General features: G+C 40.9%; 4 protein-coding genes across 6 annotated transcripts; 2 read left to right on the forward strand and 2 right to left on the reverse strand.

Moving 5' to 3' along the window:
- Nucleotides 1–20,369: 20,369 nt before the first annotated feature.
- prop1 (PROP paired-like homeobox 1) lies at nt 20,370–23,220 on the forward strand. Of its 2 annotated transcripts, none has more exons than XM_034122610.1 (3): nt 20,370–20,500; nt 21,725–21,954; nt 22,679–23,220. In XM_034122610.1, the coding sequence occupies exons 1-3, from the start codon at nt 20,428–20,430 to the stop codon at nt 23,048–23,050; spliced, it is 675 nt and encodes a 224-aa protein (XP_033978501.1). In that variant the 5' UTR covers nt 20,370–20,427; the 3' UTR covers nt 23,051–23,220. The 2 variants fall into 2 exon arrangements, with proteins under 2 accessions (XP_033978501.1, XP_033978502.1); XM_034122611.1 differs by having other exon boundaries at nt 20,453–20,500; nt 21,720–21,954.
- Nucleotides 23,221–24,691: 1,471 nt separating this feature from the next.
- On the reverse strand, nt 24,692–28,976 carry mcfd2 (multiple coagulation factor deficiency 2, ER cargo receptor complex subunit). Of its 2 annotated transcripts, none has more exons than XM_034122613.1 (4): nt 28,889–28,976; nt 26,836–27,003; nt 26,526–26,685; nt 24,692–25,689 (listed from the first exon to the last, which is right to left on the reverse strand). In XM_034122613.1, the coding sequence occupies exons 2-4, from the start codon at nt 27,000–27,002 to the stop codon at nt 25,558–25,560; spliced, it is 459 nt and encodes a 152-aa protein (XP_033978504.1). In that variant the 5' UTR covers nt 27,003; nt 28,889–28,976; the 3' UTR covers nt 24,692–25,557. The 2 variants fall into 2 exon arrangements, with proteins under 2 accessions (XP_033978504.1, XP_033978503.1); XM_034122612.1 differs by having other exon boundaries at nt 26,836–27,006.
- A 1,901-nt stretch (nt 28,977–30,877) lies between these two features.
- On the forward strand, nt 30,878–107,910 carry ttc7a (tetratricopeptide repeat domain 7A). The gene is made up of 20 exons (XM_034122642.1): nt 30,878–31,058; nt 39,366–39,529; nt 40,391–40,559; nt 44,218–44,348; nt 45,521–45,645; nt 47,464–47,542; nt 48,101–48,270; nt 50,310–50,373; nt 50,646–50,783; nt 53,086–53,169; nt 54,182–54,286; nt 57,505–57,622; nt 58,858–58,915; nt 59,655–59,727; nt 59,830–59,990; nt 68,177–68,293; nt 76,817–76,929; nt 77,279–77,413; nt 88,636–88,838; nt 106,671–107,910. Exons 1-20 carry the CDS (start codon nt 30,929–30,931, stop codon nt 106,887–106,889), a joined length of 2,556 nt encoding a protein of 851 aa, XP_033978533.1. The 5' UTR covers nt 30,878–30,928; the 3' UTR covers nt 106,890–107,910.
- A 6,838-nt stretch (nt 107,911–114,748) lies between these two features.
- On the reverse strand, nt 114,749–121,588 carry stpg4 (sperm-tail PG-rich repeat containing 4). The gene is made up of 7 exons (XM_034122626.1): nt 121,505–121,588; nt 121,277–121,333; nt 119,384–119,638; nt 118,247–118,311; nt 117,955–118,000; nt 115,399–115,503; nt 114,749–114,900 (listed from the first exon to the last, which is right to left on the reverse strand). The coding sequence occupies exons 1-7, from the start codon at nt 121,586–121,588 to the stop codon at nt 114,793–114,795; spliced, it is 720 nt and encodes a 239-aa protein (XP_033978517.1). The 3' UTR covers nt 114,749–114,792.
- Nucleotides 121,589–121,896: the final 308 nt, after the last annotated feature.

Below are 121,896 nucleotides of genomic sequence, written 5' to 3' on the forward strand. Positions count from 1 at the left end.
ACTTTCCTGTACTTAGTTCCGGCACTAAGAGCCCTGGCGCTTTTAACCCCAGGGTACTTAGTACAGATCGCGTTCACACCGGAGTACTTTTCCCTGAGGGAAGATTACAAGTACAGTAGGTGGCGGTAAGCACCTTAAAGTTGTTTGCAACCCGCTACAAAACAAGAGAAGAAGAAAAACTGATACAGGATCTGTTTAATCGCCATGTCGGTTTTCTTTATTGCACTCTCAAGACATAACATTAAATAGAAATATTTTAAATGTAACTAAAGTGTCAGTTGTACATGTCAGTAAACATTGTCAATATAAAATAAAGTGTCAGTTGTACTATATAATAACAGTAATAACAATATAAAATAAACTCCCAGCTGTAGGGAGTCTCAGCAGCAAACCCACCTTTATTATATATCTTCCTGAGACCCACTGCATCCGTCTGCCATAAACACTATGCAAACATACATGTTAGTTTTGGCCCATAGTGGACTCCATGTTGTGTTGTGTGAAATGGGGGGGAATTAAAAGTTTAGGTCAAATAATATTTAAAATGATATAAATTATCATATTTGTGTATGTGCCGCTGCCATTCCCCCACAAGGTTGCAACATTGATGATAAATAAATGACAAATAAAGCTTTGCCAGTTTATAACCGATGAAACATGATGGTATCAGAATAATCACTTACATGTGATGTATAGGATGCTACACAGGTCACAAAAGATAAAGTGTCAGGAGAAATAAGCTTAATCGCCATGTCGGTTTTCTTTATTGCACTCTCAAGACATAACATTAAATAGAACAATTTGAAATGTAAATAAAGTGTCAGTTGTACATGTCAGTAAACATTATATATAAAATAAAGTCATAACAGTAATAACAATATAAAATAAACTGTCCCAGGTGTAGGGATATTCTCAGCAGCATGCACACCTTAGTGCAACGTTGTGTGTCGTGTGTCAGTATTTACAAAAACTATACCAAATAAACTGTTATTAAATGCAGTTTGTCGCTCATCCTGCCGCTGCGCCGACGCTTCCTCATGGCGCAGCGCCCACACTTCATCCTGGTGCTGCTGGCGCTCCATCTGCTGCTTGAACACTTCTGCCTGGCGCTCCATCGAGGTGAGCATCTTGTCCTCCGTTTCCTGGGCCTTGGTGAACAGCACCATCTGATCTCCACGCAGCGACTCATTCACCACAGCACGCCGGTCCTCCAACGCCTGGGCGGTGTCAAAGAAATTCGCATCCCGTGTCCGCTTTCCTAAGAGGGGAAAATAAGCAATATACAATATACAAGTTTAGTCGCCATGTAGTTTTACAACATACTAGGAATGTGTTTTTTGTATTTTCACAAATAGAATTAAGGTTTCACAAATCTGAAACTGTGTTATAAAGAATGTTTAGACCCTCTGGGATAATCCAGTCCAAATAAATCGGCTATGCAGCGATTTAAGAGGTTCAAACACGGAGGATTGTTCCTTTTTGAAGAGTGCTTCATGTATGCTTGAACTTTGTTTAATGTTGTTGAGGCAAGTTAAACATAAAATATGATGAATATTATGAAATAAACATGATTGTGAACATCAGTTCGATGCGTAACGTTCTTTCAAGACAAAGTTACAGTGTGTGTGTACTGTGTGCTCGGGGCCGGTGTTAGCCTATTATGGCTAGCATGGCTAGCTTGATCTACTGAGCAAATAAAAGTACATCTGAGACCATTATTGTGCAGATTAAAACCCCAGTGCATGTAATTGATTTTACCTTCGTCGTGGTCGTCCTCGTTGGCCACTGAATCCGCCGTTTGTAGTCCTGCCCGAGTTTCTTTATTTTTAGCCGGTGTGCCGTGGGGCTGTGCACATTCCCAGGTCGAGTGAAAGCTACTGAACTGGCTTCAGTGCATTCCCTGGGTCGCGTCCTCTGCGTAGATCTCCAGAAGCGCCGACACCTCCTCATCATTTCTTGATGCTTGCCATAACTGCTTTCAAAAACAAACACAAACGCACGGAGCGTTGTGTTTTTGTAGCGAGGAAAAACAATGGCGGCTCTACACAACATTTTCAGAGTTGTACGGGCGTGGTTTGCAATTCGCCCAGCCAATCAGCACTGGGGCACTTTTGGAGAACTTTTCACCCACAGAAAAGTACGCTCTCTGAGTTGGCTCTAAAAATGGGGGTAAAAGTACCCGAGATTAAGTACGATTTTTGGTGTGAACGCGACTCACGGAACTAAAACGCGAAAAGTACGGTGAAAGTACTCCGGTGTGAACGCGGCTATTACGTCTCCTTGCAGTATCAATAGTCATTCGGCTGACTTTTATATTTGATCCAATTGGTAGATAGGTCATATTTACACCATAACGGTGCACAGCTGATAGAAAAGGACTTGTAGTTTTTATAAAAGAATTAAAGAATGTAAATACTGAGTTGAGAGAATAGTCAGGGGTTTTGGGTGATGGGAGACACATCTATGGAATCAGATATTAATGTGTAGAACAACAATATGTGAAATAATATAGCAATATCCTGTACAATTATGTGAAAACATGAATAAAACTACACATCTTCAGATGTTATACATACATAAGCAGTGGCGGCGCCAGGGTATGGCTAGGGTAGGCTACAGCCATACCAAGAAATGGCTTAGCCCCACCTTAGCCCCACCATGAAAAATTATGTTAAAGTAAGCAAATTAAATTAAATAAGCAAAATGCTAAATGTTGAGAACACGGCTTGCGAAAATATACGGGTTGTGTCCACAACACACAAACTGATCCTGCTGTAACAACAAGTGCACGTTGCTGATGCAATATGGTTGAGACCATTCAGGCTTATGCTAGAAGAGGGGTGCAAGGAATAGTCTAAGTAGTGGGGGAGTTTTATACACTAAAGGTGTGGAAATTCTCTGGCGTTATAATATCAGCGCGGCCGCGGTCAGGTCAAAATGCCTCCGAATGCAATTTGAATAGACCTACAGCCAATCAGAGCAACGAAACGTTGGGTCTGCGTCATGCATTACTGATTGAGATCAATCGGAACCGCCATTCAGTATCCCCATTGGATCTTCAACGTGGACTATCATACGTCACGTTCACAGTGATCCCTTTTTATTTACTACAAGACAAATGTGCCGTTTTATTTCATACAATTCCATTTTGATTGAGACAGGGAAATAATCTAAACCTCACGCGTGGCGTTTCATTGTCAAGGGGGCGATATAGCATGTATGTAATTACATTGTAAATACTGACTTGAGCCCCACCACTGTATGGGTTAGCCCTACCATAGATTACCCAACAAAAATACTTATACTGTACATAAGTGTCCTACACTAATAATACAAAGTTATTATGGCATTGTATGCTGTGTGTTATTTGTAACATCTTCATAAAGTATAATTTATTGTGTTAACACTGTAACTTGACAGTTGTTTAACCTGCACCGCCTATTGGTTAAAGCACGTTATTTAATTTTTTTATTGAATATGTTATATTTGATGAAAACATTTAAATATTAAGAGTAGCCTACATACAAAATAGGGGGAAAGTAGAAGGTCAATGATAGAAATATAGAATAGAAAATATCAAGAAGATACTGTAGTGATCTCTACAATAAAACAGCTAGTGGAGGACGTCCAAAGATATTAATAGGAGGATGTGCAAAACAGAAAAACTAATAAGGCTTTAAACATTAAAGAATACTTTAAGTTAAGGTCTTCTTTTGAATAAGAAAAAAACGTTGGGGGTATTTACAGATAAATATTAAGCCTGACAAAGTACTTAATGTCTAATATATTGCATAGTTTATCTTGGCACTTGACAATCACCTTCCCTGAATTTGACTCAGGTGTAACTAAAGTCTGATTTAAGGGTTGTTTATATTTCACATCATTAATCAGAATCTGCAAAGTAACTAAAAATAAATGTAGTGGAGTAAAAATAGCAGGTTAAAGGTGGGGTAGGTAAGTTTGAGAAACCGGCTCGAGATCGCTAGAATTTGAAAATACACAACCGGAGAAAATCTGCCACTTCCTTACAGAGCCCCTCCTCCAACACACACGAACGCGCACATTTTGTCAAAGCACTTAAGATATTCATTGCTATCGGGATGTTAAGAGCATTCCATGGAATATAACAAAAAGTGTATCTCGAGCCGGTTTCTCAAACTTACCTACCCCACCTTTAACCTCTGAATTTTAGTGGAGTAGAATTACAAAGTAACAATAAATTGCATGTTGTACATGCTGCTGTAACAAAAACATTTCCCAACTTGGGATCAATAAAGTATATCTTATCTTATCTTATCTTATCTTAAGATGATCGATGGCTACTGCCATATTTGCAAATTTTGACAAGTGCATGTTTCAAGGCTTATCAATTATCAACAGGAGGGGTCACAGACATAAGACCAGCTGTTAAATAAAGCTCTTCTGACCTTAGCTGTCATGTGGGTATATATTAATGCTGCCCATTATGGACACAAGCAATTTTCACCCATTTATTAATTATATGTTTTCAATTTGAGTGTTTCCTATCCCCTAAACCTCCAGGGGTGTACACAGTTTAATACTGGCAACTTCTAATTATGGGAAATACGAAAACGTCTTTTAAAACTACAATTCCCAGTAGAGACGTGCCATAGAACATGTTGCGAAACACAATTAGCCAGCATATGTAGTTCTCGGGGGTGGAGCTGGACCCGTTCGAATCTAGTTTTGGATAGTCTGCCGTGGTTTCATTCCATTTCAAAGAGCTGTTTGACACTCGGCGTATTTGGCGCACTGCCACTCCAACATCCAATTACAGAGCTTGAGGACTAATCACGGGGTTTGTCAAGCAAAGCGGATGTTGTAGTCCCAAACGATAGCTGAGGATTATGGGTAGTGTAGTGTCTTCGGCCATCCTAAACTCCCAAAAATCTATTTGTTTCTCCGAATCGAAGGTTAAAAACACAAAAGCATTGTACACAATTTAAACCAATCAATTTTGTGTAATTAACAAGGATAAACTGATGTTTTTTAGTGGATGAGTAATGCAGATATCACTGTAAAATCATTTGACAGTGAGGGGAATACGGTTTTATTCTGAAAACTTTGAGACCGGAAATACTGTTTTCACCCCGTGAGGGTTGACGCTAACTTTACATGGGGGGAAAGACATACACGTTCTCCTGGCGAGACCTCAAATAATCTTCGTAATATCTATCAAACTATAGATCCTACACATCCACTGGACGTGTATTCTAAAAGTACAATATACACTTCTCGCTAGAAATCTAATCAAAAAGCATTTTAATGGACAAACTATTCTACAATTTAGGATTTTCCAGAGAGTGTTATTTGTGAATATAGGCTACGACCCTCCGGAGCGTTTGCAATTGCCGCAAATTGTTGTTTCTACACGACCACTAGAAGTGCTAAACTTTAAAACGTGACTATAGGTCGTAATAAGCTGCTGAACAATCGACCTATTTGGTCGTATGAGTTGGAGGACTTGTTGCAAGTGGGTGTGAACTTTAGGGTATATAGTCCACCTGTTGGGTGCTGGGCTAGTGTGATGGACAAAGAGGGTGATTTGGTTCCTACCTTTTGTAGACTGTATGGTCTTCCTGTGATTGTTTGTCTATTTTTGTTATTACATTTGGTGGAACAATATCTTCAGTACAGACTGCTCATTGAGAACAAGTCACAAATGAAGAACCAAACTTAGCCTCTCTGCGACTTAATTCAATGGTAGTTTTGTCGCTACAACCAGAATAGCAAATAACAAATGTCTATTTTTATTAGCCCTAATGCGATAATTGAAACAGCTTCATTGACTGCTATTTAGTTGATAATCCAGCAAAGGAAGCCTTCTGATTCATCAACACGGCTGGACTGTAAACTTCAAACTGTGGTGTAGAAGTTCCTCCCTACAAGTAACAACTGTTATATAATACATAGTCATTTGTTCTATTTTATTTATCAAAATATTGATTAGTGTAGCGTGCAATATTATTTTCATGTCAGTTTACAATAAATATAGACATGTATTTCCACTCACAAGTTAATTGCAGGCTCGGAGACATGAGCTGGTCTGGGAGCAGAACCAGTTGACATTGGCTCGGCAGAACGGCAGTGGATCTTCTGTGGCAGCCGTGACAGAGCTGGAACGTGATGCAGCCGCGTACTGTGGATTTTGGGGGTAACACTCTGCATAAATAGCATTCACTTAGGCTAGACAGAGCCGGTCATGTGTTGGTGAAAAGCATCCATTAACCAAATTAGCTTTAAATTAGGATATGGTTTCCCCATTTAGAACTCATTAAAGCTACATTTCCAGTCATAATTACCTCTTGGACGATAATGTGAGCTATATTTACAGGTCAAGTAACATTCATTTGTTACAAATGCTTCAACATTAGCTTTGTTTTGAGCTTGGTGCTTAACTTAACATGCTATTCCTGTTATTGTTTCCACTGTTTGTTGGTGTAAGGAGTTATGAATGATTATGTGGTGGCTTATGTTTGTCTTTGCTTTCGCTGATCTTATTGTGGAGTTTCTTTTCTTGCCCTTTGTAATTGCTGTCTGTTGTTCAACTCTTTGTTTCTGCTTTTCCTCTGTTGCAACTTCTACTCTTGATTTTTTTTATTTTGTTGGGACTGGAAGTATTATCTGCGTAGCTGAAGAATAAAACATATGTATTGGACTGTCTGTTTCCTGTTTAGTGGGGTCCAGAAGTCAAACACAGATTCATCTTTTACACAATTAACACTTGCCAGACTCCCCGCAGATTAATATTTGCCAGAGCATATGAGGAGTTTCATGAATTGGGCTGAGATAAAAGGCATCCTTCTCACCCTACAGCGCTGTGTGTTTCTCTCTGTCCTCTCACAGCTGGGCCAGCAGACTGCTGGATGGATGAGGGGGGAGTTGAGGGTGAGGCGGGGGGAGTTGGGTTACATTCCTTCCATCAGGGCTGTGTGTCTGCCAACCAGGTCACTCCCAGTTCAGTGTTTGTGTGTGTGTGTGTGTGTGTGCGTGCGTGCGTGCGTGAGTGCGTTCGTGCGTGCGTGCGTGTTTGATGCTTGAAACTGAGAACCCATTGTAATATGACTTGCATGTTATTTTCTTACAACTACATGGTAGCAGAGGTTAGGTTGTATGTTGTGTGTAAGTGTACACTATCAGGTTGTATAGGCATGTGTGTACTAAGGTAGTGATGAGTCAATCGATAAACAGATTAATGTAAACATGTAATTAATATGGTGTCTATTGCTGCTCTGCCAAATGGCAACACTATTAACCAGCTTTCTCTTTAATAATCAGGAGGGATAATCCACTGTTTTAATAGAGTTTGAACAGCAGACTACGAAAACATGTATTGGGCTTATAACATCAGTAAACATTTTTCTAAAGAGGTTGTGGTCTCTGTTCTAGTTTGAAATATTCTTCGATACAACATTATGTTTTTTTTTTTTTTAAATCTAGTCCCATTTAGAGTAAAATAGGCCATAAAGAAGGGTACGCTTTGGGGTGTGGCTACCGGATGATTGACAGGTCGCTGCCACAGTGTTGTCCAGCCAAAATAGCATGGCTTCAAAACCATAGTCCACAAACCAATTGGTCAATTCTAGGGGTGTAACGGTTCGCAGAATTCACGGTTCGGTACGTACCTTGGTTTGGGGGTCACGGTTCGGTACGGGTTCGGTACAACAAGAAAAAGCAAAAAAAAGTCCCAAATGCATAATTCCAGGTTTGTTGTTATTTATTTTTGAACAGTAGTGCAAGTTTCAGTATAAAAATAAGGAACTCTAACATTTTGAATAATTAACTGTATTACACAGTTAAAAACAAACCACAAACAGTACCACACACACTCACAGATGGCCATATTATCTATAATGGCTGATGTCAAACAAAAAGGTTTCATCAAGCTGTAAAACTAAAAAGAATGTCTTGAAAATATTACAAAATAAATAATAAGAAAGTGTTGCCGTTGAAATATATATGCCAATAGCTTCCGTTATTTATTTTGGTCTCTCGGCTTTCATGTCTATTGGCTTCTTAAAAACAGCGGGGATAAGCTGTTGAACTGCTATTGTCTTTTGCCGGGCTCCGGTGATTGGCAAACCAGAGATTGGCAAATCTGGCTGATGCCTTCTGATATGATTTAGCGTGTTTGGCGTGTGTTACCATTAGCATACCGCACCGCTGTCGAACAACGCCAACACACTGTCCTCGTCCGATCCACCACTCGCACTCCATCGTTATTGTAGTCCACAGGGAACCCGAAATGTTCCCACACAGCTGATTTAAAAGAAGCAGGTGGGTCTTCTAGCTCCAGTGTCTTATCTGAAATCGCCATACTAACTTTTCTTCTTGTATTTTGTTCGTTTTGTTGTGTTTTCTTCTTGTTCTTCATTTGTTGTTTAAGGGCGGCAGGCAAACAGCTTTTAGGCGCCGTGACGGTTTGGGACGAATATGTTTAGTGGTAATGTATGAGGGGCCGTACAGGCCGTAATTCATACTGGTCCTCTCACGCACATATATTCTCCTTTTACATACATATATTTTCACTCTTACACACATATATTCTCCTTTTACATATATAGGTTCACTCTTACACACGTACATTCTCCTTTTACATACATACATTTTCACTCTCACGCACATATATTCTCCTTTTACATACATACATTTTCACTCTTACACACGTATATTCTCCTTTTACGTACATATATTTTCACTCTTACACACATACATTCTCCTTTTACATACATACATTTTCACTCTCACACACGTATATATTTACACTCACACATTCATACATTCTGCTCTCATATTATCATATTTCAATGCACACATTCATACATTGTCACTCACACATTTATAAATGTTTCACTCACACATTTTTACATTTTGCTCTCATATTCATATATTTTAATACTCATATTTATACATTTTGCTCTCATGCACATTCATTCAATGTTTACATTTAATATTGTAAATAATATATGCATGTATGAAGACAATATATGTATGCAAGAGAAGAATGTATGTATGTATGAAGACAATATATGTATGCAAGAGAAGAATACATGTATGTGTGAGAGAAAGTATAGTGGAAACGGAAGGAGTATGGTTGAAACGGAAGGCAGGTCATTATCGCGCTGTGATTGGCTCAGAAGGTCGAGCAGGGCGGGCTCATGTTCTGAACTTCTGATTCAAATCAACATGATGGAGGGAGATGAATCCGTATATCTACGGACCATTTGTTTTTCTTTATTAAACAAGTAAACGGAAGAGTGTCTGCGAGGCGTTTTTGCTTTTAGTTTTTTACATTACTAAATGGTCTAATGGTCATTGTAGCGAGGGGGGAGGGGGCCGCGAAACTCGCGGAAGTGATTTCAAAACAAAAGCACTCGTTTGCTTGGAACGTTGATAATATTATAAACAAGGGGAAACAAGGTGAATTTAGCGATCACAACGAAAACGGCCAAGACACACATTGAGCCCAGAACATTAATGTTATTAAGGGCTGTAAATATAATAAGCCTATGTCTAAAATGGACAACATTGTTAGGAGATTTAAACTATACAGCGATTCTGCACTGCGGTCACTCAGCCGTCTCTCCACTTTGTTTTTTCAAATCAGCTGCTCTTCATTTTTTTTTTACAAATATTTTTTACCACAAGTTCTTAATAAAACTGACACTGTTGGACTCGGTATTAGTTTGCCTGCTACTAACAATACATTGAAGTACTTTTACTGTGTATTTTTTGAGATTTTTTGTTGTCATTAGTTCTTCGTGAGATTGATCCTGTTGGACTCAGTACTAGTGAAACCCCCACAAGTACTATGAAGTACTTTTACTGTGTAGTTACTTTATAAACTCTGAATCTTGTGGTGCTTGAAGAAATACAGACTGGTTAAGCCGGCCAGGTTATATATATGCCCTTTTTTGCAATATTTATTAAAATGTCACTAGTTATGTAAACAAACCACTATCTGAGGATAATACAAGCAACCATAAAACGCCCTTTATCTCGAGAGCCATTGAAGCCCATGAAGAATTTATCCTTCCACAAATCTTTTCATCTGCTGTATTAATAAAGTTGCCACGTGTTTTCAAATTCAAGTTAAGGCACTATCTGTGCAGAACATGAACCTTTTAACTGCCAGACCAAGAAAAAAGCTATGGAACAATTATTTGTTTGCATTTCTTTATCAAATGGGCCACAACTAACCACAAATAAATTTCTTTTTTTTTGACTGACCACACAGTTTTGTTTTTTTGAGCCTCTACCAACTGGTCGAGCTGGCCTTCTATGGTAAAAGTGCATTTTCAACAATCATCATACAGTACAGTATTTGTATGCATCAAACTCAAATAAAACACAAACTGAAATAAAAAAAGTATTTTATGGAAAATTAGCAATATATAGATATATTCATAAAAGATAATAAATTATAATTGTAAAAAAAGGAAAAAAGTAATGTTAAGTGTTTTTCATAATAAAAAAAGACTTGCTCATCTTACTGTATATGCTGAATTGGCCTATCAAGAAACCACTGGCCTAACAGCAAATGTCTATATCCTGTGTTGGCCTAACTTGCTCATCTGTGTGCAACTTCGGGCTGAATGCCATGCATGAAAGGTGCTATATAAATTATTATCACTCTTTCACTCTGAGACTCATAAGGCAGTACTAGATGTAGTAATATTACCACGAATCTAGCCATTTATTTACCATATTTTATTGAAAAACATCTCTGAAACTCTGAAAAAGTCATATTGCTAGTTTACCATAAAAGGCCAATTCGACCGGTTGGTTGAGCATATTTTCAAAAAAATAATTACACCCTTGTTAAAACTTTTTTTGTGCATCAAGTTATCTGATTATGTTCACTCAGTACTCTGAAACTAAAATATGTCAAAAATGACATGGTTACCTTACAAAAGTTGACCAAAAAGAGTGATTTCGTCAGCAGTGATTTTTAGCATGCCAACTTTCTCAGTTGAAGCTAGCTGAAGGGCATTCTATTCGAACCACAGTGACATCTAGAGGTTGTTTTGTGCATAACATGTCAACCAAATGGTAGAGCTGGCTGAATCAGATGGAGTAACACTTTTTTATTTATTTTTCAACAAGATATCAAGACACAAAATGTGAGAAATCATTTCAAAAGTAAACTTTTTTTTCCTTTTGTATTTAAATTTGAAATGTTTGCACCAAACATTATTAATTTATACATTTTTATCAATTGTTTAATAGAACCGCCAGAGATTTTTTATACCTAAAACCGCCACCCGCTATTAGAATGCATTGATTTTCAAGGTAAAATGTTCTTTTATTGAACAGTGAGTTTTGATCGCACAGGATGAAACGTATACCAATATAATCTGTGGACTCTCAGGGCTCGACATTATAAATGGCCCGCTGGCCCGGAAGCATTATTTAGACACCGCGGCCAGCATAACGTACTTTCAACTCGCCCCACAGCTGTTTGCTGCGGAGCGCAGCGCGAGCAGTCTCCCGTGAGCGGGAGCGCACTCCTTCAATACAGACTGTCTCTATCTCTCTCTCTCTCTCTATCTATAACTATCTATCAATATATCTATCCATCTATCTCTCTCTCTCTCAATCTATCTCTCAATCTATAAGGAACAGCAGTAGAGAAAAGGCGTTGCTATAGCAACACGTCATGTTTATATGAAAAGGGGTCGGGTCAATATGACCCGCTGGGCGGAAATAGATAAACGGCAATTTTTTGGGCGATTTCTTCAATCTGACTTCATATTGACAATTTTTAACAACATAGGGTGCTACATAACACACTTTCAGGAAAAGTCACGGACTGGAAGACTTTAATATTTTATTGAAAAAAAGTTACACACAATAACAAACAGCTCTGGGTCAAATTGACCCGATTGGCGGTTCTAGTGTTAAAATTATGAATCCATTTATTTTATTGTATTTCCTTGAGGCTGGGGAAGATATCCAGCATGTAGTTCAACATGCAAATGTTCTAATCAGGGTTCATACACTTTTTCCCCAATGCTTCTCCATGACTTCTCCATGACCTATACCTATTTTCCATGACCAAAAACATTACTCTGTCTCAGCGGTACCACTGAAAATGGTTTATTTTAACATGGAACAGGAAAATAGGGTCTGAAACATGTTGTGCCTATCTAAAAAAATCCAATAATAGGCTTACTAGCTTCTACAGGCTAAAGCAACTAAAATCTCTCACCAGCAAAATACCTCGACAGTTAAATGCCATTTTACGTTTCATTACTATACGATACAGTATTTATTATCATTATAGTATTACTATTTCGGCGATTAGCTAAAATATAAATTATATTTGATGCAATTTTAGTCACATTTCCATGACTTTTCCAAAACTTTGGGAAAAATATTGTTTTCCATAACTTTTCCAGGGCCTGGAATTAGCATTTTGAATTTCCATGACTTTTCCAGGTTTGTAATGACCGTAAGAACCCTGTCTAATACAAGTAAGTATAAGTATAATGGAAAAGTAAATAAAATACGTTTCATAGGAGGATGTGGAATTATTTTCTCTCACCGTACACAATCAAACAATCTATAATTTAGCTCTGGAACTTCACTCACAAAAAAACATTTAGTTGAATTGGACACATTTTTCGAAGCTCTATTGACTGACATGCAATGACTGGGACTGGTGGAAGAATCTGCGAGGAATTAACTAGGAGCAGAGAAATAATCATATTTTAAAAGACAGCAGCTTCATAAGAGGCCAACAAGAGTGACAAGGTGTGTCAGTGTGCTGAAGGATAGACCAGCTATCCAGCCAGTCTCTAAAGACTTTCCAAGGTGTAAAATGCTGCTGCTGCTGGAGTACTAGTGCTGATATCATGTCTACCATCCTCTTAAAATACTCTGTCCAACAATATAAGTTCATGAAGAAAGGTGTTTTAACGCTTATTCAAAAATAGTAGAGAAACATGCATTCTTGTACTCAGGAGGGGACATTGACAGAGGATTACTCAAAAAGTACACAGTAAAAGTACTTCATAGTATTTGTGGGAGTAGTTTCACTAGTACTGAATCCAACAGGATCAATCTCACGAAGAACTAATGGCAAAAAAATCATTTTTTCCCTCATCAAACTTAGCAGAAGTGGCTTGATTTTGTTCTCAGGAGGGGACTTTGACAGAGGATTTCAACAACAACACTACTGAGTCCAGCAGTATCAATATCATTAAGAACTAATGGTAAAATTGTCTTTTTATCACTCATCAAAGATAGCAAAAAAACATGCAGTGTACTCAGGAGGGGACTTTGACAGAGGATTACTAAAAAAGTACAGTCAAAGTAATTCATTTTATTGTTGGTAGCAGTCAAAATAATACCGAGTCCAACAGTGTCAGTTTTATGAAGAACTTTCGGTAAAAAATATTTGTAAAAAAAAATTGAAGAGCCGCTGATTTGAAAAAACAAAGTGGAGAGACGGCTGAGTGATCCCAGTGCAGAATCGCTGTAGGCTATAGTTTAAATCTCCTAACAATGTTGTCCATTTTAGACATAGACTTATTATATTTACAGCCCTTAATAACATTCATTTTCTGGGCTCAATGTGTGCCTTGGCCGTTTTCGTTGTGATCGCTAAATTCACCTTGTTTCCCCTTGTTTATAATATTATCAACGTTCCAAGCAAACAGTGCTTTTGTTTTGAAATCACTTCCGCGAGTTTCGCGCCCCCCCCCCCCCCCCCCCCCCCCCCCCCCCTCGCTACAATGACCATTCCGGCCCGTCCACACAGCAGCGTTAAAAAAATCTTGGAGGTGGGCGTATCTGAAGCTTGGGGATTTTTTGCGAGCAAGGCACCAACAACCAATCACATGAATCTCCCGCCCGCGACATACGAAGCAAAAAAGCCCGAAGTAAACTGGATATAAACTCCCCAAACAGGCGAAAACCTACCACTGTCTCTGACACCTCCCTCCATGCCTGGCTCCTCCGGTTTATATCCCGGTAGGTAAATAGGGACTGGTCATAAAGCACCGGGTGATTCCCTACCGCTAATTTCTCCTCCATTTTTTGGAATATGAGGAAATGACCTGCGGTATGTCTCTCCCAGCATACACGCGGTTTGATTGGCTAGCGCTTGAACTGTCAGATATGCATACACGGGATTTGATTGGCTGACGCTTCCACCTCAGCTTCAAAAGTTGAACATTGCTCAACTTTGAATCCTGAAAATCCTGAAAATCTCCGCTCTGCTGCCCACAATGCAGTTTGGCGAAAAGTGAGGCAAAGTGACGTCACCCCATTCAAAGTGAATGGGCAGAAGCGTTCCAAGATTTTTTAACGCTGCTGTGTGGACGGGCCGTTAGACCATTTAGTAAGGTAAAAAACAAAAAGCAAAAACGCCTCGCAGACACTCTTCCGTTTACTTGTTTAATAAAGAAAAACAAATGGTCCGTAGATATACGGATTCATCTCCCTCCATCATGTTGATTTGAATCAGAGGTTCTGAACATGAGCCCGCCCGACTCGACCTTCGGAGCCAATCACAGCGCGATAATGACCTGCCTTCCGTTTCAACCATACTCCTTCCGTTTCCACTATACTTTCTCTCACACATACATGTATTCTTCTCTTGCATACATATATTGTCTTCATACATACATACATTCTTCTCTGGCATACAAATATTGTCTTCATACATGCATATATTATTTATAATATTAAATGTAAACATTGAATGAATGTGCATGAGAGCAAAATGTATAAATATGAGCATTAAAATATATGAATATGAGAGCAAAATGTATAAATATGAGCATTAAAATATATGAATATGAGAACAAAATGTAAAAATGTGTGAGTGAAAAACGTATAAATGTGTGAGTGACAATGTATGAATGTGTGCATTGAAATATGATAATATGAGAGCAGAATGTATGAATGTGTGAGTGTAAATATATACGTGTGTGAGAGTGAACATATATATGTAAAAGGAGAATATATGTGTGTAAGAGTGAAAATATATGTATGTAAAAGGAGAATGTACGTGTGTAAGAGTGAAAATGTATGTATGCAAAAGGAGAATATATGTGTGTAAGAGTGAAAATATATGTATGTAAAAGGAGAATGTATGTGCGTGAGAGGACCAGTATGAATTACGGCCTGTACGGCCCCTCATAGTAATGCATTAAACATGTACGATTATTTAAATGTATTGATTCAGCATCCCACTTTTGTTTAGCTGGGTATTTAAGCTTACACAATGTCACTGAAATGTGACTGAACAACAATCATTAAAGGACATTTAATGTTTACATTTTTTCAGATTATCCTTTAATTTTGCTCTTCAACGTCACACAGATGTCGAAAAAAGCCATGGATGTGTTGTTTTAAGGCTCTGAGTAAGTCGTCTTTGTTGCATCCATGTTTGTTTCACATTACTACTTAAAGCTAACGATCACACCAAAGTTGGAACCATCACAAGAGCATGTGAGAGCACCATGCGATCTGTCTTTACTCAAGTCCGATTCCATCTGTAAATGCTCTTTTATTCCTGCTCCGCTTTAACATACTTCTTAACCCAATGATTCCCGCCAATTAAGAGGTTGTCCTGCTTCCTATATTTTGAGGGACTGCACGACCATAGCAGGAAGCCAGTACCCTGTAATAACAGCAATTTAATAAAGTTTGGCATTCATGAGTACTACGTTGGACTTCTCTCATACATTGGTCTCTGTATGTGTTTATGTAAGACAGAAAGTAAAACTGGGATGGAGAAAGAAAAAAACGTTTTTCCATCCAAAGTTGTGTATATCCAATATTTTTCACCTTTCACTGACTCGTGTGCAGATTGAATTACAATGTCCAAGAATATATCAATACACAGCTCAATGACAGTGCAGTTGCACGTACCGGATGCTGCATTGATCAAAGCTGTGACCCCCAAGGATCTCTGTAATGACTCGGTTTCACTGTCACTGATGAAGCCAAGATAAATTGCTGTGTATTTATTCTACTTTCCAACGAAAAGAAATCAGATCCACCCCCTGGAGCAATGCTTTAGCTTCCCTCCAGACTTCTCTGCATCTGTCCTGTTCACCACTTACACACCGTGGACACACAGATGATAGATGTTTGTAGAAGATTTCCAGATCCTCTGGCCCTCGCCGCAGACTAATAACAGAAAGATGGAAAGATAAACTTACGGGAACAGAAAAGGGCAGAAGTTTATTCTTTGTGCGCTGTTGGTTTTTGCTGCATTACTTTATGGGTCAGCTGGAATGGCTCAGTGGGAACATTGATATGAGATAGTAGTTTGTTGTCCCTTTACTCGTATATCATAATCTATTTGGCAGTCCTATACATTTTGAGTACCCCAACGTTTTATGTTAGAAAGGTATAGTAGGGGTTCCCTGCAACTAGAAGCTGCTGGATGCTAACTTGCATATTTTGGGGGCAATTTGCACAATTAGCATAAATTGTGTTAATTAGCATTAGCCCACCAGGAGTACAAATATGGCAACTTTCCTGTTAAAACTGCCATTTCGGATGCTTAAAATGTCAGAAATGTATTCAGCATCCTCAATAACCAACAAAATCACTCCAGAATTGACCAAAACAGCCACGCCATTCTTTAACCATTGTCTGCTATAATGCTAATCAATGCTAATTATGCTAATTGTGCAAATTGCCCATCATATGCAAGTTAGCATCCGGCAGTTGCATGTGCAAGGGACCCATACTATACATTTTCAACCATAAAACTTTGGGGTACTCAACCTTTCCGGGTTTCAGTGCTGACAAGTAGACTATCATGTATTACGCTCAAACAAAAGTTGTATTTGCAGTGAGAAAAATATGAATTTGTCTCTGAACAGTGCACTTCTGCCTAATTGAAAGAAACAAATCATTCAAGGAAAAGTTCATTGCAATATTTTGATGCTTTTAAATGTCTTGTTCAGCGTCCCACAAACCAATTGGTGGTGTCATGGTGACTTTGTCAACCTGCATTTTTTTTTGGCCAATTGGAGGCGGTAGAAACAATCTGACTGCCATAATTGTTAAGATGATGAATTAGACAGTTGCTTATTTTCACATTCAGCAGATTCAGAATATCTCAGGATTTTTAAGTTATGTTTCCAGACACCTGGTGGAAATCTAATTCTCACTCTTTTCTTGACTCTTTTTTGGTCTCCACCAGCTCCTGAAGGAACATATCTGTAGCTTTAGCTGCTAAACGTGCTGCATGTTCTACAGCTAGCTGATACCCCTTACCCCTAGATTCCACCGGGTCCGTCTGCGTCGCGTTACGGCCGCGCTACGGCCGCGCTACAGCTGCTCCGCGGCGTTCGCAGAGATCGCGGCCACTCTAGTCAAAACAAAGTGTTTTGCTCGCAACAAATATAAAAATGTAATTCAAAAAGTGTTCCATGGAGTTTTCTGATGGAGTTAACTATTGTTTGTTGTCCACGACTGACGTTAAATATACTGGACTTCTTTTTTTAGGAATAATAGGACTGCACATAGTCCCTTGATCATCCATAGCAGTGGTCTGTTCTCCTGAGCAGCGGTCTGTTAGTGAGAATTAACCTTCAAAATGTCCAAATTCAGAATTGAGTATTCATGTTAAAACATGCTAAAACAATAAATTGTCGATAAATTGTTATACCGGTTATAGGCAGTTTTAAAGCAACAGGTCACTACCAGGTCACAAAGGACAGATGCTGTGAAAAAGAATTGATCTTGAAAGCAAAGAAATCTTTTCACTGCAGTGCAGGAAGGACTGCTGTATTGCTTTACTATAAAGAGTTGCTTTATGGCATTAAACAGAAGGAAATTCAGACACCAATCCAAGTTTTACTTTTTTGTACCTTCAACCAAATTCCTGTAGACCCACATCTGGGTTGAAGAAGAGGACATGGTAACATCCTCTTTGAGACAGGAAGTATAGGGTTTCAGCGAAATATGGTCGTGATTTTGAGAAATAAGAATTCAATACATACAGTTCAGTCTTTGAAGAAATGCTAAAATCTCCCAGTGTGGTGAGATCACTTCTAAACCAACCAACCTCTCCCAAACCTTCAAACTAGATAAAACATTTTAAGATATGTAAATAATGCTTTATATATATGATATTAAAAGAGACTGAAGTGGAAGTAAGGACAGCAAACAGACTGCCTGGGGGGAGGGTGGTGTTGTGGGTGAGTTGTTGTCAGAGACAGGAAACATGTGAGCTGAAGATCCGTAGAGGACTTGGCGGCATGGATACACACACACACACACACACACACACACACACACACACACACACACACACACACACACACACACACACACACACACACACACACACACACACACACACACACACACACACACACACACACACACACACACACACACACACACACACACACACACACTTCCAGGACACACAGGACTTGGCCCTCGCAGGCGACGTGTCACGAGGAATCAAATTAGATGTTGCTGCGCAGAGCGGCCAGAACAAGGCCAGGGATTTTCTCAGGGAATCAAAAATAAAGTTGAATTAATCTCAAGGATAATTTGTCAATTCAACCAGAGAGTTAACATGTAAAGAAGCCCATGTGGCTAATTAAGCGGGTCATTCATTCGCCGCATTTTGTCTATTACACTTTCCTGGCAAGGGATCCTCGGCCTAGGGAGGGGGGGGTCAATCTACTGTATCAGTGTGACACATCTCCAGTCTGCGTTTGAACTTGTGATTTACTGGTTTTTAGTAATCTCATGTATCGCACAGGCTCAAATGGTTTATGATTTGAACAACGACACACAAATTATATCAAATTAGAAATGTGATCTCGACAATAGCTTCCATGCTAAATGTGCCCATACTTGAAGAGTTCTTAAGTACATATTACCGCCACTATACATTAAAGCAAACAACATTGTTAAACAAATATAGACCGTGATGAATTACTGTCTTGTTTGAGCCCTGATAAAAATCCAGCTGCTGCTCTCCAGCTATGTGTGCCCTCTCCTGTCATGACTCAGTGCTGAGTGGGACATTAGAGGGTCTCTTCCTAGTACCCGGCTCAGTGTTAGAGGGACGTGCATTCTACATTGGCTCTGGACTGAGTTTAGCCTCATGGGAACTGCTGATATCAGCCGGAGTCCCAAGAGGTGGCAGGGGAGTTCAGCTGAGTTAATCCAGCGGACAGGGTGCCCTGTCAGTCAAGGCGCGGGGCAGCAAACGCGGGGACTGACCTGAGAGGGGTTGTGTTTGAGGAAGGCTGGGGAGTGTACTCAGCTGGGTGGTCCTCCCCCACCCCCCACACCCCCCTTCCCGTTTAAAAAAATATATATAGGCAAATGAGGATTCTGACTTTAGCCTGTGCCAGGTTTGGTCATTTAGCCTGACGTGAGAGAGCCACCTGGTGGTCACATGGGCAGTTGCATGCCGAGACAATCCATAAAGTGAACAGAAATGTAACATTAATAGCAGAAACAAATATGGAAAAGACATTAAATTTTTTCATCCATTATTGTTTTAATTGTTTTAATGAATTAGATTTGGTTTATTTATTTTTGTTTTCAGCAAATACAACCTAAACACACAAATAACCAATATACTGTAAAGTAAACAATAAAAAGTATACTTTCAAAGCAGTGTCAACCAAAGCAGTGAAAGTGAAAAGGAGATGGCTTAAGACGTATCTTATCACGCATACCCTTTTCACATTATTTGTACAATTCCAAATAATTGTGTACACTGGAAATGAAAGAAATAAACAAAATACAATTTTATTTTATTTCATTCAAAATAACAAAATGATTTACTCGCAAAAAGTTGCACAAAAAAAAGAACTAAAACAAGCTGTGATGATCTTATTTTTAAATATTGTTTTGAATCTATTAAGTCTCTTACAAATTGGTACACAAATCAACCTCTTTGTTCAACATTTTTGGTTTCCATTTCTTCTATTTATTTGTGTAAACATGCAAAAGCCTCCTTATTCATACTGAATCACTCACATTTTAAACAACTCCTGTCTTAAGTCTGAAAACATCTATTATTGTGCAGTTTTTATACATCCAACATATCTCTACCATTGATATGGTGATTTAACTTTTCTAAATTTAGAAAATATAATGCTTTACCTTCAACCAGGCATTGTGCATATTACTTTTAATATATATTATATTTCAAAGTGAATATCTACCCTCAAATAACCATAAAACGGCAGCTAGTGATCATGTTCAAATCTTCCATTGTATATGTATAATGGTTATTTCAAATACCCTGATATCTGAAACATTTATATAAAGTAAATGCAGTAAGTCCCACCAACCAGCCCACTGTGGTTTGGTAAAGGTACAGGACAGGTAAAGGTGAAGCGGGAGGGTTGGACATGTGAGTGTGTGGTCAGTGTGTGTGCAGATGTTCCTGCAGTGATGGCTCAGCAGGTGAAGGTAGCAGCAGCCGCAGAGCTCTACTCTGACATGGAGACTGTCAGCTCCACTGCAGGTGAGTCAAAAACTGTTTGATTTGTATTATCAGTCCATCATGTCATCCACCAATGATAGAATATCCTGTACAAAACAGCAAAACAGAGAGACCTGGAAACAATCTATCTTACTTGCCATTTTTTCAAAAACAGCAAAGGTACAGTGTAGATAAAAGTTAAAGTAAAAAAGAGTAGACTTACATAATAAAGAGGCGAGCACACGTTAATAAAAACAAATCTAATATGTACCCATCCATGGTAAATCGTACGAAGCAGCATTTTATAATAGTAATTTCACATGTAAAAGTATTGAAGGAAATACATTGTCTCCCACAGTTCAAGTTTTTTAAGAGGACTTTAAATGTCATTAACATCAAAATTATTGTATTCATTGCTATGACATTGACTACCATCAAAACGTATATCAGAAATGTATTCTCTGAGGATAAACTTCATGAGATAACAATCGAGAAAACAACAGTGTGAGCATAAATCCCTTGAGATATCCTCCTGTTTTCCCCAAATTAAACAAATGGAAAAAATGAACAGTGCAATATCTAGTGTTATATTACACAACAATGACACAACAAATAACCAGAAACAACCACGAAATAAGGAAAATTGTTACATTTAACAATGTCCATCTTTACTTTGACTACCAGCGCAAAACATTGTCTCATAGCTGCTTTAAAATTAAAATGTTGCCATAAAAAACTGTACTGTACCTTAAATTGTATTAGTTACCAATTGTAATGAGCACATGTACTTTAATAACAGTATCAACATATGGGTGAAGTGTTGTTCTATTTAACCCAATCTAACAGTTTGAGTAAGTAACCAGGTTTGGTCAAATAAGATACTTGAAATCGTTGTGGGAAAAATAAATCTATAGAAATTTGGTAAAGTCCCGAATTAGCTTGTTCTGTCTCCTCCCTCAGCGCCATGCTGTGAACAGACGAGGTCCGCTCAGTGCACCAATCTGTCCGATTAGTCACTTTGTGGTAATAATCTTCAGTCAAATCCCCCAGTTTCTGGTATCCTTTTCTCACGAGCTTCCCTTTGGCAGCTAAAGCTCCGTGGCTCTCAGGTTGCCTGGTGGCAGTGGGAACCATAAAGTCAGTGTAATCCCTCTTTTTTCAGACAGTCATTGGTGAAATGGGCCCTTACAAGTTCAGGCCACAGGAAACAGGAGCTGGAGAATTGTCTCCCGAAAAGTTAAAGTATTTTCTTCCTCCTGAGAACAGATATAGGAGAGTCGCTGAGGAAGGGCTCTTTGTGCGAGACCTCCATGGGGGTCGGCTTGGGCAGGCGGAGCCGGGCCTACCCCTCCCCGGCCCGGAGACGGCACCGCACCACCTTCAGTCACAAGCAGCTGGAACATCTGGAGGTGGCCTTTGGACAAAACCAGTATCCTGACATCTACTACAGAGAGGAGCTGGCTCGTGTTACCAAGCTCAACGAGGCTCGCATCCAGGTGGGACCGGCTGATAGGGAGAGGCTGGGGACGGGTGCAACACTTTTTGCGTTTCTCTCAATTATTTTGAGACTATAGAGTGGTGCAGTAAACCCTAATGTCCTAAAACCCGGAAATTAGTTAGCATTCACCACTTCCAGTTCCCTTCTCAAAGTTTTTGAACGTGTTATTGGTAAGAGGCCTAAATGAGTGGTTAACACAAGTTTAAGAGATTTCCCCCTTTTGTTCTACGACATAAAATACGTCAGTCGATGCACCACTCGGGAATGTCTGTTAACAAGTGACTAAATAAACCAGACGTCATCAAGCTAAACATTAGCCACCTTTAGCTTAGCAGTGGTAACGTGAAGTCATGTGACTGTGATTAAATGTGCTTAAAGCCAAATCTTTATTTTATTTTTGTATTTCGTTTCATGCAACATTTTTACAATACATCTTTTAGGTATTGGTCACATTTAAATATGTATTTTAAATGTATGAAGGATTTTGGTTATCAGAGAAAAAAGCTAAGCAGACGTACAGTAAGCCACGCCGAGCTGCTTTAAGAAATTACATTTTAATATGAACTTGCTTTACTCTGTGTTTTTACTGGCTTTAATGTACTGGTGAGTTTGCTTTGGAGAGGACACATCTGTGGAACTATTGGTGGTCTAGTAAACATTTGAATGACAATGTTTCTGTCTTTGTCTTTAACCTGTCCTGGTCTCTGTCTCTGTCTCAGCAGGTTTGGTTTCAGAACAGAAGAGCCAAGCAGAGGAAGCAGGAGCGAGCCTCCCACAAGGTTCTCCCTGTGGGTATGATGTCAGGCCACAGGGCGCTGCTGGGGGGGATGCACGTCCAGCCCCCCACCATGGCCCGGCAGTACTACACCCAGTCCCTGGCTCACATCCCCCGCCTCCCCCCTATGCTGCCCTCCGGGGCGTACCCCTGCCACCCGGGCCAAGTGAGCCAATGCCCCTGCCCCATTGTCCCATCACAGCCAGCCCCCCCGCGGCAGCATGAGGACTGGTACAGCCCGCTGAGGGGCAACCTCCCATCTCCCATGTTCACCCTGGCCTCCATGCAGCCTCTGGACCCCGCCTCACACTGGAGCTGAGAAGTAACAGACCTATAAAGCCAAATATTACATTAAAATAACTTTTAGACAATTCAGTGATCATCATAATTTAACGGGAAACTCATTTCATTTTCACATCATATCAAAAGTCTGAAGTTTCAAATAGCCTTAAATGTGTAGAATAGTATCAACATCTGAACCTGAAGTGGTAAAATGCTAACTCATTTCTGGCTTTGGGACTCATTCCTGCACCATTCTATTTCTTTCACAATATTTTTAGCCATTTGTATGTTCATCCTTACCGTGTTTTAAGTCATGTATAGCACATAATGTGAAACTTGATTTTTTAAAAACCCTTTTTAGTCAATCTGACAATAAAGATAATTTTTCTCGAGTGCCTTTTAAACGTGATTTCATGAATGCAACATGGTAGGAATCCCTTTACCATAATCTAATTAAAAAAAACACATGTCAAATTCTTTAGACGATACTTTTTAATATCTCACATTTCAAATACAACACTTTTTTTTTTTAATATATATTGATTGATGAATAAATCCGGGATGACAACAATATAGAATTCATTTATCCATCAAAAAAAGATGGATTCAATAAAGATCGACACACACACAGACCTGACATGTTTGATCTGTTTCTGTTTTAAAGGCAGCTAATGATTTTTACTGGAAATCTGTCCGATCTCTAAACAGCTGCATCAACCAGTGTGCTTTGAGTGGAGCTTATCCAGTGATAAAGGAGCAGCAGTATGGCGCTGCTGCTTTACATTCACTCTGTGAGACTTATGTCAAGTATCAGCTGGCTACAGTGAAGAGGATTGTGATTGGCTCATATATTTATTATGCTATTATACAGAAGTTATAAGAGGCAAGTGAAAGAAAAAAAAGAGTGATCCATTTATGTACTGATTGTTGCTCTATGATTTGATTACTTAAACACAGATGAAACATACAGTTTGGCCGGGATAATATTTCTAAAATCCTTCATTGTACTACACAGTTGGAAAAAAAAGTTTTGCCAGCTGATTGTTTGTGCGTGTTTGTCATTGTAATACTTATTTTGGACACAAAGGGGCACCAAAACTCCATGTTTTAAAAGAGAAAAAAAATATTCCACTTGATTCTAGAGAAAAACCAAAAACTTAGCACAAAAACCTTTTTCCATCCGCTTTCACACATTTTTTAAAGTAACTCAAATTATCCTTGCCAGAGTTTTTTTTTCACCTTGCCAAGCCTTTTCCCCCAAACTGTTTCATAGAAGGAGAGGAAAATAAACGTATGCAATATAATTTGTATAATTTTATCCAGGCAAAAACCTTTTCTTGGCTCCTTCATTTGCCTCTCAGGGCTTCCGTAATTGTCATGGAGCTATAGCCATAGAAAATAATCTATATTTGGTGCCCAGCGAGCAACCGCAGAAATAAACTAACCTCATCAGTTTTGACACACACACACACACACACACACACACACACACACACACACACACACACACACACACACACACACACACACACACCACACACACACACACACACACACACACACACACACACACACACACACACACACACACACACACACACACACACACACACACACACACACACACACACACACACACACACACACACACACACACACACACACACACACACACACACACACACACACACACACACACACACACACACACACACACACTTTCAAGCGTCTCATCCTCATCACAAACGGCACATGTGATTCACAGAAGGAATCTTTGGTCCACCATGGTGAGCGTCACACAGCGAGGGTGTGTGTTTGCTCGTGTTATAAGTGTGTTGTACCCCTCAAAGAAGGACACACACACTATAGAGGTCCTGTATATGTAAGAGGGCCAATTCACCCAAAATTACAACATAAATTCTCTCGTTTCCCTTTAGTAGCAATGCAAGAAGTTTTGGCCGTCATTTGCCACTGTGTTATTGATAGTTGTACTAGTACTAAATGAAAGTATTGGGCTTTAATTGTATCAGACTTTTACAAGCAGTAGTCTCTAGAAAAAAAAATAGCAATCTATTTTTATAATCAAATTATAGTTATGTCATTTTTCAACCCATAAATGATGATCTGTGGTTAGAAACCCATCAGGGGTTAATAGAAAACGGTGTTTGTTAGTGATATTGGTTGAACTGACTCTTTAAAAAAAAAGGCATGATTTCAAGGAATCTACAAAGAAATGTCCCTGCACGTGTTCACCAGTCAGACTCGCATCACGCCATTTTGTTTTCCGCTTCTTTTTTGTTACTTAATAAATTAAATTAAACGCTTAACCAAATTAACTGAGACCATCTTGGTCAGTTGAAAAAAACATGTCCATATTTCCCAAACTCCAGGCTAACTGACTTATTACTCTGACTGATGGCCTGTGAGAGAGAAAGCAGAGGTTAAACGTTGGTGGCAGCTCCTCAGCTCTCTCCCCTCTCTGCAGATTTCTTGCCGTTGTTGTTGTTGTTGTTGTTTTTGTTGACATGAAGAATTTCAGATACCTCACTCCAGTGATTTGGCAAACTCTGCATAATCTATATACCCGTCATTGTTTTTGTCGTCGTCCTTAAGAACATCATCGATAAGGACGATGAGGTCCTCCTCTTTCATTGGCTGGCTGTGCTCCCCTCTCTCCTGAGAAAGATATAAGAAGATAAAATGTGAAAAGGTTTATCACTGTATATGTGTAGCAACCACTCATTATTTACGAGATAGATTTGGTTATTTATATCCGCATGGAAAGTTATCTGGGTTTCTGTTTAGTATTGCTTTTCTTTTGCAAGTTTTCTGAAATCTGAAAGTGAGTTGAATGATATCTAAGAAGATCAGAAAAAGTTGCAGCCATCATTGTAGTTGACATTTTTCTAATATTGTAAACTTTCATAAAACATTTAAATTCTTAAAAGCAAATTAATTCCAGCTGCTATACCATCCGTGGTTGTTAAAGCAGAGGAAACAAGGTCACAGTTTACTTGATGGGAGTGGCATTTCTTTAAATAGATTACAATGAGGGAACCATTTAAATGTGTTTTGCGGTTTGGAAAAGCTTTTCATTAATGATAGAGTGTTTACTCTTACTAAAGTATATGATATATAAACGTATAAACACACATGTACTCCTCAGTCCATCCTCTAGGCAAGACACTACAGGGGAAAACCTTGCCTTCTTTTAGACAAGTGTAAAGGAAACCTCAAAAATAGATATTTTAATGTTGAATCTGTACATTTGTAGTAAGCAATAGATGGTACCTCCTTTGACTAATGAAATGTAACTTTTCAGAAAACATTTAATTAAAAAAAGATTGTCTTAATGTTAGTGATCAAGTAGGGAATAAATACATGTTAACACTTTCATGCCCATATACTACATTAGTTAAACACTTATCCACCTGAAGCATGTCCCCTTAACATAAGAGGCATTTCCACCACATCCAAAATAATTTTAAAAAACATTTCATACGTATACCCACCTCTCTGTGCACATGTGAGATGGCTGTGGCCAGCTCCAGCCCGTCCAGCAGGTTGTTGCCGTCGTAATCGTGCATCTTGAAGTAGTGCAGCTGAAGCTCCTGTGGCGTCATGTCCGTCTCCGGTTTGTCTATCACTCCCTCTAAATGCTCCATGATGTGGCTGGGAGACAAGAAGAGGACAGTCAAATCAACACAGATTACATAGACAGTGGACAGTGGAGCCCAACGTGTCCAAAGTCCTCCATTCCGAGCAAACAAGTCCTGCATGGAGCTATCAGAGAACATGTTGGAATGTGGACACAACACTCACTCTTTGTCCTGGACCATGTTTCTGTCCAGGTGACCGTGAGAGGTCACGTGCGCGGCACTCTCCACCACCTGCTGCTGATGCTGCTGCTCCACCTCCGAGTGGACACACAGTAGATAGGAGGACAGGAGGAGCAGCAGACCCCCCCACCGAGAACTACACCGCCTCATTCTGCTGGGCACAGAGACAAAGACAGCAAGTTAAGACTTAAGACTACTGTGTTGTATAAATCGATGGTCCATAGTACATTATACACTCACTGGCCACTTTATTAGGTACACCTGTTCAACTGCTCGTTAATGCAAATATCTAATCAGCCAATCACATGGCAGCAACTCAATGCATTTAGACATGTAGACATGGTCAAGACAACCTGCTGCAGTTCAAATAGAGCATCAGAATGGGGAAGAAAGGTGATTTAAGTGACTTTGAACGTGGCATGGTTGTTGGTGCCAGACGGGCTGGTGTGAGTATTTCACAAACTGCTGATCTACTGGGATTTTAACACACAACCATCTCTAGGGTTTACAGAGAATGGTATGAAAAAGAGAAAATATCCAGAGAGCAGCAGATCTCTGGGTGAAAAAAGGGCTTGTTGATGCCAGAGGTGAGAGGAGAATGGCCCGACTGGTTCTAGAAGATAGAAAGGCAACAGTCACTCAAATAACCACTAGTTACAACCAAGGTCTTCAGAAGCTCTGAACACACAACACGTGGAACCTTGAAGCAGATGAGCTACAGCAGCAGAAGACCACACCGGGTGCCACTCCCGTCAGCTCTGAACAGGAAACTGAGGCTACAATTTGCACGGGCTCACCATACTGGGCAATAGAAGATAGGAAAAATGTTGCCTGGTCTGAATGGCGACATCCGGACCGCAGGGTCTGGGCAGGGCTGCACGATTAATTGAAAAATATATTCAATGACAATGGTGGGATTTTGGGAGGTTCATATACTGTACCACAAGGTTACATAAAAGTTAACTGGAATATTTACATTTTTGGTATCATATTTGTCATTATCATTGAAAAATATGTTAAATGATTATGGTGGGATTTTTTTTGTTCGGATCTCTATGAAACAAATACGTTTTTCTTACAACTTGTAAGTCAAAATATCTCTGCAGCTCCATATTAATTAATTCAATTATTTTTTTCAAACATTTAGCCTTTATCAAATGTTGTCGCTTCTTGCGATTTTAGTATTGCACTTGACGTATTGCGATTTCGATCAAATGTAGATTAATTGTGCAACCCTAGTTTATGTTCCCTAAATGTTCACATTTGTTTCTACCTTTACACAGTCTGCTTCCTTCACACCTTATTTCCCAATTAATTCATATCTCTTTTATATGACAATCAGTATCTGGTTTACAGGTTTTCCCGTTCCAGGAATTTACTGGTCTATTGATGTGTACATAATAGCATAGAAGACAAATATAATATCATGTAAATATGAATAAAATACAAATTAGTTAAATATAACTATGTAACGTTGTATAAGAAAATTATAATGAAAATATTTAAAAAAAAGGAGCAAGCAGTTTGCGCATGAATATGCAAAATTGTCCCAGGATTGTGCAAAGATCCACAGCATTAAGTATACAAAATAATGTGCAACGCACACATTTAATTCTTAACTATAATTTAAGAGAGCCTTCTTAAATTGATAATTGCGCCACAGTCCCAACAGAGGAGACAATATTTAGTAAAGTCGTGATTGTAAATCAAAATTGTGCAATTATGGAAGCATTCAGCCATATGTTGTTAGGAGGCAGAGACAATAACCTTTTAAAACAATGGGATAAATATCGATATTTAATTGCTGTGAAATATAACATGGAGGTTCATACTGTATGTAGCACGAGGTTATATAACAACCGCTATCTTAGTAAAAGTTAATAGAAATATTAACGTTAGCAGAAAGGATGGCTGTAATAACATTTGTTAGCATGAAGCTTCGTTCCACTGCGTTGAAATATCATTATCTGTTAAATGCACAAACCATACAATACGTACAGTGATGTAATTACTTAAAGGGTCATTTTAATACTTACACTGTAATGATTTGTATCTCCACTTGACTCGGTAGACAGTTATGTTGTTTTAGTTGTTGCCTCGCAAAAATGATCTGTAAGAGCCTTTTCGGACTGAGTGGCTTGCCGTAGCTGCTCTTGGACACGACAGCTCATCGTGATTGGTTAAATTAGTCAAAGAGTATACATCTGGAGCAAGAAGACTCCCCATACTGCTAACCTCGCTAGACGCAACAGGAATACTACATTGCTATTTCAAGCTTCCTACGATTAAATTATTGTATTATATTTATTTTTAATTGATTTTATCATACCATGTAATTGTTCTGAGATCAAGTTTAAGGTTGTAGCAAGACAATAATACAGCCATAACACCTATAAATACCTTCAAGTTGGATTACAATAGCTTCCTTCGTGTTTTACATGTTGGCAGTACACCGGGTGAAGTCTCTTGAGTAAATTATTTATCGCTGACACGAACTAACCTTTTTATAATTTCCAAAAATATTGCCATTTTCGAGTTGTAATTTGTTAGAACTGTACAAATGTTATTTTACAGGGGACAATGTATTTTACGATATGGTGTACTATCTTGACATCGGCGATTACTCTTTTATTACGTCAGCAGGCGGAGTGAAGCAGCCGCTCAGCTGTCATCTGTACACCACACACGGGAGCATGCTGTGTGGTGGAGTTTACTGAGAAGAGAAGAAGAAGCGTCAATTAGGCAAACAAATGTCAAGTTTCCAGAGAGAAAATGACGCTGCTAAATCTCTGTTCAGGAGACTTGAGGTTTTTCTAAATGTCAAAGAGTAGCTGATCAGTTACACCCCTCAGTAGCCTAGTCAATCACCCCTGTTTACCCTTGTATTTACACCCTGTGCTGTGGATGATAGGATACATGGTAATTGTTGTTCCACTGCTGGTGAAGTCATGTGCATTTTTCCTTTTATGTTTCCCTCAATCGTTTGCAGTTTTCCTCCATTAACATCCCTGGTTAGTGATATAGTTCTCTCTGTATGTTTTGTAACCTACATAATTAAGTCAGTGCATTTGCATGTTACTGTGCAATAGCTGACAGATGTATTATTTTGTAACTGAGCCAGGAGGTTAGCCAGCCCCAGCCTGCTAATGCTGCTGAACCCAGATCAGGGTGCAAGCCAAGCAATTACAAATGGATTTTGAGTCCAACAAAATCATTTATGAAATGAACACTGTTAACATTTAAATACATTTAAAAAAACAGCGCCTTATATGCATGCATCCTGTCTGTTTTGGTTTCTGTGGAACAGCTTTCTTTGCATTACTGCATCGTAAGCCCTACCTGATCCAGTTAAAGTGTTAACAGAGAGGATTAAGGACAGGTCCCTCTGAGGGAGGACACCATTCCTTTTATTTTCAACCACTACAGATAATGACCTCTCAAAATAAGGGCTGCAATAACAATTATTTTTAATTATTAACTAATCTCCAGATTGTGTCCTCGATTAATCGATTGATCTCTATAAAATATCATATAATAGTGAAACAAAGTAAATGCAAGTTCTTACACGTGCAAGGTGATGTCATCACATGTCTTGTTTTTCTGTACAAAACACTAATATGTTTACTTTAGTATGATATAATAACAGGCAAGCAGTTCCTTCCTTTTTTTAAGTCTGGATACAGGATGTTATGCCATGTTATGCATGGAAAATTACCTATTATCCTTTTATTAAAGCTATAATGGCTGTTTTTTTCTCTCATTTGGATCAACAACATAATAGTCGATTAATCGTTGCAGCTCGTATAGTGCCACTCTGATTTTAAGAAACGGACAGGAGTCACTAGTCGAAATGAACTTAAACCCTCATTATGTGTACAAATAAACAAAATGTCAGCAGCCTATTTACTTTTGTGCTTTTTTTCTGTTATAATGAACTTTTGATAGTAACGTAACTCCCCCCCCCCCCCCCCCCCCCCCACAACCGCACTCAAAGAGTACACGTTTATTTATCCTGGCAGTCTGCAGTCACTCCCATCGTGTCCGGGGACTACAGTCACCACCGGGACAGAGCGGCGATGGCATCCCGGGTCTCCTTCACCCAGGTCCGGATGGAAGTGGAGGTGGAGCGCTATCGGGCCGAGTGTCAGTGGGACAAGATCCCGACGATGGTCGAGCAGATGAAGGCTGCGCGGTTCCATGAGGACGGTGAGTGGGTCTGCGACACCCGGAGGGTTTAAAGTGTCGCTTCCCGGCTGTTTTAATAACTCACTGATCTGCACACTGCAAACAAATTGACTATCAAAAAATATATATATTTTTTTTAACCGGTTATATGGTGTCTCCAAAATAAGTGCCCAAAGTTGCCTGTTTTTAGACAAGTTTCAGGAAGTTGTTTCCAGAGTGACTGTCTCTTAGTTGTATGCAACACTTTGATAAAGATTTTTAAAATGAGTTGATTTACTGTGCCTCAACCTGCAGATTTGTCCAATTGAAAATCATTGTTTTTTTTAAGTAAAGTATGATTTAAAATTCAGTCATAATCTTGAGATCTTGAGTGTTTGTCCAGGATGTGTATGTTTTGCAGTGCCTGGGTTGCACTGTACACAAGTTGGACTTTGGACTTTCAACAAGGCAGAGGGCAGTGTTGGGAGAACTACTGAGATCCTTCACTAAAAGAAAAAACTACCATATTCTAAAAATACTCCATTACAAAGTGCTGCCATCAAATTGTTACTTAGGCAGTATATTATCAGCAAAATGTCTTAAAAAGTAAAGTAACTCATTATATAAAAGGCTCTTTTAAAAGTGTTACTTTATTCTGTTTCATCACTAATGAATGAATGTATTTTTTATAAAGTTATAGTTAATTTAATGTTGTAGTTCCTCAATATAAAGCCACTTGTATTTACTTTGAATACTTCTGAAGAGGTATAGTGCGTACAAGTGTATCATGTGTTTTGTACAGTACAGTCACCTTTGTGATGAATACATGTAGTGGTGTAAAAAGTACAATATTTCTCATTGAAATGTAGTAAATAACAAGTATAAAGTGCCACATAATGGAATATTCTACCTATACAGTAGGCTACTTCTGTCAAATCAATCTATTCAACATAAATAACCATTCCGCAACTGATAGTTGGAGGTTGTGGCTCAGTGGTTAGTGCGCTGATCTTCAGATCACGGGGGCACTGGTTCGAATCCCACTGCAGTCAACATTCCGCTGTGTCCTTGGACAAGACACTTCACCCCAAATTGTTCCTGTGGGGATTGCCCACAGTATTGAATGTATGTAAGTCGCTTTGGATAAAAGTGTCTAACAAGTGACATGTAATGTAATGTAATGTAATAGTTGGTTACTGGAGCTAAAGTTCACTTTGAACATTTGATTCAACAAAAGTAATAACAAGTTGCTGACATCTGTCCTACTTTGTGATTCCAGGGGTCAGACAGGAGTTGTTGAGAATAAAACGTCTCTACCTGGAAGTTTACAGTACACACAATCATAGAGAGTGTGCATGATAGAAGGTATTGCATGACCCTCAGCATTGTAAACCCCCCCTTACACAGGATAGACCTAGTACTAATGGCTGTATCCTGTACAAGATTTTCCACTATTCACTATCTTTACCCTTGAAATGATTCCACACTGTACATGTGCTCAAATAAATGCAAACACACTTATCATTGTGTGCCTCATAAAGCATTACTTTGCTAAGTCGCTAATGCACCTGCCTCCACCTTTCGTCTCAGCAGAGTAAATATGGGTTCAGGCAACTTGATGACAAGTCTGCTGGTATTGTGCCCACAGCAGTTTTTCCCTGCCTGCACATGCACTGAAGTGTTAAAATCAACGTGGTATTACTGTGTAAGTGCATGGTTCACATTTGCTGATCTGACAATGAGTGTGCATGGAAGTCATGGTGCATCCGGAGGGGTAGTTCTATTTCGTCCCTACTGACCACCAGAGGCGGTGCTTTAGCACTGGATATGTCCATCGCACGCATGCGCAGCTTGAGTACCAATAACAACAAAGTCACCTGTGACCCACGTGACACCGGCTATATCTGCCGGTGTCGTCAGAGGATCTGTTCCTTTCATCTTCATAGGCCTGTGCCCACTCCCAGCAGGCCCAGGGGCCCCTCTAGCAGCCGCAATCAGCCACCAGCTTACAGTGGTGGTCTGCGGAGGTCCCAGCGGCCCACTCAACTGCCTCCCGGTGGCTTTCGTGCCCCCGGTCGCCGGCCTTCTAGGCAGCCTCGTGCCTCAGAGCCTTACCGGCGCCCCCCGAAGTCTCGGGGCCGGTCGTCGGCTGCTTTTCCCAGCAGCAGCTCAGTTACTGGGCTGCCTGTACTTCCGACCCTTGGGTGGTTCCACCTTAACCCAGGGGTACGAACTGCAGTTCCGGCCCCTAGCCTTCCGCCGGGTCAAAATGACAGTTGTCAGCGATCCGGCGAAGGCCTTAGCTCTAGCCCAAGAGTTGTCTGTCCTCTTGGCCAAGGGCGCAATCGAGCCAGTAGACCCTCTGCTCAGCCCGGGGGGGGTTCTACTCGGCGTACTTTCTCGTGAGCAAGAAAGTCTGCGGATTTCGTCTGATCTTGGACCTCAGAGGAATCAACAGATTCCTGAAGGTGCTGCCATTCCATATGCTGACCACATGCACATGCACAGGGGGAGTGCACAGGGGGGAGTGGTTCCCAACCGTGGACTTGAGGGATGCCTACTTCCACGTGCCGGTTGCATCTCACCCAGGGTCGGTGTCATGGGGGGTCATTCGCGGGCCATGCCCCCCCAAATGAGTCACTGTGCCCCCCCCCAACGCAGGGCGGGCAAGCCTTGCCACTTGCCGTTTTTTGTTTTTTTAATCATATAAGTGAAAACGTTTCCACTAAAAGTTTTTTGTGTGAAATAAATCAGAAATAAAGAATGCAAATATAAAACACAGCCTGAGGTGTGCTCACTGCTGCTCTCTGATTGGTGTGTTGCTTGACCAATGACCCCCGACCTTTGTTTTGTTATCATTATGTGGCTGTGTGTTTAGATGAAAGCCCAGTGGCGATCTGTTCATCTGTTATACTGATTATACAGTAAAGCCAGCGAAAATAATATGATATACAGTACAAGTACTTCTGGGTCTCTGTGTTTCATTCAAGCTCGGCTCTGGGTGTGTGTAGCAGGAGCGCATTTTGTGTGAGTGCGCGAGTGGTAACGTGGAATGTTGTTGTTAGCATCTGGTTAGCTAGCTATGCTAACGGCTATAAAGAGCTGTTTCTACACCAAGGTGGAGGAGAGTCCTCTCCTGTCAGACTGAGAGGATCTTATAACGTCAGCTCAGTGAGGTAAAGGACTCTCTCAGTGTTTAGATAGTTAACTTTAGTGTAATCTCAGTGGGTCTCAAACAGTTTGGTCACCATTTATGTAAACAAGTAATTGCGAGGAACACGGACACCTTTATATGATCATTATAGTTATTAAAAAATAAGAGAATAAATGAAAAACATGTATGAAATACTATAGGACAGTAACACAAGAATACAATTTAAAAGGGGAGTGATTAGTAAAATATCCATAAAGAAAAAGTAAATCTGTTTACAGTTCTGTTTCATATGGGTGTTGAGAGATGTAGGCTATCCATAGATCTCTTAATTTTTGCTTTCAAAGTGCACCAGATTGATGCATTTAACTTCAATATTTAAAAAAAAATCTTCCCGGGGAAGCATGCCCCCAGACCCTCCTAGAGGAGGTTAGGTCCACCCCCCACCTAAAACATGTTCACATGGATAGGATACTAAATACATTTGCACACTTGTTATATGGTGGCCTACTGTATGTCCATATGTTTCTGTTTTGGTGGCCGTGCCACAACCGTGCATGTATGCACAAGTCATAGGTGCGCTATAAAATAGCACTACACCCCTGCAATGTGTGGGAAAGACAATAGACTTTACAGCATGTTTTTTTAAATTGAAGTTGCGTTGGTGTTTGTGTGTTGGTTGTTGACGCCCATTCGATTTGTTCTAGAGCCGACCCTGATCTCACCACCGGAAGTTCTTGAGGTTTGCCTTTCAGGGCCGACACTATCAGTTCCGGGTGCTACCCTTTGGTCTCTCCCTCTCTCCAAGGGTGTTCGCCAGGGTCGTGACGGCAGCTCTCGCACCCCTGCAGGCGCAAGGCGTGAAGGTCCTGCCGTATTTAGATGATTGTATAATCGTCTAAAGGGCAACACCTGAGAGTCCCACCTCAGGCATGTATCGCTCACGGAGAGTGCATGCAACTCCCCAACTCGCTTCCCTGAGGTTATGGCAAGCAGAAATGCTGCCTTCGTGGACAGCCACTTAAGCCCCACCTGGGCCAGGGGCTCGAAGGGAGGAGATGATTGGGCATCCAGCAGCAGGGGCAGGTCCCGAGCCGGAGCCCTCGGGGTGCTAGGGGGACGCTGCCGTAAAGACCCTCTCAGGTAGAAGGACACCGACCTGTGGCACCCCACCGTGGCGCCGTCGACCCGAACATGTCGGGCAGAAATAGCAGCCACCTAAACTCTCAAAGTGGAGTGAGAACGTCCACTATCTAGAAGGGACTGCAGTCAACAGTGGGCATGTTGTCCGAAGGAACAAGCACATGCTTGCCCCCCAGTTGGGGTAAAAAGTGCGTGAGTGCAAGCTGCACAGCCCGAAGCTCTAGCACGTTGACATGGCGTGCACCCTCCTGGGCAGACCACTGACCCTGAACAGTCCTGCCCTGCCACACTGCACCCCACACTGAGAGACATGCATCTGCAGTGACAGTCTCCCGGTGGGATGGGATGGCGCTCCTGGGCACGCCCATCAAAAGATAGGCCCTGTCCCTCCAGCGGGACAGAGAGTGGAGGCACCGCTGAGACACCCTGACTCTTCTGTGCCTGTGCCACTTGGCGTCCAAGTGAAGGCTGTTCAGCCACATTTGCATGGGGCGCAGCGACAGCCAGTAGCGTGGCGTGGGGAAAAATGTAGGGGAAGCCCATTTTTTTGGGTTGGGGGGGGGGCGTGGTCAATAACGTAACCAGATGAGTGATTACAGCGCCCGGTATCATTTTACACACATTTGTATCACACAGATGCAGGACTTGCACACGCCTGTTATCTAACCGACAGGTCCGCACGCACTCTCCAGCCGAAACTCTCTCGTCTTATTAATTTAAGCATTTTCTTATTAATTTATGCAGACACACCCCCCCCCCCCAAATGCAATACCAGCCGCTCAATGCGCAGTGCAGATTCGGTAATGAATAAAAAAGAAGGATTCATTCACAAAGTAAATCAGGAGACCTTTAAAGTTTTACGTTCACATCAAAGTATCAGTAGGCGTGTATCAAACACATGAATTCAAAAACAATTATGTACAGAAACATTTGCATGCGATAGTCCACCTTCTCTTCCCTTCCCTTTCTAACACACGGCAAGTGCAGCAACAGTCCTCGTCTCTGTAATTAGCTCAGTCCGTAGTCCAAAAGTAACTAAAAAATATAAACAATCTCATCTATTCAGGTGATCAGGCCCTATATGGAATAAATAATGCTTCATTTGCTTGATAATTTCAAACGGCGGTGATGACAGTTACAGTAGGCTCTGAAGGGAAGCCAGAGGCGGCTGGCTTCCCTTGGCATGGCCCTGACCAATCACAGGTTGGCAGGGGCATCACGTCCTCATCTGATTGGTCAATCCCTCAATTTTTTTTCACCAAGGGAAGCCCGATTCAGCTGGCCTCCTCTCGCAACAGTGAATGCAATCTACTGTTTCACCATAACATCTAGAGGGGCGCTGTTTGTTTCACTCTTTGTAAAATACTCAATGAGAGTGGGGGAGAGACGGGCCGGCAGCAACACACAGCAAAGGAGAATTATCGAAAACAAAACAAAGTGTTTTTATTTATTTATTTAAATTATAACTACAATCCGAAAAAACAGGGGAAGCCTGGCTTCCCTTGGCCTCCGGGAGAAAACGCCACTGGCGACAGCAGGCCTAAGGGCAAACTGAAGGGCAACCATGGCAACCATGCATGCTCATGAAGTCTTCTTCGCTGCTTTTGGTGTATTTTGTGGCGGAAGTACAGCGCCACTTACAGGCCCGGCATATGTACTACAGCGTCTCCAGCGGGTCGAGCGGTCTCATGGGGACGGACACGTTTCTGGTGCCGATTGCGTGTGGACGGAAGCCTTTTTTTATATCGAATTCGGTTCGTTTTCGTTACCTTCTCCGTGTGGCTAGGGTCTTAGACTAAGTTAACTATCTAAACACTCAGAGAGTCCTTAACCTCACCAGAGGCCTGTACTACGGAGCTGGATTTTCGCTTAGCCGGCTAACTTCAGGGAAATCTCGGGCTTTCCGGTCCAACGACGCTGGTTTTCTTTTTAGCAGGCTAGATTTCCATGGTAACTTATGCTGAGCGGCAAACCTGCTCCGGAGCAGGTTAGGTGGCAGGCTAAGAGATCAACTCAGTGAAAGTACCGCCTGCTGACCAATCAGAGCTCCGTGTGCGGAGTTTAAAGCTATCAATTCATATTACAGGATAGAGGAAATACAGAAAAACTGCCGTTGCAGGAAAGACGGCCGGCCAAAATCAACTGACTGTGTGAACGTGAAAATTAATAGAATATCCCCTCCCATCTTCAGAGCAATCTGACTATTATAATATTAGCGTTAAGAAAGCTTACTTAAATATCTGCCACGACATAAGTAACCGGATCAGAGTAACATTAAGTACAGTCCGCGGCACTGTGAGTGCAGACGTCGATGTGTGTCGATATGTCCCATTATCATTCATATCATAATGTATCATATATTTCCTTATTTGAGTCAGCTTCTTGAGCCGTATCTGGCCGTGCAACACTCACAGTGTCACATACTGTATGCAGAAGTATTATTTTAAGCAACACATTAAGTTGATGAAACACTCGAGTCAAATTCTCCTAATTAAAGTCAGATCCACTCGTGTCTTGGACGGGGCAGTGATTTCATAAACCTGTTAATGTACGCATTCAAACACTTTTTCTTTTACCAGCTGTATTCACCTTGCAGGTGCAGCTATGTGGCTTTTATCCTGGATAAAGTGTTTAAGTCATGGATGTTTAAAGTTTAACTTCTTCATATTTGACTAATATTAAAGTTCACTTTTCATTCAGGAAGTATGACGCTGCGCTGTCAGTACGCTTGTCCGTGTTTGAGATTGGTCGAATGCTCCAAATACCACCCCTTTCATGTGAACGCGCACCTAACTAGATAGGACACGGCTGGCTTGAGCGATCCACTTGATAACCAGCGTCGTAGTACAGTTTAGCCAGAGCGCGTATGTTTTGGATTGGGCCAACCGGCTAACTCAAACATATCCAGGTTAGGTTGAACCAGCTTCGTAGTACAGGCCTCTGAGCTGTAGTTATCCCGAGCTTGAATGACACACAAAGACCAATCAAGGGCTTTGATTTATGATCTGTATGACAGTGGTCATGTCGGCAGGCCACATCATATAGACAGCCAGTCACCCTGTGTGAGGCAGACCCACATTTGTGCAGCGTTGCATTCACAATACATTACAAAAAATCTAAAAATCCTCAGGCCAGCAGGCCACTTAACAGGCCAGGCCATCGGGAAACCCCCCGGTCCTCCCGATGGCCTGTCCAGAAAAAACCAAAGTGGGTCGCGAAATATACTTGGGCGGCCGTTAATATACCTGGGCGACCCGCCCAAGTAAAGTCTATGTGTGGGAAACCCTGAGCTAACTGTGTCTGTCTGCTACACCCTTAACCAATCACAAAATGATTAATGGAAACAGACTCAAAGATAAAAGAATGATTTATGTTTCTAAGTTCAATAATATTCTCGTGTTGAAACAGTGATGTAACCTCATCATAACCTCATGGTTACTTATTGCAACACTGACTCCTTCCAAACTTTTGGCTTGTGTGAAATCATGAATAGCTCTTGCTACAGTTAAGGGCTGAGACACATCCTGCTGTTTATCCCTCACCTCGCTTCACTGATAGCTTTAGCCTTGGCTGTGCTGATAAACCGAACTGGCAAATATGTCAAGTATATCAGGACATAAACACTGTGCACAGCGTTGGCGACAGAACACACACACACAGAATGAAAAAGGTAAACAGGAAGGCTTCAATCGAGTGTGTGTAAACGAAACCTGAGGTTTACTGGACTTTGGAGGCCCAGTCACAACAAAACAAAGTTCGTTTACTTTACGAGTAAAGTTTAACATCTCAGTGTAGGTGGACGTTAAGTACTTATCCTCATATCATATGATAACAACGTTAGGAAAGTAAGAGGGAAATGGAAACTCTAGCTTCTAAATAGACTTCAGACAGGTTTGAGCTCCTCTCCCTGGTGGGAATTGCTGTTTTTAATGCACTGAATTTTTTTCTTTTGCTACAGAAACACATGACCTGTGGCCGTGAGCTCACCCTACTCAAACAAACCTTTAGAGGTTTTTTTAATCTTTGACTTTGACCTTTTCTATCCCTCAAACTAGATGACTATGGGTTGCTGCTGATGGCCGAGGCGCTGCTGGAGGAGAGCCTGCAGGAAAACATGGACCTATTACGGAGCTCCACACCTTTGATCGACAAGACCCAGCCCAGACTGTGCCGGGCCAAAGGCCACCTCAACTCTGTCCTCAGCCGAGGCCATCTCACAGTCAGTGAAATCTGGGTTCCTTCTGATCATCCTAGTTGTAGATTCCTTTCTGCCTTTTCAAAGCTTTATTTGGAAGCCCATCGCAAACATCTTTTAAGTATGTCTAAAAGTATTGCAAAAATATTAATTACTCAAAAAAATTGACTCACTATCACAAAAATTGACTAAATATCTCAATATAATGATTCAGTTTCTGAAAATATGATCAAACGTTTGCAGAAAAATGACTAACGGCCCGTCCACACAGCGGCGTGCGTTGAAGCTTCAACGCTTCTGCCCATTCACTTTGAATGGGGTGACGTCACGTTTCGCCGAACTGCATTGTGCGAGCGAAGCATAGCTTCAAAAGCGTTGAGCAATGTTCAACTTTTGAAGCTTCGACGGAAGCGTCAGCCAATCGAATCATATGCCAGTACAAGCTCTAGCCAATCAAACCGCGTGCTTGTGTGTCCGGGGCGGGAGATTCATGTGATTGGTTGTTGGTCGAGTTTCAGCCCCCCCCGCCGGCAAGCTTCATCGCACGCTGCTGTGTGGACGGGCCGTAAGACTGAAAATAAGATAGCAAAATAATGATTTAACATCTCAAAAATAGTAGTATAATCATGTATCTCAAAATAATTAATAACTTATCTGAAATGATGACATAATGTATATAACAAAGTTATTATTTTTTGAGGAACTAAATTATAATAAAACTAATGTTTTACTGGCACAAATAGGCTTCCAAAGCTTCAAGTCTTTTTTTCTTTATAGAATCCAAAAAACCACACAAAACACAAGCTTTTTTTAACAAATGTCTTCCTTTGTGTCAATCAGCAAACCTCTTGTCATACAGTATATATATTTCATCTTGTCCTCCAGCCCAGGTACTTGAACGAGGCTCTGCTGATGATGGCCAAAGTGCACTTTGTGCAGGGTCGCTACCGGGACGCCCAGGGAATGTGTGCCAGGGTGGGACTGGACGAGCTAACGCGGGATGAGCAGCCGACCTACCATCTCCGCCTGCTGGCCGAGGCTTTTGTCATGAAAGGTACCTGAAACTAGGGGTGCATACCGGTTCCCGGTATTACCGAAATACCGGTTACTGGTGGCTACGGTATACCGTACATTTTTTATAAAAGTGAGGCATAATATCCTTAAACTTGTGCCCAAACCGTCGGAATTACGATGTCAATTTCGCAGTGAAACTCCGCAACCAAGTCACTTTTGAAAATCTAAAGTGTGGCTGCATATGACTGCCAGTCTGAATGGTGGGGTCTGTAACCACTGCCAGTCTGAATGGTGGGGTCTGTAACCACTGCAAGAAGTTTATTTCTGGGAAAGGTGGCAACACATCCAATCTCCAACCAATGCTGTCTCGTATGGCAACCAAGTACCTTTGTGTTCAGGGAAGCAGCGTGCCAAGCGAGAGAGTGTTCAGTTTAGCAGGTGATACCCTACGCTGTGAAAGGGCCCGTTTGGATCCAGAGAGAGCAGATATGCTCATCTTCTTGAAGATGAATGCACAAAACTGAACTGTGATGGGATTTGTTTTCTTTCATCAGGCAAATGTTGATTTCAAGGATGCTATTTGTTTTATGTGCAATGCCGAGATCTCATGATCCTTTATGTGTTCTCTGGTCAGTGGAATCTCAGGTTGAATATTGATTATCCTGGTGCTATTTTATTTTTCCATTGACAAGATGTACTATTCCCGCCTGATGGTTGTTATAAATGATATTGCAGAATCAGTTTTCTTCATAGATAACGTGTTTTTCATTGTTTGTTCAGTACTAAAAGGTCCAAGTCCCACAATTGAATTTAATATTCATTTGATATGTTAACTATATAATAAAGCGCTTCATGGGAGTAATTGCGGGATGATAAAATGTTTCCCTTATGCAACATGAAAGTATCACGATATGTATCGGTTGAGTATCGGTATCGTTCAGTGGTATCGGTATCGGTATCGGTATCGTAAAAAAGTCAACGATATGCATCCATACCTGAAACCGCTGGCAAATCATAGGGACATTTCAAACACTTTTTCCATCATTACAATTGCAAATAACTGCTGAAATTGGCACATGGCCACATGTCTTGACGATTTTGTCAAGACTGAAAAGCCCCCTACATACATTTCCTTGATGATCCCATTCCTAATCACAGCCCTAACATCACAATGACCTTGTATGGGGTTTGGAAGTGAAGTGGAAGGGAGAGTCGGGGGCTGAAGAAATCCAATCTGTGGAAATGAATGTAACACGGCTGGAAAACATCAGCTTGATTTGACAGATAGTTATATGTCAGTAACCCCTGCAAACAGCTTGTGGAGGACACTGATGAGGTGAAAGGAGAAATGGGAAAAGATTGTACACAAAGATGACCTTTGTGTTTCCTCTCGAGTTGCCTTTCCTGATGCCACTTCATGTACAATAACACCTCAGTTATAACATCTATAATGGGATGGACTCAGAGTAAAGTCACAGGGAACAGATTAAGTGTGATTTCTATACAGATGCTGTTTTAAAAATCAGATGATTGTGAGTCATATGTCGAGGAAGCATTTACTATTACTCACAGTCACTCACTTACTTAAGCTGTCGTAGTAGTTTCATTGTAACACATTCTTCTCTGGGTCACTCCACTCCAGTTAGATACAATCTTAAGTATGTTGTCTATTTTGACACATTGAATAGCAGCATTGTCAAAGGTCATCGGTCACATCCACACAACATTACATAGCGTGTTGTCCCTGAGCTCTGGATAATCTTGTTACGCTCATAATCATCATGTCATTACACTCCCTGTTTCCTATAATGGGACATGACCTCATGCTCTTGAAACAGGAGAATTTCATTACATTAACTGTTAGATTTTCATTTCCTTTTGATTGTTTTGAAACCCACTGCATGATATTTCAGCGGATCGTGTTCATGTTACTAGAGAAAACAGATCGGATCCGTTGGGGATTGCATAGCTTCTTCCCATGTTCTTTTGTGTACATATTAATGTGGGAATGAAGTCCGAAGTGAATATTTGGATGATGATGTCTTGTCTGTCGGCAGCTGCCTGCTTATTTGATTAGGCCTGGCGTCTGGCCTGAGGCTGCTGTCCGTCACAGGCATCGGTCTAGCAAAGTTCCTGCTCGCTCTGTTTATTTGTACCAATAAGTCCACTAACGGACATCAGACCGGCATCTGGAACAGGAGCACCAGGCTCACATCTTCCACTGTATTGGTGCATCAGCACTGCATCTATCTGTAAACACAATATGCAAATAAAATAGGGAAAAAACATTAAAGAAATTAAGATTGAAGTTCGGTTTGGATGAAAACATCTATTAGGATTTGGATCTCAGAATGATTCTAAATGAAACTTGTGTAAAAAAAGATTGTTATTGAATATTTCGGGTTTCTAATCATCTTTACCTTTCTAAAGAAGTTGAATAATGTGTACGAGTGAGTAACAATGCACATCCTGGCTGCCAACAGTGTGAGAAGTATGTATATAATAATATAGAACAATATTATTTTATCATGTGAACTGCACCCGTCTTGTCTATAAGAAGCCCGTAAACAAAGTTGAGGATTAAGTGTTTAATAGTGAATGCACAACGATAAATATCATCAACTGATTTTTCAAAACAAGTTAAAAAAAAGTCACAGCTCAAATGCAAAAAACAAACTCCCTCCTTTTTTCTTGCAGCAACAAAGAAATTACATTTGACCATTTATCTTCTGTGCTGTATGATACATAAGAAAATATGTATATTTTCTCAACATTTATCGAGTTTGAAACAAAAGTATGTTCAGTACTTTTTGTCAATTTCTAATTTTAAATCATGTCATCTTTTAAAAAAATGTTAAAGGTGGGGTAGGTAATTCACTTCAGAAACACTTTGTGTTATATTCCATGGAATGCTCTTAACATCCCGATAGCAATGAATACATTAAATGCTTTGACAATAAATACATACAAAAATGTCATCTGTGGAAGCCGTAGTACTGTAAAAAGCACGACCAATCATCTGAGCCGGCCCGGCTAAAATAACTGGATGGCCTACCTGCCTGTCAGCCTTCCATCTGTGCACAAACTTATCTCGTGCCCTCATTGGTCATGTGCGGGTTCGTGTGTGTTGGAGGAGGGGCTCTGTAAGGAAGTCTGAAGGAAGGGGCAGATTTTCTCCGGTTGTGTACTTTCAAATTCTAGTGCACTCGAGCTGGTTTCTCCATTCTTGAAATGTGTCCGTATTTTCTAATTCATCTGTAATACATGCTTTAAAGAATTTTGAAAAATGTGTTCTATCTTACCAAATATTGATAATTATAATCAGGTTTACCCTTGAGTACAATTGATCAATGATGTGTAATATTTATCTGGAGATGTACATTTTTATTTTCAAAATCTGACAGTCGTTCCTATTATTAAATTGGATATTTTCAGAAAAGGCACCTGATTAATCCTTTTACTTTTAATCACACAAGACACACATTTAAATGTCCTACTAATTATGAACTGACAATTGTAGTTTTTGTGGGATAAAGTATATTGTACACATGATTGACTGTATCTTGTGTGTTCACTGCAGTATAACCCGCTAACGTAGCCAGCACGATAAGTAAACCCTTCTTTTGAAGCAGTTTGTTGTTGAATGGTAAGTGCAGGTCTGATGGTGTGATGTCCCGTTGTGTCTCCTTGTCTCTCAGGTCTGTCTCTGGACCATCAGACGGTCTCCGCAGTGTCTCGTGTCCGCCTGTCAGAGAGGGAGGAGGAGAGTCTGTGCTGTTACCTGAGGGCGTGTGACGCTGCTCTGTCTTACCTGCAGGAGCTCGATAAGGTGGATCTTTAGACGTGTGCAGTGTGCTTTCATGTGTGTGTTGGGTTACGCAGTCCCTTTATGGAGAAGTATCAGGGGAAAGCTTAAGGCGGAAGATCTGTTTTTATTTAGCATTTAGATAATAAAATGAAAATGTTAAGAATGGAGTCAGACTTCAAGTTTTGTACATACCAAAAAACTTTTTAGAGGGAGAAAAAAAAAAGTTGTACATTGAGGATAACGACAAAATGGTAAAAATAATGTTGAGATGTTAAAAAATCCAGTCGAAATATCAAGAATTTAAAATTCAAATGTTATTCTTTAAATGCAAAATCAAAAATAAATCTTCATCCTCTGATTTTCTTCTCTTATAGTAGCTAAATACTTAACCATTTAAGCAGTGCTTGTACTTGGTATTAAAGGTCCCATGTCATGGCCATTTCTACTGATCATAACTCCATTGTTGAGGTATACTAAAATAGATTTATATTGTGCAATGTTCCAAAATCACATTGGTTTCTCATACAGCATCTCTGTATAGTATGTGTATTCACTCTCTGTCCTACACGGCTTGTTGGAGCTCCTGCCCCCCCCCCCTCTCTGTGAGCCCAGTGGCCGTCTGTGAGACAGCGAGACACAGCGAAACCCAGCCCGAAACCAGCCCGAGCACACATACACACCCGCAGCCTGGCTGGGAGTTTGTGTGTGTGCTCATACACCGACTCACAGCCTCGCCGCGTCCCGCCGTCTCAGGGAGGAGAAATCGGCGGAGCTGCAGCTGAGAAAAGATTGAGTGTGTGTGTGTGTGAGGAAGTCCGCGGATTGGTCCATTTGGACCAATCCACGGACTTAACGTAACGGCTCCGCGGACGTAACGTAACGGCTCCACGGATTGGTCCATTTGGGTATGGGCACATCACTGTACCCAGGAAGAAAACAATGGAAAAAGAGAAATCCCCAACGAGGCGTTCTGGGGCAGCATAGACAGGTCTTTTCTGTGTTAGAGTTTTACTCGCTACAGGGTGTACTTTGAGGGTTTGTGACTCTGCAGACCGTTTACATGCAGAAAAACCTTCATAACGCACAAGGGGACGGGTAATAACCAGAAAAGCATGACATGGGACCGTTAAAATTTTTTTGGACTTACATAATATATATATGGTGAAATAATGAAATGTTTATGATATTTTCAGACAATATCAACGCCCCACAGTAAGACAGCCAAATCCAGTACGCTCCCTCAACCTGTGGAAATGGACCTGGGCTACTTCCTGCAGGCGTCCTTACAGAGCGCGTACCTCTGTCTGCTGCAGAGGGGGTGAGTCTAACAACACTACGCCAACATTTCATGATTCCATGTTAGAAGAATACAAATTACATGCAGTCTAAGATATGAATTGTTCTTTCATTTAAAAGAAGGCAGCCCCAAAAACTGAAGTCTTCAGCCTGGATTTAAAAGCTGTGAGAGTTGCAGCGGACCTGAAGTTTTCCAGATAAATGGAGCATAAGAACTAACTCTGCTTCTCCATGTTTAGTTTTGACTCTGGGGACAGAAGGCAGACCTGTCCCAAAGATACACATATTTATTTTAAACTATATTGGTCTTTATCATTCTAGATTGTTTTGGTAAAAGTTGCCAAGTATTGGAAATGTCAGCCTTAGAGATGTCTGCCTTCTCTCCAGTATAATGGACCTACATTTTTCCTATAGATTATATTGTATTTTTCTATTTTTCTTCAACCTCACCCTCCAACAAGTGAGACGGAGCCTCGGCTTCCTGTTCCGGGGTGATGTGGGCTAGAAAATAGTTCCTACTTGAAACTGCTAACAACAATGTCTGTGGATTCATTTGACTTGTCAGGTCAGGATTTCTTGAAAGATACATTTATTTTGAGTTTTTTAAAATATTTTCTAACGGCTTATGTCTTTGCCACTTTAAGCACCAGAAGACCACGGCCATGTCGTTTTATGACATTCAAAAGAAGGCAGATAACTCTAAAAGTACTTTTCAGCCATGAGATGCAATACCTATGAGGCTCACTAAATCATCAGGTGAAAAGTTTATAAAATATAACTGCTTCTTAAGTCTGGGTAACATTACAAAAAAAGCCAAGAACATGTACTGTATCTGTTCAAAGATTTTGGTTGTATAGTTTGTAGTGAGCCTTATATAACAACCAACTGGAAGTCCTAACTTATGTGTTTACTCATTACATGACTAGTCATACACAATGATTGATGACTTGAGTCCTTTACTTCAGGATTGATTGTAACGGAGGGAACCGTGGGCTTTTTTGTCTGTTGTAGAAACTGAGGCGGAGAAGAAATAAAGGAAAACCTTTTAATAAGTGTACCACTTGACCACTTGACCACAGTGAAGCAGAGATGCATTTTAATTTGTGACCAGCAGGTGTCAGTGTGCTCTTGGACTCAGAAAACAAATGCACCATGTGTTGGATATTCTGTTTTTAGTGTATTAGATACACCTTGCTCAAAATAATAGGAGCTCATCCGATCATGGAGGTTATAATGTTCTGTTTTTGATAAAACGGACAGAGAGAGGTGTTAAAATAGAAATATTTATACGGTGGATAAAATACTGAAAAACCTTTAATAGACACTTGCATCTGAGTGTATTACTACAATCATAGAAATCCCAATACAAAACAATTGTATTGGCATGACTGTTCGACTTACATTATTACTGAAAAGTTTTCCACAAGAAAAGTACATCTAGAAAACGTATATATTTATAAACTTCTTTCTACTGTTTTTTATGGCAAGCTGTGACGCTCAATATGTTAAGCAAAATGCTGTTAGAATATAAGCTTCTTATTATTTATTATAGTATGATATTAATAGTTTTGCCTCTAGCCATAATATGACACATCCTGTTGCAGCTTCTTCTGCGTTTTTTCCACAAACTATATATATGCCACCTTCTTAAACTGATAAACGCCCTCTTTGTGTGTGTGTGGTGTGTGTGTGTGTGTGTGTGTGTGTGTGTGTGTGTGTGTGTGTGTGGGTGTGTGTGTGTGTGTGTGTGTGTGTGTGTGTGTGTGTGTGTGTGTGTGTGTGTGTGTGTGTGTGTGTGTGTGTGTGTGTGTGTGTGTGTGTGTGTTTTTGTGTATGTTAGTCATCTCGCACAGGGTGCTCACCAACTGCGTAGGGTGCTCAGGGTGGTGGAGTCACGAGGGTCTCAGAGCTTCAGGAAGGTGAGTAGTGATACACACACACACACACACACACACACACACACACACACACACACACACACACACACACACACACACACACACACACGATGGTGATGTTTGTATTCCTTTAAAGCAGGCCTCTGCTTTACTTGCTTAATTTAAAAATACATTTAGCTCTTTTTGCATATAATTCTTATTTACTCTACTTAAAGCAAACAATGACCACTCAGAGAAACTTATTCATGCAAAATAACAGTGATTATAATTCCATATACAAAAGATTAAATTGTATAGCAACTATAGTAATTGTAGTAAAATGTATTATTGCCTTTACCTTATAATGTGTTATGATCATTGTTATAAAGCATTCTGTATATTGAGTGCTTAAAACTGTATTTATACAGTGCTGTGTGCTGATTATAAGTCAGTTTATAATCCATTAGACATTAGCAACATAGAAAGTATTAATATCTTATATGATGAAAAAGAATAATACTGCTACTACGTGATACATCATTGCATCATTCTCTCATCTGTCTGCTCATCATCTCCTTAATACATTGTTGTTTCCGTTAGTCTGCAGCGAGGAAGCTAGCAGAGGTGCTGCTGAGCTTTGTGAGTGAGGACAGCTACTGGCCCCCGCTGGGCCCCCCGCCCTCAGCCTGGCTCCACAGAGAGGGGGCCGCCGCCTCCAAAGACGCCGTCTACCCCACTGTTAAACCACCGCAGCGCTACAGCACCGACAGGTCTGTTTGGATTATTTCTAATGCCAATACCTTTTGTTGTGTTTCATGCTACTTGTCTTAATTATTCCTCTTAATTCTCTTATTATTGTGATCCTACCATCAGTGTACTAAATTATTTTGTCGAAATTGCACTTTCAGCAAGTGTTGTATCAGTTTTGTGCAAGATCCTATCCTCCAACTGTGGGGCTCGTCAGTTGGCGCCAACTCCCTTTATTCAAGTGTGTTTTGTTCTAAAGACTATGAGTCCTCATCAGGGACAGGGAGGGGACAGACTCCCCCCAGAGAGCTCAGAGGGTACCTGTTTACACTGGGTCAGTCAAGGTGAGGAACACCTCTCCTCCTCTCATCAGTGGGATGTATTACTGTACTCATATAAAGAAGCAGAAAATAAATACTAGGCATTTAATGCTTGTGAAAATATAAATATGCATATGACATAAAATAAATACTTATATTGTTTTGTTTTTTTTAAAAGGCAAGTACTACAATGAAAATGAAAAAAATGCACCTATGGTTTTCTTCAATAAGCCGTTTAGCCCAGTGTTCAGGTGAACTGGGAAAATGATCTTTAAATCATCAGCCATCATTTGGCCAAGTTACTCAGGACAATAGTCCCTGTGTTGCACACATGTTGAAACTAGAAAAACATTATATGACATATAACCAACATGACATGGAAAACACAACATACAGTAACAACATTAACATGACATGACGAGAGAGTATGACATGACATAACAGTGGAACATAGCATGATATGACATAACAAGATACAATAATTACATAACAAGAAAATATGCCATGACTTAAGAACACAATATAAAATAACATAGAATATAACAGCAAAGCATGACATGACTTAATTCAGTCAATATAAATCAATCAACTTCATTTTTTAGCATCTTTCATACAGTGTTATGTGGTTCAATATGCCTCATAGAAAAAGTTAACAAGAAAATGGTGGGAACAAATAATTAATAAAATACAAATAAAATTGGATAAAATGATACAAATTAATACAAAATAAAACATGATATAATTTAACAACTTTAGATACAATAAAATAAGTAAATAAAATAACGTTAAAAATAATCAGATGGCAAGTAATATTAAATAAATTGACATTGCATAACATGACATAACATAAAAGCATGAGAGAAACATAGAAAAAAACATTAGAACATAACATATGACATAAAGGGACTGTGTACTAAAGTATACTGTAACATAACATGACATATATTGACATATGGATGGATGGCATATGCATGGCACAGTACTGACAGGATCCTGCAGCAGCACTCTGAACTGTATCTCAGCGTCATGTTGGCTCCCTGCAGCCCCCTCTTTGCAGGGATCCTGCGCTCACTGCGAGCCGTACTTAGTCACCACCACATGACTAATCCTGCCCACACTATCATAAGTGAAGATCTAAATCCATGTCTGAGATTAGAAGGAGAGGGGGAACAGGAGACTTCACCCTGAGGAATGGCTGCACTCCAGTATTGTTCATGGCTGTTGTCATCAGCTGCCTCTTTTGCAAAGGCCAGGACGGTGTCTGGTAAATGTGTCCTTTAATAAGACACGGGGCCCACCAACGAGGGAGGAGACGCAGAGAAAGTGATGAATGAGAGGGATGGGAGAGAAGAGATGGAAGAAATACATTAGCCTGTGTGTGTGTGTGTGTGTGTGTGTGTGTGTGTGTGTGTGTGTGTGTGTGTGTTGTGTGTGTGTTGTGTGTGTGTGTGTGTGTGTGTGTGTGTGTGTGTGTGTGTGTGTGTGTGTGTGTGTGTGTGTGTGTGTGTGTGTGTGTGTGTGTGTGTGTGTGTGTGTGTGACATCTGAGATAGTGCTGTGTAGCGATACACCCAGGGTGGTCCGTGTTGGGTTACAGCACCACAAGTGAGACAGAAACTGGACACTCCCAGCAATCTGACCATCTACCTTTGGAAAGGCCATGTGTGTGTGTGTGTGTGTGTGTGTGTGTGTGTTTGTGATGTTTAGACTTCCTGTTTATTTCTTATTTCCTGTGTCCTGCAGTTGCTTCTGTCCTCAGGACGTGGTGGAGGAGGCTGTGTTGTTGCTGCTCATCACTGAGTCCATGGTGAGACACACACGCACACACACACGCACGCACACACACACACACGCACGCACGCACACACACACACACACACACACACACACACACACACACACACACACACTACCTCATTCTTCGCCTTTTTGCTTTCAAAACATAATATGTAGACACTTTAAAGGGGACCTTTCTCCTGAGGTCATCCATATCACCGCCTTTCCCATCCTGATTTGTCTTCCTCCTCCTCTTCCTTCTTCCTTCCCCCTTTTCCTTGCTCTCCCTCTCTGTCCGTCCAGGCCAGCGGAGACGCGGTGATCAGTCGTCTTCCAGACCAAGCCGAAGCCCGTCAGAGCAGCCTGCAGGATGCCACCTCCGTCTATGACCTGCTCACCCTCGGCATGGCCAGGAGGGGGCAGTATGGCATGCTGTCTGAGGTGTGGTGACACACATACACACACGAGCTTAGTGAGACACACACTCCATGCTGGAGGTCTGAGGGGAGGAAAGCGTGAGAGATGAGATGTGTTAGTGAGAGCTTTGCCTTTGCTGAACTTTATAATGAATGTCCTTATCACTTTGAGCAAGAGGATTATGTGTATTTTCCTCTTCTTCCTGCATTTTCTTTCTCATTATCTCACACTTAATTCCTCCATTTTTCTTTTTTTACAAACTCTGTTACCCCCCCTAATGTGACCTCTATGTAGAAAGTTTGGGAGGCGTAGGTTGGAGAAGTCGTCTAAAATTAGGTTTGTCCACCTGTCTCACTGATTCATAGAGAGCATCAGTCATGGTATAAGGAGGACCACACACACACTCACACACACTGAGGTAGTTCCACTTAGACCAGTGGATCAGCTTGCTGATATATGAGGCCAGTATGGGCCATTTATTAAGAAGTAGGTGTCAGCCAGTCAGTGCCATCCATCTCTGATGTGATGAAGAAGATTCACATTGATTGATTACAGACTTTCTGAAACAATAATCAATCCACAAGGGGTCTGAGGCTAGTTCTGGTTCCAATATCACTTTTCATTTCGAGGATACACAGGTATGTATTAGTATTACAATTAGCTAGGGTTTTGCTGTTGCATACATTTTACATCATTATATAATACAACAAAATTGCTTTTGTATGGTAACAATTAAAAGATGACATATCTGACAAATGTAAGAAGTATCTAAATCCTATGATTAAGTAAAAGCAGTAACACCAGAGTGTAAACATATTCCAATTTCGAGTAAAAGTCCTCCATTCAAAATGTGATCAATAAAAGTAAATTATATTAGTTCTTTCATGTATAATCATATAAGTTAAATGATTGGATTAATATTACGGATGGATTAATGCTTGTCAGGTAGAGACAGTTTCAGTGGTGTCAGTCCGCCGCTCTAACGGTATGGTTTATTGGATGGATAAGCATGATATTTGCTAAGGATATTCCATGTCCGGTGAATAATGAGTTTGGTGATCCTTTGACTTTCAATCTGGCTCTGCCTTGAAGTTGGAATTTTGTTTTCGGGTTAACTTTCTTGTCAATTATTGGATGGATTGCTATGAAATTAGGTACACACGTTCATGTTTCCAACAAAGACACTCATAACCCATTGGCTATCAGATGTTGACAACACTCTTGGGGCAAGGAGCTGTAATTGGGGATTCTGGTGTAGCTAGCTGATATCCAGGCCAAGACTTCCTCTTCCATGTACTGGTTACTGTTAACAGTCCAATTAGCAACTTGGGACACGAGAATTGTTTTGGTTTGTGTTACAAGTAGCCAGTTTACAAGCTAGTTTTTAGCTATTTTGTTGTTTGACGATAGCTGATAGGTTCCACTTCCATCCAAAAATCTTCTCCCCTTGAGATTAGCTAAATTGTTACAACTCTGAGATCCTGTTAATGTTCATCAGACACTCCCATCAGCTCTCACTGTCTGTTTGGTGCCAATTAGCAAATGTTAGCGTGCTAACATACTTGACTAAGATGACATTGAATAAATAAACATTACACCTGCTAAACATCAGTGTGATAAGCTAACCGCAGTGTTTTGTGTCCTGCATCACCATTTGTCTAAACCCTAGTTACAACTCTGCATATTAACCCCGTAACCAGGGGTTCAATTGGGATTTGTTACGAGGGGCGCCTGATTTAGCAGGGTTAACAAGGGTTAGCATGACGTATGCAGTGACAGTTGCATTCATTTTAGCAGACTTAACTTAATTCCTCAATGCTCATGTTTGTTTATTCATTGTATCATATAACAAATACCCAAAGCGATACAATGTTGAGCTAATGTGTACATGTTAAATGGTCCGCAGCCTTTCTACTAAGTGCACATTATTTATTTAAAATATTAGGCAGACCTTTGGCGTGGTTTAGCTCATTTGTGCTAAAGTTTCACCACGCCATCCACTGCTCGTCCACACACACATCAATCACATCATTATGTACTGAAGCAGCGCTGAGTGGGTGGTGAGTGGTGACTGACAGTCATGTCAAGCTAGACAAATGTAGAAGAAGAGTGCCCATTCAGTTTAGTGACTTTGTAAATGAGCGGAAATTAGTTAATAAATGTAATGATCCTAACCCTGGCTTTCCAACAGTATAAGCACTTATTTTTTAATGCATTTCATTTTTTTTTTGTCTCAGACTGGGTTAAGCTGAACATGACTGCACCCACGTATCTGTATGAATTATATTACTTTGACATATTTGCGCGTCTGCCTTTTTCCTCGTAGTGTCTGGAGCGAGCCATGAAGTTTTCGTTCAACGAGTTCCACCTCTGGCACCAGCTGGGCCTGTCACTCATGGCAGCCAGGAAGGTGAGCTCATGTCTCCTTATATACCAGCAACAGCCCCTTACACACACGACGACACACCCTAAATGTGACATACATCCCCTGCCATACCTCTGAGCTGTACACTGCACCTCACACTCATGTCCAGGCATGGTGCAACAAATGGTTTTTCGCAGATAAGCGTGCAGTCTGCTCGGAGAAAAAGATGGGTTGAGTTTTATTTGATTCATATATTGGCAAGTAAATTATAGCAAAAAATACGCAATAACTCTTAACCATGTAGCACAGAATGCATGGGCCTTGATAGCAATTCCTTTCTGATTAAGCCAAAAACTACTTGAAATGTTTGGGAAATACTATTGAATCATATTGCTGCCAAATGAAGTTGTAATCTAAAAAAAAGCCTCTTGTATGGGAGTCCTCAAAAGGAATATCTTACCTACCCCCGCCCCCCTTCTGCCTCAGTGTGTGCGCGCCCATGTGTGTGACAGAAAAATTGATCTGCCTTGCAGTATAAAGTGACACTGCAGATCAATGGAGAGCTCTGGAAATAGGCTGCTCCCTAGAAGGAGAAGGGGCTGCCTCAGTGTCGTCAGATCCGCTTCTATTTAGGGCCAGCCGGGCTTGTGTCTGTGTGCATGTGTGTGTGCATGTGCACGTGCACGTGGTCCATTAATGATTGACCTACATATATTAAGTGACTGTGTGTCTAAATGGGTCTATTAGGGCTGTGTAAGGACAGTTGAAATGTGTTTGATACACTCACTTAAAAGAGATCCATGTCATATGTGGCTGCATGATAACTGGCGTCTGTGTGCACATTAATCACAATTTGTCAGTGACGTGTGTGTGTGTGTGTGTGTGTGTGTGTGTGTGTGTGTGTGTGTGTGTGTGTGTGTGTGTGTGTGTGTGTGTGTGTGTGTGTGTGTGTGTGTGTGTGTGTGTGTGTGTGTGTGTGTGTGTGTGTGTGTGTGTGTGTGTGTGTGTGTGTGTGTGTGTGTGTGTGTGTGTGTGTGTGTGTGTGTGTTCCTTCCAGGGGGTCGGTGCTGTGTCTGTATTTAAAGAGTGTGCCAGGATGAGACCAGAGGACCCCTCGTTGCCGCTATTGGCTGCTAAAGTCTGCATTGGTCAACTGCAATGGGTGAATACTCACAAAACATTCATTACACTTTAATGTACATGCACTCAAAATACATTTACATGCAGTTTGGTCTGTGAGCCTAACCCTAACCCTGGTGCTGCAACAATCAGTCAACTAAGCGATTAACTACTTCGATAATCGATTGACCCTTAAAGTAATTTTTCATCCAAATACGTAAGAAAATGCTTTTTTCGGCCTCTGAAATATGGCAATGTCCTGCTTGAGTACACTGATTATTTTTGGGTTTAGGCATGCAAAACAAAATGTTTCAACTTATCACCTTGGAACTTAAAGGTAGGGTAGGTAATTTTGGAGAAACCAGCTCGAGATCGCTAGAATTTGATAATACACAGCCGGAAAAAATCTGCCACTTCCTTACAGAGCCCCTCCTCCAACACACACGAACGTGCACATGACCAATGAGGGCACGAGATAAGTTTGTGCACAGATGGAAGGCTGACAGGCAGGTAGGCCATCCAGTTATTTTAGCCGGGCCGTAGTAAAAAAGTGTATCTCGAGCCGGTTTCTCAAACTTACCTACCCCACCTTTAAGACATTTAATAGACAAAACGATTATTCCATTGTGAAAATTATCTTTAGTTGCAGACCTAACCAGACAACACAAAGTAGCCATGTCTTTGGTATACCCTGCTTTATAGCCTATTTTATTCTAAATGGGACATCATCCTGAACATCATGCTCTATTGAAGATTGACACTAGCAATTGAGACCATTAACTCATCAAGAAAATATTTACTGACTTGTCAAAAGGCAAGATAATATATTATTTAAAGATTCAAATTTCACAGGATTACAGGATCAATCTTTATCAGGAATTTATGAGATATCAACAACAAGCAGTTGAGATCGAACAATCAGTTTTGTAATTTATAATTCATCTTCATTTAGTTACACCTGCCTACCTTCGCTATAGCGTCAACCATGAGAAGATCAACTAAAAGGAGAGGTCATAGAATCCTACACTACATGAGCAGCATGTTTCCAGCATCCTTACTGTAAAAGATTGCTGAGGTGTGTCTTTCAAATCCAATTCAAACGAACAAAGGAAGATATGCATTTCAAATGCAGTTTGAATGGTTCAAATCTGTTCAGCCAGTGTAGAGATATCAACATCTAAAGAACAAGAACACACTCTGCTTGCACATTTGGGCGTGTAGGTTTAAAGGACTCAGTAGGCTCTAAGCTGTAGGTGGGTGATTCTAACCTTTGTCACATCGCAGAGAACATAAAAAACCTTTGAAATCCCTCTGTAATGTAATATGTGATAAAAACAAGAGGATATTGAGCTGGGGAACATAGGACTCTGGGAGCATATACAACAGCAGCTTTATTAAAATGTAGTGTGTGCATAGAGAGCCATTACACAGCAGCGCTGGGTAATGTTTTGGGATTGACACAGGGGTCACTCTGCATCACTGTGAAGCCCGGCCAGCTTGGATAGTCCTGCTGTTCATGATCTGGGCAGGAGGGAGGGAGGGAGAAAGTTGCATCAACAGAGGTATTTAGTATGGGGGGGGAGTGTCAGGGTGAGTGGGACAGAGAGAGAGAAAGGGGTCAGAGATTAGAAAAGAGGAGCTAACAGGGGCGAACTGAGAGAGCACATCTGTCAGTGGCTGGAGATCATGGCAGGCCGGACACACTAAGGAGCTTACAGCCGTAATCACAATGGGACACTGTGGCCATAGTGCAGTGAGGCATTACATAAATGGACCACCATTATCCACCATCAGCTCCACTGGACATTCTGGACTATTATCTAGCCAGCAGTTTTGTCCCCACTACAGACCCTAACAATCTAGCCTAACCTCGTAACATCAGTACAAACTGCACCACTGGAAGCAAAGCAGATTTTTTTAATATGAATTCCTGAAAAGCAGTACTGCAGATGCAAGGTTTTCACCCCCAACTATTCAAAGGAGAGAAACATAATCCTCCTAAGATGTGCATGGATGGGCTGTGTGTTTAAATACTATTGTGTGCAGGATTTGAACTCGCAAGGGCTGGATTCAGAGAAAGACACATAGAGATAGAGGAGGGAGGAAGAAGAGGAGGAGGAGGAGGAGGAGGAGGAGGAGGAGGAGGAGGGGCGGCAGGAGGGGGGAGGGTGTCAGAGCAGTTGGCTTGCTGTTCTGCTGGCGTGCCGTCAAAGGCATTACCCCCCCCCCCCTACGCCCACCTACCCACCTGCCCGCCACCAGCCGTACCGCACAGCGTGACACAATTTCTCCTCAGCTCACCTCTTTTCCACAAACTATATATATGCCACCTTCTTAAACTGATAAACGCCCTCTGTGTGTGTGTGTGTGTGTGTGTGTGTGTGTGTGTGTGTGTGTGTGTGTGTGTGTGTGTGTGTGTGTGTGTGTGTGTGTGTGTGTGTGTGTGTTGTGTGTGTGTGTGTGTGTGTGTGTGTGTGTGTGTGTGTGTGTGTGTGTGTGTGTGTGTGTGTGTGTGTGTGTGTGTGTGTGTGTGTGTGTGTGTGTGTGTGTGTGTGTGTGTGTGTGTGTGTGTGTCCTTCAGCAAACTCTGCATTGTCCTTGAATCTGTTTAGAGTGTAAACTCATGCAACTCAACTAAACTCATGCAAGAGTTTTAATAACACCAATGTTATTTTCATAATTATTATCATACTCCATCTAAAAAAAGGTGTGAACAAACCTTGGGACACTGAAACAGAAAGTCACTTCTGTGTGTCCAAAACAGTAAAATCAAGAAACACAAACCTGATCAAATAATTGTAGTAGATCCAATGACATTCAACCAAGTTATTTGGCCCTTTTACTCAAATCGATATCCACATTTTAAAATGTCAAGCATAATGGCATTTCCTACAGTTCTTCAACCACTTATTGTGTATGGATACTACGTATTTCTTATATACAAATACCTAACCCTAACAAAAAACAACAATCACTACTGTAAAATTAAAACTCAACATTTAAAAAAAAAAAAAAACTGAACCTAAACTAAACCTAGAAAACACCCTTTGAAAACTAACAAAACAAAAATAAATTCAATTCTATATCTAAAATGAATGGATGTTGTAAGTAATGTTAACAGTACAATACCTCAAATGATCCTCCAAGATGTAATTGTTCCGTATTAAAGGTTATTTGTTCATAGGAAGTATAATTCAGTGTTTCACCTGCCCATTTGAGTATTGACAATTCAACTTATTGAGTGTATGTTGATGTGTCCAGTTCGGGGAGGCTGAGGATCTGTCGCAGAGTGTGGTGTCCATGGGGGAAGAAGCAGGAGAATTTCTACCTAGAGCCTACCTTTCCCTGGGACTGTGCTGCAGTTTGCAGGCCTCTGAGGGTGAGGACACACACACCAACAAATATACACATTTTTCAAAAACAGGACTTCTAGGAGACCAGTGCTTGTGTCCTGCATGGAACCAAAGGAAGTTATCTCATGACTACTTGACGCCATGTCACCGAATGAAATAACTGAAACCTTTATATTTGTATTGAATCCTTACCAAGTAGGTTTGTGTCTTGACCCTAAACCTAACCATGACTGTATCACAACGTGTTATAACCAGGGGTGCACATAACTGGTACGCAGGTACGCATGCGCGGCATCACTTGTGTCACAAAGCGCATTTGCGTACCGACGTACTTGTGAAGCTTTACCAGAAGGCGGTTAGATCACCGGACGACAGAGTCGGTCTCCGTGTGCACAGACAGGGCTGCTGTTAACGTCGGTCTGTACAGCAGCACTGCGCTAAAACAGCTGATCACAACGTTCACACGCTCTGTGGTCACGAAGCTCTGTACTCCACTACCACCCCCCCCGTTGACATTCGCGATACAGAGGGCTTCATGGGAACTTTGAGGGGAGCCAGAAGTTGGAGTACCAAACACTGACTCCAGGTACTCATCTGAGTACCTCACTGAGAAAGTTGTGTCCACCCCTGGTTATAACTTTAACCATGCATGAAACTTCTGCATCAAAATACTACGCATAAGGCTTCCCCTGGCGTTAATATAGTATGGTAATGACACGAGTGGCAAAATATAATGAGTAGGGGCTAGGGTTAGGGTTAGGGTTAGGGTTAGGTTTGGGTTAGGGTTAGGGTTATGGTTAGGTTTTGAGTTATGGTTAGGGTTAGGCTGAAATAGTGTTAGTGTTAGGCTAACCCTAACCCCATATTATCACACACCTGACTCCTTGGACCCACTATGGTTTCATGATAACCAAGTTGTTAACTTTGATATTTTTGTAGAAAGGCTCTAGTTTGTATGCAGAGTTAGATAAAGGACGATAAACATTTCCAATGCCTTTGAATAGAGGCTATTGATTTATGTTTGGTGGTCTTTTCTTCAACATTATTCATCAGAGAGAGATACATGATAGTATAAATCGTAATAGTATCAATCTTCCCATATCTCTCGTAAAAACTAGGTTTAACTTATTTGTCATTCATACTATTCACTTGCCAAGTGAACAGTATTTTACTTTATAATATATAGTTACAATTGAACTGCTTAATTATAGCAAAGCTAAAGCTATTTGGGGTAACATTTGAATCTTTCTTCTCTCTCCAGCCTCTCTAAAAGCTGATCGTAATGAGTTCAACAAAAAAGCGCTACGAGCATTGAGCAAGTAGGTTCTTCTTTTTACTGTATATTGCTGTTTATCAGTAGTCCCAAGTTTTTCTCATTTTAAACATACATATAAAGCATTTCATATTTAGCCATGCTTAATGGGGTTAACTTGGCATGTTGGCATGGCATAGGCATGTTGAAAGCTTGTTAGCATTGCCTCGGTATGCAGATGTTTGCAATTATCTCAAAGTACTACTGTGGCTAAATAAAGCCTCAAAGTAGACGTACAATAGTCGGTCTTGTATCCCACTGAAACTCAGGTTTTTGTTTCACATTCCACTATTGCATTAATTTGACATGATAACATTTCTAGTAATGTGTTTGTATTACTTAATAATTGCTTAAATAATAGAAATAAAAAAAACATATCTATTTTAAAGGGGAGTCATTTGTTAAAATATAAACAATTTTAACAAACGAATATAAACATTGTAAACAAAGCGCAGTTGTGAAAAGTCCAATAAAATCAAAATGTTCATCTATTTTCATTTATTTATATTTAATATCTTGTATTTATTTAAATTGTATTTAATTTCTTTCAATAATTTATATTTATTGATTTCATTTAGTCTTTATTTACACTTTTTTCAATTGAATTAACCTTACATTCTCCATTTTGTCACAATTATATAATAGATAAAGTAAGTGTTGCCATATGAAAGCACCATGCAGTAGAGGCTGTTTAAGCAATGTGCTTCCCTGTCATAAAAACGTTGTGTTCTCTCTCTGCTCCACAGGGCTCATTCATTAGACCCTGAGGACGCTCTGATAGCGATGTACCTGTCTCTGCAGCTGGCACTTGTGCGGCAGGTATAAGCAAACACAGTTATTATCCTTTAATAACGGACATTAATCATTAAGAAACATTACAGTATACCTAAGAATATGTGTGTGTGTGTGTGTGTCTGGCAGGTTTCAGCAGCCATCGAGCCCCTGCAGGCAGCTTTATCTCTCCGTGGGGACGACTTACACTCCCTCCACCTGCTGACGCTGCTGCTGAGCGCCCAGAAACACCAGCGTCATGCCCTGGACACCCTGAACCTGGCCCTCAGCCAGCACCCCGGCAACTTCAAGTAAAGCCCACTTATTTACCGTCCCACTCACACGGGAGACATAAAATGTTGGTGGAAGTGTTGGTGAATTCAGGATAGGGCAGTAATGGATTGCTGGACACATTTTTACACTTTGTATGGCATGTTTATGTGTGTAGTTACAGTAAGTGCCGCAGTGAGGCTCCTTCCTTACTCTCGTCCTCTCTGTAAGGATAGGGTGTCTCAGCTCGACTGTGTTGGAGGCCAAGCACACACACACAGACACACACACACTCTTGACGCCTTATTTAGACGTGCCAGAGTGGTGGCCTGCATTGCGGTACCTATGCCCCTCACACACCCTTACCCTTTTAACACTGCAGCTCTGACCCGAGCCCCACTGCTGCTTTACTGACAGAGAAGTCGTCCGACACATAAACCCACCTGTCTGCTACACTTATTTAAAACATATTTAAGATACATTCAAGGGGTTATGGCTTGGCTTTTCTTACCTTTCATCGAACATTTCCAGAGAATGTTGATCTTTTGACAAAGGTTTAAAAAGGACATAATATTACATAACTTTTAACGTATATTAAAGTTACTAAAAGGATACAGAGCCGTGGTTTGGAATAACATTTTGTTGTTGTCTTTTGGGCTAGTTTTAGCCTTCATTAGAGAGTGACAGTGTGGAAAGGGGGAGATAAGGGGGATGACACGCGTAAAGGGAACGCAGGTGAACCTGAGTCCGCCACAGCAAAGACTCATTCCCAGTACATGCAGTTTGATGTCCTATATACATGTATATATATATATATACATATTCTTTTTTTTAGTCAAATTTTATAAACAAAAACACAATGAAAATAAATGAGTTTTTCCTTCATTTTTGTATTCTTGTCTCAGCTGAAAACACCCAAAGTATTACATGACTTCTTAACGTATGTCAGTTAGTAAAAAGGATTTGAATCAATAGCAATACTTTATTATTATTACAACATTGTGTTGTCTTTGTATCGTTTTGTATTTTATTTCATAACAAAAAATAAATGTGTTATTCTTATCTCAGCTGAAAATACTCAAAGACATTTATTAAAATAATCCAGTTTTAATTGATATTGTGGAAGGCAGGTCAGCAGCAGTACAATCCCCAAACTTTGGTTTAAGATGCTCGCATGATTTCACAGGAAGCATTGTAGCCTGCCATCCTGAACACATTCAAAACATGAATTGCAGGAAGCTCCCCATTAGAGATAACATGAACTATCCAGGCCAATTATTTCACGCTAGCCATAATATGGAAGCATGTTGCATCATCTTTCTGATGTGTTTTCTACATTTCAAAGCCAGCAAAGCATTTCATAATGCAGCCATTTGGGGTCAGTGTTGGCCTCCACGGTCCCAGTGCAGACAGATGGGCTCCATCTAAATATCAGGAGGGAGAGAAAGAGAGTGCAAATGCAGAAAAACAAGAAAATGCATGAAAAAAGCGAAGGAAGGGAGGATGGTAAGAGCCAAACAGGAAGAAGAAAGAGACAGAGTGGGTGGGTGCAGGGAAGACGATGGCTTTATAATTACACAAGCTTTACTGATCAGCACTGTATGTACAATTGGAAGATGAAATCTGTTCTCTCTCTGTCTCGATGCAGCATTGCACACTTAGACACACACACACACACCTCCTGCATAGAGACACTTGACTGCTTTGACCCATTTAAGAGCTCTTTTCCGGGCTCAGCCAATCACATCGCTCTCTGCGCCAGGAATCCCCATTGCCCCGGTAACCATGAGGTCATATGGGTAGAGCAGGCAGCATCAGTTGTTGTTCCAAAACTGTTGTTATGGAGAGACATTGAGTCAGAGAGGAAGCAGCTGAAATACAATGAATTCTAACTGAATGTCCATATTCAGTTTATCTATGTTCCCAATAACACATTTACTGGCTTGGAAACACATATTACATTACATGTCATTTGTTAGACGCTTTTATCCAAAGCGACTTACATACATTCAGTACTGTGGACAATTTGGGGTGAAGTGTCTTGCCCAGGGACACAACGACATGCTGAGTGGGACTCGAACTTGCTATCCCCTGATTCGAAGTCCAGCACACTCCCCACTGAGCCACAGCCTCCCTCTACATATCAGTAGAGCACATTTGAACAGAGGTAGGGAAAAGCTGAAGACAGACAGACAGAAGATTTCTGCGACAGCCTGAAATGTTAGCCTTAGCCTGACCTGGCCCAATTCATTTTGGGTCATCTGGCCTGGGACCTGCAGCTAACACACTTTTCCATCCCTCTATTTCTCTCTCAAAGTAAGTCGAGTGTATCAGTTTTACAGTCCATTTTGATGTTTGACATAATATTATATTATACAAGAGGCAACCTCTGTGTCTTAAAGGGGCCTTTTATGCTCTTTTTTAGGTTCATATTTGTACTGTATCCAGTGCTTCAACTGTGACACGTTGACATGCTTTAATGTTCACAAAGTGCATTTTTTTTCTCACACGGCCTGTGCTGCCAAGTCTACTCTGATTGGTTAGCTGGTCGGATCTGTTGTTCCTATGGAGGCGTTTCAGGCAGGGGTGTGGGAGAGAAACTCCCTCTGGAGGGAACTTTGGGATTTTAGCCTTTGCAGACCATTTACATGCACAAAAACCTATATAACACACTACAGGAAAGGGCAAACCCCAAAAAGCATAATAGGGCCTCTTTAAAAAAGTAAAATCTGCATTGTTTGGAATAGTGAAAAGGGGGCAACTTGTAAAGAAATCTATAAGAAAGTGATCCTACTTCTCACTTGATTTATTACCATAGTAAACATTTTCTTTTTTGCGTCAACAGCTAGTTTCAAGACTTGTAAATTAACAGATACTTTGACACCGAGCACCCATCCCTGACCTGCCTACCTTAACAAATGGTTTAATCTACGTTTCAAGGCAAATTTCTTCAGATTCAGGGCCGCCGTTTAGCTCACTTGGTATCTAACAGCCCGAAATATAAAAAAAGAACAAAAAACTTTGATTCAGATACAGGCGTAGAGGTCAATGCATACATTGCCCATAAACCTCTGCAACAATGCGCTGGCCCTACATGTCATGACACTTACTGTATAGGCTCATTGGATGACCCAACTTCCTGTCTGAAGGCAAGTTTGCATGCTAGCATTATGTCCACAATCCACACATAATTATACAATAAAACAGCTTGCAGTAAGTCTCCAAAACACACCTGTTTATGTTTGCTTGCATGCACACAGAGAATAATGTTCTTAGTGAGAATAGAACAAGAAGAACTCGATTGTAACATTAATTATTGACTGTGTTTTAGCTCTAAACGCGGCAAAAATTAGCAATACCCCCGGGAACCATCAGGCAGAGGCCGAGTTGCAGACCTCAGAGTCAGGGCACGAGAGATCGAGGCACAGATATAGATGCAGAAAGAGAGTTATGGAGTGAAAAGAGGTGTTTTCTCAGTAACAAGCTCACTGAATATCATTTGCTTTGGAAGTGTGAGCGAGCTTCAGAGATCAAAGCTTGCATCGTGCACGGTGCTGGGCATGCTGTGACTGTGTGTGTGTGTGTGTGTGTGTGTGTGTGTGTGTGTGTGTGTGTGTGTGTGTGTGTGTGTGTGTGTGTGTGTGTGTGTGTGTGTGTGTGTGTGGTGTGTGTGTGTGTGTGTGTGTGTGGTGTGTGGTGTGTGTGTGTGTGTGTGTGTGTGTGTGTGTGTGTGTGTGTGTGTGTGTACTTGTATGTTGTGCGGATGTGGATGTGCAAGATCGTAATCTGGCACATACATGTTTGTGTGTCACTGTGTGTTGTGTGTGCATGCATGTGTGTGATGCTTGTTAGCCTCTGCGTCTCTGCACCACAGCAAACTGTCAGCTCACTGTAGCACACTGAATTTCTCCTTCCTCCTTTTTCTCCCACATCCTATACCCGCCTTTCTTTTCTCTCTTTCTCTCTCCATTTCCTCCCCTCTAACTCCTTCTTTCTCACTCTTCTTTCTTGCATCTTCTGTATCTCTTCGTCTCCGTTTTCTCCCTTTTTTCTTTGACATTTTAATCACCCAGTAAACAGGCTGTGTGTGTGTGTGTGTGTGTGTGTGTGTGTGTGTGTGTGTGTGTGTGTGTGTGTGTGTGTGTGTGTGTGTGTGTGTGTGTGTGTGTGTGTGTGTGTGTGTGTGTGTGTGTGTGTGTGTGTGTGTGAGAGGTGGGGGGAGAGGGAGAGTGGTCTCACAGTTTGTACTAAAGAGAATGCTTAATCCCAGCCTTTGATTCTGCATTCATCTAACGGGATGTTACAGCATGAGCAAGCGTGTTTGTAATTTGTGCATGTGGGTGCATCAGTAAGAGTGTGAGTTAGTGTGCACGTGCCTGGCTTATGCCCTGCAACACAAAGCAAGCATGTCAGCACCGGCATGTGTGTGTTAATCTGCATGCATGCACTGTACTGCATACATAGATGTTTATATATATATAAAAATATAAGTGTGCATGCAGCCATGTGCCTGTAGAGAATACACACTCTGATCTGTGGGAGTGCAGAGTGAGTAATACTGGATCATTAGTAGCTATTTTTATGTGGAGTTTACGTTGGTACTCTCCGCTCTTAGCTTGCCACCGCCGAGCGTTTTACACTGAGCTACACCGCCACAGTCCTCATACACTACGCTCAGGCTGCTCACACCACGCAGACTCATTCCCAGGAGCCTGGAAGGGACATCTCTTGTAATGTGTTGTGTAGTTTGGAGTGCTGTAATCTCCATGAAATGGACCTTTTTGAAGATGCAAGGGAAACACTGGCTGTGATCAAGTGGTAAATAATAAGGTGGAAAATACTTGGATGACTTAGATCAGATGTACTGTAACCAATTACTATGTACGCAATAAAGCATTTTGTAAAGACTCACGCTGGTTTGAATATGTGATTTAATTGAAAAGAGGTAGGTGTAAATCCTCAAATTGTGACCACTCTTGCAGTGATAATAGCGTCTTTAAACACAGCCTTTTTGAAATGTTTCCAGTTTTTATGAATATCTTATCATACTGTAGTAGTACCTACCTCGTATCCTGATTTGCTACCTGACAATACTATTTACCGTTGATTCAAAATGAGGTCTTCCTACATGTTCCCTTTGTTACACTTGGTTCTAATTCTCCAGGGTTTTCTTTGAGCTTAGTCTGTTTGTTTGCCTGTTAGCAACTACTGGCACTTTTTCCAGGAAACTTGGTGGATGGGTGTAGCATCGCCCAATAAGGAAGCCATTACATTTTGATACTCCTGAAACCTTTTACTCTTTTGCTCACATTGCAGCATGGGCATTTAAGGCATTCATTTTGGGTCAGACTAATTGGAAAAATGTGTTCCTGACTGGGACTAATCACGTAAACCCCCCCTTCAAATCTGAACAACAACTCTGGTACGAGGCAACATTTTTGGTACAAATTTCATCCACACAACACTTTCATTAAGCGAAATGAGCTGCAATATAAAAAACTATGCAAGCATAAAAACACAAATGCAAATGCACTAAAGAACATGAATGCACTATTAGTTTTGACTTTGGTCTGCGCTCTCCGAATGCCATTGTAGTTTGAGAATAAAACCAGAATTTGTGTTTAAAAAGACAAATATTAACTTTTTTTTAGACTTTACCATTATTTCAATAGCTTTTATAGCTTTTACTCTCTTAAAATTAACTATTTTAGATGGTTCTAAACGTTTTATACCCAGGATACACAGTAAGAGAAGTCAGTCCTGTACGCATGTTACACTCCCACACACATACACCTTGTCACATTTCTATACAAGAATGGGTTTATACCATCACTATGCATCTGAATGCTTTTCCACACTGGTAATGGGTCGCCTGGAGACACACACAATCACACACTCTGGTGGACCTTTACTGGCAGGCGTATCCTTAACACAATGTCTCTGGGCAGAACTTGTCATCCGAACGTCATGCCTTCCTTCAACACACACTTTCATTTTTTTATTTTCTAACATCTCTACATGTTCTTTTTACACCCTCACACACACACACACACCTCTGTGAGTCGGTAACGAGGTTAATTTCTTGGAGAGTTTTTTTCCCCTGACACAAGCTTGTCTCTCTGCTATCGATCCTGGACCCTCCCTCCATTACATTTTTTCCTCTTTCCCTCTCTGCTTCTCTCCTTGCAGTGATTACATATTTTTGTAGGCCGACCATGAAGTTAGCATTAGCATCTTAAGGGGTCCCACGTCAAAAAACGACATGATTTTTCTCTTGTATTTTGCAATATTTCAGAACAAATATATGTTCAGCAGGATGATCTCCACCTATTCACACCACTCTTAAGATTTTTGAAGTATAAATGCAACTGCCAGAAGTAAAATGCTAATGTTAGTGTCACCACCGCTAAGCTAAAGGCGGCTAATGTTTGGCGTGATGACGTTTAATAGCCTTTTTTAGTCACTTGCTAGCAACCGCCACTTTTAAGACACATTGGCTAGTGCGGTATTTGCTGACGTATTTTATTTTTATTTTGAAGAAAGAAACATGAAAATTCTCTCAAGCTTGTGTTAAACGCAGATCTTATTTCAGGCATCTACTGTAAGCATTACAAATACGTTTGACTAATGGGGATCCTGATAGAGAAAGAAAGACTTTGGGACAAGAGAACTGGAAGTGGTTAAATGCTAACTCAATTCCTGGTTTTAGGACTCATTCCTGTGCAACAGTATTCCCCCTGGACAGCGGAGTGTTTTAGAACATGGAGGCAGGACAGAGGGGCAGGCGGGTGTCAGATGTGGCTTACACCACAGTCTCTCCCCCTCACTCCCTTTCTCCTCATACTCATGGATGAGTGATGCCCATGACAGACTGCATCCTCTGAGAGCCCCTTCTGGCAATTACTACACACATACACACATCAGAGACTCCCACATCACTTAACCAGTTGTCTTCAACTAAATGGGCCAAGCGGAAACACTCAATGGCCTCTACTCATCAACCTCTCAACACGCTGCAACACACACACACGTACAAACTCTCAGAGCTTGTTGTTGATGACTATCTTTACCTCTCTCTGCTTGTATTGATCTACGTGTGCCTCATGCATCAGTGAGATGGTGATGGGTCCTAAGCACTTAACCGGCTACCGTAGAAACAATTCTTTATTTTTATAACCAAATCAGCAACTGTCAGCTGCATGGGGATAATATCAGCTAGTTTGCAGGTTAAATGCTGTGTTTTCAGTAGCAGACACTGACAAATGTTGGAAGGTCTTTGTGAACTTACAAAACAATTAATCTTCTTTTCAGGGAAAATCATGTTGTGTGTCCACACTCATGTGATCAGTGATAATAAGAACAGGTTTGATTGGGTTTGGCCAACATAAACAATCTTCCAGGCTACTGAGTGCACAGTTTAACAACCGTACGGGTACAAAAACAGCAACTTGTGTTTTTTGTACACTTTAAGGAAAGAAACTAGAGGTGAATAGGGTCAATAATATGCAAGTTAAGCATTGTCCTATTAAATGTGTGCTCATTTGCAACGTATGAAGCCAGTTTCAAAATTCTTATTTTCATTTCCTTGCCATCATCTTTTTACTAAGATCTTTTAAATATATATTGGTTTAACCACATACATCTGAAAATACTGTGAAAAAAACAATTAAGCAATTTTCTTTCGGTATAAAATGTTCTATAATTCAGGCTTTGAATGATTAAATGATTAAAAATGTCCTCTGTAAAAACATTTGGCAAGAAGAGCTTGGTGTATATGAAGCATTATCTAATGCTTAGTATTTCTGTGAAATCTTCAAATGAACACAGTTAGTACATTTAACATCGAAATGTGTATTGTGAATGTTTCTTTCCAATAGTCTGAGAGAAGATGTTATAGAAGCAAATATCAAAACTCAAAGAAATGTTTGCCTTTATCCCGCCCAGAGGTACACAAGTACAAAATGTGAAGTGTGAAAATGCAGCATAAGAAAAGACTGATAAGTAGTGTGTGTGTGTGTGTGTGTGTGTGTGTGTGTGTGTGTGTGTGTGTGTGTGTGTGTGTGTGTGTGTGTGTGTGTGTGTGTGTGTGTGTGTGTGTGTGTGTGTGTGTGTGTGTGTGTGTGTGTGTGTGTGTGTGTGTGTGTGTGTGTGTGTGTGTGGTGTGTGTGTGTGTGTGTGTGTGTGTGTGTGTGTGTGTGTGTGTGTGTGTGTGTGTTCTCCTCTCCAGCCTGCTGTTCACCAAGGCGAAGCTTCAAGAGGCCCTGTTTGGCCCGGCTGTAGCCTTGCAGACCTGTGAGGAGATGCTGCAACACTGGCTCAGCCGCTATGATGTCAGCCGCTCCAGGTGAGTGTGCATGACACACATGTACTGTAGGAATATGGTACCGTTTTTTTATTGCTATGCATGATGAAAACTTGGGATTTCTGCTTTGGTATAGATTACCCATAGTGTGTTAGTGAATGTGTTTGATTCATTATTCAGAGTGTTTTTTTTAAATGTATTCCTGTACTTGACTATTGATTTTTAAATCTTAAAGGGGACCTATCATGCAAAATGCACTTTTTTATGTCTTTTATCCATAAATATGTGTCCCCGGTGTGTCAGGGAACTCACAAAGTGTCAGAAAGCAAAACCCTCTCTCTTTTCCTCCGTACCCAAATCTCTAAAAACGGGGGTACAACGGAGCTGACCCAGATTTGCGTCCGATATGACGTAATATCAGAAATGTGGACCCACGGCACTATCAGAAACATTACTATCAGAAACAATGCACGACTGTTTTGGACGTAATATGGTCTTTGTTAACATTAGCAAGCATTGCTAACACTCAGAGCTAACCTGTACTGGAGAGAGTATGTGTGAAAAAGCAGGAAATTAAAAAAGGAACTCACCTCGTAGTAAACCCTCAAGAGAAAAAGCATTTGAGCTCCATACTGTTTCCGAAATAATCCTTGATGTGGTTTGGAACATGGAACAGCATTTAGCTGAGTATCTCGTAGAATTCTGAGCAGGCATTAGCTCCCCCTCCTCTTTTTTTTTTTTCAAGCTAAGGACCCAGAATCAGTGCTTCTCTAACAGGCCTGAAATAGAGGGATATGAGGGATGTCTAAAATGCATGATCTGTTTGGTATTTTGAGCATAACACATCTTAGACATGTATATATATTTTTTATATATCTGAGACCCATAATATATGCCTAAAAATTGCATAATAGGAGACCTTTAAAGTACACCTACACTTACATTAAAAACGTATCAAATAATAATTTCACGTGAAATATTTACAGAACCTTATTATTATAAGGTCAATCAATCATCAATCAATGTTTATTTATATAGCCCAATATCACAAATGTTACATTTGTCTCAGTGGACTTCACAGTTTGTACAAAATATCAGTATGACAATACGACACCCTCTGTCCTTAGACCCTCACATCGTACAAGGAAAAACTTCCAAAGAAGGAAAAACCCCACAGTTTAAAGGGGAAAATGGGAGAAACCTCAGGGAGAGCAACAGAGGAGGGATCCCTCTCCCAGGACGGACAGACGTGCAATAGATGCCGTGTGTAAATCGAAGAGATAATACATTTACAACATAGGTACACCAAATGTTTGGAAATGCATGTGTCTATAATAAGAAGATGAATCCACGAGGATGTCAACAATCCTGTCGGAGCCATCAGGGAAGTAGTATGATGAGAGTCAGGCAGGACCACAGTGACAGGTTCAGACATGACTCGAAGTCCAGGACTCAAATACAGGACTCAGGATACAGGATCCAGGACACAGGACCGCAGCAACAGGATCAGCCACGACTCAGGATCCCGGCGTAGATAGACACCAAAAAGAAATTTGGGGCAAGCTGGGTTATTCGGAACATGAGAGTACACAGGTACAGACAGAGAGAAGGAAGAAGTAAGGTGTCCTCCGACAATCTAAGCCTATAGCAGCAAAACTAGGGGCTGAATCTAATCAGCCCTAACTATAAGCTTTATCAAAAAGGAAGGTCTTAAGCGCACTCTTAAAAACGGATAGGGTGTCTGCCGCCCGAACACAAACTGGAAGCTGATTCCACAAAAGTGGAGCTTGATAAGAAAAGGCTCTGGCTCCCATTGTGCTTTTAAAAACTCTAGGAACAACCAACAATCCTGCATTCTTGGAACGCAATGCCCTAGTAGGACAGTAGGGTATAATGAGTTCTTTAAGGTAAGATGGCGCCTGCCCATTAAGGGCTTTGTAGGCGAGAAGAATCATTTAAAATTATATCCTGTGTTCTATAGGGAGCCAGTGTAAGGCAGCCAGAACAGGAGTAATGTGGTCCCTTTTCCGAACTCTGGTTAGTACACGTGCTGCAGCATTTTGAATCAGCTGAAGCGACTTAACTGACTTCTTGGTACACCCTGATAATAAAGAGTTACAATAATCCAGCCTTGAAGTAACAAATGCATGGACTAGTTTCTGTGCATCGTTTTGAGGCAAGATATGCCTGATTTTTGCAATGTTACGTAGATGAAAGAAGGCGGTCCTTGAGATTGATTTTATGTGGGCATTAAAAGATAAATCCTGATCAAATATAACACCAAGATTTCTTACAGTCTTACTGGAGGCCAAATTAATGCCATTCATAGTTAGTATATCTTTAGATAGTTTGTTTCGTAGAGTACAATAACTTCAGTTTTGGCCGTGTTTAACATCAACAAACTTAAGGTCATCCATGTTTTTAAGTCCTTGAGGCAGTCTTGAATTTTATTTTGATGATTGGTTTCATCAGGCTTGATGGATAAATATAGTTGAGTATCATCCGCATAACAATGAAAATGTACAGAGTGATTCCTTATAATATTGGAAGCATATATAATGTTAACAAAATAGGTCCAAGCACTGAGCCCTGTGGCACTCCATGGCTCACACACAAGCTGAGAGCGCTCAGATAGATAGGACCTAAACCATCCTAAAGCAGTTCCCTTTATGTCAACTAAGTGCTCTAGTCTTTGCAATAAGATATCATGGTCGATAGTATCAAATGCAGCACCGAGATCGAGCAAAACAATAATAGAGACAAGTCCCTTGTCTGAGGCTATTAGAAGGTCATTTGTGACTTTAACCAGAGCTGTCTCTGTGCTATGATGTGTTCTAAAGCCAGACTGAAAATCTTCAAATAAATCATTGTTTTTTAAGTAATCACACAACTGTTTTGCGACTGCTTTCTCAATCATTTTTGAGAGGAACGGAAGATTAGAAATAGGTCTATAGTTGGCTAAAACCTCTGGATCGAGGTTGTGCTTTTTAAGAAGCGGTTTTATCACTGCTACTTTGAATGATTGTGGAACATAGCCTGATAATAAAGACATATTCATAATATTTAATAAAGAAGTGCTAATTAATGGAAAAACTTCCTTTAACAGCTTAGTTGGAATCGGGTCTAAGATACACGTTGATGGTTTAGAGCAGGGGTGCCAAACTCAAGGCCCGGGGGCAAAATCCGGCCTGCGACTTCATTTTATGTGGCCCCACAATAGCTTGCAAAGAATATAATATGTTTATTATACGGTTACATGCTACTTTACAGAAGCACGTTGCCCATAAACGACATGTCCCATAATGCATCTCAAATTTGACTTTTTCTCAGAATTTGACTTTTTTTCAAAATGTCACTTCTCTTTTTCAAAATGTCACAATCAATGTTTTTCCAGAATGTGGCTTTTCTTTTAAAATCATATTGTGACATTCTTACTGAAGAGACTTGCAATTATTTGCCCTAGACTTCTGCTTTCAGACGTAGTTAATTATGAAGTTATTACCCTCTCCGATAATAATCCAATGCAGAGGCAATAATGTAATATAATATATTATTTTATATATATTCAATATTTATATATGTCTTTTTATATAGTCTTAAAGTTACAACCGGCCCTTTGAGTGCAACCATAATGCTGATGTGGCCCGTGATGAAATTGAGTTTGACACCCCTGGTTTAGAGGAAAGAATCATTTAATTCAATTGTTCAAGGTTTATGGCTGAAAAGCATTCTAATTTACTATCTAGTGTAATATTAGAACTTACATTTCCGGGAGCTGTTGATAACACTATACTGGTCAAAGGCAAGAAGTCATTAATTTTGTTTCTTAGAGTAACAATTTTATCATTAAAAAAGCACATAAAATCATTACTACTGAGTGCTATGGGAAGGCTCAATCGAGCTATGGCTCTCTGTCAGCCTGGCTACAGTGCTGAAAATAAATCTTGCATTATTCTTATTCTCATCTATTAATGAAGAGTAGTAAGCTGCTCTCGCTTTACGCAGTGCTTTCTTATATTCATTGAGAGTAATATGCCAAATTAAACGAGATTCTTCAAGTTTAGTGGAACGCCATATCCTTTCAAGTTGTCTCGACTTTTGCTTTTTTTGCGGGTTTCGGCATTATGCCATGGAGCTACAGTAGTCTATGTTGTTTTATTTTCTTCTTTTTCAAAGGAGCAACAGAGTCTACATTTGTTCGCAGCGCATCTGTAGCACTATCAACAACAAGATCAATTTGGGGTGGTGTACATTTTGTATAAGTTTCCTCCCTTACATACAGACAAGCTATCGAGTTAAGTATTGATGGAATCTCTTTCTTACATTTAGCAATAGCGCTAACAGATAGGTTTCTGCTGCAGGAACTTTTGACTAATGGTTTGTAATCTATTAACAGTACTTCAAAAGTTACTAAAAAATGGTCGGATAAAGCAGGATTATGCGGTTCGACTAATAGTTGCTCAATTTCAATACCATAAGTCAGAACAAGGTCGAGAGTGTGATTATAACAGTGGGTTGGTTTATTTACACTCTGACGGAAACCAATAGAATCTAATATAGAGTTAAATGCAACAGTAAGGCTGTTTTTATCGTCGTCAACAGGAATATTAAAGTCACCTACGATAATTACTTTATCTGTTTTAAGTACCAAAGTTGATAAAAACTCAGAGAATTCTGATAACAATTCTGAATAAGGACCTGGTGCATGGTACACTGTAACAAATAAGATTGGCTGCAATGTTTTCCAGGTCGGATGCGTAAGACTAAAAACAAGGCTTTCAAAGGAGGTATCATTTAATTATCATTTAAGTAAACTTGAGTCAAAGATGGCTGCAACTCCACCTCCTCGGCCTGTGCCTCGAGGAATATGAGTATTGATATGGCTGGGTGGAGTGGCCTCATTTATGCTGACATATTCTTCATGTCTCAACCAAGTTTCAGTGAGACAGCATATATCAATAATATAATCTGATATTAAATCATTTACCAATATTGCTTTAGATGCTAGGGATCTTATGTTTAAGAGACTGTAGTGATTGACATAATTCACTCATGGAACTACGGGTTGGGGGTATTGTTCCCAACGATGTAACTTTGGTTTGAGAAGTGGGGGGGGACACAAAACAGGGGGTCCTCCGCAATGAAACATTTTCTCAATTTAATTCCATTTCCTGCCTTTCTACAAATATATTATAGTGTTAACAAATCCAAGAAAAATGTGTAGTGTATATAATGAGTGTGCACACTTATCTAGTATCCTATCCATGTGAACCTGTTTTATTTGTGATTACCTCACATCCTCTAGGGAAGTGGTTCCCAACCTGGGGGGCGCGATCAAATAATTGATGAATTAATTTGAATAAAAATTCAAGTTAGTAGCTATTATAGGCATAAAAAGACATAAATGTATAATTCTTTCTTTAATAGAAATGTTTCTTCTGCCCGTAAAGTGTCCAAACCAGGCTTTTCTGGATAAGCGCATTTTTAAAACATAGTCATTGTCCATGCCGGTTTCAGATTATTTGTCACAGTTGCTCCGATCAGATCGATCTCCTCCATTTTGTAGATTATTTACGATTTTTGTATCCACATAAACACATCGGCAAAATCCGGCTTACTTTGAGCATGTGTTTTAAACAGTTTAATCCCTTTGTGAATTGTTTCCACTTGCGCCGTCCTTTAATTTCTTCATACAGCGGGAATCCAAATTAATTAATCCTGAGTCCAATAGCCATCAAAGTCACTCCAATAGTGCTCCTTAATTACGCTTTCATCCTCCTTTAACAAAATACTTCACATTCATCCAGTTTGTGACAGTAGTTGTAGCATTTTTGAGACTTTTAAACTTTAATTACCGCTGTTGCTTCTAATCTCCGTTAGCTCCGAGCTAGCACCAGATGCTAACAACAACCCACGTAACTCTCTCAGTCTCTCTCTCTGTCTCTCTCTCTCTCTCTATTTCTCTCTCTCTCTCTCTCTCAGTCTCTCAAAGTCCGACAGGAAAGAGCTCTCCCTCTCCTTATTGTTGAAACAGCTACTAATCTCTGTTAGCTCCGAGCTAGCACCAAATGCTAACAACAACCCCCTTAACTCTCTATGTCTCTCTCTCTCTTTCTCTCTCTCTCTCTTTCTATCTCTCTCTCACAAGATCCGCTCGTGCCACACACACACAGACGTGACGACCGCTTGCGTAAAAAATAAATAATAAACACATTTAAAAAGTGGGGGGGACACAAATGGGATTTGGAAAAGTGGGGGGGACATGTCCCCCCTGTCCCCAGTGGAAATTACGCCCATGATTGTTCCACACAGACATATATGTTGTCTGTACGTACTGTGTGCCCTCCTTTCTTTCCTTCCCTTCTCTTCCCGGGCTTCGAGCCGACTACATGTGTGTTTCTGCTGCTCAATAAAGCCAACTTTGTACCTTCGTTACACCGACTCCCGTCTCTCTGCACTACATTGGTGACCCTGACATAAGTCTCGCAGAAGTATCCGAGACTGAACCGAACATGGCAAAAAACGCTGTTTTTCTCAATCTGCCGGAGATTTTTGGAGACGTCTGCGGCTGCGGCGTTCGCACGGACTGAGGCTCAGTTCGCCCTCCGCGGAATGGCCGAGGACGACGCTCGCCATTTCCACATTGTTTCAGCACTGGGAGACAGCAAGCCTTCCGACCACATGGAGACGATACACGACCTGCTAGGTACGGAAGAACCCGACTTCTTGTTCATGGGACTGTTTCTTCGGGACATGCGGCCGCATGCGCTCGCTAACACGGCTAGTGTTGAGCCCCGCGCTTTAGCCGAAGGAGCTGACCGGTTCTTCCTGGCCGCCCGGCGTTTTACCCCTGAGGTGCTGGCCCCGTCACGCAGCGGCACCTTCCCTGGTAGAGGCACGCCACCTAGCAGGGGCTCCGGGGCCGATGACAACGACTAACGGCTAACGGCTTACAGCTAACGGCCGTCGATAACGACTAACGGCTAACAGCTAACGATGACTAACAGCTAACGGCTAGCAGCTAACGACGACTGACAGCTAACGGCTAGCAGCTAACGGCTGACTTCATCCATCTGTTAACATCCAACTGTTAACCCTTTTTTTTGTGGTGCCGGAGAGGAGGTTCGACCATGTCTGGTCGAACTCGTGTGGATCCTCTCACAATCTCACCTACCTGTTTTTGATCGTGGACAGGACGACCCTTTTGAGCTTTTTCCAGTGCCGGAGAGGAGGTTCGACCATGTCTGGTCGGCCTCGTGTGGACACTCTCACTGTTTCACCACCTCGGGACCCTGTCTGGCCTCTCCTCTAACCGCGGCTCACGGTTCACCTCGGCGGCGGCTTCGGACGTCGCCCACGCTGTCATCGGCGCCTGGGTGGCGCACTTCTGGACCCGTCTGGCCTCTCCCCGGCTCCTTCCTCCCGGGGATACTGCTCCTTCCTCCCGGGGATACTGCTCCTGCCTCCCGGGGATACCGCTCCTTCCTCCCGAGGACTTTGTGCCCGCCGCCGCTGTGCCCTCGCCTGCGGCCGGGCAGCGCTCCTCCCTGCTGGGGACCACCGGGACATTCACGCCCCTCCCCACGTCGCAGCACAGCGACCCAGCTTTCTACGGTTGGCGGATGTCGTCTTTGTTCGCCATGACGCCTACCACGGCCCCCTGCGGCCCCCTTACGACGGCCCGTTCCATGGCCCGCCCCCCACCCCCTGGTGGGGATGCCCTCGCCCTCGTTGGGGCCCTTGCCCGCTCCTGCGGCCCCCTTCCGAGAGAGCTACCAATAACCAGAGTTGGCTTCTCAGCGGGTGCCTCGTTGAGTGGGGAAAATCTGTTAGATACGTGAACGGGTTGGTGGGGACCTGTGGGTTTCGTGTAATGCCTCTTCTGAACAGTCACCCAGTCTCCCGGCTGCTCGGGAGTTGCCCGGGGGATGGCTAATAGGAGCTACCTCTTGCCGGTCCGCACCGACTAACATGGGCTTTACTGTAGCTGAGTTACTTTCTAAAATGCGGAGCCGGGCTTCTATGCCTATGATTCCCGCCTCCAACCTAACAACTATACTACATTTAATACATGTATCGGTACCAGTAAAGGAGGTAGGGAAGTAACCAAACATGAGATAGGTAGAGCAGGAAATAGCACCCGAGGGTGGGGAAAGAGCCATGGCTAGCTATCAAGCTAAAGTAGCTACCGTTTAGCAAACCCGAAAGGAGTGTAAGCAACTGTGGAGTTACAGTCGCTAAGAGAAGGAGAGTTGTGAGTGCTTAAGCTGTAGTAACGTGTGATTACAACGTCAGGTAGCTGGCGTGATCAAGAATTTTAAAACGATCGATTTAAGATAATATAAGCTATCAGCAGCAGAACAGGCACACAGGATACCCGGAGATGACAACAACAACCGGAAGTGACAACACGCTTACCGCAATAGTGAGGGTCCGTGTAGAAACCTGCTCTCATTTAACACGCTCTCAGTAAACTCTACACCTACAAGGTAATAACATGTAGTGTATATCTGTGCTTGTGATCATGTTGATTCACTGTGATTGTCCTGTACAACTGTGTTTCAGTGAGACAGATGACAGCAGCAGTATACCGATGGCTGACAGGGCAGAGGTCAGCTCTGGACCAAGGAAACACTCCATCCACCTCACCCTGCCAGACTTCCAGGACGCCTCCTCCGGTGTGCTCTCTCTCTGATTAAAGTCATGTCACTTGAAATTGCAGCATGTTGAATTGATTATTTTAAATTAAAAACATCCTCCTTTTCTTCTGGTGTAAATACCAGTTAGAAAGGTGAATTGTAGGTCAGTCCGAATCCCCTGGCATTTCACCTATTCTGGATTGACACTATGTTTGCCGGACACATTAAATATCAATGATCTGACTCACCTCCCCACCAGTGATCATACCAGGGCCAGGGGTTAGTTGTATTGCCATTTAGTGACAGGAAATCTATTAAAATTATATAAACAGATAATGTTTGATTTTCAACCGTTGGCATATTTTAATCCCTACACCTTGCCATACAGGTTCGCTGAGTCCTACGTCAGTGGCAGTGTCCCGTCTGGAAGCAGCGCTGTCTGAGGTGTCGGACATCAGCTCCACCCGTCGCCAAGGACCCACCTACATCTGGACCATCCTGGAACGCATTTGGCTTCAAGCTGGTATGGCATCAAACACACATTTTTTTCTTAACACGGAATTGGAATCACCGTGAAAATTGTATTTTGTGATTCGGTACTTTACTCAAACTCAAAGGGATAGACCAAGTCATTAAAATGTATCGTAAGAAGGATTTTAATGTCTCAACCAAATTTCATGGAAATAATACAATACAATACAATACAGTTTTATTTATATAGCACTTTAAACCTCCAGACCAAAGTGCTGTACAGGCAAATAAACAAAACAAAACATACAAAAAATAACACAGCACAGCCCCCACACCATAAAACAAGTACAAGTAAAAACAATAGACAATTTAAAAGCAATAAAAGCAACGCTCTAAAAGATGTTAATATGCTAAGGAGAAGAGGTGGGTTTTAAGAAGCGATTTAAAAGCAGGCAGTGTGGCGGCCTGTCTGATGTGCAGGGGCAGATCGTTCCACAGTGTGGGAGCCGCTACAGAGAAGCAACGGCCCCCTCTGAGCTTTGACTTGGTTCTGGGCACATTCAGGAGCAGTTGATCCGCTGACCTGAGAGGGCGGTTGGGCGTGTAAGGGTGTAGCAGCTCAGAAAGATATGGTGGGGTCATGCCATTTAGGGATTTAAAAGTAAACAAAAGGATTTTGAAATGAATCCTAAAATGTATTGGCAGCCAGTGGAGCGAAGCCAAAATGGGGAAAATGTGCCAGTTAAAAGCCTTGCTGCGGCATTTTGCAGACGAGCGAGGGAGGACCCACTGACCCCCATGTAGAGAGAGTTACAGTAATCCAGCCGAGTGGTGACAAAGGCGTGGGTTACTGTCTCAAACTGCTGTCTGGAGAGAAAAGGTTTTACTTTGGCTAGCTGCCTCAGGTGATAAAAGCTTGTTTTTACCACACATTTAATCTGACTCTCAAGTTTTAGTTCACGGTCCATTTGAATGGCAAGGTTCGTAATGGTGGGCTTGGTGTACTGAGCCAGGGAACCCAGGTCTACAGAAGTGGTGCCAGTGGTGCTACCAAAAACCATTACTTCTGTTTTTCCTTCATTCAGTAGGAAGTTGCACGCCATCCAGGCCTTTATGTCCTCTAGACACTTTAGCAGTGGGCTAATTGAGTAACCCTCCTTTTTTGTTAGTGGGACATAAATCTGGCTAGCATCAGCATAGCAGTGGAATGCGATGCCGTGCTTTCTAAATATGGACCCAAGAGGGGAATAAGAATCAGAATCAGAATACCTTTATTAGTCCCACAGAGGGGACATTTAAGTTGTTACAGCAGAAAGAGCCACAGACAGCCTAATGTTACATAATATGTTACATATATTACATGCATTAAAAAGTACTAAGTTAAAAAAAGTTATACGGCATATATATACTGTATATATATATATATATATATATATATATTGCACATATAGCACATTTTGCACATAGTTGGTTGGTATTTAACAGCAAGTTACACAATTTACAAAATACACATCCTGTAACAGTTCTTAGGATTTAGCAGCCAGGTATACATTGCACAGTTATTAACGGCATATATATATATTGCACATATAGCACATATTGCACATAGTTGGTTGGTATTTAACAGCAAGGGGTCAATAGATCAATAGTTATCAAAACAGTTCTCCCAAAACAACAAATGTCAACCTCATGAAGGCTCTATAGGAAAAGTCAGAGGGTCATGATAGTGAGTCAGATATTGCTATCCCTAAATGCTTAAATCAATACTTTTTGAGTCCATCTCATCCAACTAACATTAGCATCTAATCACTTCTATCCTACTTGACAAACAGGAAAGCTTTGACTTCTCTTTGTCAACTGGAGATAGACAATGTGGTGTACCTCATGGATCAATTATTGGACCCCTTATGGTTAAGCTTAATGTATTGAGATGGAAACCTGGACCCTCCATGTTAGGAATAACTTCACTAAACAAATCCAGATAAGAAAGGCACCTGGAGAGCTAAAAACTCTGTCAAGGCTAATTGTGCATCCACATGCTCCCATTTCCCGAGTTGGGAAGTTTTTCTTTGGAATTTGATGTGTTTATGAATTTGAAGTTGTAGTAGATGCTATCAAGAAGTTGTGGTTGACTTTATTGCTTAGAGCGTTTAAACAACGCATTTATTTCTCTTTTCGAGTTGTTGTCCCCATTTCCCATATTTAAACTACAATTTCAGATTATTATGACATCACCTGAATGCAGCAAATTGCAACAAATTCCCAATCTCGCAACCTAAACAAAAATGAAAAATCATTTGTGTATCCTCTTCGTAATTTGGATCCTCTTGTTTTAACGGTTTATTCCAAGGACCATGCTACACCCTTCCATCAATTGTTTATGAACATCGGTATATTTCCAATAATCAGGCTGAAAGACTAAGTGAGACAAAAACATAGCCGCCTTAGCGAAGGTAACTGAAAGGCCCGTGTACGTTTTGTCAGTTTGATTTTTCGTTTAAACCAAAAGCCAAAAAACAAAAATACCAGCCTTTTCTCGTATTTGATTTAAAACTAAAAAACTGAAAACCAAAGCCGTTTTCCCGATTTTGTTGTCTGAATCAAAAGACGGATAACGAGAAAACCTAATTAAAAAAAGGTCCGTGTACGTTTTGTTAGTTTGATTTTTCATTTGAACCAAAAAATAAAAATACCAGCCTTTTTTCGTTTTAAATCATTAACTGGAAACCAAAGCCGTTTTCCCGTCTTTGTTGTCTGAATCAAAAAACGGATAACAAGAAGACCTAATTTAAAAAACGGTCCGATTTTAGTTTTTGATAACAACTTCATTACATTTTCCGTTTTGTATTGAAGAATGAAGAAAAGCAGTCCGGTGGACCGGAAGTTAAAGAACATATTTCAAAATAAAAAACACGAGGATATAATGGCAATGCTGTAAAAGTTCAATCCTGGAACCCAGAAGTCTGACGAGGATACGTTTATTTCTGCATTCACATGCAGATATGCGTTTATAGAGAATAATACAAGTATGCAAGCTCTGTGCATAACTTTATTTCGCTGACTTCCGGTTTGTACGACTTTCGGTTTGTACTGTGTCTGTAAATCCAGTGTCCAGCTTGTCGCTTTGTGACAACCATAAACTGGTGACAACGTCATGTTTGTTGCATACCTGCATGATTACAACCTGGTACTAAGCACAGAGGCATCTTGTTAAAGTTATCTTATCTTAGCTATCTCTTATATTTAGTGGAGGAAAACAATTATGACATCAGTTATGACATAACTTACGCGACTCTTTCTAGTTGCGTATTTTTCATAGTCTTATATTTCAACAGTTTTACGACAAACTGTGACTTTTTTTACTTGGAAATGATTTTTTAAGATTGACAAACATCATATGTGTAATTCATGGCACAATTCAAACGGGATCGAAAGATACGTTTTCTCTCCCCATTGACTTCAATACATAATTTTTCCGAAATAAGGTCCCATGGGTCGGAAGTAGATGGGCGGGACTTTGCCTCTCTATAGAGTGCCACAGTGACACATCATAAATCAATCGCTCATAAATCTATCGATTAGATTTATGATTAGAAAATTATAAAAGTAGGGTAGACATGTGGATATTATCCGGCTGAACAAAACGTGATCTGTCTCTTCAATTTGTGTCAACCACAGACCTTATTTCGAGCTATTTTCCAAAATCCTATGGAGAAATTGCATTGGTTTTTTGACGAAGGAACCGGAAGTGGTAAAATGCTAACTTACTTCCGGGTTTTAGGACGCGTCACTGTGGCACTCAATACAAAATGGAAAATTGAATGAAGTTGTTATCAAAAACCAAAATCGGACCGTTTTTTTAATTAGGTCTTCTTGTTATCCGTTTCTTGATTCAGACAACAAAAACGGGAAAACGGCTTTGGTTTCCCGTTTTTTTGTTTTCGATTTAAAACGAAAAAAGGCTGGTATTTTCGTTTTTTGGTTCAAACGAAAAATCAAACTAACAAAACGTACACAGACTTTTTTTTATTAGGTTTTCTCGTTATCCGTCTTTTGATTCAGACAACAAAAACGGGAAAACGGCTTTGGTTTTCCGTTTTTTCGTTTTAAATCAAAAACTGGCTTTTGGTTTAAACGAAAAAATCAAACTGACAAAAATTACACGGCCCTGAAATCAAAGCATGACTATCTGATTGCAATTTATGAATGGAAATCTTCTCCACACACACAGTATGCTGTGAGTGTGCTATGCAGATGCTGCTGAGAAAGCTGTGCAGCCTGACTGTCTTACAGGGGCGTACTGGCCATTGGGAATACCGGCAGTTTTCCCGGTGGGCCGGTGCTGTGCGTGGGCCGGAGGGCCTAAAAAATGTGTTTTCTTTTTTTTGCCTAAATCCTACCGGCCCACATTTGTAAGTGTTCCGGCCACTCCCTTTTTTTTTTTTTTTTTGCTTACCTAAATCCTACCGGCCCACATTTGGAGGGCTGTGGCCGGAACTGGGCTGGGCTGGGCCGTTTTGATAGGCTACCTATGTTCTATCTATCAGATAGTTTCACTTTCACACATCAGGCCCGTAGCAGCTGTCACTGCGCAGTGAACGATCAGGAGTGAGTGACTGATGCGGCTTTCACACCGGCGCTTTTCACTTTCTAGCTCCTCGCGAGAGCTTTTCTGGTTCAGCTCCCGTTTCCCTTTTCAGCTCCCGCTCTGTTCACACTGCCCAGAGCTGCCGCTGCTGCGTCATGACGTCACAGTTTACGTCGCTGATTTTCTCCCACAACAACAACGGGCCGGGGACTGCATCGGGTCGATGATCGTGTTGCTTTTAATCATACGAAGCCAGATTAAATTAAATAACGACTTCTCCAACCTTATACTTTTCTCCAGAGTGCCGTGGTTCATTGTTTATTAATGTGTTTCAGCGGCATTTACCGACCGCTACAGTGCTGGCTGCTCTTCCACGGGAGTTTATTCTCCCGTTAGCTCCGGGTTAGCTCACACGGCTCTAAAGTATTCACTGTCTGACTGTCACACAAGCAGCTGATACATATCCCCAGTTCCCCTTAAGTGAATGTGTGTCAGTCTGAATTGACGCTGTTTGGCATCACAACGCTGTAATGAAAGTTTCTCTGGTATAACATGGGTGATGTTAGCATAGCAACCGAAGCTAAACTGACTACTTGCTAAGCCGTTTTCTATAGGCACATTTTACCGGCGTATTTTTCATTATGATTCTACTTCTGATAGTCGGACATGACAACCTGTATAGCCCATGTATCTCCACAATGATCAATAACAGCGAACGGATGGTCAAAGTAAGGTTTCCTGCACGCCTCGACGTAAGAGACGTAAGCGACGCCGCGTCATAGCTCCGAAGCTCTTGCCACTGGACCGACAACTTTTTGGAGCTGGAAGTGAACCGCATTCCGGAGCTATGACGTGCCGCCGCTGCGGCGTGAACAGGAAAAACCAGCGCTTTTCAGGCTCGAGCTCCCAGCAGGAGCTGGAAAAGCGCCGGTGTGAAAGGGGTATGAGAGACCTAGCATGGCAGTTGCTTACAGATGGATAAACAAGCTCCAAAGTGTGAAGGCGTTTTTGTATAGTTTGTGTATACAGTATACCAGGGTTGCCAACTCTCCCGCATCTGGCGTGTGACACACGCTTTCACTCTCAATCTCACGCTCTCACGCTGCCCAAACTATTCTCACGCCAAAAGCAAGAATACCGAAGACAAGAAACGGTTTTGAAAACTTTTGTCACGTAGTGATCGTCTTCTCATTAGAACATCTTTGATAATGTCTTCTGGCCAATCAGAATCACGATAACGGCGTGGTGTTGTTGCAGGAAGTCCCGACGGAGAATACTTTTGCGGTAGTACATCTCATATCATCGATACAACATTACGTGTTGATAGAAATCAACACGTAATGAAATAAGACCCCACGGTTTGATCATTGATAGGTGTGTGGGCTGTCTTTCATTTTGACACACAGAACAATGGGGGCTATCCACCCTTATCCACAATGTAAGTAATTCACACAGCCTCTTCCCTCTTCTCTCTGTGAGGAGCAGCAGGTTCAGCTTTCAGAACAAAGTAACACAAAACTAAAATGGCATTCATTTTTTTAAATATGTAGTAATAGATTTATTTATTTTTCTTCTCAAGAGAGTACCAGAATGTGTATTTGATGTTAGTATTTAAAAAAATCTCCTGGGGGAGAATCCCCCCAGACCCCCCTGCAGGGGTTGGGTTTTCAGCATGTCTACTCTTTCACCTGTGGGGAAATTGCAGGATTGGCTCCAGGTCGCCCTTTTTATTTACTACAAGACAAATGTGCCTTTTTATTTCATACAGTTCAATTTGGATTGAGAGAGACAGGGAAATAATCTAAACCTCACGCGTGGCGTTTCACTGTCGGGGGGAGCGTGTATGTAATTACATTGCAAATACTGACTTGAGCCCCACCACTGTATGGGTTAGCCCTACCATAGATTACCCAACAAAAATACTCTGGAGCCGCAACTGCAACTGCAGATCTAAGATCCAGTAGAAATGATAAAAAAGTAAAAGTCTGCTGCTTATTGTTCTACTAGGCCAAAATAGAGTCAAAGAGTATATGAGAGTGAGAGTGTGTTAATTAATATATTTGGCAGTTTGGAGTAAGTCTGTAGATTTGTTTGTGTGTGTGTGTTTCATGTATAGGCCTCTCACGATAATTAATTTTGTTGGATACATTTTCCCGGAAATTATTGCGATAAACGATAATATTGTCGGCACCGTTGTATGACCATTTTAGACCACTGACATAATGATAATATATAATAATAATTCAAGTACATCCTTTCAAACTGCTAGTCACATCCTCATGTAAATGGAAATTTATCGAGGTCAGAAAAGTTATCGAGTTCATTTTTATTTATCGTACGATAAGTCAATTAATTGCTTATCGCGACAGGCACACAATAAAACAGTGGAAACAAACATGTTTGACTTTCATTAGTGAATGAAACTGTGTGCCCTTTATAGTCTGTGTCCATTATTGTGTATTTGTATATATTGTATATATATCCTATATATATGCTAAGGTCTCGCTGCTGACACGATAGCAGTCATTTCGTGCGCATATGTGTAATTAAACCGAATTAAACCCATGATATCAAAATCTCACTCCAGCCAGGTACCCAAAGTTGGCAACCCTGCAGTATACAGTATTGTAGCGAGCCCTGGGTTCAGAGGGAGGGGCTTGCATAGGGGAGGGGGGGGGGTTGGCAGGGACACGGGGTTCAGGGGGAGTGGCTGTACCTGTAGGATAGAAAAGGGGGAAGTGACGTCTGACTCAGAGGTCGCGCGGCTGTGGAGAAGAACGTGTTGCCCACATTCTGTTACTGAGTTTAGGCTAGTTAGCTAGCAGGTTTATTGTTTTGGGTGCAGTCACTTTTGCCTCCACTTGCTGTTCAAATAAATGTTAAAGTAAATCTGTTTACAGTTCTGTTTCATATGGGTGTTGAGAGATGTATCCATAGATTTAGTCCCTAATTTTGCTCTCAAAGTGCACCAGATTGATGCATTTAACTTCAACATTTAAAAAAAAATCTTCCCGGGGGAGCATGCCCCCGGACCCCCCTAGAGGAGGTGAGGTCCACCACCTGCCCACACCCCCTGTTAAATTGTCTCACCCACATTGAGGATGCTTCCTACACCCATGTTTTATTCCATGTGTCAAGTCAGGCAAATTGGTCCAAATGTTATTGCATCAATGATCTGTTAAAGATCACTAAATATATGCTGTAACTATTTTGCTCTAGGCAACTCAAGGGCTCAGGTAATGTGATTACTATATGAATAATGGTCCAAAATAACATAAAATGCATAGGGTTTTTTGTTAAGTAACATACTTTCGTCGCCGGCCGGCCGATACATGCCGCGCATTAAGTGGGCCTGTCTGTCAATTAATCCCCGGGCCACTTTTTCCCCCCAGTCCGCCCCTGCTGTCTTATGCAGCTTACTGACCTGCTTACAAGCCCTGTCTCTCTGGGGAGTGAGATAGTGTTTATTCACTTAGTATTCACTTTTTGAATATGCTTTACTTCACGTTTCAGTAATGTAATCACAGAATTATCACTGGGTCACCAATATGCGAAAGGCTGGAAAACCCTGTGTGATAACATCATAGATGTACTGTAGATATACAGACAACATCATTTCCGTTTGAGATGATATATTTGTAATCTTGTTATTGTGTGAAACAACATCATTTAATGTGATTACTGCAGACATTTTCTGCCTTCACAAACAACAAGGACATCTCAGTGGGTAGAACCATTTCTGCATACCTTATGTAGGAGTGCGCTGTACCTGCATACATGTGGCCACTGTTCTATTAAGGGCAGAATGGCAGTGATGCATACTGCTATTACTTCCAGCCCTTCAGCCTCAGTCTGCCTGTGGAAGTTTACAGAAGAGTGGAGCATTAGCAGGAAATGAAGAGAGGAGTACAGAGACGTTGCGCACAAACAACACTCCTCCCATCCACCCGGGCCGGAGTGTATGAGGCATGAGAACCAAAATGGAAACCCATACAGCAGGCTAGTGAAGCCAGTGATGCAACCAGCATACAAGAGTGTGTTACAGTACGGGATAAGATGGGTTGAGGGGTCATTGGGTCACATCCCCTGTGGCCGACTGTAATTCAAAGGTTATTTTCAATGTCCAACCTTTGATCTCTGCTTTTCCTTTCTGGAGTCCAGACAAAATAAAAACTGCTCGCTGCTGATTCGAAATAAATAGTGTGTGTACGTGTGAGAGCAGGGGTGTGTCTTTAAGCTCAAGGCTGAGTCAGTGGTACCCCCAGACCCCCCTCCCTCTGTGCGCACATTCCTCTTCTCATCGGTCACTTCCTGTCTCAATCTCACATCCTCATCGGCCACTTAGGAAAAAACACACACAGAATGTTTTTAAGAATGGATATACAGTACTTAGCTCCATATAACCTTCCAAACACACCTACAAATGGACATTATACATTCATGCAGTGATCTGATTTTTTTCCCCTGGGAGCTCAGGTGAGGAGAAGAAAAATTGCCTTACATAACCAGAGAGCATTCACTGAATCATTTTCCCCCTGAAGTGAAGCTATGAAAAGTAAACCGGAGGCTGGGAAATGGCTGTTTTTCATCTCACGGAGGTAGCATGCATGCACTAAGTATCTCCCATCTGTGCATTCATGAGACACAGGTAAACAAACAAAACATCCGCTACCAAACACACACATGGGCTCACTCAGCGCTCGGGAGCAGACGGCGTATACAATATATTTGCACAAGGCAGTTTGCTTGCTCTCTAAGAGAAGGTAACACACACACACACACACACACACACACACACACACACACACACACAGTTGTGTTTCCGTCACATGACCTTGGCTAACATTCATTTCCTGGAGACTGACCCTAACCGTAACTACTACTTGCCTAATCCTACTTCTAACCTTAACCTTAAAGATATCATTTGTAACATTTCCATATGAAATCAGTTATGATTTTGAATAATCCCAATTATTTTCAATAAACCACAAACCTAGAGAATTTATTTTCCATCAGGTTAACAGTACATTTTATGGGGTTGCCTGTTGACTTTTTATCCGCTTCAAGCAACACTTTTACAATACTATGATGTTAAAAAAAAAAGAAGGATAGCTTTCGCAGCAAAGAGTCGGATTCAACCCTGGGTGGCTGCAAAAATGACTCAACCTTTGTACACAGGCAACCCACTCTACCAGGTGACTTACTGGGTTGGGCTTTAACAGTATATTTTAATCAGATAACTGATTTTTTCATCGAACGTCTAGATCTTAAGTCAGCACAAAAACAAGCTAATGCTAGCACAACTAAACTGTACCTTCAACGTTGTTGTTTTTTTTAAAGATACTGCTTTAATAAGTGATTTATCGGTTATACTTACCAGGTCCATTTGTTTTGGGGAGGAGGAGACCTCTGAGGACAACGGTTTCTGGTGCAAATTTTCAGAGCAATATACAAAGAAATAATCTTTATTCTGGGAAGGTGACCAAAGAAGACAACAATTCCCATGATCCCACGCTACGTCACAAGTTCCAAAACAATATCCCCCTATTGGAAGAAAATGACATAATGTGCGATTATTCTAAACCTAACTTTAAACTCTTCACCATAAAATGCATGGATTGAGGTTACAAGGACTTGCTTTTTGTCCACGAAATAAATGCAAGTCGCCGCCATGTGAGGGACTAAATTGTCCCCACAACATACATACACGTGCACACAGTGTTTAGAGCTGACAATTTTACTTCTCAGGGTTTCTCTGGGTGTTGACCCAGCGTCCACTCCATGATTGACATCTCCCTCTCTGCGTCAGCATGCCGTCCAGATATTGGTCCTCTTATTGGACATTGACATGCTTGTAGGCGTCATTGTGTGTGTGTGTGTGTGTGTGTGTGTGTGTGTGTGTGTGTGTGTGTGTGTGTGTGTGTGTGTGTGTGTGTGTGTGTGTGTGTGTGTGTGTGTGTGTGTGTGTGTGTGTGTGTGTGTGTGTGTGTGTGTGTGTGTGTGTGTGTGTGTGTGTGTGTGTGTGTGTGTGTGTGTGTGTGTGTGTGTGTGTGTGTGTATGTCGGGGGTTTGTCCTCATCTTCCCAGCAGCAAAGAAAGGAGGCAGGCAGCTTTAGTCTGCGATGGCCATATTTAGACAGGACTTTCATGACTTCCCAGGCACTTGGTTGCTCCCACTCTCTGTGTGTGTGTGTGTGTGTGTGTGTGTGTGTGTGTGTGTGTGTGTGTGTGTGTGTGTGTGTGTGTGTGTGTGTGTGTGTGTGTGTGGTGTGTGTGTGGTGTGTGTGTGTGTGTGGTGTGTGTGTGTGTGTGTGTGTGTGTGTGTGTGTGTGTGTGTGTGTGTGTGTGTGTGTTACCTTCTCTTAGAGAGCAAGCAAACTGCCTTGTGCAAATATATTGTATACGCCGTCTGCTCCCGAGCGCTGAGTGAGCCCATGTGTGTTTGGTTTTGTTTGTATTTAAACGCTGCCCAGTTTACATTTTAACATAATTCAGCTGAACTCACAGTTAAGTCATTTGTCACTCACACATGCTACTGATGGGATTAATCGGTTCTCTTCTTTCTCTCCCTCCCTTATCATCCCTTCTTCATCTTTTTCTTGAAATCCCTTTTCCTCTCTTCATCTCTTCATCCCTCTCACTCGTTGTCCTCCTCCATCTTCCTCCTTCTCCATCTCCTCCTCCAGGGGAGTTGTTCATGGCGGATGGTCGGCTAAAAGAGGCCCAGTTCTGCATAGCTGAGGCCAGCGCACTATTCCCAAGCTCGTACTCGGTGATGCTGCAGCGGGGTCGCCTAGCCGAGCTCCGGGGCCAACTGGAAGAAGCCAAAGGCCTGTATGACGAGGCCCTGGCCCTCCATCCCACAGGAGAACGCATACTTGTGTACATGGTGAGAAACGGTGAAAGCTTCAGAGTCGGCTAAATTAGAATCAAAATCACATTCTGCTCAGTGGTCTGTATGCTCATGTAAACACACACACTACATGCATGGATCCATTTATACATTTATATTTCTCTACATGAGTCTATTGAATTACAGTTGATGTAAGATGCAGGCCGAACATGTGCATTCAATCTTTAAATTGAGTACATTGAATTAGATTACACTGCAAAAACTTCAAAGCCAAGTGAGTTTCACACTTAGTTCTGTGACGCAAACTAGTATAAATGTTCTTTAATCTGCAATATTAAACAGTACACACACAAATGCAGTCAATTGTTAAGAAGATGTAGATATCAACTAGTTAATAACCGGCATTTAAATTGTAGACATTGTAAAGTTTTTGCATTCAAATATCTAACAATTTTCAAACTAGAAGAAATCGGTAATTTTATTCAATGAAATGGCCTGTTTCATTTGGTTGCCCTTCGTAATAGCGAAGTAAACCCTTTGCGTATGCGTCATCATTGTAGATCTCTGACAGAAGCTATACCAAATGTACTTTACTTTTTGTCCAGTTTTAAATCTACATTTTACGCTTCTCAGATCTTGGTAATTTGAAAAGGATTATTAGAAAAAAGGCGTAGCAAACATTAGCGGACAGCTAGCAGCTCCTCCATAGTATTTTTACCAAACTCCGTACTAAATAAGTCTGACATTTAACTTGTTTGTTTCAATGAAAATAATTGACCAAGGTTTTCCAAAGGACAACATTTTCACTACGCAGTCATGTTCACTGTTGCCCATAAAGTTGGAATAAAAGTTTTTCTACCTCTTCTCAGATAAATTGTATATCTTCTCAAAAATATATTGATCAATCTCTTCCAAACATATCACAGTGAAAATGAAATAGGAATAAATAGAGGAATGTGTCTAACGGTGTATAAAAGTGACAAGATTGTCAAAGTTTTTCTTCTATTAACTAGATATACTATTAGTCGTAGATAAAATAAGTACATACAGTATTGTATAGCATTTAGCTCGCTGACTGAGCGATTTACAATTAGTGCTATAAACCATTAAGATTCAAACGAAGTACAACACAAGAGAATATACTGTAGGAAGCCATTACAAGAAGCATCCTGTTGCACTTTACATGCATACATTGGTGCCTTACAAAAGTCATGGCCAGAATGGATCAAACTGCATCATCTGCAATCAAATGCAGAATCTCTTCATGGAGATAATAAAAGGCTTTAAAGTATGTCACCCTCAACCTGACTGTATAATACTAATCTACCCTATAATACATTTTTATTGGCAGAAACTTAAGGTTAGCTGATCAAATGTGCGTCTTTGTTTTGGTAATTCAAAATATTAGGCTTGCTTGTTATTAGCCGCTAATATGAGCTCTTAAGGCGACAGTAATGATTGCAGATGCTCAGAGTCATTGCTCTGTTCCTCCAATGCGCAGGGCCGAGCTGTGTCAGGATTGTGTTCATTCTTGTCTTAATTATCATATGGGCCAGTCTCAGATTGGTGGTTGGCCATTTTTTAGGAAATAGAAACAAACAAACATTTGGTCCATAACCGGCACATGGCAAACTGCTTAATGACTCTCTTTCTCTCTCCCGATCACTTCCCCCACATTTCTTTCATCTGAGCAGATACTCTCTATTATTTCCGCACTAGAAGATCCTCTCTCACCCACTCCCACCCACTCCCTCGTCCAGTCTGTCTTGCCGATGATCGTCTGGATTAACCACAGCTGATCTGACCTTTGAACTCTCTCTGTTGTCATGGTGAACCGACCGGAGAGGGTTATTCCCCTAAATCCGAGACTCACACCGCCCGACACACAATATCTGTTGTTGCCATAGTGACCATAGATGTGCCGGTTGATATATATTTTCGACTTAGGTGCTAGCCACCTTGTGACCACATAAGGCTAATGCTTTTGCTCCTACTGTGCACTTTAGTGTGTGTGTATTTGCAGTCCCATTGGGGTAGACAGAGGTACGCTCCTCTTCCATATTTGGCCTGTGGGAGGAGAACCAATCCCTGGGGGTGTAAAGTTGAAACAAAGCCAGCTGGCAGTGTCCTACTCTGGGTCTCTTACAGGGCAGATGTGTTCTCTGAAAAGTGTGAGTGTGTGTTTGCGCGCATGTGTTTGTGTCTTCCTCCATGGATTTGGCGCACATGTGGACAGTTTTTTTTTTGTATGCATGTTCTTGGATTAAGGCACGTTGTAGTACGCAGAAATAAAAACGCTGCTATCTAGATATATTGTGGATTATGTATTACACACTTATAGGCCAGTGTGCTAAATACATACATTTTTGCTTTGTGTTGGACCCTAAGTGGGGCAGTGTGTGGGACATTTTATGTGTAGCACTACCCATCGTTCTGGCTTGCATCAGAATAAAGCCTTCACATGCTGCTACATACTCTGCAGCTCTGGATTCATGCATTTATCTTTACACTGTATCTGCTGTGCACACTTTGTGCTCCGGTGGCCCATTTATCCTGCTGTGCCTTGAGGGGAAATCTGATGATGTTCTTAGTTGATATTCTTACACTTAAGCTATTATTCTGCAAAAGTACATACTGTTCTTTCCTTGAATGTCCTCGAGATATGTTTTTGAGTTATTAGGGCTACACATAAAAGAAGATGTACTGCTACTGTGGCTCCACAATGGGATGCTTCTGATTTCTTTGTGGAATATTTTAAATGGAGATAAAGGGCCTTTGCAGGAAGCGATACAAAAACAAACATATTTTTATTTTTGTAAGTAGCCATGGATTTCTCAGATTCACCAATACATTAATATTTTTGCTCTTCTTTTGCAAAGAGAACATTTTGCAATCCTACCAAGAAAATAAAAAAACATCCAATTTCACAGTCCACAAATTGTGTTTTCCAAAAACATGAAAGCATAACTTTAAAAGAGAGGAACATTAAAACTGGTTGAATGTCATGAATTAAATTTGAGATCATTATATGTTTTACCTATAAATATTGTATCCTTAAATGTATGATCTTTTGAACAAAACTCTTGGATGATAATGCATGTTTTCAACTTTTTAGTTTTCCTTCAACACCAGTACTGACACACTGGAAAATTATGTTTACTCTATTTAAGTTTATTTAACCTCCATTTCACTAATGCTGAAGCTCTTTTTGGTGGCATCTCTCCAACCACTGGGCATTTTTGCACAACGCAAACACATCCACTTATAAAGTGTTACGGTGTTGTTACCTATTATTGTAATAAAACACACCTCCAGTTTATGTTAAGGTGAGTTTCATCCTCCTGCACATACATTTCGTTTTTTCTTACTTTTGTTGTGCCATTGTAAATGCTTTACATTCAGCTAGCTATTAGACAATATTGGTACGGTACATCACTGAACAGTATCTTTGATGTTTACTGTACAATTTAGCACAAATCTTATTCCTCTTTAAAGGAATATTTTTGCATTACAGTAAACATGCCTATTAGCTCAGTTGTAAGACTACGATGAAAATATTGTTAGCACTAATGTTTGTGCGTTAAGCTAGATTCCCTAAACTATTATCTTATTTTAGCCTAGCATAAAGACTGGAACATGTGGGAAACAGCTCACATCTTGTTGTTTTAGTTACATAATGTTAGCAATTCATGGCAAACATCAACAAGGAACAGTGACTTCTCCTTTGATTGGTACTTGGCAGCAACCAATGCTAAAGCAAACTGAACAGAAGCTCTTGTTAGATGACAACGTTGGCAAGAAATAGAAACAGATCTCCCAACAAAACCACACATTTTGTTCCAAAAGTGTTTCTACATCTGTAGACTTATTAAATAAACAAGATGAAATGTCAATTTCAGATATTTTCCGGTGCTTCCAGTTCTAATGCCAGGCTAATCTGCTAGCTTTAGCTGCTATATTTCAATATGGCAGAAACATTTCTGGCCCTTCCCGAACCACATTTCTCGTAGTTTTAAGATAGCTTTCAATGACATTGACAATAATTTATTCTAATTAAAGCAAAGCAGGCAATAAAGCTTCAGGTTCAAGACAGCGTTGCGTGGCTTCAACTCAAGTTAAGTCGAGACAGAGTGGAGTGAAATTGTAATTTTATCCACAGCAGAGGAGGAGAGGGAAATGTGAGTAAGGGACACCCATAACTGTAAGCCTTACTGAAGCCCAGCAGCCACTGCGGTGTGGTTCATAATAACCAACAAGTCCTCCAACTCATACGACCAAATAGGTCGATTGTTCAAGCCCTTATTATGACCAAATAGGTTGATTGTTCAAGCCCTTATTATGACCAAATAGGTCGATTGTTCAAGCGCTTATTACGACCTATAATCACGTTTTTAAGTTTTCGACCTCTAGTGCTCCTGTTGAATGCAAACCCTCTCTGGAAAATCCTAAATTGTGGAAAAGTTTGGCCATTAAAATGCTTTTTGATTAGATTTTTAGCGAGAAGTGTATATTGTACTTTTAGAATCTACGTCCAGTGGATGTGTAGGATATATAGTTTGATAGATATTACGAAGATGATTTGAGGTCTCGCCAGAAGAACGTGTAACGGCAGCGTCCATGTAAAGTTAGCGTCAACCCTCACAGGGTGAAAACAGTATTTTCGGTCTTGAAGTTTTTATAATAAAACCAATGATCAAATGATTTTAAAGCTATATCTGCAGTACTCATCCACTAAAAAACATCAGTTTATCCTTGTTAATTACACAACATTCATTGGTTTAAATTGTGTACAATGCTTTTGTGTTTTTCCCATAGACACATTTATTTTTTCACAGGTTTTGATAGGCTAAAACATCAAACTTGAAGCTCGGTGATTGGATGTTTTAGCCGCAATGCACGTTGGGATATGGTGTTTATGCGATATGAAATCCGAAAACATTTAAAAAATATATATACTACTACTAAAAATAATACTTTATTCCGAGTGTGCTTGCTTTTCTCTTTGAAAGTCATCACCTAACAGCATTGTAATACACGGTTCGGCTGCATTAAATATTAAATATCTGCCGTAGTTCTTTATTTATAGAGCCCTGATTAGATGACCTCTGGACAAACTGGAAGAACTGCCACCGAAACTGAATACGTGACGTGGATCATAAATATATCAGCAATTAAACAACATCTTACATTTCTTTTCACACAATACGTCTCCTTGCAGTATCAACACTAATTCGGCTGACTTTTATATTTGATCCAATTGGTAGATAGGCTGTATTTACACCATAACGGTGCACAGCTGATAGACAGGGACTTGTCGTTTTTAAAGATATTACTGATTTTCTTTTATTATAAGAATGTAAATACTGAGTTGAGAGAATAGTCAGGGGATTTGGGTGATGGGAGACACATCTATGGAATCACAATTTCAATAGCTTACCATTAAATGACGGATATACCTTTCTGTCTGTGATGTTTTACAAATCAGATATTAAAGGTGGGGTAGGTAATTTTGGAGAAACCAGCTCGAGATCGCTAGAATTTGAAAATACACAGCCGGAAGAAATCTGCTACTTCCTTACAGAGCCCCTCCTCCAACACACACGAACGCGCACATGACCAATGAGGGCACGAGATAAGTTTGTGCACAGATGGAAGGCTGACAGGCAGGTAGGCCATCCAGTTATTTTAGCCGGGCCGGCTAAAATGATTGGTCGTGCTTTTAACAGTACTACAGCTTCCACAGATGACATTTTTTTATGGATTTGTTGTCAAAGCACTTAAGATATTCATTGCTATCGGGATGTTAAGAGCATTCCATGGAATATAACAAAAAGTGTATCTCGAGCCGGTTTCTCAAACTTACCTACCCTACCTTTAAGGTGTATTAATATCTGATATATTACATTATAATATCATATATATATATAATATATATATATATATATATATATACATCATCAGCTATAATATTTCACATATGTAGTTCTATAGAACTACAATATGTGAAATAATATAGCAATAACCTGTACAATTATGTGAAAACATGAATAAAACTACACATCTTCAGATGTTATACATACATAAGTGTCCTAGACTAATAATACAAAGTTATTATGGCATTGTATGCTGTGTGTTATTTGTAACATCTTCAGAAACTACCTTTCCAACTCCTCACCAGTTGACTGTTACAGGTCTATACAGGATCATGGTACAATGCACAAGCTTCAAATCGAGAGACTGAAACTGTATTTTTCTTTACCGTTCTGTTTTAATTTCACAATAAAGTTAATAGTAATATTATGTTTGATATTATTATGTTTTATTAACTAGACCACTGGTTTTTTAACCCGCACCGCCTAGTGGTTAAAGCACGTTATTGAATTGTGTTGTTGAATAGGTTATATTTGATGAATACATTTAAATATTAAGAGTAGCCTACATACAAAATAGGGGGAAAGTAGAAGGTCAATGATAGAAAATATCAAGAAGATACTGTAGTGATCTCTACAATATAACAGCTATGGACAACGTCCAAAGATATTAATAGGAGGATGTGCAAAACAGACAAACTAATAAGGCTTTATTTAAACATTAAAGAATACTTTATCAACAGATAAATATTAAGTCTGACAAAGTACTTAACGTCTAATATATTGCATAGTTTATGTTGGCACTTGACAATCACCTTCCCTGAATTTTACTCAGGTGTAACTAAAGTCTGATTAAAGGGTTGTATATATTTCACATCATTAATCAGAATCTGCAAAGTAACTAAAATAAATGTATTGGAGTAAAAATACCAGGTTAACCTCTGAATTGTAGTGGAGTAGAACAAAGTAGTACATGCTGCTGTAACAAAAACATTTCCCAACTTGGGATCAATAAAGTATATCTTATCTTATCTTATCTTATCTTAAGATGATCGATGGCTACTGCCATATTTGCAAAATTTGCCTCTGAACCTTGACAAGTGCATGTTTCAGGCTTATCAATTGACAACAGGAGGGGTCACAGACATAAGACCAGCTGTTAAATAAAGCTATTCTGACCTTAGCTGTCATGTGGGTATATTAATGCTGCCCATTATGGACACAAGCAATTTTCACCCATTTATGAATTATATGTTTTACATTTGAGTGTTTCCTATTCCCTAAACCTCCAGGGGTGTACACAGTTTAATACTGGCAACTTCTAATTATGGGTCTTTTAAAACTACAATTCCCAGTAGAGACGTGCCATAGAACAAGTTGCGAAACACATGTGTAGTTCTGGGGGGGGGGGGCTGGGCTGGACCCGTCCAATTCCAGTTTTGGATAGTCTGTCGTGGTTCCATTCCATTTTAAAGAGCTGTTTGACGCTCGGCGTAACCTTGTCGCACTGCCACTCCAACATCCAATCACAGAACTTGAGGTCTAATCACGGGGTTTGTAAAGGATAGCGGATGTTGTAGTCCCAAACGATAGCTGAGGATTCTGGGTAGTGTAGTGTCTTCGGAAACTCTGTAGTGTCTAAACTCCAAAATAACTATTTGTTTCTCCAAATCGAAGGTTAAAAACACAAAAGCATTGTACACAATTTAAACCAATCAATATTGTGTAATTAACAAGGATAAACTGAGTTTTTTTAGTGGATGAGTAATGCAGATATCACTGTGTAATCATTTGACAGTGAGGGGAATACTTCCGGTTTTATTATGAAAACTTCGAGACCGGAAATACTGTTTTCACCCCGTGAGGGTTGACGCTAACTTTACATGGACGCTGCGTAAAGACGTAGTACACGTTCTCCTGGCGAGACCTCAAATCATCTTCGTAATATCTATCAAACTATAGATCCTACACATCCACTGGACGTAGATTCTAAAGTACAATATACACTTCTCGCTAGAAATCTAATCAAAAAGCATTTTAATGGCCAAACTATTCCACAATTTAAGATTTTCCAGAGAGGGTTATTTGTGAATAAACGACCCTCCGGAGCGTTTGCAATCAACGGGAGCATGTTGTTTCTTACACGACCACTAGAGGTGCTACACTTTCAACTGTGACTATGGGTCGTAATAAGCTGCTGAACAGTCGACCTATTTGGTCGTTTTTCGTAGGAGGACAGGCTGATAATAACACACCACCACCATGTTCCCTTATTCACAGCACAGCTCTACATAGCATCTACTGTGTGTGTGCATGTGTGTGTGTGCATGTATGTGTGTGATCAGACAGTGACTCACCGCTCTGGTCAGCTGCTGGTTTCAGAGTATTTTTGGATGGATGAGGGTGTGGGACTTTGGCATGCTGTGTATGTGTGTGTGTAAGTGTAGATATGTGTGCTAATGGTTAGCTACAGATTTATAATTTAATGCCTCTCTCATTACAGCGTCTATTCTCTTCATCTATCAAGGTATCAGCGATGTCAGCTTTTACACATTTGTCTGTCTGTGCTGCTAACCTCATTATGCTAAGTGTTTGGTTGACACGTGTGTGTATGTGTGGCATGTGGTTGCGCATGTGTGTGCGTTCTGATGGGTAGCTCGTCCTGAAACACGGCCCAGCCTTGCTCCCGGTGATGGCATGAAATGAATCTGACCCACTCCCAACATCCTCCACATCTCATCCCTCCTGCTCTGAGTCACGCACGCACACGCACACACACTTTTAACACACACTCTTTTACTTATGTTTTCCTCTCCAACAGAAGCATATTCATACACAGTTTCACATATGCATGTATAATCTCAAGGACGAGGACTTGTGCTCATTGAATTAATCGCGTTCCAATTATCAAATGCCCCCCATCTCTCCGTCTCTTTCTCCCTCTGCTCTCCTCTCTGTGTGGATGGGGTAGGTTGTCAGCTGATTAGATAATGCAAATACATTATTTATAACACTTTGCACGTTCTCGCCGCTTTATGGGATTGCCTAGCAACCAGGGAAATATATTCTATTGAGCAAGACCTCTGATAACCACTGAGAAGAGAAAGAGGAGTGTGTGTGTGTGTGTGTGTGTGTGTGTGTGTGTGTGTGTGTGTGTGTGTGTGTGTGTGTGTGTGTGTGTGTGTGTGTGTGTGTGTGTGTGTGTGTGTGTGTGTGTGTGTGTGTGTGTGTGTGTGTGTGTGTGTGTGTGTGTGTGTGTGTGTGTGTGCGTGCGGGCGGGCGGGCGGGCGGGCGGGCGGGCGTGAGAGAGAGAGAGAGAAAAATCAAGTGGGGGGGACAACGGAGAGATGATTGGGAGTTGGCTAGTGCCTCCGTTGCTATGTATGGCTCATCTGAGCTCACTTATTTTTTCCTGTTTCTTTGACACCTCTCTCTTTTTTTCTCTCCACCCCCCCCTATCTCTATTCACCGTTCCCTGTTTAGCTCTTCCCCGCTCGGTCACACTCCCTTCCTTGCTTTCTTCCTTTTCCTCTCCTCTGTGTCTCCCGTATCACACCTTCCTTTCATTCCTTCTTCCTTTTTTCCCTTCCTGTTGCTCTATTCCCATGTGTGTGCGAACATGAAAGTGTGTCATGTTGACTTTTTTGATCTGCATCAGTCTGTTAAGAGATAATAATTGATGCTGTAATGCAGGAATGTATTCTAGATGCATTGCTATTTCTATTATAACACCACATGAATAGGTAGGTAAGTTGATGAACTCTGTACAATATCCAAAGAATCAGGTCTGCACATTGTCCGGAGTTTCCCTTTCACCCATGTAGCAGAAAAGAGGAGATTGTCCATGTCAGACATGCCCTTTCTTAACGGGGCCTTATTATGCTAATTCTTAGCTTCATATTTGTATTTTGTGCCTCTGCTGTGACATCATTCAATGCTTTAATGTTCAAAAAGGTCAGCACCTCTTTTCATCCTTTGTCTTAGTTAACTGGCCGACTGTTGTGATTGGTCAAGCACTTAGAGTTGTCCCGCCCCATAGCCTATCGCGTACAATGTGTTGGAGAGGTAGCCAATAGGGGAGCGGGTGTAACACAATGATGTCATTATTTTACAGAAGAAAACATATGAGTCCAATCGAGGTGTTTCAGGGAGGGGGGGAGTGTGTGGGAAAGAAACTCCCTCTGGAGGGAACTTTGGGACTATAGCCTTTGCAGACCATTTACATGCACAAAAATCTATAACTCCAAAAAGCATAACAAACTATTTACAATTTGGTTTAGACTAAGGGTGTTGCCTGGGTAGAGCATGCAGTAGCAGGAGATGATGTGCAGTACAACGCAGTCACATTTCTGGTTTGTATTTTCTAACTAAGGGCTAAAACAAGTATGGAAAGTTCAAGCCAACATGACCATTGTTAGAAGCCTCAAAACACCCTGCCAACTCAGACATGGATGGGATTAAAGGTTCAGGTAAAGACTTTCTTCCTGGTTCAATGGCAGGGCATTAAGCCACTGGGTTACACTGTGTGAATGTGTGTAGTAGATGTTAGCCTCCAGGGGTTCAACAGACGGCTCCCGGATTACATAAACATGCCCTCTGGTTTCCATATTGCATGACTATGGATCTAATGGAGATGATCCATGCCATGCACACAATAAAACTAAAACTACATAACCATTTCTAACCTTGTAACTAAACCAAAACTATTTAAAACTTGATTTTTATTCTTCTGTTTTTCTGGTCACTAACAGCTTTTCAGCTCTGTAGTCAACATGGCTGTTAACAGCAGATTGCTACTCTAAATTTAGAGTTCAGCGGTCTCTACACTGTCTTCAAGACATTCATTTCTCGGATCTTATCGATGTGACCATTTTGTCACTAATTCAATTTGTGTTTATCTCATGTATGATGTATACATGTATGTATACATGTATGTACATGGATGTATCTAGCTAACCAGTAGTCAGGTCAATATCTGGTTTGATCAGTTTCGAGCCAAATCTAATCATCAATTTATGGTTTTAATCAGTGTGTGGCTTTATACATTAGCTGGTTTGCATCCTGTATTTATATGCAAACCATCATGTATTGAAAAAAATAATTTCTCGCTTGAGGCATAAAAACGTTTTGGTAATAAAGAAGTTATCCAATAAATATTTGACCCATGACTACATCTCTGTGGTGGCTACTTTGCTGTAGTTAGTACGTTAGGATATTACAAATAGCCTACCCTTTTTCATCTTTCACAGTATGAAATATGGAAAATATCAAATGACACTGAAGAACAAAAACAAATGTTCCCCAATGCTAATCCATTTCATAATCAAATCTCTGTTGGGTGTGTTTGTGAGGTTCAGGAAGCCTTCCTCGTTCTCATCTATCTAAATTAATTAAATGTTGTGTATTGTTAAGGCGTTTCAAAAGTTTGCTTCCATTTAGCTTGAAAGAAGGATAAAACTCCACTGCCCACTCGTTGGGTTTGGCTCTGCTCAGTTCAGTTGTGCGTTAATGGCTCGACAAAAAACGAACCTGCGCTGCCAAGCACCATGGGATCAGCTGAGGTAGAGCTGGAGACAGATGGCTTGGAGTAATTAAAGCAAAACCAATAGATACCAGATTTATCAGTGTAATGCCAGAAAACACTCGAAAGCAAACTAAATGTTCTTGGGCACACATTTGTTCACTTACCTCCTTTCCTATCTGCTCATATTACGGTGATTAAGGTGTGTTAGCTTTAACACACCTTAATCAAAATTGTCTTAATTTATATCTCTGTTCATGTAAAGATCACAAGAGACCATTGCAACAAGGGCCAGGCTGTGACGACCTGCTAAGCTAGGTTAACCAAATGATGTAACCAGCTTTTTTGTTGTTGTGGCAAATGTGTCTCTATTGTGGTGTTTTGGTTTTCCTGTCAGCTTGTCTTGTTTGGTCTGTTAATATCATACCACAGTATATACAGTAGTGTTTATTTGATTGAGCTGCTCGCCTAGAAGGATCAACTTTTCCATGGTAACCAGCGTAACTGACATGTGGCACAGAGGCGTGTGTGTGTGTGTGTGTGTGTGTGTGTGTGTGTGTGTGTGTGTGTGTGTGTGTGTGTGTGTGTGTGTGTGTGTGTGTGTGTGTGTGTGTGTGTGTGTGTGTGTGTGTGTGTGTGTGTGTGTGTGTGTGTGTGTGTGTGTGTGTGTGTGTGTGTGTGTGTGTGTACTAGTGTTATCACATAAGCCAAGAGCTGTATGGCAAGCCATTTGAGTATTTATTCCATATCCTTGATATCAGACGGCAGCTGCCTGCACTAGTTGGCTCTTTGATTTCACTTGTTAGATATATGGTCACACTAGTTTGGCACTCTGCTTTACTAGTTAAATAAAACATTATACTAGTCACTCTTTTTCAGCAACTAGTGGCACTTTTGTCTGACTAGTTACCACATAAGCCTTACTAGTGACGCCAGGAGCAGCACTAGTAGCACCAAAGTCCCAACTTGTAAGCTTTTTGATGAACTAGTGGCCCTCTGACCGTACTAGTGACACTAAAAGTCTTACAAGTTAACTAGTGCGCTGCAAAAGCTCTGACATGTTAACTAGTTACACAAAAGAAGCAGAACTAGTTAACTAGTGGCATACATTTGTCTGCACTAGTTAACTAGTAGCACCCAGAATCACTCACTAGTTAACTAGTAAAGGCAAAAGGTTCACTAGTTTACTAGTTGACGCCTCTTTTGACCTTACTAGTTAACTAGTGGGGCTCAAAATGTCTACACGTTAACTAGTGAACCCTTTGCCCTTAACTAGTTAACTAGTGAGATACATTTAAATTCCACTAGTGAACTAGTGAGGCTTAAAATGTCTACTAGTAGTACTAGTGGATCCCAAATACGCACTAATCACAATAGTCGCACAGAATGCTAATGAGGAGGAGGGGAAAGAATGCATCGAGGTCTCCTATTGGCCCTAAGCTATAGAGCGCCACCCAGCCCAAATAGTTTCTTTAAGAGCTTGAATACACTGTGTTTTAAAATACAGTCATATGACCATATTTACAAAAATATAAAACAAAAGTATTTTTGTAATTATGATCATATGACTGTTTATCAAATTAGGTAAGAACATTGAAGATTTTGTTAAAATTAGAAAGTTGCCTTAGGACTGCAGACAGGAATATAGATCCTCTTTAAAACATTTTGTTAAAGGTGGGGTAGGTAAGTTTGAGAAACCGGCTCGAGATCGCTAGAATTTGAAAATACACAACCGGAGAAAATCTGCCACTTCCTTACAGAGCCCCTCCTCCAACACACACGAACGCGCACATGACCAATGAGGGCACGAGATAAGTTTGTGCACAGATGGAAGGCTGACAGGCAGGTAGGCCATCCAGTTATTTTAGCCGGGCCGGCTAAAATGATTGGTCGTGCTTTTTACAGTACTACGGCTTCCACAGATGACATTTTTTTATGGATTTTTTGTCAAAGCACTTAAGATATTCATTGCTATCGGGATGTTAAGAGCATTCCATGGAATATAACAAAAAGTGTATCTCGAGCCGGTTTCTCAAACTTACCTACCCTACCTTTAAGCTGCAATTTGAAAGATGCTTGGATTAGCATAGCATTGTGATAACAGAGTGACATTAGTGATGGATAGAAAGAGGGAGTAACCCTTTTCGGATCACAGCTTTGAGAGATCGCCGTGACTTCCGTAAATATTAGTCTAAGGCAAAATATGGAGAGGTTGTTTATCATACAGATCTATCGTTATCCTGATTTTAAGATCTGTCCAGTGTTTCTGCTTTATTAATTTCATGAGCACCGCTTATAAAATGTCCCACGATCATATCCACTACTTTTGTGTCTCGAGGGCCGGTGTTCACTATAGTTATTCATTCCATAAAAAAAAAAAAAAAAAATTATTGTAAAATTTAACCTGCTAATTATTGTCATGGATTTGAAAACTGATGTTGTTTATTTGCTATGTTCTGGCTGCTAGCTCAGTGAATTATTGCCTGCAGTGATGGGGTGTATACCCATGGAATCTGTGGAATCTCAGCTTTCAGATGATGTGTTGTTTGTGCAGAAAGTATAATTATAAATGATACATTTTGTGAGTTATGAGCAGAAATAGCATTAGTCCGTATTTGCTAAGGGCTCATTGAAAGGCTTCTTGTGGGAATTATTATTATTATTATTATTTTTGTTTCGTATAGTCAGTTAGCTGAGTTTCTTCCCGTCAGCTGGGTGTGGAACATTAATAGTTTCATAAATGACACTTCAGAGATCACACTGGTGCTAGCAGATGTAGCATTTTCGGACCCTTCGGCGGGTCCGTGGGGTTTAACAGGCTAGTTAACTAGTGAGTGATTCTGGGTGCTACTAGTTAACTAGTGCAGAAAAATGTATGCCACTAGTTAACTAGTTCTGCTTCTTTTGTGTACAGTAACTAGTTAACATGTCAGAGCTTTTGCAGCGCACTAGTTAACTTGTAAGACTTTTAGTGTCACTAGTACGGTCAGAGGGCCACTAGTTCATCAAAAAGCTTACAAGTTGGGACTTTGGTGCTACGAATGCTGCTCCTGGCGTCACTAGTAAGGCTTATGTGGTAACTAGTCAGACAAAAGTGCCACTAGTTGCTGAAAAATAATAATAATGTTTTATTTAACTAGTAAAGCAGAGTGCCAAACTAGTGTGACCATATATCTAACAAGTTAAATCAAAGAGCCAACTAGTGTAGGCAGCTGCCGTCTGATATCAAGGATATGGATTAAATACCATACACACTCATATAGAAGCACACACACACACACACACACCACACACACTCTCATAACCCTGTTTGCACATCCTGTGACAGGTTTCCTCCATACCCAAGAGTTTCGATCTTCCTCTGTGTTTTCCTCTCAGCAGCAGTGAGGAAAAGGAGAACAGAGGAAAGGAGAAAGAGAGTGTGTGTGCTTTTATTGAAAGTTGCATCAGAGCCCCTAGACAGCTCTGTGAAATTCAGCCCAATTAATCTGGAGTTGTGTGCAGAGACTGCATAACAAGACTCGTCTGCCTGACCTCAGGCCAGCAAAGTGTGTATGCGTGTGCGTGTGTGTGTGCGTGTGTGTGTCTGTGCGTGCGTGCGTGCGTGTGTGTGTGTGTGTGTGTAACAGATAGTCAAAGTAAGTGAGGGGATGATATTGTGCAAGAGAGTCTGCCTGTTGTCACCTTGAGTGTGCATGTGACACTATCGGTTGCATATTTGTGTGTGTTTGGTGTGTGTTAGTGTGTGAGGCAGATTTGACTTCATGCTGTTGGTCAGTTGCGTGACAGTTTCTGTCGGGCTCTTAAACACACCGAACCCCCAACTGAGCAGAGCTCCAGACACAGAGCACACTTGCACATGCACACAAAGTTCTGCATGACCTTTAACATAGTGACAACAAATATCATCCATGATATCGTTCTCACATATACTTCTTTTAGACACGCCAAGACAGCGGACTCTTATTTGTCCTATACATCGGGTTTATTATTCAACTCAAATATCCATGAAATGCCAGTTATATGCTTCTCGTTTCTTCCTACCTCAGCTTTTTCTCCGCACACATACATATATGTATATACGATCATACAGTATAAACCAGTGAGTGTGGACATTGCATGCAAACCCTACACTCTTCCTGGCATAGCCCTGGGCAGTGTATGCCCAACACGCCAGTGCAAATGAAGACTTTGGAATCACATGTTCTGAAAAGGAACATACCAATGTCTTGGAATGTTTTATGCAATTTAGCACAAACTGTGTATAGTCATTTAAACCCAACAACAATTTGTACATCATTGTATGTGTTTGCTTTCCAATAGAACTAATGATTTCAGTTTATTTTAAAATGTGACATTTTAAAATCAATTTATACAATTTAAAAATACATTTAAAAATGAACATTAAAGCATGTTAACTTGTCAGAGTACAGACACAAAATCTAAATATGAACCTGAAAATGAGCATAATAGCCTCCTCGGACCCAGCCCATTGAAAATGTCCAATGTAGTGGACATTTTGTTAACATGCATCTCCTTTTACTCTTTTGAGCTACTCTATCAATCCCTGATGTACTGCACAGAGGACATCCTGGTCTTTCCAGTGATATGTCATTGGTTAGAATTGCATGCTGGGAAGTTCCTCTTTCTTTTCATCCAAAATGGCTGGCATACCAAAAACAAAATGTTATAGAAGCAGGAGGAGAAGTCAAATATTGTTGAATAATTGTAATTTTTACCATGAAAATCATATATCTTCTTGTTTATTAACATGTGAGGAACTATATAATTAGTTCTGAAAGCAATTAAATAATTCAAGTTTTCAAATAACAGCCCTTTTATAAATGTCCATTCTAGTGGACGTCAGGACTATCTTCATGGACTTTATGACTCAATATTGTTGCAGGAGACCGAACTGAAGCAGACATTTTCTGTACCAGATAGTTAAGGGAGATTCAGATGATGAGAGAGATGAGGATTTCACACCTGGGATAGAAGAGGGTCAAGAAGAAGGGGGGGAAAGATGCAGGAGGCTCCATGAGCGCACAGATACAGACAGAGAGACAGATAGAGACGAGCTGGAAAGACATGGCTCTCTGTGGGCCAAGAGTAGCACGTATGTCTTATTGTTGTTTTTATTTTAAGTGGAGCCATGAAAAATGAGAATTGCCTCGGGAATGCAAGTTTTGTTTCTATGAGCATGGTCAAATGGAGACCACATCCATAAAACTAGTCAAGATGACCCTACAGCCCGTGCCGACTGGAGTCAATGAGGTACTTTTCCCACTACATTGACTGTCAATGACTGTGATTGTCTTTGAAGATCTGGAAAGATTCACCAAAAACCAAACTAGTTTTTTAGTGACCAAATAAACAGCAATGTTCAGATCAATTACTTATTCATGTTTTAAATAAAGGTGAATGTATTATTGTATTAATATCACTCTATAACCATAATACGTTACATAGTCTATCTGTTAATGTTGGCTGTCTTTTCAAACTAATTATGGTCCCGACGTCCTCTACAGTGGACATACAGTACTATAACATTTAAAAATAAAATAAAATAAAAAAAGTCTAAATTGTAAGATGTTTTTTTAACCCTAAATAGGTAGGAAATCACAAAAAAAAGGAAATTGGAAGACACTTTTTTTCCTCGAGTCCCAGGAGGATAGGGCCACTTTAATATTTTTAGGTGAGCAATTTCAACTTAATGATACGATAGTTCATAACTTACATCAGGGCAAATATTTGTGTTCTATAACAGGCTTTAGGCAATTGTTATGTTATATTAATATGCAGATGTAAATGTGTAATATTGATGGGGGTTTTCCTCACCATTCTGAGGAAGACATGTTATACCAACCTAAAAAAGAGAGGGTTTATGTTGGCAAATCAGCAGTGATGTAAAGTTCACTTGATTGTACCTAAATGGTCTTTTTGACCATCAGTCTCTCTTTTAACCCAAGCAGGTTAAACACAGCATCAGATTTCATTACTGTGGGGGTATCTGTGTGTACAACTCCCAAAATACTACATCATCTTTAAGCAGAGGACTGCACCTAATCTCCCGATTTGTGGATTTTCTCCCTTCAATTGTACAATCCTAGTTGAATGTGTTTGTAGTAAAGTGTAGTACAGTTTGTTGTTGTTTTGTTGTCCTAATAAACTAGTGCACAGCACATCAGACATTATAATCTAACATTTAGATGTTTTGTAAAGAGCCACCATCTGCTTACTTAATCTTATCCCATAAAAAATTAAATATTGGGGGAAATTATAAGGTCACCATTATGGGTTGCGAAAAATTAAAACCTTTAGTGGGGTTATATTCATATAAAAACAGTTAATATACACATTTAGACCACTGAAAAAAATCTCCCTTTCCCATGAATACTTTGGATTTAATGTATGAGCCTTACTATACTAAACTATATATATATATATCCCTTCTCTTTTATCTGCCTGTCCATCCAGGGCCGTCTGCTGGTGAGAACCGGGCGTGTCCACCTCGGAGAGAAGGTCCTGCGTGACGCGGTCCAGGCCCACAGCACCTCCCACGAGGCGTGGAGCGGCCTGGGCGAGGCCCTGCAGTCCCGGGGCTCCAGCCAGGCCCCTGACTGCTTCCTAACAGCCCTGGAGCTGGAGGCGTCCTGCCCCATCCGGCCCTTCACCATCATCCCCAGGGAGCTTTGAGGAGCCTGGGCGAGAGTTGGGGTTAGGGTTAAGGCATTTTGCTGTTGCTATAATTATATATAGCTGTGCTGGGTGGAAAGATGTTTGCCTTTTTGGGAAAAAGGCCAGTATTCCCTTTTTAAGCAAGAAAGTACATTTTCTAAATCAAATCATGTAACATTACTTTTTCGCTTTCTGCGACAATGTTCTTGCTCTGAATGACTGTCATTGTCACCCATTTTAATATGTTGTCCTTTCATCCCCATAATACTTCAAATAAGCATTCCTAGCATCAATTATTGATAAGTTATCAGATAAAAAAAGTGCATCAAATTATTTTTTAAAACACATTTACATGAATACAGAAACATTAATATTGTAAATCAATGCTGTTTGTGCAGAAAGCACTGTGTATAGAGAATAATGTTAAAGTGTAAGTACTGTAACAATGTACATCTCCTATGGAGTTATAAGAACAGAAGTGATAGCTCTCAATTAGTGACAGATTACTAATATGTATAAGAATAATTGGTTATCAAATTGATGGGTCATAAATCGCAGAGATGTGCTGGTTACATCTCGAGATAGATTCTATTTTGTGTGTTACATGTGGAAAGGCAGATACATAGATAATGTATTAGAGGCTGTCAGTAACATCAGCAGCTCCACTTCATCTTTATTTTAACCTTTGATGCATTTTTGATGATCATGTTGATTGACGCAGCTTTCATGTACACACCCTCGCCTCTTCCAATGAGAGCTCATGTGTTTCCTAGCAGGGGCAATCACATATCACTCCATATGCCATTATTATGTATGTGTGTGCTTGCCTGTGTGCATGCATGTGTGCTGTCTTTATACTACCATGCGTGTGTTTGTTTTACCATCCCCCTGGAGTGTTATCAGTCCCTGTTTGTTCTGTCTGTACGGTACAGTAGGCGACTCATCCGCTCCTAATGTGTGTGTGTTGTTTTTGTGTTATTTTGACTCATCTGTTCGTAACACTCTCCATTAAAAACAACAATGGCTTTTAAAAAAATCACTGCTGGATGTCGCGTCTTCACCTGCCTTGTCACTTGTGACTAATGGACATCACTTCCGAGTGCCTAACCACATTAATGTGAGCAGTGGGACTGGGCTGCCGGCTTATGTAATACTGCCAGCACAGTTTTCTGCCTCCTCCTCCTCCTCCTATCTCCCTCTCCTTTTTCTATCTCCCTATGTCTCTCGCTCTCTCCAGGCTTGCCTGATGTGATGTGATGTGGCTTGGTTGCCTAGCAGCCATCCCCTTGTTTGAGTAACTGGGGAAGCAGAGAGATATCTGGTCTGCTGAACTACACATAGAAGACACACATACACACAGCGAGGCAGATAATGCCCCTGCTGTGTGGTTTTACAGGTTTGACCGTCAATGTCTCAGGATGGTGTTAATTGATTTGTGTTATGGAAAGAGTTTTTGATCCCCCATGTCTTAACCCTCTCCCTCCATGAAAAGCTACAAGTGCTAATTATTTGTCTTTTCTTTAAACCCCCGAAAATACCCACGTTCCGGGGATAAAAATCCCCCATTCATCAATACTCTGATTCCACAACAGGAATTATCGATAACTGTTGCCTCTCCTCTGCCGTCCAAAAAAGAAAATCTATTTATACTTTTCTCCCTCCACGCTCATCGGCTCTCCCTTGTTCCATCCTCTCCTCATTAGCGCCGTGTGTGACACCTACACAGGGGCTTCGGGAGAAGAATGGTCTAATCCCTGTGGATGAGGAGTGAAATATTACATGGTGTGCTCACACATACACACACTGACAATGAGAGGCACATTGGGTGGTACAGTGCACATGCTTAAATGCGCACTCACACACATGCCATGGTCTTGACAGCTCTGGTAAAAGGAGACAGATGAATGAAGGAAGCGGCCTGCTGTAAAGCCTCTCAGAATGAGCAGAGGAAGCTCTATCCACTGGACCGAGTGTCACCACCACACACACATAAATATATACAGTAAACACACCTGGGATTAATGAGCAGGTCTTTTTATGCGTCATTGTGATGTCAGATCGCCCGGGCGTGGCGCTCTGGTTACACCGAGCATCACAAAATTGACTGCGTGATACGAGGGAGAGAGTGGAGCAACTGGTATCCAGTGTTCTGGTACTGTACAGGTAGGGTTGCCTAAGACACACACACAACCTCCATTATCTGCAGCAATATTTGATACTATAGAGATCATGGGGCTGTCTCGATAACTACCTTTGTCGTGAGATAAATATGCCCCAAAAATAATGCTTTAGCTGTAGAACTGCCTTGGGGTCCCAAGAGTGAAGAAGGTTATCAGTTCTGAAATTGTGTAAAGCAGAGACAATCATCAGAATTAGATAGCATATTAGCTTGAATAAAGCCGCACAACGTCCACCAATAATACAAAGGTAAACCATACAACCTCCATATTTCAATAAAATTGTAACTTTCTGTGTGGATTTGAAGCAGCATATCACTCCTACTTTTCTTATGAGTTTGCTTACGAGAGATACAATGATTACTAAGTATTTTTCTATCTGTCGTTTCACTTCAGTTTGTTAAAGACATTAGCATGGCTCGCTAACGTTGGTAAACTTATAAGGTAAGTTGTAATTGGAATGGGTTTTATATGGCTACCAGTGCCTTTGTTTTAGAGACAGATTGGAAGGGGGGAGACAGAGGGGATATAACCCTATAACATGCGGCAAATGGTTCCATGTTGGATTTGAACCCGGGTCTGGTAGCCGCATTGAGCTATATTGCGGCCCGGAATTGGAATGTTGCCATTTTTTTAAATATCCTAGATAAATTAAACATTCGTGACATTTAACCACACCACCAAAATAATAAATACAATGAATGGTCTCTATGGCTACAATTGAGCCAGTCACAAGAACAACAACACTCGCTTATTTGGCTTGAACATAAAATGTCCCCACACAGGAGCTTTAGACCATAAGTTAATGTCGTAAACATGATCAAGGTCATATCTAACAATACATGTATTATGGAATGATCCTAACAGTTCTAATAGTGAACATATAACTGACAGTTAAAAGTGGTAACCCCGTAGTGTAAGGTGTCTGTGTTTTAGCCTGGTATTTAGGTCACGCTGTTGTATGTGGATGCCAATCCTGCCGGGGCATATGGAGGGCACGGGCTGGGTGGTGTCAGGGCGCCAAGAAGGAAACCATAAACCTTCATTGTGATGTCCAAAGAAGGCCGTGGAGTCATGGATGGGTGAGGGGTGTGATGGAGGTTATGAGGATCAGATGTGGTTTCATAATCTCATTTATAAATAATATGACTAGTACAGTAGACATGAACATAGTTCATCCCATGTGGTTCAGTAGAGTTCAAATCCCCTCTAAAGGATGTGTTAAAAATGCTGTAAAATTGCCCTATGGTGAGGAATAAACTATCCATATTCTCAGAAACCCTTGGTGGAAAAAGCATTATATTCTGACTTAATTCAAGTGCTTGCCAAAGATTTTTCAGTATGAAGTTACGGTGGTGAGAATCAAGCAAGTCAAGTCGAGTCCCTGGCAAGTGACATGTTAAGTTGTATGACATTCTGATGATCCACCCACATTTAAACTTTCTCAAAGTAGGTGCTGACTGTACCTACATTGACAACTGAATCAAAACATATTTGGACAAGCCTAACCAACTATGCTTTGTTGTTTTTTTGGGAAATTCTTGTATACTATTTTTTTTTTTAGTCCCTTTTCTTTTCTTTTTAGAAATACTATACTATGTTGTTTTTTTCTCCCATTTTTGACATAACATACTTTATTGTTTTTTTCTGATATTTTTGACATAGTATACAATGTGTTTTTTACTAAAATCATTAGATTATCATTAGATTTTTAGTATGTCGACTATTCTTTGTCGTTTTTGTAGGTATTTTCAACATACTATACTATGTCGTTTTTCGGTTATTTTAGACATATAAGACAGTAGAGTAGAGTAGAAGGAAAAAGGATAATTAAATGATAATACTCAAGTAAATTACAAGCACATTAAATGTGCCCGGCTAGCTGTAACGCAGGCAAAAGGTCACATGTTTCATACACACAATGCAGTTGTTGCGGTTCAAGCCACATGCGGTTCCGATCAAATTTTGAATTATCCTCCCATTGTTGCCACACTGCCATCAGCCTCATTTTTGGACCTACTCTGATGCTCATTTATGAGGTTGGCAGTGCTAACATGCCTAATAACATGGCAGTAAACAGCAGCTTGGCCGGCAGTGTGTTCTCTTCCGTCAATCACTCCCGCTCACCTGATCAGCCTCCAGCGCTATTGGTCCACTTCCACACACGCCACAACAGTGCCAGCACCATTACCCGCTTAAACAATGACCCCTTGTTCGCTAACAGTCGCCCATTGGAGCTGATTAAACTTTTAAATGTCATTTAATAGAAGCGTAATGTTGCTCCGATGCGTCTGTCAGCAGCTTCAGGGGCGTAAAAGGATACCTGTTCACCCTCCCGGTGTGTCACACAGCACGCTTAATTCCTCAGCTGGATAGTCATCACCCTTAGTGTGGGATGTGGTGATGAGAGTGAATGTGACCTGGACTTAAAAGGGACACGAGGGAGCAGCACCTCTGAACCTCTACCTCTTTGTTTGACCCTCTCAAGGAGCTCATGTTATACAGCGAGGGAGAAAGGGAGACATTTTCGTTCCACACAATGTCAATGACAAACAAAGGCTTCTCTGTTCAGGGCTTTGTTTGTTTGGCAACCGTTAGCTGGGACTGATAAAGGCATTTGTCCCACACTAGTATTAGATTATGGGTATTTTTATGCAACTTCACATTCTTGGGAAATTCCAGTGGTCTGCCTTCGTCATCATTCCGTAGCAGGGTCACATTTTCTCAGCATGTTCCCCCGAGTTAGCTGTTAATTTGACTGTAGCCCAGCTGTAGCACTGAGTAGCATGCTCGGCCCCTGTTTGAAGCTGCCAGAAACACAGATTTACTCCAGACCCCTCTGATGTTCTGCACTACTTCCTGAACGTTGACCGGATCTCATTAAGCTGTTCCCAAAAATTGAAGTTGATGTTTGGGCTGCTGGTGTGACCTGCCCTGACACCAGATGTTCTCATGACCTTTAAGTGATGTAATTCCACTGTGCGATCGCAGCTCACATCTTAAATAGCACTTTGACTGCCTCCTTGATGGAAAACACAGATGAACATATATTTAGTTCGGTAGGCTTTGTGCTGTTGCTTTTATTACAATTAAAATATAAAAAAGGAAGCATCAGTTTTGTTGTAGTAGCCCTTAGGACCTTTAATAAGTGACCATATCCGTTTGCAAGTGCGTTTTTAAAAAAAGCAAAGGATCACACGGGCATGCGTGCGTGCGCATTCATTACATTGTGCGGCTGCATGCGAGTTCTTTGAAGCAATGTGTCGACGACATGGGGGGGAGCTTGATTGACAGCGAAAAAGCGGGTGCCTAGCCGTGCCTGTGGTCAGGGCAGGCTGTGGGAGATGGAGGGTGTTAAGTCGTCAGTATGAGGCATATGTCAGAGATCAGTGCTGGATCGTGGAGATCACTGAGATGAGAACGGTGGAAGAGCGCCGGGGGTCGAGAGAGACAGAGATTACTGGGGGCTTGATGCCTTGACCACAGGCAGAATAACTGCTCATGACACACAAACACACACACATTCACATCTTCCTCGCAATACGTGGATACACATGCCGAGCCCTCTAGAGGCTGCATGCAAAGCCCCGTGTTAATAAGATTGTCTTCCTCTCCGGGTGGAAGTGTGCGGCTCCTTTGTCTCCAGAATAATGACAGGGGGAATAAGAGCCTGGCTCTTGAACCTCCTTGAGCTTATAAGTGTCTGCAACTGAAGGAAAACAGAGTGGAAGGGATTAAAGTCAGACAAGTAGATGTGCTGTGATAATGTCTGTACGGCTCTCCTGACTGCCGTCCCAAACAAAACACTTCAGTGATGTCAATACGTGTGGAAGCTAGCTCACAAGATAAGAACAACTCTCTGCCAATGCTAGAAAACAGAATGAACCTGTTACCTGGCGTTCCTTATAACCTCTGGGTAAAAGGGCCAAACTAATGTTTTCTAGGTTGAAACCAGCATCTTAATATCACTACAAACACAACCCTAGCTATCTCTTTTTCACGCTATGAGCTGTACGCAGCTAGTGGGCAGCAAACTGTTGACTTTCTGACATATTTTCATATCATGAAGTCAATGTCTTGAGCATGTTAGCAAACAGTTGCTTATTAATGCATTCAGCAGACCGTAGTTTAGCCTGAAATACTGGATTTTTTTGTCGGAACATTGGATTAATTCTATGTTATTGCATTATTGGAATCATCCACCAGTTCTTGGTAACTAAATACCACCAAAGGCTTTTTTTGCGCTAGCATTCACACTGCTTATACGAATGCTTTAGTGACGTAATCTAGCTTCAATTGATGAGTCAAATTGTTGATGTATTTACGCCATTAAAGGTTTTGACTTCATTGGTGGTTTATTTGTTCCTGCTTTCTTCCATTTTCTACATGTGTTGTGTGTTGTTTACTGTTTTAAAAAATTAGTGGTTCCTGGGGCTCCAGTGGGCGACCAATCAACATACAATTGCTCTACTCAGGGTTCCTGTTATGCTGGGAGAATAGCTTCTCTGAAATAGGAGATAATAAATTCCCTGGAAATGACTTTCTAAGAACCACCAACCTTCATGCAGTGTGGACACAATAAGAAAGGGGGTTCTTAGAACTGGGCACTTAGAATCAATCAACAGTTCATCCAGTCTGTAATTGGCAAAAGTCATCGAACTGATTTGTTATCACTAATACATCCATATTGTTATTTGCTAATGGAATGATGACAAATCCATGCTATATTATGTGCTGCTTTAGGAGATTAGTCATGCGCTAAAATCAATACAAGACGAAAATAAAGAAAGAAAGAAAGTGGGCTTTGATGATCATTGTACATATTTTCGTCCTTGGATCTGATAACGGTATCTGTATGGCCAGAATGGATTCATACAAGTCTCCACTCCCTCAACAACTGTCAAATTGGCTCGGTCACAAAATTCTGCCGCTCTTAGGCATGAGTGTCTAACTCTATGAATATGAATCAGTGCTGACAAACCATGCATGCTCAGCTAAACCCTTCTCTGAGTAAATACATGATGAAAGAAACACTGTCCAGGATCACACCAATAACAAATCTGCAATGTTTTTGCACCTACCCCTGTTCTCTGTAATCTACACCGCTATTATGTTGAGCTGATTCCTATCGTTGCTGTTCTCTGTGTCCTAACATCATTGCCTGTGTTTGTTTGTTTCGTCCAAAGAAAGACTATGCGGAGTAGGTAGCGATAAGAATAGCTGTTTTATTGTGTGCCACTGCCTTGGCCCCTAATACTGAATGTGTTATCTGAGGGTGCAGCATGCCACACTAAGCCATGTGATGCATGGCTGAGCAGCATTCCTCCTCCTGAGTGTATCGCAGGGCAGAGATAGTAGGAAGGCAAAGCAGCCTGACTGCTGACAGAGAGTGAAAGAGGAGCGAGAGCAGGAGAGAGGAGAGATGAGAGCAATACCGGGAACATGTAGTTAAGTGGAATGAAGTACCCTTTGTTGCAGATAAGATCATTCTGCTTCCCTGACCGGCGTCACTAAAGCAATTTGAGCACAACGAATGTAGCTTATTTTATCGCTGGCAGACCACAAAACCCTTCACTGATATGCAGAGAGACATTGGTCCAAGTAACAAGAGACTGAGATTTCTTTTTGTACATTCATGATTATGTTTTTTAAATAGGGTCAGGTCATGTTTGTTCTGCCATCAAGCAAACAGGATAAGAAGTTGGTGGTGGGATCAAGGAATTGTAGGAATTCAAGTCCAAACACTAGAGAATGTTGCGGAAGAAGAGGCTAAATGACGGGTCTATGGGATCTGCGGTCAGACGGTCGCCCAACTTCCAGCAAGGTTCGTAGGCCCCTGGTCCTGGGGTCTTCTGTGGAATAGACACGCACACACACAGAAACACATTCAATATATCATCACTTTTCATCCAAGAGCTATAATTGGGTCCAAAAGATCAGGTTGAATCCTACATGAACTTGTCTTCTTCTTGTTTTATCACATAGGATTATGGGAACATAGAGTAGGGCTGAGGGAACATAGACACGCTCACATCTGTGTGAGGTTAGATTTATTTTAAGGATTATGTTGTGTTAAATTGTGATGTTCTATTTTGCTAACATCTAGGTCATATCTTCCTACATTTCCATCAAAATTACAACAACATTATTATTTTATCCATTAGTACATTTTATATTTACTCGCTTGTCAAGAATTGAACTGCAATAATGCATCTGAGATTAAATAAACTGTTAACATTTTTTACATTAGTAGTTTTCATTACAAAGACGACTGAATTAGTCAAATTATAGCTTACAATAAATGACATACAGTACATTACATTTAGCTAAATGTGAAGTACCAGACTCACCGAGTGCACACTGTGGAGCCGCGGCAATGTTGATTTGAAGCTTGAAGTGATGCATTTTCCTGGTCTGGTCTGTGGATTATATTGGCATGGAGCAGGTCCCTCCTTCTAGGTTTGTCAGAGATAAGACATGTTATTGGAACTAGCTGGACAGTTGAACAGCTAGTTCAATACATACAACTTATGTTCAGCAATTAAGTTAAGGACCAACAGTTAAAGCGTTAAATATGAGCAGACGTCATGATTCAATTTAACTAACATAATTCTGTTATTGAGAAAAGTAAATACAAGCACTTCTAAATCTGAACATGGACCTGGAGTTCAAAGGACAACGTTTTTAAGCATTCGATCAACACTGACAGAGTACGGAGTCCAATCATACCAAATGTGATAGAGTTAGCGTGCACTATATTCATCGACTGTACATCGTGACCTCTAACATTTACAGAGCTAAATGAGATATACATTCTTTCACCTATGGACATATAAGCTCATGTAAACCTATTGTTATACTAATACCAAAGTCATCTGAAGGATGCACGAACAATATAAACCGGATCTATTTTCGGGTCCCATACCCATATGTTTATGACCTATGACATATCACTTGACTCCTGTCTTTATGGCCTCTGCTGGTCTCTGGTTGTGTTATGTCTCTGTCAAGAGTGAGTTTCTCTTCTTGCCTTTAACTTGTCCTCTTGTCTTGCCTACTAACACACTTACTGGTCATCACCAGCAGCGTGCCATGCAGAAATAGCATCCCCCCCCACCTAACACCCTCCTCCTCAGACATAAAACTGTGTCCTTTCTCTGAACACAGGACCAGTTTTTAATTTTTAGCTGCTCTCTGATTCTGAAAGAGGGACACAGCAAGGTGGTTTCCTTTACTCTGCTCCTTGGAGGGATGACTGCGACCATTACACGCCATTTGATCCCAGTCACCAGTTTACATGATATGGCCTGCTGGGCCTCCACATTTGCCTGATGCTCCCCAAGGCGCTAATGCAGGTGTATTTCACGGGAGCCATTGCAATGCAGTGAATCTCTCCTTTACACATAAGTGTGTGTGTGAGGGAGTGTGTTTGAGCCAGAGCACCTGGCCTACTTTCCTATGGCACAGCACGTTAGAAACGTAACATGTTCCTGTGTGGCAGAGGTAACTGTCACATGCTGTAAAACTTTGACCTATTTTTGCCACATCCAAGCATTTGCTAACCCTTCAATAAACTGGATCATTTATATATTTTCAATAAAATAGGGTAAAATGAATATGTCCTACTTTGGGGGGGGGGGCATTGTTTGTACTATTGACATCATGCGGCTAACCCTACATTATTAACAGGTAAAATGCTAACCGCAATCACTGTTTTGGTTTAGCTCGTTAGCGTGCTAATATTTGCAAATGTGGGGGAAGGTACTTATTCATCAGCCTTGTGGTAAAATAGGAAAAGTCCAGGGATACCAAAGGACGTAGTATTCATCCCCTGACGATCATTGATTTGTGTTTGAAGGTTCACGGCAATAAATCCAATAGTTGTTGAGGTACCAAGATGATGGTCTGACCAACACTGCAATGTTTATAGCAATGAAGCTAGTTTGGCAAATCTAAACTGTCAAACAGCAAATGTTTAGATCAGCAGTAATTCACGCAGTAATTGAATCACTTCAATGAAAAGGACATGAACTCATATGAAAATGTTTGGAAATATGACTTTAATTCAATCATCTCAAGGATGGGTTTGTTCCTTCCGAGCAGAACATTCAGTGCAAAAAGCACAGCACATAAATCTGGGACACACAGTGGCCCTAGGATGGAAACAATTATTCAAATCTGAAAAAAGAGAATCATTTTTTGTTGCGCTGCTACAAATCTTGACCTTTTAGAGGTTCTCTTTGGTTGTATGGACATATATTTTGTTTCATTATTTGCTAAGAGGCAAGGCTCAAAGAAATCTAAAATGCTTGTTCCTGTGTACATGTGGACCAGCAGCTCCCAGTGTAAACCATTAAGATTCTTCAATTTTGATCGGCTAATGTCTGCCTGCCTACACCAGGTCAGCTGTCTGCTAGATCTTAACTTTCATTTAACTTTGCTATGGGATTTGTGTAGGTGCTTAACCTTTGACAACAAACTTGTCTTAGAGCTGTGACACCACTAACAGCAGAAAACTGCTCCCAACTCTGCAGTAATAACACCCTCGGGATTTCTTAGCGCCTTTCCTTCTCTGTCAACACTCAGCAGCTGCCAGCATGGCTCAAATATCTATCAGCTACCAGCATGGACACACTGCTAAGGCTGCAGCACTGCAATAAGAACCAAAGCTGACTGGTCAGCTAGTACAGTGCCATAACAGGCCCTCAAATGCAGTAAAATGATACAATCAGTTTGGATCGGTTTTCCTTGACCCTTGTGGTTGTCATAACTATCTCGTGTTCAGCACCAGATACTCATTAGGTCATACCTCGTAACAAAAACCTATTGAAAGTGATGAAGCCTTTTTGAAGGCAATGGAAAGACCATATGGTCCTAATAAATAGTTTTGGTGACTAGATACTTACAGGAGGAAAGCTGATCCGCTGCACGGTGGACCGAAACATCACATGCCTGAAATAAGAGAGAGAGGGGGGGGGGGGGGGAGAGAAGAAAAGAATAAGGCCATGCATGATCAGAGGCAGAGAAAATGAGAGAGCAAGTTGGCGATTGCTCCTCCATCTTGGTGCTGTGATGAGATGAGAGAGGGAAGGAGAAGTTGTGTGAGGGGGAAGGATTCAACCATCAAGGGATGATTCATGGGTTGTCTCCTCCGCTGTGATCTGAGAGTTAAAGAGAAGCTGTTTGTCGAGTGCTTACTTGCAGGGAATCTTCTCCACTGGTTTCGCTGTCACATCGTAGTCGCACGGTGAAGTGTTTATATGCTGGCACAAGGAATAAAGATAAAGAAGTGTTTAAATATCTGTGACAGTATCAGCAGGAGTTCTTTTTTTCCGTCTGTTGTGTTGCATCGCCAACAGCTGGCTTGTATTTCAAACACATCTTCTGTTTTCAGATATTCTGGTGAAGGGGCACATTTCTAAGAGCACCTTCTGTACTGTGATGATGTGTTAATAAGTCAACTGCACCCATAACGGCCCAGTGTGTAGGAGTTAAGGGGATCTATTGGCAGAAATTGAATATATAATTCATAACAATATTCTCATTGGTTTATAATGACCTGAAACGGAGAATTGTTGTGTTTTACTTAGCCTATAATGTGGTCTTCCTATCTACATAGGAATTGGATGCCATAGTGTAGCTGTATAAAGAGAACTGGATACAACATTGGAGGAGGGTCGCATTCATTTCTATGTAGTTGCTCAGTGGCGCATGACGCCGAAATGGCTCGACTTTCGAGTATATAATTACCCGCATCTTCTGCATCTTTGGACCTATAGAGCAACATAACTCATGTTTCTTTTAATCTCACTTGGTTACAAGAAACTACAGTTCATTATGCCTGAGGAAGTTACTCTGGATTTGACTATTAATGGGTTTCACAACTTTGAGGACCCTACGATTTCATTCAAGTGTACATACTTGAAATTGTATTTACCTTAAGAGATATACAGTATATCCACTAAATAAGAGATGCCTCATTCATGATGTAAGTCCACGGGAAAAAGTATTTTAAGGCAAAATGGCCCAAACACTAGCTCTAGAAAGATGTGGGGTATTCCGTTGGATGCAACCTTTACTGTTACCACTAGGCTGGTTACTACACTTGCAGATGACACAAAATGTTCTAGGTCCAAGAGGTGATCAGCTTAGCTTAGCATTAAAGAATGTATGCAGCATGAAATCACTAACTTGACGCTAAAGTTGAAAACCACAAGATAAACATACCTATTAACAATAGCAGACATTTTATTCTCATAAAGAAAGTAACTATTCCTCAAATATGTGGTCAGTTACATAAGCCAACAGACTAGTAAAGTCATGTCTAAAGCCCACCTTGTCCCTGATGCCCAGGGTGACGATGTTGGGCCGCGGACAGTTTTTGAAAGAGTAGGAAGCCTTGTTCTTCAGGACCTCCTGGATGGAGTCTATGTAGTCATACGCCCCGGGGAGAAGCAAATCCCCCTTACGTACGCCCAGAGTGGGGGCTTCCCTGCCCACGCCTTTGAACCTGTAGGTCTTTCTCACAGGGTTCAGTTCAGCTTCTTCAAGGAAATCACGGATGTGGTAGAGACCTGGGATAGGTGTGTCCTGGAAGAAGGAGAGAGGAGGAAGGGGCCTGGTGCCTTAGGGTGAGGGTTAGGTGCCCGGATAGACATTTTACTGTATTCATAGCAAAAGCCAAATTCCAGATTTAGCAACTGAAACATTTAGCCTGACATCACCAGACCAAAATGACCAAACACCACAAATTAGTCTGGAATTTATTGGTGTTATTCCAATTTGCAAAGGGCATTATCAACGGGATATGAACATGTGATGTACCATTGAGCAACCAGTGACCAGGCCCGCCAGGTGTAGATGGCCAATCAGCAAAGCACATTAGAGCTCTGCTTAAGGGCCAAGTGTGGAGTGTGACTGGTACTTTGATCGCCACTCTTCCTGGTGTGGTATATACTGTGTAACGGCCCGTCCACACGGCGGCGTGCGTTGAAGCTTCAGCGCTTCTGCCTATTCACTTTGAATGGGGCGATGTCACGCTTTGCCGAACTGTATTGTGGGAGCGTTGCTTCGCTTTGCTCGCGTTGCTCGCTTCAAAAGTTGAGCAATGTTCAACTTTTGAAGCTTCGGCGGAAGCGTCAGCCAATCAAATCATATGCCAGTACAAGCTCTAGCCAATCAAACCGCGTGCTTGTGTGTCCGGGGCGGGAGATTCATGTGATTGGTTGTTGGTCGAGCTTCAGACACGCCCGCCGGCAAGCTTCAACGCACGCCGCCGTGTGGACGCTGCGTAATAGCTGCCCACTCTAGACTAGCATGGGTTGAATACTGAGTATAAATGTCACTGTGTTCACAAGTCAAAAGTTTATTTATTCTCATCCTTCATTTCTGTTGATTCAATTTTTTGCAAGGTGGCTGGAAAAAAACCAACACCAGAGCATCAGATAAAATGAAAACAGACTACAGCATTCAGAGATTAGCTGGTATACTATTTGTTTAAACACTTTAAGAGGTGTTACTTGTTCTTCTTTAAAGCAAAATGTTAATTCCAGTTTGCTCAATACTGACACAATAGGTGCAGCCATCTTTGTTTGTTTTTTTGGAAAATGCCTCAACAGTGCTCCTTCGTGTGCTCCTCGTCTCAAACAGGCCTCATATTAGAAAATAAGTTGTGATTTGCCCGGCATGTCTGCTGGTTCCCAGCCAATGGAGACCTGGCACAAGTAGTGTCTATGAGGGTATGTTTCATTTTGAATTTCCCATTACAACACAATTGTTATTTCCAATCATAATTTTAAAATGCATATTCATTTTGCAATGATCTTGGGAATGGTACAAAATGTAAACTATGGCATTTCATATTGAAATGCCTATTTTTATAAATGGAGTAAAGGTAAATGTAGTTTACTGTAAATGTAAAGCAATCAATCTATACTGACTGTACATATACAAAGATTTAGTTTCAAACCACCTGATCTAGCCAGCTCACATTATGATAAACTGATCATTAATTTATTAAGTTTTATTACCACCAATGCACTGTAAGGCACTTTGATTCACTGTAGTGTAAGTGTTCATAAATGTATGTCTGGTAGACAGCCTTTATTGGACACTCACAATGCATTAAAAGCCATTAACACAACATTTACTGTATGAGCTAATGATCCAGTTGTTTTTGCCTGTACAGTGTGGACAGTCTTTGAAACCACACTGCAGCATGACACCTACTTTCAGTGCTCCCAGCCACCAGCTCCCCCGGCCACACGGGTCCAGCTTGTCATCGGCCTGCAGATAAGAACAGGACACAAGCCAAAACACAGGAGATTGTTTCTGCTTTCATGACATTGCTATACCAACAATGTGTTGATGCATCTCCACCGGTGTCATCTAATGTCTTCGCAGTTTAGCTTGTTCTCATTAACCACACAGAGTTATGAGGGCTTTAAAGAACCTTACCTTATCTGGTCTATTACCACTCCTGGACATGTCACTGAGTTTAGAGACAGCTTTGTTTTTCCATGAGTCCTGCACTGTACTCATTGTCGCTCACTATCTGCTCCACAGGAGATCTAGTGACACCTGACCACCATTAAAACTGCGACTCGCTGTTACTATAGCAGCGACTCCACTATCGATCAATTTTTCAACAAGCTGGCTTGCTGGAGGCTAAATTTAGACTCACCGCCGTCCAGTTAGACAGAGTAAGACACAATGGTAAGCCAGGACCAAGGCTTGTACCCGACATGCACGTTGTTACTTTGTCCTCATTATCATTGTCCACCATCATGTGATATTTAGATGGATAATGTCATAGTCATTAGAATATACAGAACAAAAGTTGCCATAAC

This window comes from Trematomus bernacchii, unplaced genomic scaffold (assembly GCF_902827165.1).
Source record: "Trematomus bernacchii unplaced genomic scaffold, fTreBer1.1, whole genome shotgun sequence".
Taxonomy (NCBI): Eukaryota; Metazoa; Chordata; class Actinopteri; order Perciformes; family Nototheniidae; genus Trematomus; species Trematomus bernacchii.

Bases quoted from the DNA above. Each gene is read 5' to 3' on its own strand.
- prop1 (XM_034122610.1), top strand. From the start codon at position 20,428: ATGGCTCAGCAGGTGAAGGTAGCAGCAGCCGCAGAGCTCTACTCTGAC. The intron at 20,501-21,724 runs GTGAGTCAAAAA...TCCTGAGAACAG, and splicing joins GACTGTCAGCTCCACTGCAG to ATATAGGAGAGTCGCTGAGG. The intron at 21,955-22,678 runs GTGGGACCGGCT...CTGTCTCAGCAG, and splicing joins TCAACGAGGCTCGCATCCAG to GTTTGGTTTCAGAACAGAAG.
- mcfd2 (XM_034122613.1), bottom strand. From the start codon at position 27,002: ATGAGGCGGTGTAGTTCTCGGTGGGGGGGTCTGCTGCTCCTCCTGTCC. The intron at 26,686-26,835 runs GTGAGTGTTGTG...CTTGTCTCCCAG, and splicing joins AACATGGTCCAGGACAAAGA to CCACATCATGGAGCATTTAG. The intron at 25,690-26,525 runs GTGGGTATACGT...TATCTTTCTCAG, and splicing joins TCTCACATGTGCACAGAGAG to GAGAGAGGGGAGCACAGCCA.
- ttc7a (XM_034122642.1), top strand. From the start codon at position 30,929: ATGGCATCCCGGGTCTCCTTCACCCAGGTCCGGATGGAAGTGGAGGTG. The intron at 45,646-47,463 runs GTGAGTCTAACA...TGTGTATGTTAG, and splicing joins CTCTGTCTGCTGCAGAGGGG to TCATCTCGCACAGGGTGCTC. The intron at 76,930-77,278 runs GTGTGCTCTCTC...CTTGCCATACAG, and splicing joins CTTCCAGGACGCCTCCTCCG to GTTCGCTGAGTCCTACGTCA.
- stpg4 (XM_034122626.1), bottom strand. From the start codon at position 121,588: ATGAGTACAGTGCAGGACTCATGGAAAAACAAAGCTGTCTCTAAACTC. The intron at 119,639-121,276 runs GTAGGTGTCATG...TCCTTCTTCCAG, and splicing joins GGTGGCTGGGAGCACTGAAA to GACACACCTATCCCAGGTCT. The intron at 114,901-115,398 runs GTGAGTCTGGTA...TCTATTCCACAG, and splicing joins GGCTCCACAGTGTGCACTCG to AAGACCCCAGGACCAGGGGC.